The sequence below is a fragment of the Calidris pugnax genome, unplaced genomic scaffold (assembly GCF_001431845.1).
Source record: "Calidris pugnax isolate Ruff unplaced genomic scaffold, ASM143184v1 scaffold70, whole genome shotgun sequence".
In the NCBI taxonomy this organism is placed as follows: domain Eukaryota; kingdom Metazoa; phylum Chordata; class Aves; order Charadriiformes; family Scolopacidae; genus Calidris; species Calidris pugnax.
This window is the reverse complement of record NW_015090862.1, coordinates 8872987-8999378: the sequence shown is the minus strand read 5'-3', so window position 1 is coordinate 8999378 and position 126392 is coordinate 8872987. Positions and strand designations below refer to the sequence as shown.

The 126392-nt window shown below is 39.4% G+C and overlaps 4 protein-coding genes and 2 long non-coding RNA genes across 18 annotated transcripts; 3 read left to right on the top strand and 3 right to left on the bottom strand.

Moving 5' to 3' along the window:
* Positions 1–4988: 4988 nt before the first annotated feature.
* Positions 4989–60315, bottom strand: SLC12A1 (solute carrier family 12 (sodium/potassium/chloride transporter), member 1). The gene is made up of 28 exons (XM_014944707.1): positions 60093–60315; positions 53943–54537; positions 48372–48506; positions 48096–48171; positions 43071–43166; positions 42341–42436; positions 41527–41666; positions 40958–41068; positions 39902–40013; positions 39280–39407; positions 36254–36338; positions 34444–34595; positions 32738–32845; positions 31847–31970; positions 30834–30935; positions 28824–28979; positions 27068–27167; positions 26870–26981; positions 22353–22493; positions 20383–20489; positions 19419–19501; positions 16628–16771; positions 14566–14697; positions 14232–14343; positions 11840–11926; positions 9492–9627; positions 7114–7181; positions 4989–6083 (listed from the first exon to the last, which is right to left on the bottom strand). Exons 2-28 carry the CDS (start codon positions 54351–54353, stop codon positions 5948–5950), a joined length of 3390 nt encoding a protein of 1129 aa, XP_014800193.1. The 5' UTR covers positions 54354–54537; positions 60093–60315; the 3' UTR covers positions 4989–5947.
* On the top strand, positions 9496–13782 carry LOC106889563. 2 transcript variants are annotated; one of them, XR_001412366.1, is made up of 4 exons: positions 9496–9663; positions 10872–11041; positions 11700–11825; positions 13083–13782. It is a non-coding gene; the product is annotated as an uncharacterized LOC106889563 (long non-coding RNA). The 2 variants fall into 2 exon arrangements; XR_001412365.1 differs by having other exon boundaries at positions 10815–11041.
* LOC106889562 lies at positions 15735–41071 on the top strand. The gene is made up of 8 exons (XR_001412364.1): positions 15735–15907; positions 24929–24989; positions 35140–35201; positions 35422–35578; positions 38633–38914; positions 39243–39473; positions 39947–40081; positions 40952–41071. It is a non-coding gene; the product is annotated as an uncharacterized LOC106889562 (long non-coding RNA).
* A 137-nt stretch (positions 60316–60452) lies between the features above and the next one.
* CTXN2 (cortexin 2) lies at positions 60453–65829 on the bottom strand. Of its 4 annotated transcripts, XM_014944709.1 has the most exons (4): positions 65393–65829; positions 62152–62238; positions 61834–61918; positions 60453–60904 (listed from the first exon to the last, which is right to left on the bottom strand). In XM_014944709.1, the coding sequence occupies exon 4, from the start codon at positions 60848–60850 to the stop codon at positions 60602–60604; it is 249 nt and encodes an 82-aa protein (XP_014800195.1). In that variant the 5' UTR covers positions 60851–60904; positions 61834–61918; positions 62152–62238; positions 65393–65829; the 3' UTR covers positions 60453–60601. The 4 variants fall into 4 exon arrangements, with proteins under 4 accessions (XP_014800195.1, XP_014800196.1, XP_014800198.1 ...); XM_014944710.1 differs by lacking the exon at positions 61834–61918; XM_014944712.1 differs by lacking the exons at positions 61834–61918; positions 65393–65829 and adding an exon at positions 63526–65175.
* Positions 65830–73904: 8075 nt separating this feature from the next.
* Positions 73905–100212, top strand: MYEF2 (myelin expression factor 2). 9 transcript variants are annotated; one of them, XR_001412332.1, is made up of 18 exons: positions 73979–74187; positions 78646–78875; positions 80087–80139; positions 81412–81419; positions 81516–81609; positions 82487–82678; positions 83357–83510; positions 83924–83973; positions 84060–84123; positions 84296–84397; positions 84596–84646; positions 84722–84790; positions 85089–85187; positions 88184–88255; positions 89464–89672; positions 89783–89834; positions 92987–93204; positions 100196–100212. XR_001412332.1 is itself a non-coding variant. In XM_014944447.1 (17 exons), exons 1-17 carry the CDS (start codon positions 73979–73981, stop codon positions 93148–93150), a joined length of 1845 nt encoding a protein of 614 aa, XP_014799933.1. In that variant the 5' UTR covers positions 73905–73978; the 3' UTR covers positions 93151–100142. The 9 variants fall into 9 exon arrangements, 7 of the variants coding, with proteins under 7 accessions (XP_014799933.1, XP_014799932.1, XP_014799936.1 ...); XR_001412331.1 differs by lacking the exon at positions 100196–100212 and adding an exon at positions 93376–100142; XM_014944447.1 differs by lacking the exon at positions 100196–100212 and having other exon boundaries at positions 73905–74187; positions 84749–84790; positions 92987–100142.
* Positions 93537–102487, bottom strand: SLC24A5 (solute carrier family 24 (sodium/potassium/calcium exchanger), member 5). The gene is made up of 9 exons (XM_014944454.1): positions 102370–102487; positions 101913–102092; positions 100416–100499; positions 100224–100327; positions 99805–99905; positions 98704–98987; positions 97779–97985; positions 94742–94843; positions 93537–94200 (listed from the first exon to the last, which is right to left on the bottom strand). The coding sequence occupies exons 1-9, from the start codon at positions 102485–102487 to the stop codon at positions 93878–93880; spliced, it is 1503 nt and encodes a 500-aa protein (XP_014799940.1). The 3' UTR covers positions 93537–93877.
* Between the last annotated feature and the right edge of the window lie 23905 nt (positions 102488–126392).

Here is a 126392-nt window from a genome sequence, read left to right as displayed (position 1 = left end):
CCCTGCCGGCGGGGCGGGCGGGAGCGCGGAGGCCTGGCGGGGGCCCGGGGGCGTCGCAGCTCACGCAGCAGGGCGGCGGGGCCGGCCCCGGTACCCGGCCTGGCGTCCTCCTGCAAATAACCTGTGTCCTCTTGAAAGCGTCGGAAGGGTTTGCCTTGTGAAGGGGAAACAACTGCCTCCCCTCCCTGTTGGGGCTGTAGATAGGAAAACCTGTCAAAGCTCTGCCTGTCCTGTCTCGCTTAAAGCAAAATGCCTTTTTTTTTTTTTTAAATACTTTTAAAGGCTGTGCTGGCTGGGGCTTTGAGCAACCTGGTCTAGCAGGAGGTGTCCCTGCCCCTGGCAGGGGGTTGGAACTCGATCATCTTTAAGGTCTCTTCCAACTCTAACCATTCTATGGTTCTACGGTTTCACCGTCTTTGATGCTGGTATTCTCTGCCCTCATTTGCCATCCCACCTACGAAGGACTTCCCTGAATTCCCCCCTAGTTCTCTGGGCTGACGAGTGCCCGTTGGACCTGTGGTGGCAAAACCTGTGCTTGACCACTCTGATAGATGCATTTTTCTCCATGCAAAATAGCTGCAGACTGTTGGAGTTCTGTTTGCCAGTCTAAATTTCGTCAACCAACCATACATTGTGACTATTTTTCTTTAAAGCGTATGTGATTGTCTCCTTGCTACGTTACATTTTTTAAATGTAGCCAGATGGCAGTGAAACCATGACTGAATGTTGCAGTCCATTTGTGAAAAACATTTTGAAGAACATCCCAATTTGGGATTTCTTTTATTGCTGTTGAATACTTTTAGTCCTAATAGCATGCACTGTTTGAATAAGAATGCATATGCATCATAGACCTATGTGAAAAAGCTACTTAGAACATTTCATGACTTCTGATATAAGCCATCCACAAATCGAAGTTTATAAGAATTTAAGTTGAATCAAATGAATATGTAATTATTAACAGTAAATTATTTAAGCAGGACTATAGAGGTTACAGCTGCATCCTGCATTATAGTGTAGAAAAGGACTGATGTTATGAATGGCCTGAGTCGGTGAGGCAGGCCGGGTTCCACGCTATGTCTAAGGTAGCCTGAAAGTCCACAAATGGATAGGAGGGCTCATCCAAAGATATTATCAAGGAGAAAGGCCTCAACCGAGTGACTCTTTTTTCCCCCTAGATCTTTAAAGGAAAAATAAAAAAAACAAACAAACCGGTTGAAGTCTGGGCAAGTTTGCCATGGTCCTGGGAATGTGCTGTTTGTTCTGTAGAGAGTCACTTGGTCGACATTCCTGCACTCTTGGTTGCTGATTAGTGCTGTTCTCCATTGGGCATTTCCTCCCGACTTTGAAAAACAACAGTGAAATAAACTGAAATTATCTGCCTTTTACTTAAATTGAGAGTAGGAGTGGAGGCCGCTTTGTTGTACACAAATCCAAACAGAGCTTCTTTGAGGGATAATAGTCCATAAAATTCTTCCCACTGAAGTTTTGGTGTTAGAATGAGCATTTTTATTAGAAGAAAACTCTCTAAGTGAGAAAACTCGCACTTAGAACAGCTGTCTCTCTCACAGTGATTAAGATTTGCAATTTAAAAGGCTGCTGTCAGGGTGTTTATTTATAATTAAGCTCTATTTTTGATGGTCTGTTTTGCTGTACAGTGTGGGGGCTGTGGTAATTTGCCATTGCTTTTTACTTTGTTTCAGAACAACCTTAGTGCTTTGTTTTGTTTGAAACAATTTCTGATTAAATTCCAGCAACGGCATGACTGTGGGTTGTTGCTCTTGTCATTTGTGGAGAATGTGAGCTAAAATTTGGTGTAATTTTTTGTTGTTGCACAGGTGTGACTACGTTTTCCTTTTTCTTTTTTTTTTTTTTCCTAGCAGAGTCAAGGCCAGCGTGAGGTGTTCCCTCAGCAGCCACACAGCCTCAACAGGCTTCCTGCCAATGCGCTGTGCCAGCCAGGTACCAGAATGGATAGATGTTTAAGCAGTGATCTGATGTGTGCTGAACCCTGGTGTTACAAACCCTGGATTGTCCTCACCTGTAACTTCAGGACTGAGTCACTCATTTGGCAAACAGCTGCAGCACTTTAAGGGTTTATTGTCCTTCTGACAAAAGTTACAATCAGGTGGTAGGGGAGAGAGAGCAGGACCTAGCAGTGATCCCCAGTCACTTCAGTGAAGTCCAATGAGGGTCAAAAGACCCAAGGAAGAAATTTGAAGGAGACCACCAAACTTCAAGTTGAAAAGGCTGAAGGTTGCTCAGGTTCTGTTCTCCCAGCTGATAAGTCAGGGACATCTGCCAGAGAGGAGGTGACACAGGTATGGGGAGTTACACGAGTCAGTAATAGCCAGCTGTTTGCCCTGTATCTACAACTTCAGTGCTAATTCATGTTACCTGTTGCCATGTCTGTCACTTACAAACTACTAATCAGTTGCTGAAACTGCTTTGCCTTAAAGAAGATCTTGAAATATCACGTGTAATCATAGAGGAAAGGAAAGGAGGGAGGGGACGGGTGGGAAGATGAGGAATATCTAGGTTTTCTGAGAATGAAGGGCAGCCTGTCTTATTTTGCCTAGCCAGGAAGGCTCTTCTGGTAGGACTTTTCAAAGACGTAAAGCAAGTTGCAGAGGTTAAGACTGGCAAAATTTATTATGCAGGTGGCTGGAGCTTTGCACTTTGTGATTATGATGATTAAGCAGAGAACTCCTTTGGCTGTGAAGTATGATAGCAACATGCTTTTTGCATAATGTGACTTGAGTAGTTGCAACTGTTTATTTTCAGAATGTGGTGCTTTTTTGGTTAGGTATCTTTTCTACTTGCACTGTTGGGTTGCTGATTTAAAATTAAACAAACAAACAAAACCTCCCAGAACTAATCTCTGTGGACTGTAACTCTAGTGAAAGGCACGTTGGAAGTATGCTGTTCTGGAGCACTAGTGAGGACACCTATTACTGTTCCTAAGCGCTATTCCCTAGGGGTATGTGATCAAGACGGGCAATTTGCCAGCGGTTGTAAAAAGATTTAAGGAAAATATATTCTCAGAACTATGATGAGTTGCCTTCTGTGATGCCTGTTGGAGCTCCACTAACATTAGGAGGGAAAGGTAAGATTCACTGATGAGAGGAGCAGATCATTTTAACAGGCCCTTAGGCACAAGCTTAACTCTGCAGGATGCCTAGACTTTTGAAGAAAGTCAAAATATTCTTTGTTCTTGCTTCATAGCAACGGTATTTTCACACTTTAATGTCCCTGGTCACTTTATCTATGCTTGCTTTGGTTGTGGCTGCTCAAATCAACCCTAGATTATATAAATCTGCAGAGCTGGTGGTGTGATATAAGCTCAAAATGTGCTAGACAGCTTTAGAGCTATGTTTTTTCTAGGGATGTCAAACTTGTAATTAGAATTCAGTTACTAACATGGTGATTAAAATTCAGCAGTTGTTTTATGCATAATGTATGTAAAAGAGGAAGTGTCTGTTACAGAGTGGGAAAAGAGGTAGGTGGACTAACAAATTTTTGCAATCGAAGTTGCCATTTAAGAGAGTCCATAATTACTATGCTCTCCAAATTGGTCATACACACACTTCAGAAACATGGTGAGGAACAAGAAATAGAAGCTCCTGGGAAACTGCTGTGTTGAATTTACTTGTGAATTTGTGGAAATAACACTTTCAGGTAGTTAAGTACTGTTACATCTAGAGTTTGTACTTGCTCAATACAAATCCCATACCGTTGTTGTGTGGGTACATCTTTAATTAATCACTGTAGCCTCATCAAGGAGTTTTACAGTGATGGGCATGTTAGTACATAGTTTTTGATGGCTGTTCATTTAGAAACATAGCTCTTGGGATTAATTGTTGCAATGCCTATAATGATGTGTTGGTGAGAGAGAAGTGTGAATAGTATTGAAAGTGCCATTGCTGGTTCATATTGTGCTCCTTCTCTTTTTGGATATGCTGATGTCCCCCAAAGCAGTTTGGGTCTATGTTCCCTGTAGATTGAGAATTACATTATTTGGGAATATTTAGGAAACAATCCCTGCTCACATACATAATTGAAAGGCTTAATGCAGTTACGTCTTTCTCCCAGGTCCTTCCATAGAATGTGATAACAAACACACTTAGAGAAGGCCTAAGTGGAGCCTCCCTGAAAGCTCTTTATCTGTCCATTGACTGACTGGGTACCACACACAGATTATACCTGTTTGGTGTCTGAAGTGAAGTGGAAAATGTGGTGGGCGTTGCAGTTCTACAGAGGTGTAAGGACCTGGCAGCATCTGTCACTGCTAACATCACTGCAAAGGATGAGAATAATCTTCCTGTTTTGCAGGTGCAGAATGTGAGGTTTGGTTTGCTTAGAGCTGTGCAGGAAGGTGTATATCTAGGAAACCTGTATATCTGTGTCACGCACTTAAACTGCAAAATGATCCTTCAACCTGGTTTTAAGTGTATCAGAAGGAATGAAGGAAGAACATTATAAGAAAATACCAGAATTTCATATCCTGTTAATAGATGGAGAAAATAAAACATGGATTATTGGGCTACATTACCATGTTCTGCAAATTGCTGCTGTTGAACTTGGAAAAATATGATTATCAAATATTTGTCATTTTCGGAGGTGGAGTGCTAGATCCTCCACATGTTAAATTCTAATAATTCAAGCAAAGATGGAATGTGAGGCCTGCTTTAAAATAAACGAGGCCTGCTTTAAAATAAACAGTTAGTGAAATTCAGGGTCCCCTGGCTTTTCTGGGGCTTAGATTTCAGTTGATCTCTGCAAAGGAGTTGCAGAACTACAATAATTAAATTAGCTGCGCTCCTTAATGGTCTTTAATTTAAATAATGCTTACACATAGGATATAGCTTTCTCCATTAAAAAGAGAAGCTGCTTTTATTGACAGCTGAATTGATAAAGTACTATAGTGCTGCAGAATAGAAAATAGAAAAATTACACAACTTATGGATTTCTTTTATTTCAAGTTAGTGTTTAATGAATATTATTTAGAAAATCTAAAAATAAGAGGAATATTTTATATAAATCAAAAAATAAGGCATTCAACTCAGCTAATGGAGTTTATTTTGTTTTCTAATCATATAAATCACTGTACATATTACCCCAAATTGTATTAACCCATAACATTCATAGCAAAAATTGTCAGAATTATTTCACTAATTTCTTTGTGAAATTTACTTACATTTAATTATTGTAACCATAAATTTCATTCCATGTCAGAGCTTGAAAATTCATTATCAAGTCTTGTCATATAGAGACCATATTTTTATATATGTAGCGTTATATATGTAACTGACTGTCAGTTAATTAGAAGCATTTTAATGAATATAAATTAGCAGAACAATTTAGGTAAAAGCATCTGCTGAGGGTTTAGGTCCTAATTTGGCAATATTATAATTAAACAGCATCACAGGTATCCTACTTGCATTATATCAGTTTATGACTTTGACACGATGGATACTGCACAGGTTTTTTTCTCTCTCCCAAGTTGGTGCATTTGATTGTAATCCTCCCATGTGTCTATTAGCAGCTATGACAGTGCGATTTGAAAGAAGCATTTACTTATAGATTTAGTGCTTTTTGTATTGTAGCAGTTAATTTTGCCTTTCTAGGATAAATACCAAAAGCGTATTTGATACCTTATAAAATTAGTGGAATTTCTTATTTGTGTGTTCAAAATATTTGCTGTCTTATGTGATATATATATAGATAGGTAGATTTTCCTTCTTTTGCCTGTACTGGAGTGTAACACCAGCAGGGACCATTTACATTTTTTCTCTAATTCTTCACTGTGTTGCTTTGGATTTTTTAAAAATTTTCTGTCAATTACTAAGGTTTTGATCTGTATTAGATAAGTGCATCTTTAATAAATCACTGCGATTAAAAACATAGGTGTTGAAAGAAAGCAAGGGATATTCTAGGCACTAATGTCTTTCTACGAATAGAAAGTCAGTACATTTTTGTGGTTGCCCCTGACCATTAAGACTGGAGGAAGGTTCTTGGAGAGAATTTCTAGCCAGGCCATATACAGGTAATCAGACACTACTCCTTTTCTTGCCACTGGGAGGCTCCTGTTTAGACAGAGAGAAAAAATAAAATTAACATTATGAAGACAGGGGTAACCCTGATAACGTGCATCTCACTAAATATTAAGTGGAAAACATCAAGTGTTCATATACAACTCTGTTTGTAATTAGACAACATGATTGTTTTAATCTTATAATGCACAAAGCTTTATAATCTTTAAAAGATTATAAAGATTAAGGCTAATATTAGGCCTTAATCTTGCAAACTCTTGTTTACCTGGTAAGTGCCGTTAACATGGCTAGTTGTACTGGGCTTGCACTGCCCATGATTGTAACCTTAAACTGGTAAAGAAGCATTTTTGTTGCCATAAACCCCACACATAATATGATTTTTTTAAAAGGATAAAAGTACAGTACATGCACAGTTTTGCCATCCATCAACTTATGTTCTGATCTGTAATTACTGTGAAATGAGAGTTTTAAATTATGGGTAAATTTATGGTAAACACTACCTGATCACCCCTTTTTGGAGACTGAATTAATAGAGCTAAAGAGGTTTATCTGCTCTAACTAAAAGTTGATTTTGAAAATGGCTGCTGCTTGGTTGTTTGTTGGGTTTTTTTTGTAATTTTATTGGTGGCCTCCTTTTTTATGCAATTGCATTATCCTTTTTCAGTTTCACATAGTTCCAAGTAGATCTTGGCAAATAATTCTATTTATTGTGTGCAAACCAAAAGAATCCTTTCTCTAACTTTCAGTTGTTGGGGGAAAAGAAAGAACAATGTGTATTTTCTGCAGATGAGTAAGAAGATGTGACACTCACTGTGTAGAGTTGGATGTGAAGATTACATTTTTTACAGATTTTCATGAGTAGAGCTTTGTAAGCTACAAAGAATTACTAGGAAAGACTCATATTCAGTGTACTCCCAGAACCATCAGTTCAGATGCAAGTCCTTCAAAAGGTACTTTAAAAATTATTTTTGCCCTCAATGAATTAATACAAGCATTTCTGTTGCTCTAGTCCATTTACATATTAGATTATTCTCTGAGTTAGAACTAAAATCTTGTAACTCACAGGACAATGAGGTTAGCAGCCCTCGAATGCTCTTGTAACAGTTCATTCAGACGGACTTGGCGGTAGCTCTGATTAAAACAAAACAGGGGAAAAGAAAAAAAGTTAGGTCAGTGATCCTCAGTTCTGGTGCCTCAGGGACTTCTACACTACCCATTGCCTGCAAGATTTTCTGCAGTTGCTCTGGCAGCACTGAAAGCTGGCTCTGCTCTGTGGTCTGGAGTGGTAGAGATGGCAAAACACAAGGCTAACCCATGCTTCTCGATTAGTAGAGTTATGTAGGGGCCACAGTTGTTCACCACTGTATAAGATTTCCTGGAGATGGGGATTAGTTTTGTACTGACACATTACCAGAGCTAGCTCAGACATAGTTTTTAAGTATTTCTTTGTCTATGGAGTATAGGAACTGTGCAGAGACTCTTTTGTGCTATAGTTTGATAGTGGTTAATATATTAATTCATCTGTTTTCTAAGTGTCCAGCTGCCATGCTGGTAGGGGTAAATGTCAGTGCGTGAGAACCTGGACAGAAACTCACCTCTTAAACAAAAGACCAGGAGTCTGGAGTAAGACTTAGCCACTTTATGTATTGTTTATTTCTATGGACTTCTGCAAATTGTGTAAGTGGCTGTTACTTTGAAATTCAGCCAAGATTACTTCATGGTCAGGCTCAGGCCCCCAAAGTGTTTATAACTTAATGCAAGTCATAGGGAACAAGAGACCGGGGCAGTTTTGTGTAGGAGGGAGATTGCAGCATGGGAGATACATCTATCTTAACTGGTCCTACAAATTTTATTCTCGTTTCCCTGGAGAAAGTAAAAAGATGGTTTTTCTCCATTCAGACCTTAAATTTTCCTTCTCTACAGAAACATCACTGTTCTTTTACACGTTATATAGGTAAGAATCCTCATAATTTAGCCAGTTGTTATCTCATGAGAGTCATCCTATAACATCACCCTTTATCTGTGCTGCCAAGTTTTTCTCTCTTGAATTTTAAATGTGTTCTAATGTCCTCCATAAAATTCCCAGAACTGCCTTACTTCTGAAGATAAGGGGCATGTATTTCCGGGTGTGTAAGCTAAACTTTTTGTTGCTGTTCTTATTTTGTAGAGAGATTTGGCGTTTTCATATTGCTGGTTGTTTTCAGCCTATGTTTTTTTTCATGGTTCCTTAGTTAGTGACCTACACAAGACCAAGATTAATCGTGAATTTCTTTCCTGTTGTATCGTCACTGGTTCGGCACACAAGTGTGTATATCTGTGGGATTATGTTCCCATTGTTTTTTATACTGGGATGTTCTAAGGGCTCTGACTCCCAAGTTTTGATGATTTATGCTGAGAGTACTTCCAAAGTTTTCTGCCCACAGCTGGCTACCATAACTTTATGCTGGTTATCAAATCTATGAAAAGGGTAATACAGCGAGCAGTCAGTCTGCTTCCAAGCTGCTGCAGTCAGTAGTGTAGTGTGTTATCTTAAATCACCATTGATTTCAGCTTATGTTAATGTCAGGCTGTGACCTCTAGTGGCTTTGAGCTCAGACTCACAATCCTTGCTCCATTGAGGAAGTTACTAGCACCATAAAGTGGAGATAACTAAACTCTCAGTGCACTCAGGTTAATCCAACAGGAACCATAAATAAAATTGCTAGATTAATTCTCTGTCAGTTAGAGGAGAACTTGTCTCTCAGGGGTAGAAGAGGTTGCAGTATGCTTTCGGCACTGGCCTGATGAAGCCTGGCGGTTCATTGCTAAAAAGGTAAGTTCCAACAAAATTAAAGAGCAGCCTGGGCTCTAATTCACTCAGTGGATCAGGCAACATCAGCCTTAGAGTGCCTCTGAACTGTGGGAGAGCTCCTGTGTGGTAGGCAGGTTTAGTTTTTCCTCTGCCATTGAGGTCAGAATCTGTGTTAAATCTTGCCCTTGGAAAAATTCCTAAAGCCAGTTAGAGGGTCTGGATTCAATTCCAAATTTCCCAAAGTGGTGAATGTTTGGAACTACACTCTCTAAGAGGTTCAATCTCTAAAACAGTGGAGCCATTTAATAAACCTCTCAACAGATCTTATTAGCTTGGCCTCAGCATGGTACTGTGTGGCTTCTGGTTCAGAGGTGGTTTTCATCTGGCTGGCTCTGATGTGGGCAGAGCTTCTCGTCAGCCTGGAAAATACTGTGTAAACATGCCAAGGTCTTACAGAGCGCTGAATAATGCAATCATAACACACCTCTCCCATGTTTACAGTATAAATCCAATTGGTAAATATCAAATGCAGGTATGTACATGCCATGTTTCTAATTCCGTATCTGGTATTTCACATTTTCTTACTAATCGCTTCAAACTTCTGGAGTGTAAGAAAAGGTGAAGATGTAAAAAGGTAGGCAGGGCTTTACCTTCTCCTTGAATGCTTCCAGCTCTGCATCTGTAATTTTCCATGGAGTCTCTCGCTTTAATTTCTCAGCAGTTGTTATATCTTTGCAGCTTTCATGGAGGCGATATGGTTCAATCATCTCTTCAAAGAATTTCCAGCTGAAACGGGAGTTACAAAGGAGGCCTTGCTGTAGGGTATGAACTCACTAACATACACACACTGTGTATGGCCGGCACCACTGACTGTAACTGTAGCTAAAAAATAGCAAAATTGCTAACTATTCTTTGCTATGTTGGTCTCCAAGTTATGGCTTGGCTGCTTGGGGTTATTTGAGGATAATTAAAAGGTTATTTGAGGATAATTAAACACTGCATTTGACCTATTTATAGTTGCAGAGAATTTTCTATATTTTTCCTAGTTGTAGCAAGAATACTGAAATGAGTTCTACAGTAACTTCAAGCTGCACTATATCGGTTACTAATGTTAACAATTAATATGGGTTTCCTTAAAAATACTGAGCTTTAATTATTGCTTTAGCATTAGCTGGAGCAGTTGCCTGACTGGTACAGTTTTACAGTTTTAACGGAATGGAGAAATGGGTGATATAAATCTCGGCAAGGGGCTGAAGGAAATGCTGTATGGGGGCTCAGATTTGTGTTCGTTTCCCAACTTTTCCACAGATTTTCTCTCTAAATTTCAATTTCTTGAAGTTTTTGACTGTTGTAATTTGGAGAATTTTATCACCCTTCTGTACTTCCCTACTTGCCCCTTTGTTGAAAGTTTCTGTCATCCCACAGAGACCTCAGGGCATTTCTTTTATATTAACATAGGTGTATTTCTATGAGCACCTTATGCTGACAGGCCTCACTGTGAAGTGAAACGGGAGGCTGGGCACAGGTTGGACTTTGCTACAGAGCAGGAAGTCAAGAGCTGGGTTAAAGGCATATGACACTTAATGTTGCTGTTGCAAAGTTGCCAGAGAGTTTGTCAAAATCCTTAGTGTCTGTTTCAGTATGCAAAGTAATGATAATCCTCTTATTAGTGAAGTAAATGGGATGCTAGCTGGGAGAGAGATACAGTGGACTAGCAACAGTCTGGCAAGTGTTCTGTTCAGATACTGCTGATGTAGCCAATATCTCTGGTTTCTATGTTAACAGCAGATATGTATTCTTTTTAATAGCTTTTTTAAAACAACGTAAAATCACTGCATAGTACAAGAAAAAAGTATTTTGCACAGTTCTGTATATAATTAAAAAATATTAACTGAGCAATCAAGACAGCACTAATAAGTGACTTGAGGTATCTAGTAATAAAATCTTTATATTTTTAAATTGCATTTCCTAAGTCAAAATCTCCAATGCACTCTGGAAACACTGGTGAATCTAATACTGTTTCTGCAAAGTTATCGGTGTGTGTAGAAATGGGACACAGAAGGATTAAAAGACTAACCCGAGACTGCACTTGAACTCAGAGGAAAAGTTTTGAGTGGAGGAGAGGAGCCCTTTGCCTATGAAACAGCTATGGACCTCTTAAGAGGGAAGTAAAAGATGGGATGGAAGATACCATAGCAAGGTGAGAACATTTTCAGAGTATCTTTAAGACCAAGAGCAATGCTGTGAATTGAGTTGCAAATCAGTTATTTCCTGAGCAACCTGTAATATACTTTTGTCTACATAAAGTAGAAGAAATAGGTGATTTCTATAGAGATATTTTTTAGAAAGTAAGGACTTGAAGATTTATTTTTCTTTTTAGCTAATACAGTTGGAGGTGGAGCTTGCTGAGCACTGTTTTACCAACTTCCTAACCTCTGCCTAGGAACATAAATTCTTTAGATAAGTTAATTTTTAAAAACATTGAACCTTCATTATATTTGAGTGATAGGGGAGTATTATAATATTGTCCTCATGGGAAAGGAGAAGTATACTTATGTTTGGCCAGAAAAATGTTAAGTTTATGAATTCATGATAAAACCCAGAAGGCAGAGATGGTGATTTTACAAGAGAACTGTCACTGACTGAATAATATGATGAAGGAAAGTCTGTTGCAACCTAAATAGATATTAAAAGCCATCAGAAAATGCCTGTTAAATTTACTGGCTCATAAGTGTGGTGTCTAATTAGGCTTTATTAAAATTAAGTCTTATCATTACAACATAAAGAAAAAGGCTGCCTATAGTTCTTACCCCTTGAGTTGTGATTGTTAAAAGGTTCTTTTCTTTTTCCTGCTCTAGGTACTTAGAAAATGATTGCAATTGAGTGACAGTGTTATTCTTTGTGGTGTGTTTTGGGTTTTTTTAATGCTCAGCATAAAAGAAGCAAGCTCCTGATAAAGTCCGACTGCTGAAGAATGGATTTTGGTAATGTTTCTTACCTCTCTTTGCTGGGCTTTACATTGATATCACAAATGATATTAATATCAGCAAATTTTATTCTGAATTTGCTTAGAAGTGAAGCCATCCTGAAAACAAAGAAGAGAATATTTTATCACTGTATTTCTGAGTGCTTTGCATCAAAGAGCACTCATAAATGAGTTAAGATATAAAATGCAGTTGTCTCGTTATCTTTAACTATATGACAAATTACTTTAAATGCTTTAGTGTTTCAGTTTCCAATTACAGCACTTGATTGATGTTATTGCTGTAGTATAATTCATTTAACTGATGATCAATGAAAATCAAGAAAAATGGAAATGAATAGCAGACGGGAGGGTGTTTACATTTTGGGAACAAATGATACTTTAAGTAGTTGCAAAGGCTTGAATTATAAAAGAAAAATATTCAAAATACAGTAGGACAGAATTCTTCAATACTTAGAGAAGGCTTCTGTTATTCTGTTGTTACCAGAATTCTATGCATGGAGTACGGGTAACACTGCTAGTGTATATGTTGGTGAAAATTTAGTCTGGAAAGTTGATGTGCAATATTTAAAGAAACTTTTTCATTAATGAATTTATATTAATCTACTTGCATGTTGTCTTTACATATATTCATAAAACAAAATGTTTTGCCTTTCTGCCCCAATTGGGAGGAGGAATATTTTATAGCTTTGTGTGTTTGTACTGAGGTTAGAGGGATTTAGTTAGGTCAGTTTTGCCTTTGGTAGAAGAATGGTTGGGAATGTGTATCTTCTCCTCCCCTCTCTTCCCCCCCCCAACTCCCACCTTTGTAATTTGAAAAGGTCAGAAAGTTCCTAGGAGCAAACCATGATAGAAATACATATTTGCTTATGACCTGAGAATTTACTTGTTCTTTTTTTTATATAAGAACAACATATTGCTTATATAAATCTTGATGTGCCCTGGGGCAATCTGTGTTTTGAACACCAAAAAGGGCAAAGTCTCAACTTCTGTGGAAAGGTTTTAGTATATGGGAATTGCATACTAGCAAAAGTCCAGATAAATTTAATTTCTGAATTGGAAATACAATGGATGAAATGGTAAATAGCCACCCAGCCTCCAGATTTGTCTCTCTGAAGGCCTCTGTGTGTCATGGGTAGAATATGCTGTTGAGGAAAGCTAGTGTTTAGGTAGAAGTGTATACACTTACTCTTTTATTGGAGGCAAACTAGGTCATTGCCAACTGTACTGACCATGCTGTTCACTCTGGCTTTTGTAGGATGAGCAGTATATACAGGTGCCAGAACTGCCTCTGAAGGTCTGACGTGTTTTGACAAATCCCATTTGATGTCAAAGCCTCCTACTTCCTCTCAACAAAATTTGGTGACCTGAGTGCCTAGATCCAGGAGCCAGTTGCAGTCCTGAGCAGCCAAGCTTGGGCAGACTCTGGACAGGGAGCAGGTCCTTGAGCAGCTGTAAAGCTTTTTTTACCCAATGATAACAGCAGTTTGTACAAGCACGTGAATCTCTTCTACAGAAGTATGTTAACTTCAAGGTAATCCTTACAACTGACAAAACAACAGCAGAATAAAGCTTGCTTTATGTGAAAGCAAAAGCATAAAGGAGCATCCATGTGGCAGCTATCTTTCCAAGGCTGGCTAAATTCTAACTCCTATCTTTGCATCCATCTCACTTGTTTTCCAATGGAGTTTTGGTTGGACATGTTGATTTTAACTCGCTACAGGGGGCTGCTGCCCTTTGATAAGATACCCTGTACCTCTTTGTTACTGACTTCCATCGCAAGTTGGACTGCTTCCACCAGATGTGAAATGGCTCTGCCTCTGGTGTGTAAAGTGCTGGAAGGAAAGGTCCCATATACAGTGATGATGGAAGTAAGTGTGTATTAGTACCTTTCATTTGCTTGAAGGTGAATGATGATTATGAAATCTAGACTTTTTTAAAAAAGCTAAGTCAAATCAACTTGGTCTTAAAGTTGATTAACTTGCTTTTTAATGTCCTTACATTTTACCACGGTTAATCACATTTATGTGAGCTATCTGTCTATGGTATTTGCGTATGAGAAGCTTCATGTGCAATTTCACTTACTGTTAACTGGACAATCTCATGTAAATCCCATAAAACTAATTATATTCTCATTACGGAGTGCAGACTGCTCTTCTTAGAGAAGGGAATATGGGCTATTAATGGCAAAAATCGCTGGATGTGAATTTCCTTTGGTAATCACCATTTATATTGAGCCTTGAGGGCTATGCCATCAGCTCAACACTTTTCTATCAAGTATATAATTTTTTTCATGCTGCCCACAGTACAACACACCAGTTGTGCTGAGAAATTCCCAGCTTCCTGCTGTATATGCATTATATTTAACATCAGTTCAAAGTCTTTAAACAGAGACACAAATATTTACGCTAGTTTTTCTTCTTCAATCCTATTGACTTTTCCTCCAGTGAAGATCCTTAACTTGCAATTTTTCCACTTCTTCCTGATAGTTAGAATGTAAGGAATTAGGATTGTTAGACCTGGAAGAACATATAAAATTGCAGGAAGATCAAATTAGTGCATTGTGTGGTAAAAATTCCATCCTTCACTTCGGCAGTTTTGGATGGAAGTTAGTCTTAAAACGTTTAAGCCAGACAGAAAATTGACTATGTAATCTTAAAAGAAAACAGTTTTATGCAGGTTCCCAAGTCTGGTTTTACATTTGGTAACACAGAAATCTCTCTCTTACTCTAATTCCTTACCTCCATCATCGAACAGCCACCAAATGTCAATTGTACCTTTTCCTTGCTTCTTTTTAAATTGGGTGCTGGCTTCTAGCAGCTTCTGATTGAATTCACCCACATGCATCGACTGGATTGTGTTAATGGTACTCTCTGTAATGAGAAAGAAAAAAATGTGGAAGGATTTCTGGTGAGTGAGGCAATGAGTATCTTTAGGGAGCCAAGTGGAGAGAAAGCTTCAGGAAAATGAACTGTCTCTGACATAATTTCTATACTTTAAATCTGAAAAAACTTGTGGCGCAGATGCTATGGACTTCTAATATGCCAAAACATACAGAAACCAAAGCTTGTGCAATACTTTGTCACTAGATTATAACCTCTTGAAAAGGGTTACTGATTATTTGTTCTCTGGATCTTTTTAGTTAATTTAAAACTCAATAGGGCCTTAAAACACAATTGAGGAATATCTGATAGATTTTAGTAGTAAAGTGCATCATTTTGCATCATTTGCAAGCTGAGCTGTCTGTTGTAGAATACAAAGCTCCCTGAAATGCACAGTGTAATGGTGGACAAAGACAGCTAATGGGGTTCAGTGAGAGCACGGGTGAAGCTAAGACCGGAAGGCAGAAAACATAAGCATATATGGCAACTTTCCTATGCTTGAGAGGGTCCTCGTTAATTGAAAATAGACTTTTATTCTTGCTGTTTGCTTGGCTGGCTTTAAAAAGCACTGTCTTGCCTATGTACTAACAATATCTTCTCTTATTCCATCTTTTGAAGCCTGTGGCTTTATTACTGCTTCCCTTTCAATGATTTCAAAGAGACGGTGTCAGAGCAGTATTTTAAATGGAGCAGACAGGCTTCTTTAGAGCTTTTGCTCTGATCTGCTAGGTTCTGAAAATGCTTTGTTTGGTTTTCCTGTATTTCTAGAGTGTAGAGAAGATAGTTCTAAAGCAGTTATTTGCTTTCCTTTACAGCTCTAGCATCTATGCTGGATGATGCAACAACTCTGGGGAGGACGAATGTATAAGCAAAATGGAGAGGCAAGGATATTTATTAACATCATCTATCTCATATATAGAGCCAAAGTGTGTAATATATATTTCCTTTATGCCTTTCTGAACTAAATCGAAAAGGGTAGTTGAAACAGGAGTTCACATTCTTGTGGTATTTGTTATAAAAATATATTCTACTGAAGCCTGCAAAATGAACTGAAGTCTGCCAAGTAAAGAATAATGACATTTTATGTTTTCAGTCTGTAGATCTTCTTGATACCTGTGGGAGTTGCATGCACAGCCAGATGTAATAGTCTCTGCAGGTGAAAATTCTGAAAATACTTGTCTGCATACAAGCATGGCTTCAGGTGGGTCATTATCATTAGAGCCTAGCAATTGTGAAATGAGACCTTTAATTGTCTCTCTGTATCATTTTGCTGTATCTGAAATGTAATTTTAATTTCATCACCTATACATTTATGCGTTAATTAGTTATTTGACAGCTTGCTGTATATGTACTTTCAGTACTTTCACTACCTTCATTTGTACATTTTAATGAAATTATGCTTAGAATATAGAGCAGTAGTGCTATTTTTACCTATTTTTCAGCTGGGTACTGGGGGTGCATGTGCATATGTTGAGTAAAGTGAGATTGTTCCCTGAATATTGTGCATATGTTCCTGTTTTCATTAAAGAGAGGGGAAAAAAGGCCTTTGTTTAAAAACTGAAAACACCTTATTAAAAAAAACAACAAAACAAAAATCAAGTTGTTCTGTATTCCTCAAATTTTAATAACTACATACTATTTTTGACAAATAGAATTCAACGTAAACTGAGCTGAGAAGCTCATCTAGCAAATGAAAATAGTTGTGTTGTATGAGGTAGCGTGTCCGACCAGTAGAGGACAGTCACTCTATTCTGCATTATGTGGTTGTGGCCACCAAGACAGGTTTGCTCCGGGTAGGTCCTGTTCCAGGGGCTTCTATGTGGCTCAGGAGTTTTGGGTTTGGAGTCAAAGTCCAGTTTGCATATTGGTGAAAATGTGATGTATTGAAGGGTCAGGGAGAACTTGTCATTCTGGAACTTACCCTTTTTTGTTTCGTGTTTTGAGATATTGAGCATGTTGGCTTTTCTGAAGAATCCACAGATGCCACTTTTTCCTTCTTCAAAATCATTTTCTTTAATGGTAGCTTCCAGCGCCAATCTCTCCTGCTCCAGCTTCTCTAATTCCTCTGTATATTGGGAAAAGTAAGGGAACTGGTAACACAATTTTTTAAACTAAATCACTGGCTGAAATAATGGCGGTGATGTAATTGCTGTTGTGGTAATTTGTACACAATGTAAAGCTGCTGGGAGGAAAAACTCATTTTAAAATGCTTTTTCCTTGCAAGGCAGTAGGGAGGAGGAAGCTGAATTCATCTCTGGAAGCCCTAACTTAGGGTGCCCACGCCTACAGCAGTTGTGTGTACTAAAGTGCTCTTTATTGCACTGCTCTCAGACTTCCAGATCAAATTAGAATTACTGTATTTTATAGTTACACAAGATACTGTTTATTGAGTTATGATTGTGGATTTGTTTGGTTGCTTTTTTTCCCTAAGAATTTGAAAACACATTAGGAAAGCTGTTTTCCTTAGGTGAGAAAGCTGATGTATTGAGTTCTAGCCCTTGGGTCCCTGTTCTAAGAACAAGGTCACATGTCACATGGCTTCGGACTTTGAGATTCTCAGAAATATGTAAAAAATCCTGAATATGTGATCAGTTTCTATGCTGCAATATTTTTAATGTTAGTTTTCTTTTTTCAGCATTTGCTGTGAAAATCTAAGATTTAGCTAACATTCTGTAAATTCAGTAATATAAAAGAACAGCTTCATCTCAGTAATACTAGACTTGCTTAGAAAAAGGTACCATGTGTTATTGTGGAATATATATTATGGTCAGGCAGTAATTAATAGAAGCATTTGCCTGCAGAAAGCTTTTTTCATAAGAAAAACTTCTATTTGAGTAATACATGGACTAAGAGTGAGGTAAATTCATTTAAGACATTGCGTTTTTAAAAAAGCCAAAACAAACAAAAAAAATCCAAAACCAAACAATCCCAAACCTTCACTAGTCAGTGCTCTGTTGGCACTCTCAATTTCCAGCAGAAAAAAAAATAATTTCTTTTACTTTAGAATCCATGACAGCCATGTGCTTCTGATTATTAGACATTATGAAAATCACTAACTTGGTCACTAACTAAATGGTTACTCAAAACTAAAATTTCAGTTCTTCTATTAAGCAGAATGCTGTAGCAAGAATAACAATACGATCTTTTTTACAGAGAGTTCATATCTGCTTCAAAACATCTCTGCACATTTGAGGGTTTTCCTTTGTGGTTTTTTTTTCCCCATGTTCCTAATTCTTTCTCATTCCTTGAATCTTAACACTTAGAGAATATTTGCTAGTTTGTAAGAATGCAAAGGTGGTATTTGTTGTAATTTCACTAGTGTTCTAATGACTATATCCTCTGAGCAGTCAGTTTCTGACTTAGAGCAAGCAAAGAGAAAGGCAGATTCTTTTACTTACCAGCAAGAGGGAGGAAAAAAAGCATGATTAGTTTGGAATTTTTTTCTTAACTCCCCATAATTTTGCCCTGTAGCTCTCCACGCACGTCAAGCTGCCAGAGTCTGCTGGGTGAATATTCATCTACCCTCGTTTCTTAAAGGAGTCTCTGGTGCCTTTTAATTCTGAGAGGTGATTTGCTTTTGAGGGCTGCCTCATCCTAGAATTCATCGTCTTTAATGGGGAGTTAATTTTGGTTTTAATTAGCTAAGGTACTTATGTCCTTCCTGGGTGTTCTCCCCAGCAGTCCTGAGCCTGGTCTGTGTGTCTCCGGGATCCTGGGGAGACGCTGGAGGCAGACTGACAGCAGGCGGCAGCAGAGAGTCGCCGTTCTTTTTATGCCTGCCTATTTCCTTGTCCATAGATTTTATCTAATTCATTTATAACACAAAAGATTTCTCTAGTGGGGAGGACAAGGGACACTAGGAGTAATGTTCCGGTTTAGGCTGTAGCTCTCTGCTCAAGTGGACAATTTACAAGAAGTGGGAAAATTATTGCACTGAAAACCTAGAGAATTGTCCTGATGGGGTTTTTATATGGAGTCATTCCTTCCTCAGGGTACCTGAGGAACCAGGAAGACCTCTGTGTCCTAAAAATGAAAAGGAGGAATGAAGGCCACCATTGTATGTGGCCCTTGGAAGCCCTTCATTAAATGCAGCTGCCTGCTGCTCTGTCCCCCTCTGCCTTTTCCACCCAGGTGGTGTGTCTCCCTGAAGGTGTGGTGGAAAGATTTTTTTCTTTCCCCCTGAGATACGCACAGCTAACCTAAGGAAGAATGAACAAAAAGGTGAAAAAGAGAACTGGTGTTTCTTATGGGTTCCAGATTTTTTGCATGGGGTGGGAACCTCCAGGACCCCACGGAGGTGGTGACAAAAGTGCAGCTTCCTGATTCCCGCAAGTCCCAGAGATCTCAGGTAGGCAGAGGGAAGAAGGTGTGCCAACAGCAGGAAAGAAACATGGCACAGAGTGACTGGTTGGTGTGGCACAACATGATTTTACTGCTTTAGCCTGTGCCTGTGCTGGCAGTGCTCCGGGAGTAGAGTTCTCTGGTGTGCAGAGCCCCTTAACGTGTGAGGCTTGGCCTCCTTCTGTCACTGCCAGTGCTTCAGCAAGGATTTTGGGCAGGATTGAAACTGCAGAAGCAAGAAGGAACTGTACAAGTTACGGGTGTGGGAACTATTCTAGAAAACACAAGGTGACCCTAACGCTATCGGTCAGATTCCTTCTTGTGCTGAGTATGTAACCAGCATAGATAGTAGCTGTTGGGTCACCACATACCTTGAACCTGGAGAACCTGAGATATATCAAATCCTTGGCTAATTCTGACGATAATCATGCCGAGCTCAAAATCAAAAGCATCACTGAAAAGAGAGAAAAAAACCCCAACCCTTTCACATCATGCATGTCAATGAGAAAAACTACTTTGAGCAGATCAGTAGAAGTGTTAGTGCTCAGAGGGAGGTATTACTGCCATGTAGAGGCTGCTTTAGGTGGAATTTCGGAAGGAATTGCCCAAGATTAAGTAAAGTTCTATAAACATTCTTCCTTCATTTGAAAAAAAGGGTATTATTGGGCATGGGAACAGATAGGCTATTCCTGAAATGGGTCTTTCTGACAACACTTTTTAGGAACTAGGTTGCCGTTGTAAACTTTTTTTCTCCCTTCTCTGAGGAAAAAACAAAGCTGGGGTGGGTTTTGTTGTTCTTTAACTCGCTTCAGTTTTAGAAGTGAATTTTCAGCAAGAATCTGAGAAGCCAGTTTCTAAATGACTGTTTCCTAGCTAAATCCCAATCCACAGAGCTTCTGAGCCTTAGGCACACATGAGATTTGAAGCAAGGCTCTTCCTCTGTCCCCTAGGCTTAAAAGAAGAATTCCATGATGTACTCTTATTCCCTAAGTATGTACATTAGGGTTGTTTTTCTCTGAGCTCCTGCCCACTAAAAATGGGAAAATACAGTCCTGCAAAAGCACTGCTGACAGCAGTGCAGCTTCTTTGTGCTGCATTGTCAAGCCGTATCAGCTCTGGCAGCACCAGATGTTTGCTAAGCAGATCTTGCTAGGTGTGTGAAGCCAAGGAGCCTTTTTTAGTGGGCAGAAACTTCTGTTAACAGAGTTAACATGTGCGAAGTCAAATTTGTAAGTGTTTTCTTACATTGTTTCTATGCATCAAATCCTGTATGGAAATGCTATATTAATCTAGTCTAAGAGGAGTGAAAAAAGGAGTTGCTGAACTGTGACTTACTGTATAACGCCCACGTAGTTTTCAACTTGCGTGGCAGTGGCATTTCTCCAGTCCTTCTTAAATCCAATCACCAAGGTATTTGGTTTCATTCTACCCAAGCCTGAGGCCTAACAATATTAAAAGACTGCTTGAGAAGGTACACACGCATACTTTTACTGTAAATGAAAAGTAATGGCAAAAGATAACTGAAGTAATGTTCTGAAGACATTTACAACTAGATTGCATTTCATGAATGTCCTTCATGCTCATACCCATGCAGAAAGCAGAAAGATTAGCTCTAAATCATTCCAACTATAAATGATTTTAGATGACAGAAATGTAGTTTTGCTAAATTAGCATTCATTTGCATTTCTTCTGACATGCTCTCATTAAAATGGTTCAATAACTTGGAATCAAGAGAGAGTTCAAGCACTGTTTATATGCTCATTCTAACATAATAGCATAAAGCTTTTATCAGATTTGGAATACTCAATAGATTAACTGGGTCTGAAGTCTCTTAAAACACCTCACATATGCAGAGAAGGCATATCCTCTTAAGAATAAATTTTTTGCCTTGAACTTAGAAACTGTTGCTGTTCTGTTTGCTGTATTCTTTCCAAAAGATTATCCAAAATTATCTGAGCATGCTTTATAGATAAATTACAGTTCATAAACAGGAAGAACAAATGGTTTGTTGAGATATTAGATTGCCCGTGTAACTGAGCCTCGATGATAAAACCCAGACAAGTAAGGCTTGTCGGATCTAGATTCAGCTTACCTAATTTTTATAGAATTCTAAATACTCAATGTCTTTGAAACCTTCAGGAGAAGAGACCCACAAAATGCACCAGCTTGTCAAGCTGTTACACTTGCCAATTTTTACTACTAACAAAAAGACAATAGATAAAACTGTTGAAACCTTCATGAGGTTTTTTGAGTAGTATTGATACATCTGCATTATTTACATTGAAGTGAATAACTGGTTGGCCAAGCAACGTAGATGTCCTTAGGTTACAATAATGATGATATGGTTATCCTTCTGTTTGCTGGAAGGGAATTATTTGTGATCCAGTAGTTAACTTTGGCAGTAGTGTTTAAGCAGTAATGGAAAGGATCATCAGACTGCAACAGTTCTCAAAAACATCAAAGCGATCTCCTACTGCAACAATATATAAACCCAAGATGAAGTATCCTTGTGAGGCTTTGACGATCTTTATTAGTAATATTTCATCTTGCTCAATGGTACTGTCCATTCACCGAGTGTACAAAGAGCACTGGTAGCCCACCAGTGGGTGACTGTTACCCAGAGTATTTTAGTCAATTCCCTACTGTCTCAGTTTGCACTGATGGCTTTTCAGCCGTGTATTTTGTGCAAAGGATGGGAATTTCCTCTACATTTTGCCTCAGTACCTGTATGTTTAAATATTCATATATGTGAGAGAGGCAGATGGGAAATATGAAAACAGTGCCTCTGTACCTTTATTAAGGCCATTTTAAATGGACTGTTGAAAATGGTCTGCTATATTCTTAGAGGAATAGAAAAATATCGCAGACTTTTATTTAGATGGCCTTCTCTCTGTTGCAGAAAACGTATATTACACATTTTCAGTTTTCAATTAATGCAAAAATATTCTCAGATATTTAATATGCTGCAGAATACCAAGCAATAGAATTGAAGTACATTAAGTGTTGGCTGCATAGACGTTTGTATGTTGCCCAGTAGATGCCTCTCTTTTTTTTTATAATAGCGTCTTGTTCATTTATGAGACAATCAGTCTGCCTTGTCTCATAATTCCATAGCCCAGAACTAGATCTCTTTATGAAATAACCTGTAATAAAAACACATGTACATCCAGAATGCCCTTTCTGCTTACAACATTATCCATATATATACATATATATATGACTTCTTAACAAGTAAACAGTAATGCTTAACATAAAGGGATGCTTTGATGTAACAGTATTCTGTGTTCTGTAAACGAAAAGCTTACCTGAAGCAGACTTTTGACTCCGTCTCTGAAGCTGTCAGCTGCCACTGCTGCGTAAAAGGCTTTTCTTTTGTTCTTTGTGAGCCAGGCCTGCTTATTTGCCATGCCACTGTTCATCTCCTTAACACACAGCTTGCGTGGTCCCTGCATGATACAATAAAATATTATTAAGAAGGCTTTGTATTGTACATCACACAGTGATTTTGAAGGAGTTACCTAGGCTGCTGTGGGAGTGAATGGAGAGAGTCAGAAAAATACATTTCCAAAAAGGGTCCACAGAGATTCAGCCCTTTGAAAAGAACTGTGCTGCTAACATAATTCACATTCTGTTCAAGAGGGCTGAGGCTGTTAATGCTACTTAAATATAGTGATTCTGACAGAAAGAAAGACTAATATGGATTGTAACATCTTAGAAAAATATCTAAGGTATGATGAAGCATCTCAGAGTGAATAAAGTTCCTCCCTGACTTGACTACGGAAACAAGTCTCAGCAGATCTAAATATACATGGTTAAGCTCCTATCTACGAATAGTAAGAGAAAAGCGTTGTTGCCATGCAATTGAAGATGTAAATGCTTTTGTTACCAGGTTCTTCCAGTGGTCATCTGGTAATTTAATGAGACAAAATCCGTGTGCATATCCAAGTCATAAGACATGATACACTGACTTGGCAGCAGAGAATGGGCTGGCAGTGGGTCCCCAAAACATTAGGCCCAGGGCCTGAGCATGCAAGCTTGCAAGTGTGGCCTTTAGAAAGATTGAGATAAGTTGGGAAGCATGTGTCTGGAATTTAATTGTGTTTTAAAAAAATCTGTGCTCTTAAATTTGAGTTTAAGTTTTGCTAGGCTTTGTTTATTCCCTTTCATGTTGTGTTTAGGAAACTGAATCGGATCTTCTGCAGTGACAATGAAACTCTGAGACAGACGCTCAAGAGTCTCAGATACCGGTTTAGCGTTATTGGGCTGGACAGGTGGTCTTTGCTGTCCAAGGCAGAATAGTAGAGCAGAATTGCAAACGGTGGGAGAGTGTCCAGCAACATCGGAGACAGAAGCAGGTATTAGATGTGTCAGAAGGATGGAGCACTTGGAATCCAGTGGGTGTTTCTGTTTGCTTGACTCAGGCAGTGGGACCAGTTTGGTTTGTTATAAACAGATAGTTTTGAACTTTAGTTTGTTGCAGAGTTTCATTTTGTGCAGAACTCACTCCTTTGCGCTTTTTAAGATTTCTAATGTTTTTGAGGATGTTGCAAGTTGCAATTTTGGTTCCAAAGGAACAGATAACTAGAAAAATAGTAGAAGTTTCTGGTATTATAAAACTAGGAAAGCTTGGTAAACTCATGCTCAGGGGACTGAATTTCAAAATTCATAGTTAAATCTTTTGTATCTAAAGTTAGTTAGTATATGGTGGCTTCTTTTGCTAAGCTGGGAAGCTGGTTAAAATAGAGCTGAGGGAGATTTAGATTTTAGATTTTTCTGTCCTCAGCAAATACCGTAAGCTGAAAATTTATTTCCAATTCAAGAACAGCGCAAAGCCTGAACTGCAAGAAATTCTTTCCAAAATGAAATGTATGGGAAGGATCACTTATTTCAGAATCAATTTCTAAAAGGTGATTTTGAATGTAAGCCCAAAGTGTCCTTCTTTGAAAACTTTTCAGCCTTTCTGAAACTATTTTTTGCCTTCCTGGAAGAAAATAGGATGTACTACACATTTATATCCATGTAGAAATAGCTGCAATACATTTACTTTCAGTGAATTGGCATTGGCTGCTAGAAAAAGAGGCTTTCAAAATAAGCTTTCTAGCTAGTTCCATCTAAAAACCAGAAAACAGCATTGAGAACGAAGCTATGAAATGATGTGGCATATTTCACATCATGTGAAAGATCAAGTCATATGAGGAGAGGTTGAAGGAATGGGGCGTGTTTAGTTTGGAGAAGAGGAGGCTGAGGGAGGACCTCATTGCCCTCTACAACTACCTGAAAGGAGGTTATAGAGAGGTGGGTGTTGGCCTCTTCTCCCAAGTGAATAATCACAGGACCAGAGGAAATGGTCTAAAATTGCGGCAGGGGAGGATTAGATATTAGGAAGATTTACTTTACTGAGAGAGTGGTCAGGCACTGGAACAGCCTGCCCAGGGAGGTGGTGGAGTTGCCATCCCTAGAGGTATTTAAGAAACATGTAGACATGGCACTTCAGGGCATGCTCTAGTGCCCAAGATTGTTGGTTTGTGTCTGTTTGTGGGATTTTTTTGGTGTGGGTGGTTTTTTGTTTGGAGGTTTTTGTTTTTCTTTTGTGGTTGGACTCGATCTCAAAGGTCCCTTCCAACCATGAAATTTCTGTGATTCTATGTTTTTATCTGTGCCTTTTTCATTGAATTACATACCTAAAAATTGAGTTTTCACCTGACCAAAAGTAGGCTGGGTTGATGCTCACTCAACCCCTCATGTACGTTTCTGAACTTCTTATGGCTACTTGGGAAGTACAAGGGAAAGGATGGGAGGGTCCATGTGATCTTTCTTTAATGATATTATGCAACATTCTTTGATGATAATAAATTTACTGGAGTTTGTTTGGTTTTAATAGGTGTAGCTTAAGAAGAGCTTGATCCTGGCTGTTGGAAGAGTAGTGTGAAGAGCTAAGAATGGTAAGTTGAACAATAAGGTTGAGGTTCCCGTATGGGTAAGGAGAGGAGGAAAAAAAAGTCTTACCCTTCTTCCCAGTTTCCGTAAGGAGTGTACCTGAGGATAGTTTCACAACTGGCTTGCACAATATGTTTCTGCTGGCCAAGGGGACAGTTGCACCCTCTGTCAGATGACAGCCTGTGTCCTTCCCTACTCCTCCTTTGTATCAGTGTTAACATTCGTGCAATTGTACAAGTAGTCCAGTGAATTTGTGGACTGAATGAAGGCTAACCTTGCTAAAGTATTTTATGTGAAGGCAGGGAGTAAAAACAGAATAGTCTTTTTTACTAGAAACAGACTGTTCAAGCCAACATGCAGGCACAACCTCAGAGACAAATAACTTTTAAATCGCCTTCATGTTTAGTTGCCATATGTATGTATACTTCTGAACTATCTATCACCACGTTCCTGGAAAGTTTCTTGCTGCCCTTTGGGAAAAAGGAATGGAAGATATTCTGTCTGGCGTGGTGTCTCTCAACTATGCATAGCCTGCAACATGTCAGCTTTTGAGGCAAAATTAACTGGGCATTAAGTTTATGACAAAGTAATCTTGTTGTATTTGGTATGATATGTATTGTAGGCTGCTCTTCAATATGGTCCCTAGGAATTTTATCATCTACTTTTTACCACAATTTTGCAAATCACAAAGGTTCATTGTGTCACACTTTTTACACTTCTATTATCAACAAAATTAAATTTAGCTTAAATTGCTGAAGAAATAATAATTTACAAAAAAAAAAAACAATTAAAATGCTTTCACTAGCAAAATAGACTTAGTTGTCTGTATAGACAGGAATGATGTCTCAGTCCTCCATAAAAAGTACTAATATTAGAGAAACATGCCTAAGAATTCAGAAAACTTGCTGAAACTCAATTTTAGAAAACTGCATAGTCCCTGGATCTTGTTGGGATTGATTCTACACTTACTGGATGCAGTGGGAAAGCTAACAATAATTAGAGTAGAGAAGAATTAGGACCATTCACTCTTTATAGATTCATTTGAAGTGGGAGGAATCACACGTAGATCTTCTGTACTCCCTTTCTGCAACGTGGCAGCATCAAATGAATTATTCCTATACTCTTGTAGAGGAATACATTAACTTGCCTGGACTGACTCCATTAGTTAGATTATGCAGCCTCATTTGGTGCCATGAGCTGTTTTTTTTTCGCCTCTCAAAATTAGAATGTCATTCTAATATTTAAAATACATTTTCTCCTCTACACTACAAGTCCATCTATTTTTGTTCTGTCCTAATGAGAGACTAGATCGTCATCCTTTATGATACATAATTTCCTGTGTGTTTATAACTAGAAATATACTTTGCTCTATTTAGATCTCAGAAGACCGTGTTTATCCTTCAAATTAGCATTGTTATAGTTTTGGAGAAACCACTGCAAAGAGAGCTGAATTACTTGCCAAACCCTCACACTGCAAATCAGTGACAAAGCTGAGCATAGAGCCTAAGTAACTTGATTCTCGCACTATGATCCTTCAACTTTGGGTGTTGGTTTTGGTTTTGGTTTTTTTTTCCCAAGCATTGCTGTGTCCATTTTAAAAAAATAGTAAAATCTTTCCTTGTAATGCATTATTTTTTTCCAACCATTTTTTGGTCTGTCTACTATGAACTCTGAAATGCATCTCAATGAGGCATTTACCAGCAGGCTCTGTATCAGCCAATAGCTTTCTTGTCAAGACTTATGACAAAATTCATTCTCAGTGCGAATCTCTCTCATGGTCTGCCACCAATGGGAACATTGTGTGCCGAGTGAGAGTGGAATGTGTAATGGAGATCTGCAGCACCCACTGGTGCTGAATTTTCAGGTTTATATGAGTTGACCTTACCGTGTACACTTCACAACAGATGCACAGCCCGTTGTTCTTTGTGAAAGTATGTGTGATGTCTAGCAGAGCAGGCCTGATCATAGGAGCTCCTGTTAATGCTATGCACTGGGGTCTGTTAGAAGGAAAAAAGAAGTTGTATTTAATTAGCTAACATACTTACTCAGAATAAGCTATTTTACTGTTCACTGGAAATCTTACCTGAAATTTTTCACATGGTCTTCCACTGCAGTTAATGCCAGAGCACTGTCTAAGGCATTAATATAGCAAAGAGCCTGTGTAGAAGAGCCCCAGTTTACGTCTGCATATAACAAAGACAAATAATGCATGTTAAACCATAGGCTTTTCCCTGTTTTCTGTTGCAAAGGTCAGCAATCATGTTATCTGTGGGTATATTCCCTCATGCTTCAAAGATACAGACAGATAGGAAACAGCTTTCCACACTGAGATCTACATGAATGCTGCTCAAGTCCTGATATGCCACGATACAAAGCTACTACCTGGTGCAAGTAAGTGTAGAGCTCTTCTTTTCTAAGGAATATTAGTCTTTTCTGAATCCTTCCGTTGCTGGTAAATAAGTGCTAAACAAAAGTAATTCTTTTAGAGAGCATTCTTTTAGTACAGCGTTTTCAGTGAATTTAACCAAGCTTTAAGCTGCTACTTTGCAGCAAGGACACTGGCAATGGGTAGGAATGGATAGAAATCATAGAATCATAGAATGGTTTGGGTTGGACCCAAAAGACGTCGTCTAGTTCCACCCCCCTGCCACGGGCAGGGACACTCACCACTAGACCAGGTTACTCAAAACCCCATCCAACGTGGCCTAGAACACCTCCAGGGATGGGGCATCCACAACTTCTGTGGACAACCTGTTCCTGTGTCTCACCACCCTCACAATAAAGAATTTCTTCCTGATATCTAATCTAAATCTCCCCTCTTTCAGTTTAAAACTGTTACCTCTCATCCTATGATTCTAATGCTACACTCCCTGATAAAGAATCCTTCCCCATCTTTCCTGTAGGCCCCCTTTAAGTACTGGAAGGCTGCTATAATCATCAAATGTTCTTGACAGCTGTCTTGTAGCAAGTGCAATCTCCTACAGCTGATGATATTTACTGGAAAAGAAGCACAGACCACCCCAGCAGGTATGAGAACACAGATAGGGAGGACACACAACAGCACAGCAATATACACAGAACAGAATAATACATGCTCAGACCAGGTGTTGCTATTCCAAGCTAGCTCCAATGAAAGCACATCTTTTGCTGGGAAACTTGCCTCTCTTATCTGTATTATTTTTTTTCTACTGAAATCTGGACCTGGGTTAGTTTTGTCCTGGATGTGAATAACCAGCCTGTGCAGTCTCATACTGGTGCTGTATTGTATTCCTGTACAGATATCTGAGGCCGGCTCCTATGATTTGTTGAGCTACTAAGGAGTTTTTTCCAGCAGTAAAGTGTGCACATCTTTCTAGATTTACTGAGGAATTGTAGGGAGGTGCTGAAGAATGATCAGTTCAAGAGTAACTCATCTTGCATTTTTGTTGTATAATGGGCAGCAGGTTTACTTTTTGAGTGAGGATCCCAGATGAGTCAGCTAAGAGCACAGCAAAATTCAGGTAAGGTTGTGTTTGTGGATGGAAAAAAAATATGAGTGATATTCAAGGAAAACCCCAAATATAGTAAAGACATGGTGGGAATAAACTGGTGTGCTGAAATGTTTACACAAAGCCTGCAACTGTACTTGAAGTGCTTGTTAAACAGGCAAAAAATCAGAAGACTATCATCTTAATCTATATTATGTAAAGTGGGATTTAATGGGATGCTCCAATCTTCCCTCTAAAGAAAGGTATTAGAGAAAAAGTAATATCTAATTCTGTAAAAGCAGAATTAATTCCTGTAAAATCCAGTCTGGCTGCATAACATATACACAAAATAATAGTGTTTTCTGGTCTTACCTGGTTTCTTATATGTTACATAAATATATAGAAAAAGCTCAATGGCATAAGTGATGAGAGCTGCCCACCAGTTGATGACAAACATGACACCACAGCACAACAGGGCTCCAAAAAGTGACACCCACATGTTATAATATCTGAATGCAGGTCTCCAACCTGTTTAAAGAGAATTGAGGAAATTGGAAGAGCATAAAATATATTGATCAAATGATGGTCCATTAATTTGTGCAATCAAACACATTGCAATTTGTTTCAGGTTCTGTTGGAAGGGGTGGAAGTGCTATGTGCAAATTGTTAGGCATCATGAGATCAGCAGATATTTTGAGGTGTTGGCTGATGCAGATTTCTATATGTATAGAGTACTAGGTCTTACAAGCCTTTTACTACAAACCTTTTCCTACTGCTTTGTCCAGCCTGGCTTTGAGTAACCATTATGTTTATATGTATTTTTGGCAAACTAAAGCTCACTGGTTCAGAAAAAGAAATTGATTTTCCTGTAATTCCAGGTAATGGGCTACTGTGTCCTTTTGATGTATGTACATAGAACTCATTAATGGGAGCTAAACACTTGCTGAGAGTAGAATTTATCCCAATGCTGTAAGTGCAGCTGTCTTAAACTTGGAAGTTGCCTGGCCTTACTGCAGAAAAATAAAATAATTTGCAAATTACTTTAAAAAGATATTATTCCTGCTGTTTTTCAGCTGCAGTACTAAATCCATCCCCTGCTAGCAATTAACATGATGAGGCAAGCAATGAACCTCCATGGTTTGTAGGTCTCTGCCAGGTGTTCCACGGAGCACACTCTTTGGAGAGGGGAAAAAACACGGAAGATACAAGGAGAGACTGAGCAGCCCTATCTTGGATCATCTGTGTAATGAGGGAATGGGAAGGTCTTGCTGTGAAGAAATTTGCTGTCCTGCAGCCTTGTAGTTATTATAATCTGTCACTGCGGTTTGGCAGAAATTAACTGGAGGAAATGAGAAAAGAAAAATGGCTGCAGTTTTCTCTGAAATGTTAAGTAGTGGCAGAATAGAGTCAGATGCACCCACGTGAAGTCTATGGAGGTAATTTTTACTCAGCTCCAAGGCCACGTAGAGCAGATCTGCATTTGTTCAGCTGTGCAGGTGATTAGCAGAAGTGCTTATCTTTTCTGCCCTCTGAACAAATGGCACCATGCAGATCTATAGGAAGGAAGTTGATGTAGGCATTTATGTCACTACTGCAGTTTCTTCACACTGGAAATCACAAATGTATTCCTCGCTCCTTGAATTGAATAATCGATTCACAGTGGCAGGAAATTGTCTTTCCTGTGTGCCAAAAACAGTGTTGCTCAGCTGATTAACTTTAGTCCTTAAGGTGTCACCCCTTCATTCATGAAGATGATGAGAATTATTCTGCTGTGGCGATGCACAAGTCTGAAAGCCAGTGTGTTCCTTTGCTGCACAAATATAGAGAGGGGCTGAAGTTACCCTTGAACGGGACCTCATTGTGCTTCACCCTACAATTCTGCTACTAGGCACTGCTGATGCTATTTGGTGGACCTGTTGTTGTTCTACATGTTCCCTTCCAGGCAGTATCATTTCTAGACAAATTACTGTTCTTATGAACTTTCCTGTAAATGACACTGTAGATTTGGAGGAGAAGGGTATAACAGCTTCCCACTGTACCTTGCTTACTTTATGTGGCTGGAGTTGGCATAGGTTTTTATCCACCCATGTTGTATGATAGTGAGGGGAAAAAAAAAAGCCACCCTGAGGAGAAGCTTTTCTGTTCCAGTAGGCTCTACCAAAGTCTTTTTCATCCTGTACGGTAGGGAATGTAAGGACTAGAGCCATTATTTTTATCTTTTAGAGATAAATATGTCATCACATTCAATTAGAGTGGTAAAACCTCAGATCACATAGCTTAGATGTTTTACAGGTATTGCAGCTTTCTCTGACATACAGTCAAAAACTTATGGAGATCAGACTATGAAGCCCACATTTAAATCACATGTGAATGCAGACTCACCTGGAGATTTTGCATATGAGGCATGAAAGCAGGAGAAATTAATCAAAGCGTATGAAGCCAGGAAGAAATTGGAGATGATGGGAGCAATGGTGTTCAGTTCAGCTGCAAGACACACATGCACAAGTCAGACATAGGCACCAGTTTCCTAGATTGTTGGATAGCTTTTTTCTGGCAATGCATTAAGTCTGGATGCCGTCTGAATTTGTCATCCATAGAGAGCTTGGATATTTTCCTGTGGTACTAATTTAAGGCCACCTTGTATACCTTCATTCATATTAAGTAGTGTTTGCTGATGCTGATTTTAATAACATGTCCTGTACAAGCTTATACTTGATGCTGTGATTCTGCAGACTGGCTCTTAATCATGTAGATCTGGTGTAAATTTCAGAATTTTAAAAACATAATTGAGATGATAGATGCATTTCACAAAAGATTTATGGTTAAACTTTAATATGTTGCTTTTTAAATGGCAATCTGAATTCTCTCTACTAAACTTCCCATTTACTCAATGTCACACAGTTTGAATTTCAAATATTGGAAAAACTAATTTAAAAATCCCCACACCCCTAAATATGGTAGCTGGGAGTTTCTATCACCAATGCTGGGAAACTGGGATTTGCTTTGGAGCTGACTGTGGGGAAGGCTTAGCAGATTAGGCCTCCTAATTACCTCAGAGGTAGGTGCAATATAAACTGGAAAACTATTTTCAAAGTTGGTGGCTTTGCCTTACTTGATATAGTTCTAAGCACTGCCCTTTTCCGGCCGAGTGAACAGGAACTCTGCATCTTAGAAAATGAGGCTGTGGTGGCATTGAGATGTTACTATAGTCCCTGATAGTTTATTTTTGCCTTCTTTAAGAATAATGGAATTTCTACCAGGGCTTTGAGTGTGCTGGGGCTTGAGTTGGATCTTACCTGACTGGAAATTTTTCTCACCATAATCAGAGTATTAAAATATTGGTTTATATAATTTCAAAACATGAGATTATAGCAGTTGAGTAACGATATACAAACCAATCAAAATGAATGCCATAGCAATCACAAAAGTGAGAACGTATCCTCTGATGGGCTCGTTGTTTTTTCCGTATCCTTTGGCAAAGAATTGAAGCCCTTTGTAGACGTTGTCCTTGCAAAGAGCCTGGTAGACAAATCAGAACTTAATTTGGTTAAGCAGTGCTTTCTTGCATCAGAAGTTCACTGTCTGTGAGTGACAGCTTGCTAGGCTTTTGCTAAACAAAAAATAAATCTAAGGTAGTAATTCAAGTAGGTCTACTGCTAGGCATGTAAATATTTAAATAAGGTGATAAGCCAATATCCTACTATGTTATGTAGCGGGGGAACAGAATCACAGGCATATAATACAATGCTTTAAAAAAGATTAACTGAGCAGCTAAATAGAGTCTAAATTGGAGGAAACTGAAGCACAGATCAGTGGCTTGGTGTAAATTGTACAGGTTATCTTTCAGTTCCCATTCTGTCCACGTTGCTGCTACCCAGGCAGCTTCTGGACAGCGTGTTTGAGCACACCTGCCAGCACCTGAATCTTACAGTACTGAGAGCTCCTGCATATTCCTGACACTCCTGTGCTTACAGGGTGGCTTTCTGTAAGGAGATAGAAGTGGTCCCAAAATTAGCCTTGAAGCAGTCTATAACAGGCACATGTGTATCCCCTGCTTCTGCAGCAAAGCTGAGCTCTGACCAAAGGAACACTATTACCCTTGTATGAGGGTGGTAGGACCTGCCTATTTCTGTTGGAAAACATTCTACATACTGTTTTCCCCGCCTCTTCCTCCCACATGTATCAGTGTTGTTTAAATATGTATCACATTTGGCACATAGGCTTCAACTAAATTTCATGTCTTTAAACTAAAACAGAGTATAAGGAAACGGATGGTTTAATTTTACCTGGAAAACTTTAGGTGCGCTGACAAGAGATGCTAGAGCTGATGACAGAGTAGCAGAAAAGATGCCAGCTGTGATGAGAGGACCAAAGCCAGACACCATGCTCATCACCTTTAGGGAAAAAAAAAAAAAAAGGAAAAAAGAATAGTCAGGCTTGCATTTGGATGTACTTTTTGATCACGGACCCATTTAAGTACTCTGTTTCTAGGTGTCTCTGCTTTTCACAGTTCTAAATTCAGTGTACTACAAACGAACTGTGAAGTAGGGAGATACTATTATTCCTGTTTTAGTAAAAAGCAATGGAGGTGTAGCCAAATTTTTATACAAGTATGCACCTGTCTGCTGAGGCAGATGAGTACTCAGTGAAATTTTCTCACCTCCTTTGCTAACTGCTTGCTAAAAGTAACAGCCTCTACTTGATGGGTAAATAGCTTGCAGCAAGAAAGTAAAATGGAAACAGCAGAAAAAAGTATCAAAGTACAAAACATGGTTGAAGGCACTTTTTTTGGTTTGGGATGGTTTGTTTGTTGGTTTTTTTCCCCTAATTATCTAATACAGCTAAAAAAGAGAGAAAATGCCCGATTGTGCTGGCATAGCACCAGTGCTGCAGGCAGTAATGATGGTTACTGCCAGGCCTCCCTCAGCATCCCCCAGAGGGGCTGTGCTGGCCTCGGCCACCAGACAAGGAAGGATTGCCAGGTGCTTCTTGGTGTATAGGAAGTACTCCAGGAAGAAAGCAGTTAATTCTGGAAATTTGTCAAAGTCTGACTTTACTCTGGCAAATATAAATGCAAGAAATGAAAGCATTTATGGCTGCAGTGAGGTCACTGATTTTAAGGGTTTCCCTGAGTCTGGGCAGCTGAACTGAGGTGGGAATGAAGATGGGAAATGATTGAGAAAGGAAGGAAAAGTAGTCTGTGACAGGGACAGCATATCTCTTTTAAGGTGGTTATCCAGCCCTGTCATTTAGCAGAGCTAGCTGGGAAAAAAGCAAGTGACTTTAAAAGCTACAAATGGCTAGTTGAAAAAGCAAGTGCAGGTGGGTGGTGAGCTCCTCTCGCAGGCCATGAAGCACTGGGGCTGAACAGACACCTGGGAGCCGTGGTTGTCAGGCTGCAGAAGAGCTGCTTTACTTTGATGCTTTGCCTAAGCTTTATTTTGAAGAATAAAAATGGCAGGCGGTCGCTCTCTGGCCTAGGAGAAAGACCCCATTACTTCTCACTTGATTTTTCACTTGACTGTTTTTTGGATACTCTTTTTTTTTTTTTTAAGAAGTGAGAACTCCGTTTTTTATACTGTGGCACAAACCTTTAACAGTGACCACAGCACCCCTGAGGTAAAATCACATCCGTCTGTAAAGACCAATGAGATGAGTCGCTCATCTGACAGGAGCTCCTGAGGTCTCTGTTACAAAGTCTAGATTGTGAGTTTGGAGATGTTACAGCACATACTGTTACATGGTACTTGTTGAAAGAGGAGGTACAGACCTTACTGGAGTGCTGGGAAGGCAGTATGAAGGTAATGTGGAATGCAGGGGACTTTTCTCTTTTAAATCCTATAGCTTTTAACTTTTAATCCTATAGCTTTTAACTTTTTTAGATAAATGCGGATGTTCTGTTGCAGTTAGTTGACAGCAAATAATGGTTTTGCATGTTTGTACTTATGTATTCATATATTGCTTATGATTATACATATTATCTCATTAAAACCTGAAAATTATTCATCAGCCCATAATCACATGGCTGACTTGCACATCTGGAAAAATCGTAGCCTAGACTGCAGGCAGATGATCCATTGCAGCTCATCCCAGGTACAACTGTATCATTGACGTTCCCAGTAGCATCTCGTACAACACAGGAGGCTGTGGAAACATTGATATATTACTATTTTCCTTCCTTGTGACATCGGAAGAATGTTCTTGCCACACTTCAACTCTTAGTTTGCACACGTTTTGTACAGAAGCTGCCTTAGTCTCATCCCAAAGAGCAACATTCCATGTTGGGCAGAGATTACCCCTGTATTGTGGCTTAGTTTCTCATGTTGTCTTTAAGCAAATACTTACTTCTGTTATTTTTAAAATAATCAGCCAGTTGATTAATGAGAACTGAGAAGAGAGTAGAGAAACAGACAGAGATCAACAATAAATTAACAGCCTCAGAAGTATATTGACTGCCTGGGAATGCTTTTACAAGTGCCAGTATTCAAAGAAAGCAGGTCAGGCAGGCATACGCTTTTTTTGTTTAACAAGGACACACAATTGCTTTAGAGAACTAGATCCTCAGCTGTTCAAATTGTCATAGCTCTACTGATACTAATACGGTGAGAAAAACTTTGAGCGGGAGAAATCACATATATTCTTTTTATTTTTATTAATATTTATGCTGTCTTTTCTTGTTTGCCACCAGAAATGGGAAGAAACATGGAGTTAACTTAGAGTGCTGATCTCAACGTCTTTAGTGGCCAAAATGTAAGTTTATATTCAAGTATGTCAAAAAACATTGTTATTAAGAGTCTCGAAGTAACCATTATCTATTTAGCAAGCTAATATGCAAACAGAAAAAAAAAAGGTATTACACTGAAAAGTAGACAGCTCTGAAGTTGAAATACAGCTATTGCTTGTGAGAACAACGCCTTAACACAGATTTATAACAGAAAGTGAAGAATGACTACTTCAACTTTAATTGCAGGGGAAGTTTAGATCCAAATAATGCAATAACCTGAGCTGCAGCTTCAATCAATTATTCTGCCTTTTGCATAAACTACAAGGACTACAAAAGTCAAGAAGACTTGAGATTCATCTCCCAGAAAAGGAAGTACCCCACAGGGCTTTCATGCAGTACTGAGGTATTTGCTTACAAGGAAAAGTGTCATTTACAACGCTATTTCTTACAGTACTATTAAAATAGAAAAAAAAAAAATATTTTTCTTGAACAGACTTTTATTGTACATATTCTTCCAACACAGTCCATAGCTTTAGTACAGGTCTTGTTTTTACTCTCATGTCTGTTTTGTTACCTCACATTCTAATATTCTAGAGCACCTACATAGGGCATCTTCTTTAAGACAGGCTTTCTGTCTTTGACATATAACATACAAAAATGCGTGTTACCCTGTTACTCATGAGTGCTCAGTAAGGCTAGTGACAGCAAGTAGAAGCCATGTGAAATTTCAATGCAAATGAGGAACAAAAGATCAGCAGATTAATGAGCGGTTCCTTTAATCTTTACTATGCTCATGTATAGTATAAACTAGTGGTCTTTGTCACTGAATAATCAAATGCAAAAGTAACCATGCAAGTTGTATGAAAATCCAGCTGCCAAACAGGGACTTTTGTTTCTGCTGATTGCTGCTTTTTTTCCCCCACTGTTTTTACATACAGTAAAATCAAACCAACTATCTCTGTGTGTAATAAATCCACAGGATGAAAAAGCAGTGATGTTAATCATTCATTTGCATACCAGGCTTTCAAACTTTTTAAACTGTATAAATGAAGACATGAAGCAGAGTTTCTGTACTTACCTACACATACTGCAACACCAATGTAAGCAACTGTTGTAATCAGAATGGCCAGCATTGTTCCTTTGGGTATCGCACCTTGTGGATCCTTAAAACAAAGCAGTGACCCAAAAACACTGTGAGCTCATGTGCTGCACTCTGTTTGTATTTGCATGCTAGAGAGTCCTGCCACATCATGATATGAAGATACCTTTAGAGGGTACATTTTTATCACTTAGACCTGCACCAGCATGTCCTGTCCCAGCACACAGATAGTGAAGCAGTCCTGTGGTGCAGTGCTCCTATCCTGGACATAGAGAAGGATATTCTGTGCGAGCAGAGGTCACCTTTATAGCAGCAGGAGAGTCCTAAGCTCTGCACTTCTGGGAGCTCCAAACTCTCTTTACATTGCATTGGGCGTTATTTTAAAATTTGATGATATAGTGGGTAAGCAGTTACTGAACTAACCATCAAACTCCTGTGGATGATGAGACTGGACCATTTTTAGTTAATCGGTAAGATAGATGCAGATAGTCACACTGTACAGAATGCTGTACTTTTGTGATTAGCAACTAGTAATTGTTAGTTGTGTCTTCACAATGGGCTACTTCCTTTCACTGTTTTTACTTTTAATTTAGATAATTTAGTAAGGCTGGGTTATAATGCTTACAGATCAGTTCACAACAATATCAACTTTGATCATGCAACTACAAGTAGGAGTCCAAAGATCTGCATTATACATTGTAATTTTGAAGGCGGTTTTAACAATAGTCAACCTTACAATCTAGTGTGTGTTTGTACTAGGAAGCACTCTATGAACTGTCTTCTTAAGTTGGTATAGCAATGTTTTTTTAAGTCAAAGATGCGTGGAATGCATTTTAATTCACAGCCTTTTGTACTTTTATAACTATACTTGTTGCTTGGGAAAAAACCTAAAATATAGATTTGGAGTGGGGTGTGGAACATGGATGAATGACTTAACTTTGTTAATAATTAATCTAATTTTTAAATTATATAAGGATTTATTGAGCTGAAAAATAATTGCCAAGTCACTTTAGCTGCATAAGACCCTTTGCCCTCAGATCATGTTAACTAATTTATACAGCCCTGATATGCATGTCTTAGGTCACTGTTTTTGTGGAGTCTCATGCTGCAATCTTAAACACTGTAATCTTAAATTTTAGGATTAAAGCTTCTTACAGCTTTACCACTTTTAAATTTTATCAATAATTAAACACATATTTAATATGATGCTAGTACTTTAGGGCCTACTCCAAGAGCCACTGAAGTCACCAGGACAAGTACCTGTCCAGTAGGTTTTGGACTGGGCCACTACTTGAGTGTGTAACGGCTACAGAAGCACATATGTGTTTGCAGCAAATTCTAAAAGTTTGATAGGTCAACTTAACACTTTTTAAATACTTCATAGTTTGTCTTTTAGATTTCTGGAGAGGCTGGTTAATTTAATTAGACCTGTCTAATGCATCTAAACATGCTCAGTGGGGAATCTGCCTGGAGGACTTGGTTATAGAAATCCACTTATTGCCAGACTGAAATAACTGCAGAGAGCCAACGGGAGAACCGCTTCCCTTGGTCTGCTTAGACTGTTTCAAATAGCTTATGAAAGAAGTGCTGCTGCTTTGGGAGCCTGCAATGTATAGAGAGCACCATATATGGTAAAAGCATTATTTTTGTTTGATAAAAGGATAGAGATTGTGTGAGGCTGATTCAGTCTCAGTGGGCAGAAGTACAACAATTTTTGGTTTTTTAATTAAAAATGGAATCTCATAGATGCTATTAGTGGCTCAGTTTCTACATATTTCTCTTTGTGCTTGGCTTCAAAAGCAGCCCTCTGAAAACGAAGGAGATGAAGCATGCAATTCAGTGTGAGGAAGGGAAACAGAACTGGCTGTCAGGGCTGCTAGGATCTGGTGAACTTGTGACTACAGGTGCCAGTACAGAAATAACAGATCTTTGGTTGAATTCTTAAGGTATACAAGACAATGGGTCTATATAATAAAGGCAAATAACTTCATTTGACATGCTGGGGTTATCAAGGTGTGAGCCACATCTTTTTGATTACTTTTTTTTTTTCTTTTTTGTTTTGGGGGGGAATGGGTGGGTGAGGGAGTGTTTGGTCTTTTGTTGTTGTTTTCCAGTATTAGATTGCAATATTTGAGTTATGGATACCCATGATGCATTTCTGAATTTCTTTTAATATTATAAAGTATTGCATTGCTCCACATTTACTAGAGATGTTTTACCAAATGCTTTGCTCAGTTTTGAATTACTACTTCTTTATGTTTAGCTTTAAACACTCTTTGCATTAAATACACTGTGGAAAATCATGAAAACTAGAGGGCACTCAAAGTTAAAACTGAATCCCTGTCTCTAATTTACCAGTATGTTTAGATACTGGAAATATCATCTCGTACAACCACAAGAGAAGAGTGGGGACCTGACAGAATGGCCACAGCAAGACAACTGGGCACCCCTGGACCTCCTTTTCCTTTCTCTTCAGACTCCTTGCCTCTGTCACAGCTCCAAACCTGCAGTTTTTCCTTTGAGCAGCAATAGTGACACAGGATTGGGACATACTTGCTTTCATTAAATTCTCTGTTTGCTCTGCCCTTGCTATGACCCTGAATAGAAAAAGCTGGTCTCCACTGATTCTTGTGTTTACAGGTATGGTTTTTAGGATGATGTTATGAGATTTTGCAAAAGACAAGTGCCAAGAGATACACATGTAGTTTTTCTTATGTTGCATGCTGCTAATGGACCATTAATGATATATTATTACAGGTTATTGAAACATGCTTTTAAATGATATAGCAACTCGAATCTGAATGCAGTAATTTGTGTAAATGGCCATAATGCATTATGAGAGAAAACGTGAACTGATGTTTTCAAATAATAAAGCAGGTACTTAAAAGGGAGAGCTCTGCTTTTCAAAATTAGACATTATTTAAAACAATGCAGTGTTGATTCATAGTTTTTCTTGTTCTTTTTTCAGCCTACAGCTGGGATTATGAAGTTAATGAAATACGTACCTCCAGATCTCCTGAGATATTGGCTCCTGCAAGAATGCCAGTGGCAGCTGGGAAAAAAATGGCAAACACCGAGAAAAATCCTTCTCCACTTCTGAAATCTGGTCCAAAGTTTTCTGCAAATATTGATGCTGCAAAAATAGGTGAAAATGAAACATACCACCAGGATTTGATTTCAAAGTTACATAATGAAGGAGGTGAATAAGCTAGTCTTTCACGTCTGGACAACTGGGTTTGGCTCTGTCTCATATCATAAGCAAAGTGAATTTGATTTCCTTAGTCTGGTCCCCAGTAGGATGTGCTTGTCTGCATCTCAGAGCTACAGATCCATATTGAAGTGACAGCAGTGTCACTACAGCACTTGCACTTAGCTCTGTGTATAAGTTTGTCTGTGCTCTGCTGATATATGAATGACTCAAGCTGCAGGTAACTGTGCTGTCAGCTTCAGCAGCAGAGAGACAGACTCAAAATTAAAGATAAAATAAATTCCCTTGGTTTGCAATCTTACTTAAACTCGGGCAGAAGATCCTGATCTTGTGGCCTTTTCCAGTGGAATCCTTAACTCAGTATGAAACCAAAAAGAATGCAAACTTACTATTTTATGATAGATAGCAAGGTTACTTGCCTTCGTAATTAAAAAACCCTCTTGCCTTCTTTTCGTTGTTGGTAGGAATGACTGTCCCAATGAAGAAGTTTGCAATAGCAACAAGGAGAACAATTAGAAGAATAACTTGAGCCTATTAATAGAAACAAAAAGATTTGCCCGATGAGTTTAATTTGTGTTGACTGTGGAGATGGCTATATAGTAAGTTGTCTGTATGTGTTCCCTATGACAGATTACTAATTTCTGTAGGTTTTGAAAATGACAGGAATCAAAATAACTGAATCAGCTATTGACAACAGTAAGTAGTTTTTACTAAGAGGATTATTAAATATATAGTTATAATTTAATTTTTGTTAGTTTCTTTATAAGAAAAGGCAAACCAAAACAGCTAATGCATTAATATCAAGTATAAGACATTTTTATATTGTTATAAAATTTGTTTCATTGCAGTGGGTTGTCACTTCAAGGGTTATAATATGTAATTGTTTTTCTGTCTTTTACAGGTAGTTCTAGTCTCTATCACAGCAGAATGTAAAAATAAGGTTGCTATTCCGGACCTGATTTTGATAGCTGTATTCCACCCTCTAAAGTATTTTCATTGAATTTCCATTTTGAACTTCTTTTTACAGGTGAAGAAATAGCAGAAATCATTAGAGATTAAGAAATGGATGGCAAATAGAGCTCTTCTGCTGAGTAGGGCTTGAGAGAGTACAGTGATAAAACCATACATTGTTTTTACTACTGTTTATTCTGTTGAGCTGCATCAAAAATAAGGGCAAAAGGAGCACTTACCCTAGGCTCTATATGATGCCATGAATTATAAAAATCAATATAATCAAGCTGCCAGCAGAACAAAAACTTACTCTTCTCTCCTAAATGTATATTCGAGGAAGAGCATGGAGTAATTGTGCTTTCATTGAATGTAATGATTAAACTGCTATTTCTTTTAGAAACATTAAGCGTAAACTGGAACTGAGTGCTTTTGAAAATTCCACCTGTTTTATAGCATTCCTCACAGACAAATACTGTATGCTAGTCTAATATACTGCTTGCTTTTACGTTCTTTTAAAGGTTTACCTTGGCTTCCCATTCCATGCCAGCAACAGAGATGCCGAGAAGACATACAACAGTTATGGTACCTATTATTCTGATGTCATTGGACTCATCTACCATCAGTGTATCACTCTCCTGAAAGCAGGAAGAAATGTTATTAGAACAGTTTTTCCCTGCCCGACTGGTGGGATCAGGTAACAAGGTGAAATAGAAAGCAGTGAGCTGTCAAAGTTCCAGAGATTTGTGAGACCAAGGATTTGTATTCATGTTCCAGATGGCTCTTTGTAGTTGGGGTTATTTGGCTGTCTAATTAGACATCTGTTTCTTTTCTGATTTTAAGATTCTTCTTGAGAAATCTATGAAATGTATTCGTAAGGTAGAAATAATGGAGAAGCTCTCTATGGTACGTTTAGACAGACCAGCTTCTTCCCGCCTAAAGATGTCCCTTAGGCTTCAGCTAAGGACTGTCACCACTATAAGCAAATGTATTATACTAAAAAAATCAAACAAAAAAAAAGGCAAAAAAACCCCCACACAACCCCCAAAACAAAACCAAATGAATTTAATCATATATATGAAAAATCTACATTTACCTTAAGAAGTTCTACAACTGTTTCAGCAAATCCAACTACGTACATGGCAACTGCCACTGCATTTGCAAAGGCAAAGATAAGTCCTATGGATCCACCAAACTCTGGGCCTAGACTTCTTGAGATAAGATAGTATGCTCCACCTACATATAGAAATGATTGTTATTTCAGGACAACTAAATGCTCAGGTTTTGCTCATTTTTCTCATATAAATAACACCGCAGGAATCTCTACTTTTAGCCTAACAAACATAATCCATATTTGCCCTGTATTAAGAGAGAAAACTGATAAAAAAAAAGGAATGTGCTTTGTACTGGTTCTGCCTTTGGACTTCTCTGTATGCCTTTCTGTTGCAGAAATCTTTTTAGGGCATATTAGCATGCAAAACTGGACCTTCAAATAATTTTTCACGATACATAATGCAGTAACACAGAGCAGAGAGAACCTCCCTTCCAGACAGGTTCTAACTTACTTGGATCTATTTCAATGTTAGCGTGAAAGATCATATTCTGTGGTACATTGTTAAAGCTCCTGCATAAAGATGCAGTGAATCTTTTAATCTTTTTTGCATATCACCATAAATGGAGCATATTGTTTTGTCAGTTAATTATTTAATCTCACTGGCACTTAGTATTTATTGTCAGGAATTGTTTAAGATTATACCCATTTTAATTTACTGTTAATCTATTGAGAGAGATCACTCTAAATATACTTATTTATTATTGCTCTGCTTATAACACAGTTATCTCAATTCCATTTTTTTTTCTAATGCAAATCTGCAGATTTTTGTATTTTTCATGAGATCATATTTACTCACCTCCTCTTACTACTCCATTAGTACAGATGGCAGACATGGAGATACCTGTTAATGTTGTTACTACTACACTCAGACCAATAACTATGATTCCAAGACCTGAAAGATCCGAAAAAGAAAGTATATGCAAGTGTATTCAAATACCTGTTCTGCTTAAATGATGTAGTAGCTTGCCATTTTCCACAGAGGTTAGACCAGACCAGTTATAACTTTAAGGCTCTGAAATGCACTAAAATTTTGTTTCATAAAATACCTGACATGCACTTCTCCAGCAAAATTATTTACTCATCTTCAAAGGAGTGGCTGAAATGGAAGTTTTATAAAGAAGGTATTAAGTTGAAGATATCCACTGATCTGCATCTGTCTGTAAAATGAGAGGATGAGCTGCCTCGTGCCCAGTTTGTCCAAGGATGTCCAACCTGGAATGCTCTGAATAAGAAAGACATGTTGAAACGTAACAGAAGAACACCATGAAAAGGCAGAAGCCATCCCTCGCTCAGCAGTCGTCAGGAACATCTGAAATGTACTTCACAGACTGAACTGAAATCTGGGATTTATTAAAAATAACAATTCAAACATGCCATAAATTATGATTAGAGGTGGCTAGAATTGTTACCTTCCATTTCTTTTAGATGTACCATTTGGTTTATCGTCCCTCTGGTTTGCCTCGTGTGAAAATAATACAAAAAGACCTTTCTGGGCTTGAAAGCATTAGTAACCCTAAGATTTTTACCTCCACGGACAAACCCATTAGTTGCTATTGCAGAAGTTGACAACCCAGTAATTGAGGTTACCATCGTGGCGAGAAGAATTATGATTACTCCAAGACCTGTCAGTAATAAGAAGATAAAATATTTTACTCATGTTCCATGATTCCTACAAATCATTCTCTCTTTAAATTGAATTTTCAGGCCAGAATCAGAGCAATAAACTGAAAAGATGGTTTGTTGACCACTTGCAGTTTGCAGAACATTTCCAAGGAGTGCATGTCATGGTAGTAAATTATTCCCATCAGTCTTCAAGCAGTGATTCTTTCTGATAGGAGTACCCCAGCCAGAAGCTCTCATGATTTTCAAAGGCTGGAGGAAATGAGCAAACAAGTGTCCCTTGGCATGGATGCTTATATCTGCCTTTAATATACATCCTGGCTGTTTATGTGAAGAGATTGATGCATTAACCAGAGCTCTTGTAAGAATGCTGCTGTCTCTCATCAGTTAATTAAATATTGAATCAGAGAAATACTGACTGTGTAATTTCATAGTGCACCAGGACAGAGTCTGTCAGGTAAAGAGACAATTTTTGAGTGCAAGCCTTCTATAGCCTTACTGGCCAAACTGTCAAGTGCTGTACTTCCACACTCTATCCTCATCTCTCTCTTTCCCTGCAAAAAGTAGTTTTACTCTCATGCAAGAAAAATATTTGAAAATGGAAATACTGCTTTTAAATGCCATCTACTTTTACAGGTGACCTGTAAAAAATCTAGAGAACTTAGAATATTTTTTTTTTCCAGCTGATATCACAAAATTATATAATTAAGCAGAAATAAACAAACATGTGAAGATCAGTGATAGGTGATTAGTTATAGGTGAACTTAGTGTGCTTAAGACTCTGAAATCTGAGTATGTTTCCAGTCTTTGGTTGTGTGGTCGGGTTCCTGTTAACTTTGTGAAACTGCTAGAAACTAGAAACTATATGAGTAGGAGGTGCCTAGCACGATCAGAATCATAGAAACATTGGTTGGAAGTGACTTCTGAAGGTCTGTAGCTCAGTCTCCCAGTCATAGCAGAACTGTTGCCAACACACAGTGATGGCTTTGGCTAGTTGGGTCTTGAAAACCTCCATGGACAAAGATTACATGTTCCAGGGCTAGGCTACCACCCCAGTGAAAAATTTTTCTTTGTGTACAAACTGGACCTCCCAAGCTACAATTGTGACCATTGCTTCTAGTCTATTTTCTGGAACTACCAAGAAGAGTTTGGCTGTGTGGTTCCAGAATACTTTCTTGTTTCAAGTCAGGTGAAGAAGCGAAATCCCATTTTTCTCTCATCTTTATTGCTTCTATTCCCATTTCTGTCTATGAGAGCAGGGAAAAACAACTCGGGGGAAAAAAAAAAAGAAGAAATAATTATAGTTTGGTGCCAAACATGGAATCAGTTCCTAGTTTTAGCTGAACTTGCTAAGGCTTATGCATTGGGGGAGGGATAAGAAACTGGCTGGCTGGCTGCATCAAAAGAAATGTGGCCAGCAGGTCATGGGAGGTGATTCTACCCCTCTGCCCTGCTCTTGTGAGACCCCACGAGTACTGTGGAGTACTGCGTCCAGCTCTGGAGGCCTCAACACAAGGAGGACATGGACTTGTTGGAATGGGTCCAGTGGAGGGCCACAAAAATGATCAGATGGCTGGAGCCCCTCTCATATAAAGACAGGCTGAGAGAGTTGGGGTTGTTCAGCCTGGAGAAGAGAAGGCTCCAGGGAGACCCTGTAACGGCCTTCCAATCAGGAAGTGTAGCAGTAGGATAAGGGATAATGGTTTTAAACTGAAAGAGGGGAGACTTAGATTAGATATCAGGAAGAAATTCTTTACTGTAAGGATGGTGAGGCACTGGAACAAGTGGTCCAGAGAAGTTGCAGATGCCCCATCCCTGGCAATGTTCAAGGCCAGGCTGGATGGAGCAACCTGGTCTGGTGGGAGATGTCCCTGCCCATGGCAGGGGGTTTGGAACTGGATGATCTTTAAGGTCACTTCCAACTCTAACCATTCTATGATAATGGTTAGAGTTATTATTATCATTCTGTGATAATAGGAGGAACTAAAGATTATACACTGCTTGTAGCAATATTTATTGATGAGGGCTTGTCTAAGTTGAAACTTGGATCCTACAACTGACATCCAGCTAGAAGTACTACAGACATATTGATTTATCTGCTGTATTTACACCTCCTGGCTTCCAGATCAGATTCCTGACTTCAGTTTATACTGGGTGGTTATAGACATCCAATCCCTGAATGAATGTTCTTTGTTGCTTAAATTATAGCCATGTCATCACAATCCTTTAAGATACAGTAATGTAATGTGTAAGGTAAAAATGATATATAGCATAGTGTAGAATATTTAAAGTGATTTGAGCATCTAAATCCTATTGATTTCTGAACTCTTACTATAACTAGTCATGCATCTATTTTGTATGCAGGTCATGTAAAAAAAATCCAAATGGTCATTCCTTTTGGTCAGCTACTGTTACATTGAAGGATATTGTTAAACCATGCAAATCTTGTGCCTGAGAAGTGGCTGAATATGACTTTTAATAATCTGTTAACTCTTAAATTGAATGTTAGACACAGTCTTAAACATTCTTAACATTCTTAAAGTAGTTTTAAAATTATTTGGTAAGTGCATATGCATCCTAAGGAGTATTTTTCCAGGATTTTCTATTGCATTTCACAATTCGGGTTGTTAAAATGTGTATGATAAATAGGGTCAGATATTTTGATAATTTAAAGAATAATACCTGCTTGTTAATTGAAAAAAAAATAACATTTGAGAAGTAAAGTGCATAAAAAAGTTACTCAACCGAAGCATTGTAATACATCATAATGTAACATAATTGTAATATTCAGGGGCAGATTTTCAGTTAACATAAACTTGGTGATTTTCCATGCGTTTGGCTAACCATTCCATGTATAGGTACAAGTACAGACTTTGGAGAGTCCTTAGATGTTAGCTGGAAATAACAGACTAGTTTTGGTCCTGGAACCTTGTCAGGATGATACTGCCCTGTTTTTCATAGCTGATGATAAACAGAGAACCTGGTTGGAACGTTATTTTTTTCCCCTGTAAGGGCTTTTGCCCAAGATAACCTATCAGGATATGGAAGTAATTGGGTTTTCTCTCTTGCCCTCTAATGATGGGGATATAAATGGTGCCCAGATGGTGGTTTAACTGACTCATTTAATTTCCATGTTAGTAGCCATACCCAGTGAAATCCCCGAGCCTCGGTGATGATGAGCTTCCATCACTGTTCTCCTTAAGCATCTTGGCTAGGGACTTAAAGCTCATTGCTTAGAAGACATTCAGAAAACGCATAGAGAAATTATTCAAATAGAATTTGATGTCTCATTTTCAGAAGTAAAACTAACCTCCTTACATCAGGCACACAATTTTAAAAAGCAACAGCAGAGCCATAAACCATAAGAAAGGAGGGTCTGCTTATCAGTGAATTAAAATTGTAAAATTAAATGTGAAAGCAGAAAGGCTGTAACTGTTGTTGGTGAAAATTAATGTTAAAATCTGATTAAAGTTTAGATTGAAAACCAGGCATATGGCTGCTAAGTAAGTTGTTCTAAAATGAATTACTCTTGCCTATGGCTATTCTCACACCTCAAAACAAAGTAATACTTCTTGATGATCTCAATAAGTTACTAAACTGCCCTTAAAAACTAATTTTGCATGAAACCCCAGAGCAAAGTCTTGGAGTATTAAGATGCAGAATTTTCATGGCAAGGCATATACTTATGAGTGCCCTGGGCTGTACGCTCTCATTTGGTATGCATCATAAAATCCACAAGCACCCCTTTGTCAGGCACAGTGCTAGAGCCACGCATGGAGCACTGCAGAAGTAGGGAAAGTTCTTCCGCTTAGTTCTGGAACTTTTATTGTTTGGGGTTTTTTCCTGCCTGTGTCTCTGTAAGTTTGTGGCTGGACTTCTTCCTTAATAAGCTTTTCATTTGTTTCTTTTTTTTTTTTTTTTGCTCAAGTGAAACTTCTGTGAAGTTACTGTATTTTGTTGGAAATGAGACTTCAACCATGCAAAATTTTGGAGGTGCTTTCATTTGGTGTTTCATTTCACTTCCATTAAGAAGGAAGTGAATTATATTTATATTCACTCTGAATTTGAGCCACTGAGTTTTATCCAAGATCAGGAGTTCACATTTCTGTGCTTCCCCAGAGCAGCAGCAGCTCTAAAAGGGAAGTTGCACCACACAAAAGCTACAGATACGTTGCACCTTGCTGAGCTGCTTCTAGTTGCTGGAGATTCTTGCAATGTTGTGGGCCCTTTCCTCTCTCACTGATTTTGTTGAACACTCAACAACATGCTGGACGGAGGCCTCGAGGCCCAGTCTCCCAGGGACCTGGGATTTGGATTTATTAAATTGGGCAATGAAGAAGCAAATATACAGCACACAGTGAAGTGTACTTAGTTAATTTATATGAAAGCTGTAGCAGAGTTTTTAAAACTTAGCATTTCATAGTACACTAGTATCTAGTTCTGTTCTATAGTTAAAAATAACAAAATCCTGATGAGATGAGACCTTCCAGTTCTGTTTTCATCTATGCAGAGAAGAGTGAAGAAGCGTTGTTTTTAATACGTAGATGACAAGGTTTGGGATTCACAGATAAGCAAAGTGTGAACTCTTAAAGGTTAACTCTCTACGCACATATTAGAAATTGGCCCAAGTCATGCAGTTTACATCTGTTACAGGATCTAAGTACAAATTTCACCAAAGCTTAGAAATATTCAAATGTGATGATCATATGTGTAGTTAACAGGTCTATGCCTCTAAGCAGTAATTTGGCTGCGAGTCTGGAAAATTCCAATAGTTTGGAGGATTAACATCTTTTACCCTGGCAAGCATTTGAAAACATTATTTAGTTCAACATGCAAATGCACATCTCAGATTATATATTAATCATGATCATGTATAGTTTATCCTTTTTATCCCTTTCACTGTTGAAAATGATATTAAATAAGATACATACCAATTCCTGCTTGACCTACAATCCAGGAAAGTCGAATAAAAAGCATCACACCCCAGATATTAAGCATACATCTTACCTAGGTTTTAAACAGAAAACACTGCATTAGTACAATGTTGAAAGTAGTGTTAACAACCAGCAGGGTGACAGTGTACATTGCAGGCTTTTGAAAAGCACCCAAAACATCCCCTCTCTTACTTCTAAAAGACCTTAGTGTTGCAGAACTTATCTTAAAGATTATTTTCTTTTAAATTGTAGAAATGCAGATAAATTTCTCACCAGCACACCCTTCACCCATCCGAACTTGACAATTCCTGCTTTGTTTTCTTCTTCCTTGCTGGCTGCGGTCTCATCTCCAGTGGTGCTTTCTCCATTAGCCACTCTCTCGACTGAGCCGGTGCTCACAGCTATGTTCTGAAGGATCACACAGAAAACAAACACATTTTTGTGCCAAGTGGAAGACACCTGGCTGCATGAGAGAGAGACGGAATAAAGGAATTCCAAAGAAGATCAGGTTTTACTGTCTCTGGAGTGGAGTGCAATATTCTGCTCACACCAGGCATCAGCAGGTGGGCTTGCTAACAGTGAGAAAAGATGAAAGAATTACTTAAGCAGAGTAAAAACATTATTATCTGATACTAAATTTTTTTATTGTAAACTGTATTCGACATACATGTTGTGTTGATATGCTAGTACAGCATCTGACATAATGAGGGTCTTGTGGTTGGCCTCTACGTGCTGCTTCAACAATTTATGAATAATGTTAAGTGTAGAAACAAGGATAATTGCTTGCTAGTGAAGAGACCTAGCTGAGTGCTGTATGGCAAAGTTATCTGATGAACTCTGGTGTTTTCTGTGGAATAAAGTACAAACATAATTGCAGCAGCAAATGGGTAACTTATTTTGAGAACAGTCAGAGAAATACCAGTGAAATGTGGTAAATAATGCAGTAAATGACTAATCCTTTCTGTGCTTTAGCCACCTCTGGTAAAACCATAGTAGATAGGATTAGGAATTGCCGTATTTGTGATGTAAACAGAATAAATAGCCCAGAATTTTAGATTGTTCACATCCAGTTAGACATAAACCTGTATTTTATCTCTTCAGCTCCTCTGTCCCAGAATGTTTGAGGCAATTTAGCATCCTATGTTTCTTTTGGCTTGAATAGGAATTAGTCACGGTACTGAGGTTTGTACTCATCACTGCTGCTTTGTTTTCTTTGATTTTTTTTTTTTTTAATACAAAGTTCTGACTGGTTTTGCCAGGAGTTGACATTAGGTTAACTATTGCTAAGTGTCGTCTGGGTCCTCTGCAAAGACCTTCAGGAAGGACCATGTATCTGCCATAGCCCTACAGAGGGTCAGGAGCGTTTGTTTCTTCTGAAGAGGAATCAAGATGCTTTCGGGGTGTGGAGAGGGGTGAAGGTATTTCCAGATTAACTAAACAGGTCAACGAGGGGGAACATCCATGATTCTGTGAAACACATGAAGTTTTTTCATCTTGCTTAAGCTTCAAGGCAATTTCGGTGTTTTATTCATGGACTCAAAAAAACCCCAACAAACCAACCCAAAACAGACATAAAGGCCAACTGTATTTGATGTTTATGCTAATGTTTGCCCTCCCCCTCATAGATGGGGGCTCTAGCCACTATAATGCAAGGTTATAGGATACCTTTGACACAGTAAATCCAGGTTTGTACTCACAAGTGAGAAATAAGTGGCTGGATAACACATTTCAACATGGATTGAACTTGGTGCCTGTGGCCCTTTTGGCCCTTAGCGAAACTGGAATACAAGATCTATTGAACATCTGTGACTTTGAGCTCCTGAGCTACTTAGATAATTTTGACAATTCTTACCCTAAAATAATAATGGATGTATTTGTTCAAAATACAGTAAATGATTAAAGTGAATTAAGGAAGATTAGAAGAATAATATAAGGTTTTTTGCTACAGTGGTTAGAATTTCAAAGGCAAAAAAAAATAAAAGGGTTCAGTCTTTGTACTTGAAACAAGTTGTTTCCTATGTTGTTTGAATTAATTTGTGCTCTCTATGCCATTATCATAAATTATGGCCTTAAACCTTCCATAAATGCATTTTAAATTGGTGTGCTTTAGTGAATGATTGGTTATTTACCAAACGGCTGTACCTGTGCTACTCATGCATTAAGGATGTGGAATAAAAGTGACAGAACATTTTTAAAAGCTACCAAATTAAAAAGATAACTGCCTTTAGAAAAAACCCAACTTTTTCCTTTCCTTGTTTCAGAACAGTTTAGCCTTCATCTCTCCTGAGGATAAAGATGATGAGCTCATCACGTCTCCATAACAAGTGTGGAAAATAGCCAAGATGAAGAAAGGTTAGACAATTTCTTATGTAGGGTAAATATTGAGCCTGAGTAATTATCACCAGCCATCAGCTGTGAAATAGCACTTAAACTATTTTTTAGGGATTTAATTGGCATTTTGTGGCTTAATGTGTGCGAAAACTGACACAACTTGCTAAAAGATGACACACATTTGACTCCAGCAGTGTGGGAACTAAATATTTGAAGTTCCTTTCAGCCTGCCTTACATTCTGACATTTGAAAAATTACATATTAAAAAAGTGTATTAAATATTAATATTTATCTTCTGATGTTAAGCCCAGCATCAAAGCACAATGGGAATGCCTATGTGATGTTTAGAAATCTGAAGTCAAAACATATGTCACATCTTATCAGAATCTGGCAATGGGCTTTGACAGGACAGTTGTCTTCAACAGTTTGAGTTTCACAAAACCTCGGGGTGAGAGGGGTGGGATTGCCTTGGGGTATGGTATGGTAAGCCCAGATTTTAGTGTTAAAGGAAAAAGGAATAAAGCATCTTCTCCAGAACTGCTTCTTAAACTATTAGTCTAACCCCCTTACACACTCTGTGGCATTTCATCCCCTCCTGAGTGGTGGCTGGAGAGCCTGCTGCACGCTGGGGCTGGTGGATAGGCACCCTGTCCAGCTGCACATACTGCTCTTGCCTCCTGATAGGAGCTCAGTGTTTTCATACCATCTTAATTCCCTTCCCTTTGGGGACCTCATGTTTGTTTATTCTTCAGAATAAGCTCTGTAAAACCGAAGCGATTTGTCCAAGGTCACAAATGGAGTCCATGGGACAGCCAGGAATAGACTCCAGCCATGCTAATGGTGGGTCGTTTGTTCCAGTGCTGTGGTTAGTGGCTCCCAGACCAGGGCACAGCAGGTTGCCAGTGTAACAAAAATCCCATTACCTCTGACATTTACCTTCCTATTTTGAGGGGCATAAGATTATCCTTCTGTAAGCTGGATACTGGAAAAAGTCTGGGAATGATCAAGCTAGACGGTGCTTTTTTCTCTTCCCTAACAGTCCCAATCTGTGAAGCAATTTTCGCTTCATTTTGTTCTGGGATGTAATCTGCCTTCATTTTAATCTTCTCTAAGTGAAAGCCTTAATGAACCCTAAACAAATTTGTCTTTTTTTTTTTTTAATACACTAACCACTGGGAGATGCAACAGCAAAAAATCTGAGTTTTCTGGTAATGGTCAAAACTGAAAATCCCTTAATATGCTAAAGTTCATTCAGCATTATGTTCAAAGCCAAAATATGCTATTTTTCTTCTCTCTGGACACTACCAAAGTAAATTATTTCTATAAGAGGAAGTATTTTCTGGGCATGGGAATGTGTTTAGTCCCTTGAGTAGCAGCTTACACATCTGCAAATGAGAAGGGTTACCAAATTCATATTCTGCCCCTTTCACATCCACTTTGCATTCATTTTTGGAAATAAATGATTGCCCAGGTAACCTGTTTCTCCTTTCTGTGTAAGCCATTTATGTGGGTCTGTGGAGACCTTAATTTAAATAAGTCAAGCCAAAACTAGGAAGTTGTCCAAATAAGATCCTAAAGAATCAACTCCTAATTTCCTAATGACTATTTTTTTGTTTGATTTTATTACTTTATATTAATCCTCCTTAGGACAGGTAAACTGGAGTTTGAACATGATCTAGTCCAGCATCCAAAAATCAGATGCTTTTCCAAATTATTCAGACCTCAGAAGTATGTAAAACTGAATGGAATGGCGATGAGAGCATGTTTTCTCTGGACATTTCTCATTTCAGTAGTGCCCAACACAGAAAATAATAGGAGGTTTTGCTGCATATTGACACTGAGTTTGACTGTTGAGGTGATCTTTCTCTTTCCAGACTTGTCCTGTTATGTCCACAACTAAGAACCTCAAAAAAGGTTTAATTTTAATTCTGTAAGTAGGTGTATCTTGTGTCTCTCCTCTGCTTTTTACAGAGAACTTGAGTATTATGGCTTGAGGGGTAAGAGTCTAACTTTACCAAAGTCAGATTATATAGTATCATATTATTCCACTCGTATTATATTATCATATTTTATATATTATTTATATATTATTATAATATTATTCCACTAATGTTTTGCGGTAGGGTTTTTAATAGTTTAGCTGTTTCAAAGTGCTTAATCTAGTTGTTCTTGTCCCTGAAGGTTCTCATTACAAGTTTCCATGCTGTTTATATTGGATGGAGGTGATCTTCCACATAGGGAAATCAAGCCTTACAAGATCTATATAGGTGAATAGACAGCAAAATCTCCTGGCCACCTGTCAGCCCCAGAAGTTAGTAAAAAACTGGTATTTAAGACTACCACCTTCTCAAATTCTTTCCTGTGGAAGTTTTGAATGTGCAAACCCCAATATATTATACTGGACCAATGTATATTCTTCTGAAAAGAAGCCAAAGAAGGTGACAAAAGTGAGGATTATCATGATAAAGGGCATGTTTTGTTATTTCATTATTCATTTACTGTAGTGTCTGTGTGGAAAAAAAATAATAGACCTAACAGGAAGAGTCTGCTAAGGGGAACTGTTTTCCATAAAATCCATTGGTTATGTGTATCAATAATTAACTCCCACATTGTGTTAACCAAAAGTAGGTCCACTCAGGGAAAGATGAAAAACAGCCCTAGAATATCTTTCAGAGACAGGTCAGCCAGTTGTAGCCTGTTCAGTAGTTCTCTCTGTAAGAGTATTTTACATGGATATAGTCCTATCTCTTACATGAGCAAAGTCTAAACAGCTTTTTTGTGTGATAGATTAGGAGGAATTTAGCCAAATTATTCCTCTATAAATGCTTTCGGAGTAGTCACTCAAGAGGCTCTTCAGATTCTTTCCAAATCATTAGTGTAGTGAGCATGAAGGGCCTAAATTCATTCACTGAATCGGTACCTGAAAACTGTTGTCTGCTATCCCTCTTCTGAGCAAACACTTTCAAGCTCAACACCCTTGTTCTAGACTCTTTCTTGCTGTTTGAGTGGTTTCTTACAGCAATAAACAGGTAGTGCTTTGGATTACTGATGAGTTGAAAATGCATTTATTGCACATAATGTTTTTTATAATACATATATTAATGAATACCACAGAGGAATCTGTTAAACAGTTATGCATTGATGTTAAATTCAAGTTTAGAGTAAGTGTGAATTGTGTAGCTTGTTTAAATTATGAAATGATATTCATCATCTGCTGTCATAACTCTTAAGTGAAACAAGACATTCAATAATTTTATACTTTTAGACAAGATTAAGCTATGTTTTTCTGATAATTAACTATATTACTATCACCTTTTAATAAAAATCTTTGCTTTGAACAGGGTTCAGGGCAGAAAACATGCTGCAGCTACCAAAGGAAATATGGTTAAGTGATCACTTGTACTTTATCTTTTGGGCAAGGTCCATGAATTTAAGGACTTTCTTGTATTAATAAACAGAATTAACAGCCTGGAAATGGAATAGAGAAAATTTGTATCTTTCCTTTCCACTTACCTTTGCCAGTTGTTCATGAATTTCTAATAAGCTTGGTCTGCTGAGCTTGTTCCCACTGACACTGCCAGTGTTTCTGTAATAATCAATTTTTGGAACTGGGTCCAGTGTGTTATGGCCAAAAGTTTGTAAATAATACATTTTAGTGTGGCTATCATAGGGATGTAAACTAGCTTCTGTTTTCTCCCCATTTTGAAGGAAATTGTCATATAATTCTCTTTTTCCTGGTCTGTAACTGATTCTCAGTCTGTTATGTGCTTCGTCAGTAAAAGATGTTTCTTCATAATGTGGTGGGTCAGAGCCCACATCCTCTTGGGATGTTTCGTTGTTGTCATGGCTTTCATTAATTATGTTAACTTGAAACCGATTTGCATTCGGATCCAAGAATACATTTGGCGCATTATTCATTGACATCTTCAGGGATGCTGTAGACTTAGGTCACTGATGTGTTTACTCTTCTCTGGCTGCGACTAGTTAGTTGCAGCTGCAGCAAAGCATTTAGTGCTCTTACATATGAAATCTTTGCTTTTAGAGTAATGAAGTTCTGAGAAATTTGTCTTAAAATCTCTAAGCAGTCTTCCTGATGTCCACTGTGTTTCTGCAATAAAAAAATACAAAGAAAAGATTTCTATCAACTTGCACAATTAGATAAATATTCCACCATAACCTGTCTCCTACCTCACCAAATATCAATGAGACTGTCATCCTATGACTTGTTGACTAAAAAAATAATTGAGTAAAAGACTGAGTGTGGGGATGTTTCCATCTGTGATGGATGTACTTGACCCCTTAACCAAACTAGTGGTAGTTTGGTACAGGCTGTAAAGGAGGTAAAAGCCTAAGCTCTAAATGGGTCAAGAACTCCTCTAGTTTCAATCTGTTCTCTGAAAGCCCACAAAGGAGCAGAGTGACACAGTCAGCATTGATGCATATGAGCTTGGAACACTGATCATATGATTAACACATGAATAGTGAGGGGATTTTCCGAAACTCATTTTTGAAGGAACAAAGTAAGTTGTGGGTACAAGAAGTCTCATGCATACCTTTTCCATTGCATGTAATTTGACTACAACCACTTTATTCCATAAATATGACAGCTTCAGTGAGTCTTCTTTGGCTGTCTTAGACTCTTGGCTAAGCAGCCTGGCTGTGGGATGGTGATCTCCCCTCAAGTTGAGACACATCTCAAGGTTGCTCCTTGGGGCAGAGAGGCCTTTCACCAACGGCAGATCTTTGGTGAGCGACTGATACCGCGCATAACCTTGTAGCATGATAACTCTGATTTCATCTTGATAACTTTGATTTGTGCCTTGGTAGTTTTGAATCATTGTTCAAATGACTGTGCCATACAGTAATAGAGTGAACCTCACCACTGAACTTTGTTAAGTCGCACTTTTACAACATCGTATTTAAAACACTTTTGCTAATGCCTTTAACGGTGATTCTTTAAACTATTTAAATCGCCCATTCGCGACAAATTGGTGTAGTTGGCAGAATCCTAAATCAAGATTCTATATATTCTATATAAAATGGGCTGTAAGTACCTAAAATTGATTTTCAAATATAGTGTTTCTTTTAATAATGCAATGTTTAATTGAAGCCAGTGAAAGTGTAGGCAGTATAAGGGATGCAACACAAGATCTCATGAAGTCCATTGGCTGTTTATGTTCCACTTAAATATTATGATACTATGTGTATTTCTTTCATAGTCCAGAATTAAATTTGCATTAAAAGCTTGAATCAAATACATTTTTAAAAATTAACCACAAAAGCTAGGCCTTAAATTTTATGTAGTTCCACAATGGCAACAATTTATAAACAAGCAATTAAGTTATAACAAATTGTCCATTTTTTATGTAGAGAAAATCAATGTAATGTGAAGGAATAGATAGACAACTGAAACGGATCCAAAAATAGTATTGGCTTTCCTAAATTTTAATGGAGGAAATAAATGACTATGGTAAAGTAGTAATTATTAAGAAATATTAAAAATAGTCCTAGGCATTGGAAGCTTCATAGAATTTTATACTCAATTTTACATTTGTACACTCAAAATACCCCTTCAGATGATTTGAAAGAAATTCTAGCAAGTCATAGAATCATGCTGGTTTGAAGGGGCCTTCATAGCTTAACTAGTCCAACCTCCCACTCAAAGCTGAGGGAACACTGAATGTAAATTAGGTTGCTTAGGGCTTTCACCAGTCAGGTCTTGACATCCTCCAAGGACAGATTTCACAACCCGCCTTGTCAGCCTATTCTAATACTTAATTGTCTTGACAGTGTTTTTTTTTTCCTTTATATCCAGTTGGAACCTTCCATGTGTCACTCTATGACTATCATCTCTCACTCTCCTGCTGTGCATCTCAGTAAATAGCAGGGCTCTGCCTTGTCAGTAACCTCTTCGTAAGTACATGGGGGGCTGCTTAGGTTCCCCTAATGCATTTTCTTCTTCTGGTTAAGCAAGCCATATTTTCTTATAGGGCAAATGTTCCTACCCCTGACCATCTTGGTGGCACTCCATTACACACATACAAGTTTATCAGTATCTTTCCTACATGGGCACAGGGGAGGGACAGGTAGACAAACTTAGAAACTGGGCTCTGGGTGTAGTCTGATGAGTGCTGTATAGAGAGGAATGACCCCTTTGATTCATTTACTGGCTATGATCCTGTTTATACAGCCTAGGACACTGTTCACCTTCATTGCTCCCACAGCATGATGCTGAAAGGGGTACTTATATTTAAAGCCTTTAGTGGCCTAAGTGCCTTTGCAGCAACTTACAGGATGGCCTAGAAGGCCCTGGAATGAGCTATTGAAACAATGGCGGTCCATATGTCTTGAAACATGCTTCTAAGAAGATAAGGGAGTGTGATTGTATAGACCTGTATAACTCAGTAGGAGTCCTGGTCTGTTCAAACTAACTAAACCAGACCACGCTTACACATTGAAACTCTGCAAGTGTGTATAAAAGCAGAAAGTTTTTGAAACAAAATATATCTATATAAAGGAATACATGAACTGAAAATCTGGGAAAATAAGCCCGTTAGATGCTTTTTAAAATTTTTGTGCTTTCACAAGAGGTTGGACTAGATAATCTCCAGAGGTTTTTTCCAGTTTGAATTTCTCAATGATTTTGGCCCTTTGGCACTGAAAGATAAAATGCTGCATCAATATTTATACCTTGGAAATATAATTTTTTTCTAAAATCACATATCAAAATTGTAATTTGAAGAGCTGATAATCAAATGTCCTTCATCTTCAGTATGAGATATAGCTAAAGCATATTTTCTCACTTCTTCCATCAGCTATAGATAATATTCTCCTGTCACCTCTCTGCTATGATACCACTTTATAACCTCCTCATATTTATGTTGGCTTTCCTGCATAATGTTTTGTAAGCCTCACAGAAACATGTTACATTCATTTAGTTTATTTTACTTCTACAGGGTTTGGATGATCAATATTACTATTGTTATTATTACTAATACTACACATTTCTGATCATAGATAGTATTCTGCTTCCTTCAGTCTTTGAAAGTTGTAAGGAAGTGTTTCATCTTCAGGCATGAAGGAGCAAAAGCAAATCTGTCATTAAAGTCAGTGAAAGTAGGTTTGTTTCCATCTCCATGACTGAATGAAATCCTGATTCTTTGATGACAAGAGACTTCTGCTACCAAGTAAAATGATTCTGTAATTTCACTGTCTTATTTCGATAATGTTACTATTTTTCTAGGAAAAGAAAAGTCTCTTACCTTTCTGCTGTTCTTGACAACAATACTTTGATTTTCACAGTGTATTCCCAGAGGTCTCTGAACTGTTATTTGCCATTAATTTTGTGTTTAGTATTCTAGCATTAGGCACAAATAATCAAGTTTACCTTATTCAGGATAATTTAACTTACCATTCAGTCCTGTGTTTTTAGGGAAGGACAATCTGTCTCTTTTATTCATGTATATAGCATGTCCCTCTCTTTGAGGCATTACAGACTCTGCCTTATTGGCCAGATTTTTCTCCCTGCTTAATATACTGAATAGACTATCCAATCCCTCTCTTTCAAAACATTTCTAGATGGTGATTTAGAGAAGCATTCTAGCTTGTTAACTATTAACCAGCAAATGTACCTATCCATTACAATTACTGGGTTTATGGTATTGCAAAATTTCTAAGGGGGCCTGAAAATACTTTTGTTATCTCCATTTCCCTCCCAGCTATGCCTGATTCAGTGCACAGATCACGATCTCTCTATTTTTCAGTTCTGCATATATAGTAACAGAGATAACAAGAGTTCAGGCTTCTGCTCAGCGCATTTTTTGCAGAAGAGATTCCAGTGAAGCCAGCAGGATCAGTCACTGGTGGGTCCCCTTGTCTTACATGTGGTTTTGAACCATTTGCTCCTAGCCCTGTTCACAGTTTTACTCTGCATATTTAAGGAAAACCTTTGAAAAATTATGTTATGTGTATTCTTTCTGGGAAGGTCGACTCCCTTGTCTTTTGAGGCTGCATAGAAGGGTGGGTAGGAAATGATGAAGCTTTGTAATCATAAGGGAATTTGATAGTTGCTTCAAGCAATAGATAGGGTCAAGAACAAACGTAGTAAGACAGTATTGGGGTTCTTTGGGTGTGTTTGCTGTGTAGTTTAGAGATAACTTGAACTATATTTAACCCAGATAACTTCAGCACTCTAACCTGACAGCACAGAGCTCAGCTGTGCTGATTAGGTGTACGTAAAAAGAACGGCAATGTCAGGTCTCTGCAGCAGATTATCCAGCAATAACAGATCACATAAATCAGTATACTGGTATCTATCTTTGATTTTGTGGTTAAATTAACTAGGATAAGTGCAATATACTGAATCTCTGGGGTTATGGCATTTTCTCTTATGCAGAATCTGAAGCAGTTTAAAAGCTCTTACATTCACAAATTTGTTTACTTTTTATAATTTGAATGGACCAGTGTAGATTAGTGGTGGCTGTTCCTTTTATATTCTTCAGACAGGAGAGTCATGTCCTTCCCTGTACAACCAAGTATTTCATGTTCCAAATGGCACCTGAAGTCTGCTGTTCCACTGTCTGCCTCTGCCTAGTATATAGAGCAAAAGGGACAATATGTATTTTTCAGAATACATGCAAAAGAAACCAAATGCTGTAACTGATCTCCTTGTCTTTGCTCCTCGTTGCAAACAGAGCTTTTTAGCAAAAGTGACAGTGCTTAAAATTCTGATGCCAACCTTCTTAAAAACGGAATTGAATTTCTGTCAAGTACTGTCACACTTGCTAAACAGCTGTGTATATGAGGGTGACCTTGAATACCCAGATTTGAGTCTCTGCTTTCACTGTTAGTTCTTCTGCCTTGGTAGGGTCTCCTATGACCAATTCTTCAGTTTGACAGTCCAGATCATACACTGAGCACAGTTGTAGGAGCATAAACAGAAGAACCAGCTGTGGAGAGAGGCTGGAGAGTACAGAGATCTCCAGCCAGCTCTGGACCCCTGTCCCTTTCGGGAGCTGGTTACAAGTGAGTATGCAGCATGGCTGTCTCTGCTTTGGCCTTGCCAAGCTGGTGTAATTACTGCTGGGGGCTGTTAACCAGACAGTTTAAGTTTCAGTTTAACCAAGTGGAGTAAAAAATTGGCATGCCTTGACCAATTCAACTAGACTGTAAGATTCGTTTTAATACTTAATTTTTCTCTTTTATCTAAATTTTTTTTATGATATGGGAGACATTAGTGGACTGGGACTGTGGTGGTGGTGTGGCTCAGACTGGAGTTCTGAGCAGGTAATATACTTTGTACATTTTATAATATTTGTAGAATCAAAAATTTTCTTGCTGACATTTGTTTCCCTTCCACTAATTCTGTTTGAATTCATATGATATATATGTAGAGTACAAGGGAGACCTATTAATAGAATATGTTTATAGGAGCAGGAAGGAATAGAACTATGCACTGTTTGCAGAGGACTACATCAAGTTTCACATAGAAGAAGCAACATACATTTTCCTTATAAGCAGTCAGTAGCGCAGCACCTGCTCTTCTTGGAAGGTGAGAAGTGAGTTAGCAATTGCTGTGATCTTTAGCTTTCCCATTAGTTCTCTACCATTGGTGGTGTGTGGACCAACCCTTGTTCCTCTCATCTCAGCAACATGGACACATACCTCTTGCAGGCATGCAGGCACATCCTCTGAGCCACAACCATTTGCTGTCTTCCACTTTTGTATTCTCAGTATACAAGCACAGTCTCTGAGCTTCAGAAAATTGTGTCAGATGAGGAGAGGGAGTTACCAGTTAAGCATTCACCATTCATGAGCCTGTCCTTTGTCCTTCACCTTTCTCTACAGCCTATCGTGAGACACAGTAGAAATGAGATCCTCCTCTAGAGAGACAGATATCATTGATTCTTAAAATACTTTTTGGCCATGATAACTTTCTAGTGAATTGTTTATTGTAGTATTTCTTCACTGTTAACAATGTCTTATCTATCAATCCACTGTTCCTCAAATGAAAGCAAAATGAAGTGCCTTTTGACTTTGCAACAAGTATTTATTTAACAAAATGGATGCCACCAACATATCTCCAAAATGCAGGTATGTATAACAAATGTAACAACAGTTGGTTTCCAAAATGAAATCAACATCAACTTTAAGGCAGGATATTCTTTGAGTTTTCATGCAAGAGCATATTCAAATGTTCCTTTATCCAACCCCTCAACTTCATCTTCCCATGTAGAAGAAGGCATACTACTGTAGGGGTCCAGCAAGATTTTGAAGCATCTGATGATTAGAAGTCCCAAGAAAACACACAAAATCCCCACAAAGGCAAAGCCAGTTTTTTGCTCTAAAGTCAGAGGGAAGGCAGACATTTCGTTGACACTCATGCTGGCTGAAGTGTTGCTGCAGTAACTACTGCTCATCATTGGGCATCACATCCTGGTGGCTCTGTGGGATTTTCACCTCTTTTGTTTCTTTGCCTGCATAGAAAAGTAGAATCAGTTTGGTTAGGTCTAAATGGAGTATGTATATCTGAGTTGTAGCATATGAACATTTGAAAATGAAAACCAGCTCAGATTTTAGTAGTGTCCTGTTGTTTTTTCACATTTAATGTGATAAAACTGCAACTTTGAACCTCTACACACCATCCACTTATTGGTGTCTATTATGAGACAGCAAACTCACAATTTTCTGCCTTTCTGTCTCCTCAAAACAGAGCAATTTCAGCACATGGCTGTTGCAAACACCATTTTGTCAGTTTGGGCACAGGCCTATGTATTCTGATGAAGCAACACTCACCAAGGTCTCCACCTAGAGAAACCAGTATGTTTTCTGAAATGACTTTACAGCTCAGTCCTTTAACTAGTTAAACTTGCATTGACCTCTAAAGGGAATTTCAGCCAAATTACGTGGATTTTACTTACGTAATTAAGCTTATACATCTAAATAAATAGATCCAACTTGTAAACTAAAACAGTGTGTATGCAGTTTTAGTGAGTTCTTGGGCTGCTTTTTCAGAAAAATGCCATGTGCATTTTGAGCTTGTAAGAAAGTCTGCATATTGGTAAAAGTGCCCCTTCACTTTCCTCTATACATGTCCACTGTGGTGTATAAGGAAAGATTGGTGGGAGAAATGCTAACAGAAGTAAATTCCCTTCCCCTAAATACTGCTGTCATTTGTTTCTTCTCCTTGGTCTTCCTCATGTAATACATACATGTCCTGCCATTTTTACAGGCATAGTAAACACCAGATCTGAACATGCTCCTCAGGGATCTCAGCGGACTGACCTTGATGTATGTTCTATGGAGTCAGGATGCTTGAGCATCTCCACCCCACCATTGCCACCAGGAGAGCTCTATCTGTTTCCAGCTAGAAGAGACTTTTATTTTTGTCTTTTTCAGAACTTACCTATGGATTTTAGTTGGGGGTGGGAATCATTTTGCTTTATGTTAGGTTTTCCATCAGATGATGAAATCCCATCTTTCTTTTGTCTCTATAGACAGGGGGAGAATTGGAAGGACTGGGACATCAGGACAAAAGCATTTTTATACTAAGGTCGGAGCTTAAGGTAACACCTATTTAACTAACACGCCTCGGGGGAAAACTCTTTTTGTTAACAATTTAACCGTCTTTCCCCCAGGGAATTCCCAGTATCCATTTATTTCTTGGCAGAGTAATTAGGCCACTCAGAGGTCTGTGCTGCCATGGCTACACTGCTTCAGATACCTGCGCTGCCAGCCAGTTTAAAGGGAGCTCCAGTATCTCTGCTCTGTACTGCAGTCATGCCTGAAAGTAGCCATGTCCTGAGTCAGCCTACAATTAGTAAAAACAAGAAAAAAGTAAAACTAAGATTTGGTATTCCTGAGAATACAAAAATGGACAGAACTTTTATCTTGTTTGGTGTCTCCTTTCTCACTTCAGAATTTGTGGGATTTTTGAATATTATCCTAAAGAATGAAAATTTTAAAACAAGGATAAAAAGGCAAGGCACAAGTCTTTCTTTTTGCAGTAGCTCTCAATATAGCAGGTATTAAATAATATGGTTTCCTACCACACTCTTTACACATTTGCTGGCACATAACAACGAATATTTTGTTTATTTCATAGAGATATGTATGAGATCCTTCTTTGTTTTGTGTGATATTCTGCTCTTCGGATCATGCTGTTTCAATTCCTGTTGAATTGGAGAAAAGATCCAGACATAGCCTATGGGAATTAGAAGTAATGTCAACAACAATCAATATTTATTTTCTGAAAATATATCATAGCTAAAGCCCACCTGCTATACAGATTTTCATTGGGCATACTTCCAATTTTTCTATTAAGTTTGACCTTATGTAGGGGAAAAAAAAATCACAGAAAGTTCAATATCACAAATTTGTCACAAATTGGAGCCAGACAAGTAAAAAAAGTACTTTCCAAAAGTCCTAGGATACTGGGTTATAAAGATTAAATTAAAGGCTTATATGTAGATACTACATGGGAAAGCCAGACCCAAAAAACCACAATTGCTATCTTGAAAGATATTAAGAATGCTGCATTTGAGCTGAATCCAGAGAAACATGTATGTGTTTGAGGTGACATTTCTTCACCATAGAGTCATAGTCCAAGAATATGACTTCCAGTCTTACTAATTTTGCAGATTACACACTGGAATTAATGGAATTTGTTTGTACATTATGTCCTTGTCAGGAGATGCTATGGGACAGATCTCTGTGCAAAGCTTGACTGATGCTGAAACATGGAGTGCTAAGAAATGGATATCTTAGTCTTATTTGGCAAGAGTTTGGCTGAAACAGCAGTATAAGAAAACAGTGGGCATTTTTGCTTGGAGGGGGGAGTTGGTTCTGGGAAACCCTGATCTGCAGCTTTATGTTCTTCTTTTCCTTGCCCTGAATTTCAGAAATTGTAATTGAAGCCTTAAAGTTGACAGAACATTTTGCTCTAATTATGTATCCCCAGAACTGTGGTACCAAGACTGACCTTGAGTGCCTTTTTATTGTTTTCACATTTTAGTGCTGCATGCAGGTTAGTCAGACATCCTTTCATTTGCTGCAGTGTATGTGTCAAGTCACAAGTCAGAAAACTGTGAATACTAACTAACATGGCCTGGATCCAAAAATCCTTGAAGATAACCTTTAGGGCAGTATGATGGGGAGAGGCATTATATCAGTTAGAATCCACAGAGTCACTTTGCAGGGGTTGGCCTCAGATTGATTTCTTTTGAATTACAGGTCAAGACTTGTTCTTTGATTCATTGGCTGTATAAAAACACTGGCATAAAGAAAGGCTCTTTAACATCCTGCTGCAAAATGAGAGGCCACTGGAGGCTCTTGTGAGGCCAGAAGAAACATCTGGAGTCCTAGAGAAAATAGGAATGAGGAAAATAGCTTAGCACATAGATGACTGAGGTAAGGAGAACGGAGGTTTGAGCTGAGGGTGCTGGCTGCACCTGCGGAGGAGGGTGAAGGGGAATCACCAGCCCAAGTCTGCTAATGTTTGTTTTGGATGGAAGGCCAGCACCAGCTCTTTGGTGGTTTGGGTGTCATTCTTTTCAGACCAAGCCTTCACCCTTATGTTTTCAGAGATACAGAGAAGATTTAGAAAGTCGCCAATGTTAATTTTTGAGATTATTGAGTGTCCTCAATAATCTTCCTTGTAATTTGGGTTTCAGTCCTTCCTTCACAGAACCCCCTATAGGTTTTTCTTTTTAATGGCTCAGTACTGGAAATTAGTACCTTTAACGTCTGCTTAAGCTGGAAGCATTCATCCTCTTGGCATGATTAAGCCTCAGGTGCCTGAAAACTCACTTCATAAACAATAGTGTGTAGCAAAATGGACTAAATGAGTTGCCATCTGCTTTCCCCTTGGATATCTGCAGCCCAGCTGCTGGTTCATGGATCTGGTCATTCTGAAGGTACTTCAGATAGCTTCAGTCCTGTGCTTGTGTTTGAGTGACAGCAAACCTGACTTGAAAAGGTGTTGGTGTGGTTAGGGACATAAACAGGCATCTGCTGGGAGTTTCAGAAACACCTCATTTGCACTACACTATCTGGTCAAGGAAACTGACCTGTATTCCAGGAATGCTATTACAGGAATTGGGCACAGGAGGTGGTAGGGTGAAAGGATTAGCAATAGAGAAGATCTAAGGAAATAGAAATCAGCATGAATTTGGAAATTTCCAAAGGGTCTGAGCTATCTGAGTTAGCAACACATGGCCAGAAATGCTGCAAAAACGGCTCTGTGACTACAGGGCCAGCCTGTTGTGCTCAGGTGCACATTGCACGCCATTGCTGGGGAGAAGACTGTCTTTTCAGGGTGAGTTTTCTAAGACATCATACAGGGAGGTGTATGGTAGGAAGGCCAGGACTTGCATTCCCAGCAAATGAAGGCATGGATAACTTCTGCAAGGATAGCAAAGCCCCCCCAAACCAGGCAGTGTTTTTGCAGCACGGTAACTCGGGGTGCAGGCAGCACTTTTTCACAGAAATGGCATTCCCCTGCAAAGAAGCAGCAGCCGGGCAGTGACATTTCCAGCCTTCAGAGAAGCAATGAATTGCAGAAATGAGATTTTTATCCCTAGTAAATACACAAGCCCGGAATCCCTGCTGAGCGAGAGCCCCTGTGCTGTGAATTCATGTATTGGGTCTAGATCTGGATAATACAGAGAGGCAGGAGAAGAAGACGTTCACTAGCATCATCCTTAACTTGCAAACGTGGAAAAGTGTTGCCGGTTTCCCCGGGGATGGAGCCTGCGAGAGACCGAGCGCCTGCAAAGCAATTGTTGCTGCAGGGCGGCACGCACAGCCTCCGCTTTCATCACCCCCCTGCCCTTCCTTCGCTGGGAGCGCAGATTCACGCCTCTAACCCTCCCTCTGCCCCTCGCCCCCCCTGCCCGGGGTGACCCCCCCGCCCCGGGCGGTTCCGCAAGGTCAGCCCAGCCCCGCCGCGCCCCCGCGCTACCAACCCTTCTCCTCCGCGCCCGCGCTGCCCATGGTGGCGGAGTGCGGAGCTTTCCGCGGCTCTCGGGCCCGGTTCGCCAGCTGTCGAAAGCCCAGGCTGGAGCCCCGACGGCTCAATGCCCCGGGGAACGGGGTCCCGGGCGGCGGGGGCGGGCTCCCCTCGCCGCCCGGCGCTGCGGCCCCGCCGGGAGATGCTCAAACCGCCCTAATTAAAAAATTAAACACGGCCGCTGCTGCTACCGCCTTCTCCTCCTCCCCGCCCGCCCCCTTTTCCATCGCTATTCAGCCGCGCTCCTCTCCAGCCCCCCTTTGCGCGGATTAAACTGAGGAGCGTGGAAACTTCCTGCAAAACACTACGTGCGGCGCATCGGTAAGGGCCGGCCGCCGAGCGGGGCGGGAGCGGCCCTCCTCCCGTCCGCTCCCTCCTCCCGTCCGCTCCCCCGCCGCCCGGGCCGGGTAACGGGGGTCCCTGCAGCGGGGGAGGAGCGGGCTGCCGCCCCGCCGGAGCCGGGAGCCGCGGTAGCGAGCGGCGCGGCCCCGCCGCCGTTGCGGAGCGGGACCTGTAGAGCCGCGCCGGGTGCGGGGGAGCCGTTCTGTGGCCCTGGAACAGCCAGCCTGCCGTCAGCCAGCAGGGGTTAACGCACCAGTGCTGAGCTGCTTTGAGGGGGGAGCTAAAAACCTCTTAGGCTGCACCTGCAGCCTGGCCTCCCGGTAGCTTTAACAGTAATAACGGTCACAGCACGGAACGTGTAGCCACGTAGGGCCGGGAGCCGGTGCGGAAGCCTAGAGCTCACTTTCTAGCCTGTCATTAACTACGTTTAGCTGGGGCTGTATTAAAGAGGCTTCCATTTGCCACAACAGCAGGTGTTTCAGGTGGATAAGGAAAGAGGATTTCTTTACCCAACTGTATATTGCACTAATAAACAGCAAATCTGTTTTAAATGTTAGTGATTCCATATTTGTGTGCCCCCCTGGTGAACACACCCCTGCAGGATGCGTGTGGGTCAGAGCTGTAGCACAGTGCCGTGCATCATGAGATTTTTGAAGGCTACTGTAGAGCTACTAGCAGAATTCGCTCTGTAGAAAATAATTATAAAACTCCACATGTTTCTTGCTACATGCAATAACACTAGGATAGGTTAAAACTTTTTCTTCCTAGTATAGGCTGGGAAAAGAGGATTGCATTGCCTGCCATATTAATGCCTGAATCTTCTGCAGTGGGCTTCTGAGTGCTGGCTAGTCTCTGAAAAATGCTTTCTCCTGCTAGTAGAACTAATGGTTAAGCTGATAGTTAACCATGCACATGCTAACGGTTGTTAGTTTGATCTTCTAATGTTGCAGCATCAATCTATGTGGTGAACAATGTCTCTTGCTGAAATTATAAGTCAAGCTTATTTTTAAAGCGCCTCTCATATTTAAAGATCTGTGATGACTTTATAAATAGATTGTTTTAAATAGTATAAGATTGTGCTTTCAGAATATGTATATAAGGAGCCTCTTCTATTCCCAAGTAGCTCTAGTTTTCTTTTTTAGCCCTGTCCCTGATTTACTTGGGGCCCTGTGAAGGTCTCTTGCTAGAGAGAAACAGCTATGGCTTGGGATTTTGGGATTAGCAAGTACACAAGGGCTTGGAATTTCATGGTGCATCCTCCCCCTGCCCTTCCCCCCTCTTCCCTCTCCCAGTTTAGTACAACTGTTTTGGGCAAGTGGCATAAATCCACGCTTTTCCAACAATTGTTGACCATTGCTATTCTTGGAGAACCTTATTGCAAGTAGTAGCCAGGACCACCATGTCTGCTCTGGCTGGGAATGAGGGGCAATATTGACAGTAGAAATACATAACCCCTGAGTGGGTCACCTTGCTAATTCTGTCAGATTTTGGGCACAGACACTGGGTCTTTCACTACCATTTTTCCTGGAAAAGATTTACTTGTGAGATCTTTCTCACTATAGATATGATACTATCCTTTCCTTCTTGTTATTCTTGTGGGAGTTAAGAGATTATTTTTTTTTATCCATTAAATAATTGGCCTTCTTGTACCATGTTGTGACAGAAGTTACTGAAATCATGTGGTTATTTCTAGGAATCTGGCACATGTTCAATTTTGAAGACTTTACTTTTGTTTTTATGTGTTCGAGATCCGCTTTTCATGGAAATGAAACCGGAGAAGAAACTGGTAGCCAGCAACAAGGAATAACTCTCCTTCTTCAGCTACCAGGTGTCAGCAGACAAGTAACACTGTTTCTGTTCAAGATGATGTATCTTAAAATGGAAAAGTGATGGAATGACTTAATCTTTTCCTGTATTTCATTGTTTTTTCACTTGAAAGTCACTAGTTTTGCTCTTGCACAGGAACAGTGATTTTTTTCTAAGGCAAATGAAGTAGCAGTGTATGTGTGACCATTCTGGATACATGGATAAATGGAGCATTCACTACTCTTCACTTTCCATTTCTTTATCAGGCTCCATCTTCTTTGTATTCAGCAGAACAATAACTATTATTTCCACCTGACTTCAGTCATATTTGCCATTGAGTCGATCCTTATTTTAGGGAGTTTTATGTGTCCTCAAAGGAGAGGACAGAAATATTTTTAACAGAAATAGAGATTTTATAATCATCTAGTAATTTGGTACATTGACCTTGCAATTTCAACTGGCCTAATTTAAGGTTGGGTAAGACACTTAAAACCAAGTGGGTGCCAATAAGCAAGAGGCAATAAGGAACTCTTAGAGCTATTAGCTGGTTAATACTTTTTGATGTTTAACGATTACTTAAGTGGTGTAAGTATCAAGAAAATGTAACTATTTTGAGGAATAACTAACTCCTTTGTAACTTGCTTCTCAGTTTAGCTTTAAGCACCTCTGTGAGCATTACTTCACAAGCAAAAAAACTCCCTTCAGTTGCTAGAAATTTAGAATGGACTGATGAAGGTAGAGTCAGTGAAGAATATTGTGCACAGGCAAAACAGATCAAGTTGAAACTCTCCTCTTAAGCAAATTTAAGCAAGTCTAAGCAAGTTTATGAGAACATGCATCATCATAAGGCAATAGGAAGATAAAAGCAGTAGTAGAGGGGCACATTAAATGATGTATTGATCATTAATTCAGAGTATTTAACATTTTAAAAAGGATAAACACCTTTGTTCTACCATGGGTTTTTGTGTATTCTTAAAAGATTTGAATCTATCTTTGTGGTTGTCCAAAATCCATGCTTTTACTAGGTTCTGACTTCAACAGCAATTTAAACATGTAGTCTACACTCCTGGGGGTCCATAGGGTACTCCTCTGGTGACTGCCAGGAATGAGGCAGAAAAACAAGTTCTACAAAGCAATCTCCCCATGTTAAATATCTGAACAGACCCGCTCTTCAAATTGGAAGAGCTTAGGGATTCAGAACTGAAGAAGGTCAAAAATCTCGGCTTTTAAGTCCAACACACATCAGTGTAGTGTTGGGGAAGGTGGAAGAGTGCATGCACACAGTGAAAACCAACAGTGCCACCTGGTGTGAGTGGGACAGGAGAGTTGGTCCATGAAGACTGCATCCCCAGCTCCTCTACCTTGGGTTTGGGGCAAGCCCCTGGCCAACAGGGAGAGGGCAAAGGGCTTCTAAGGCCTTAGGTGGGATGGGTTCTCTTTAGACCTGCAGGAGGTTGGTGTTTACTGCCTCAGTGTGAAAGAGGAGGTGGTGGGTATGTTAGTGGCTCACAACCTGTCATTAAGAACCACATGTGTTGTGGAAGGAAGGACCAAAATAGAAGCAGGTTACTCGGTTTTTGGGGTTTTTTTGTGAGGTCAGCAGCTAGGGGAATGATTTGGGGGAAGACAGGATAACGTGATTTATCTCAATATAGGACCAGTAAAAGTGCTACCAAAAGTCTGGTATTATGCAGCTGTGTAGGGGTAAAAAATATGTGATTAATTTTGGGGCTCTTAAGCTGTGGTCAAGGGTTGTATAACACTGAGGGGAAGAAAAATGAAAAAAAGAGAAAGATTTTAATGAGAATTAGGGAGATTTAAGCCTTCAGTGGGGGGAGAAGAGTTTAGATCCCTGCAGATCAAGTAGAGCACATCTCCTGTGTGACTGATCCCACGTTGTGGGCATAGGATGCTGCACATTTTCCCAGTTACAAATCCACAACGTGCAGAACAAGACCCTCAACACACCATTTCATTGCTGTAGCAGGCAGCTCCAGAGTCTTTTATCGGTGGGGGGGAGTGTGTCTGAGCCATCTAGTGCTGGTGAAGAATTATTCGAGATGGGGGAGAAGGAACAAGACAGAGAGAGAAGGCAAACTGGGAAGGTGTGGGAAGGCGTGGGAGCGGTGGGGGCCGCAATGGGGAGCGCAGGGCCGGTGCGGGGGCTGTGCGGTAGCCGAGCCCCGGCTGCGGAAGGGCCAGCCCGGGAGGGACCTGCCGGCAGACAGCCCGGGGCGTTCGAGAGTTTGCCCTTTGAAGTGTAAAATGGTTTGTTTTCCAAAGATAAAAACCACAACAACACTCTGCTCAGACTGGGAAGATAATGTTTAATTGAAAAGAGAGCGTTTAGGGAAGATAGTATTTGCTTTACTTCAGGTCCATTATAGGTATGCAAAAGCCAGTGTCAGCTGCAGAGTAAGGTTAATGGTTTTTAGCACAAAGTAAAGCGGTGTAGGTTGGGTGCAGCCTTAGGCAAAGCAGACTGGTTTGGAATTACCTGTGGCTGTGCAGAAAGGAATCTTTAATTGAGCTGCAAAAGTCAAATGATTTACAAAGCAAATCTGTTGTTAAAGCAGACCTTCTCCAGCTGTACTCGGGGCTTTCTGGAGAAGGGACAGGGCCTAGAAAATGTCAAGCCCATTTGGGTGCCATAGCAAACAAAACAAGAAAACATATGTGCAACACATTCACCATGTAGGCATCATATAGATGCAAAAAAAAGTCTGACTGAAACCAGTTATTTACAAAAAAAATAATCAATACATTTAAAATGTGTGCGGCTCAGAATTCCCATTCTCTCGAGTTCTTTACAAATGGACTTTCGGAAAGAAAGTTTTTTTTTTTCACAAAAGCCACCTGATGGAAGTGTGGATGGACTGCTTTTGAATGTGACAACGGGAAACAAAATTGAAAACAATGTTGAGATAAATTGGAGACCAATTAAAATCATCCTTTCTAAAAGGATGGTGATACGTATTTGGTCATTAGCAAGTTGAGAGCAATGACTTGTTTGTCAGTGAGGACTTGGGACTTTAATCTACCTGAGAGTTACTGCATTGAAAAGCATGCTGATGAACACATGTAATTATTTTAACTCTGTAACTACTACTTGTACAAGAGACTTCCAAGAGCAGTTCCTTTACAGTTGCTTATATTTACATACAAATGCAAGAACACTAATAATATTCTATTATCCTCAACTCCCTGTGTAAATTAGTGCTGTCAACTCTCTGCTTGCCAAGAATATACAGCCATAATGCCATACCACCTTCCCATAACCGAGAAATACTATTTACATTAGGGGATGACGCAAGGAATTTGTTAGAACATCAGATCAAGAACACTTTTCACAGTTTTATACTAAATAAAGGGTCCCTTTGTAACAGGAACATTTGTCAGAGACCACGTCTGTCTCCTGTAAAGACAGGAACAGAGGCGGAAGAGAATTACAAGCGCATGTATCAAAGATAATTTTATAATATTCTCAGAAGGGCTTGGTGCTGTGTGACAAAGGAGACTTTCTCAGCACAAATGCAACCATAGAAAGATACTTTTTTCCTTTTTTCACTTACTGTGCCAAGTAGGTTTTGTTATTTTTATTTCTATCAGTTTATACGCAGAAATATTCCTAGGGAAGAATTTAAACTTTTTTCAACACAGTTTTGTAGACCAAAGAAATCCCACTTTTTAATCCCAATTCACCTCTGTCAGCTCCCTAACAGCTCTTTGTGGCACTATTCTCCCATTTTTATTGTTGTTCTTCGAAGACAGAAATACTGAGTGATTATGTGTGAGACTTCTAGAAAAGGATCCAAAACTCCAATAAAAATCCTGAAGGAGGCAACTGAGGTTAACAGAATGTTATAAATAGGAGTTGTGGTGTGAGGGGGACAGGGCAAAGCTCGTAGCACTCCTCTGGGCTTTAAGCTCAGCTGTGCCCCTGTGCAACTCTAGTACAAACCACCTCTACATTAGAGATGTGTCTCACCGTGTGGATTGTACATACAGTTGTCAGTATTTGTTACAAAACACATTGAATGACAACTAATTTCACTGGTACAAAACCATGTGTGTGTTGGCCCCAAAAGGCTTACAAACTTGAGAAGGTAGCAGTTGAAATAGCCAGTAGATTATTCTGAACAAGTAGGCAAACTGTGTGTAAGAAAGTCAATAATTTTTCTTGTTACTAGCCTCCACGGGCCCATGGGCACAGGAATTCAGCATCAGCTGCTTGGTGCCATAATTCTGGGTTAGGGAGCACAGGATTCCAACACCTGAGATGCTCTGTGCAAAGCACAAACCACCCGCGGTCTGTTGGCAGGGTTTAGTCACCTGGACATGCAAATTGCTTCCTTTCATCCTTTAGAAGTGAGAGCTGTAAAATGTAATGACAGCAATTTCAAGTAAACATTAACTATTTCAGTGATGATTATTATCGCAAATACCAAGTTATTTATCAAATTGTGGTTAATGCGTGAACAGAATTGCACCTCTTATCAGACCTCTATACATGCCTTTCTACCTTCATCTGGCATGTAGGTTATTAGGGTGTTTCATAGTATCTTTGAGCTTTCTCCAAAATCTCAGGTGTTACCAACATCTGGTGTGACAGTCATGAGGACAGGCAGAAATAAGAGAGTCAGTCGCAGCAGCTCGTAAGGAGTTTACTTCCAAACCCCACGTCAGTGATTCTTAACTGTCTCTTAACACTCCAATAGAGATGTGGAGCCTCTGTACTGCTCAGCTTTTCTTAATCTTCACTTATGGTTTTCTTAAAAGAAGTGCATGGATTTCTGTGAGTCAGCAACCAGAAGCCACTGATCTAAATTAACTGCATTTGGTGATGCCTTTAGAAATAGTTGGTGCTTGTGGTTAGTGAAATGATTAAACTTTGTCCAAATGATACATATTCTTTTTTTTTCTTTTAAGAATATTGCTTAAAACCTATTTTTCCCTCAAGTGATAGAGAAAAATGGGATTGAAGAAGTCAAGGGAAGCTGAGAGGAGAATGTCACAAATTCTACCTTGTAAGTAAATTAATGTCTTCCAGGATGAGCGATAGAGAGTAGTAGTGTGGCATGGGCCTGTGTAATTTTGAAACTTTATAGCAGAATTACAACTATTCATATTTAATTGTTATATTTCAGAATAAAACAAATGTCCATCTAGAAACTTCCAATGCTCTAACTATATTTGAATTTACAGCTTAGCCCACCCCCTTTATATATTTGTAAGTAAATCAGAGATCTGCAGCTGGAGAATTTAGGTGCAAGCTGATAGCTTTTTAGCTATCACTAGAAGTCTCCCAGCACTCCTAAGGGTGCTAAGTATAAGGGTGGTCCCTGTATTTGGTCTGTGAGCTGTCTCAACACAGGTTAAGGGGTGATTTGGGTCCACAGAATTCAGGCTCCTTCATTTCCTTGTGAATGGGAAGATCTTAATGCTGGAGGTACTGAAACGTTTGGAAAAAGATGATACAACATCTAACACGCAGGAGGATTTTACCTGTGACTACGCTGATTTTTGACAGAACAAGGAAACTATATGTGTAGGAAAAATGCAAGGCAATTCTTTAAGAGATCATGACTTCAATTCATTGAGTATTCCTAGCATAAAATTTGAATAGTAAGTTACAGTCTATTTTCTGAAGTAGGGATAAAGCTGTGATGGCGGTGACTTGCTTCAGAATGGTGATGGTTCCCAAACAAGGGTCGTGATGCTCCTCAATTAAAAAGGGTCAAGCAGCCATTTACTGGGGTGGGGTATTAAAAATGCGAAGAGCCGAAAATGTGCAATAGCTATTTACTGTTAGCACCCTCCAGCTGACAGGTATTCATAAGATTGCAAAAATGGCGTTACACCTTCCTTCAGTGCTAGGCCCGCTGGCTTTTGTGAGGCGCCATTGCTGCTGCCCACCACTTGTCTTGGGGCTCGGTTACCCTGCGGCCAGTCAGGGCGGGGGTCACTGGCCACCGCAAGAGGTGGTTGGTTTAAAATCAGGGGAATTTGGCCCTGGCGGGTAGCGCTGCATTAGGGAGATGGCCAGTGAGGGGTGAGAATTACTAAACCCTCGGGAGCAGGCCCCCGCTCCAGGCAGAGCTGCCCAGCGGTGGCAGGGGCGCCTGAGGCTTTGTCACCACCCAGGGAGGGGGCTGCTGGTTCACACACCCGAACGGCGGGTCCCAGGGGACGCGCCGTGCTGCGGGGCGGCCATGGCGGCCCTGGCCCCGGCAGCCCACCGGCGTCGCCATGGCAACGCGTAAAGCCTCCTGGCGCGTCCCCTCCCCGCCGCAAGCCCCGTTCTCGCGAGACTTGGCCGGCCCGGCGCGGCGCGGCCGAGGCGCTCCGGGCCCTTTTCAAACCCAGCGGTAGGGGGGCCGCGGCCCGGCACGAAATGGCGGAGAACGATAAGCCGGAGGCTGCGGCCGCCGCTCCGCAGCGCGGAGCCGAGGATGCCGCCGCCGCCAGCCAGCCGCCGCCACAACAGCAACAACAACAGCAGCCACAGCCGCCGCCGCAACAACAGCCGCCGCAGGATGAGGAGGCGGCAGCGAGAGCGGCAGCAACCGAGAGCGGCGGGGGCAGCGCTAATGGCGTCAAAATGTGTGTGAGGGGCGAGGGCCGGGGCCCGGGCAGGGAGGGCAGAGGAGAGGGGCAGCGCGGGGGTGCGGCGGGCCCGCCTAGGCCTCGGCGTGGGGGGAGGCGGCCGTCCGCCTCCGCCCCCCCGGGCGCGGTGAGGGGTGGCCGGGTAGCGAGGGAGGCGTTTTGCCGGCGCGGTGAGCTCCTGCGGGGTGCACGGAGGAGGCCGTGGGCTGGGAGCGGGGGAAGGTGAAGTTTGTTGGGGGGCGGCGGTCGCCGAGGGCAGGCGCAGGTGGCGGCGGTGTGAAAGGCCAGCGGCACCGCCCCCCCCTGCGAGCCGCCGGGCTGCCATGAGGGGCTCGGGTCGGGCCGCTCCTCACGGGGTCCCGCTCCCGGAGTGCTCTGCATCTTCTCTGCGTGTGTTTACGTTTCCGCTTGTTATCGTAGTGGTGTGTGCCGTGAGGCCTTTGAACTGATCTTTGTTTACCTGAGAACGGTAAGGTAGACCTATAGCGATTTACTTATTAAAAATAAACAAAAAACCCCACGTGGACGCACAAGCTTTTCTTGTAAATAGTAACAGCATCATATATGGAATATGTAAACTGTGCCTTATCTAGTAGGTGTAAAAGGAACATAGCGTAAGGGAGCCATAAGTACCATTTCCCTAGAACAATACCATGAGTAACCTTTCATGGGCTTTGTGGTTCTTGATGTCTGGCTTCGAGGGTCGTCATTCTTTACATGAACTAGATTTTGGCCTCATATCATTGGAATTTCAATATCCCTTCTAATCTCATTCACATCTTGGAGGGAAAATACATTTATAGTAGGCCTACTGTTGCAGTACATCAAAGCTCTTGAGATCTGTGAAGTTTTGACATGTTCTAAGCAGCCCAGTCTGATACCATTGTGTTTAAAAATGCACATGGGATTGAGTTCAGTATAAAGCTGGAGGAATAAAGGCATACTTCATGCCTTTACTTGACTCCCTGTGAAATTCAAATCATTTACAAGTTATTTAACATTACCCTAAACAACGATTTTTCTTTTTTTTATTTTTTCTGAGCCTGGCCCTCAGCTTCCAAAATACGAAATTATGGTTACATTTTTATAGGAAGATTGTGACCCTTTTGCACCCTTGAGGCATGTAACATTTTATTGCCTTTTGGAGTTGCTGCTGTTAAAATAATGACTTAATTTCTCTGTATCACTCCTTCTGTCAGCAATTTTCTTCTTTTCCCTCCAAGACTAATCACAAGCAAATGAAAAATCCCAGTCATTCTGTGTGGTAGAAATCCCAACTTCATGTCTGAAAATAATGCAAAGATCTTGGTAACAGAGTTTCATATCTTACTTCTTCACATATAGTTAACAGTCTTCCCCAAAACACTTGTACAACGATTAAGCTGTCAGTGTGCAGGTGAAATGTACTAAAAAAAAGTATTTTAGTAACCAGGTTTGCTTAGCACTCAGATTAAATTGGAGAAGAATCCTGGTCTCAACTTGCACACTTCCTTAAGTTTATTGTTTTGAGGAATGGAACTTTTTATTGCAACAAACCTTAACTGATTTATATGCTTTGGAATCACATGTAGTGGACTTCTTGAATTTCTGTCTCTGCTGGTCTTATTGTTTGTATGGACCCTTGTGAGCAGAGAAGTAGAAGTTTATTAGGAAAAAACACCAAGCAGCTTTTAAGGCTTTTGTGTTGATTTATCTTGTGCTTATTATTTTTTAGGCTTCTAGTTTTGTATATGTATATGGAAAACTTTTGTTTCCAAAACTTTATGGAAGTTCAAAGACATTATTTTTCAAAAGGTAAAAATTGCTCTTTTTAATCAATGAGGATGTGCTTTTTTAAAAAAAATAATGTTGACATCTCTTTTTCAACCCTAGAAATTGATGATCAAATGCTAGTGATTTCACAGGCAAACCATAATTAAATGTATAAAATTATTAGTTCATACAAAAGGTAAAGAGTAGAAATTACTATTGTTTTTCCCCCCAAGAAAATGTCAATTCATAGTTTGAGACTTTTTTTCTTGGTCTATGAGTGACTAACGTGTCATTGCTTTGAATGTATCATTTGATAGAAATTATTTTTAATATTCAAGGAGCAGAAGTAAGAGTTCTATCCATAGAAGGATCTCAGCCTCCAGATTGTTCACTGGCCAGTTGGTTTTGGCAGATGAGTCTTGCAAGAAGGATTGCTTTTTAATTAATCCTCTATTTTCAGGAGTCTGGCTGTGATCCCCAGACTAAGTGAAGTGTCATTTTGTTTCCCAGATTTAAGAATTTATGCCAGACTCATATCCTCTGTGCTCTTCACTCATTTGGACAGCCAGGTCTTGTAGAGCCTGTGGCTTCCATATTTGGAGACTTGGCTCTTCCTGAGCACCCAGGGGCTGTTTCATAATCCTTTAAGCAGGAAAGAGCTTAAAAGGCTAAAGAGAATCCATTGCTGTAATCCTAAAATTTAAGGAAGAACTCATACTGGGGATCTTGTTGGGCAGGAGTTTTGCATTCACAAATGGGACTGGATTGGAAGGAACTGATCTGACTGGAAAATCTGACTGGATTCTCTACTGTTTCCCTCCCCTCGCCCTGCAGCTCCCTCCAGTTCCCTGCTTTGTTTCCCCCGTTTCACTCATGGCAATATAATTCTTGTATGGCTGTGTAATAACAGACAGGATGGTGTGGAGGAGGGATGATGCAGAAGGAAGCTAGAGGAAGCTGGAACCAGATAACGTGGTGTTGACTTTGAATGTTTTATATTTGACAAATACTTAGCCCACAGGAGTGTCTACACATTTGTCAGTTGTTAATCCTAATTTAATCCACTTGTAAACACAAGGACTGTGAAGCTCATATCATATGAGTACTTCAAAATTTGGGGAAAAAGTCATGGGAGAAATATGGATGTATTTGAATGTATTCTTCCCTGAAAAGTGCCCAAGCTTGGTTTAGCTTCATGAAAGCTTACTTGCATGTGCTCTTGAGTGCAAGACTGCCACTTACTCACTGTTTTGCTAATAACTATGCAGAGAGCTGAAAATACTCATTTCAATTCATCAGAATCAGTGATTTTACCACATGTTGTGGTTGTAAAACTGAAATGCTTGTTTTGGCTAAATTTACGCCAGAAACTTTCTAAAGTGTCAAAATGATATAAAAACTGAGCCTTCTGAAATGTGGGAAAAATTTTAAAGATAGTGATGTAATTTAAGAAGGGTGGTTCACAGTCAATCACTTTTGACAGTCCTGTAGGATGTTTATGTGTAATTGTTTTAACTAAAAAGTGGCTAATGCTGGCTTTTTAAAATAAACATTTGTGTAAAAGTACTTTTAAAGTTTCTCATTAACTGCAGTGAGATTTGAGCTAGACATTGATGTGTATCTCTTAAGTAGCATCTGCTTAGTGAGTCACATTTGTGTGGCTTTATCACTGGATTCTTTCAGTTCAGCAGTTCACCTCTTTTAAAGTGATGGTTTAGGCACCTTGATCCTCTGTTAGCCTGCTAAATCACCTCCTGATAATAACGCTGTCAAGAGTGCTAAAGAGTTTCGGATATTTCACCTAATTCTGTTCAAAGTGTATAGTTTTATCAAAGTTGAGATTTGGGCTGCTTTAAAAGAGAAGAAGCAATTTTTCCTGCATTTTCATGTAAAAATGAAAACATTTTAATAAGAGAATAGCTGCTGTTGCTAAATTTTTGAAAGACAGAGGGCCAGAAGTCAATTACATTGTTGTTTCTAGTGGATAATACCTGGTTACTTAACTAGTCTTGGTACCCCAATTTCATATGCATTTACCAAATTTTCCAATTCTAGTAGTATTAAGCAATGAAAGAGCATTTTTTTGTTCTTAACTGAATTTTAATCTCTCTCTAAAAGCAGTCCCGCACAAATTATGGATAAAAATTATTTATGTAGCAAATAAAATGTAATTTGATTTACAACCTATTAGAGTTGCTTTCTTTATATTATTATTACATTGAATGAAGTATATCAAGCTGTTCCATAAATTGCACCCTTTCAGCACTCTCTTCTGTGCTGAATATCGTGTAACTTAGCCAAGACTCTGAAAAATATTGAAGTACATGGATGCTGTAGCTGATTTTTCAGCTGAGTCGTTGTATTTTGATATTAGTAGCAGTTTCATAGTACCATCTTGCTGAATCTTGACAGACATAATGGAAATCGAATGTAACTGAAGTAGCAAGATGTGCTTTCTTTGCTACAGTAGTGAATAAGTCCATTATAACATTAGTTTTTGTCCTAGATAAAGCAACGTATTTTGGAATTAAACTGGTAACGTGAAATTATTTTTCCTAATTTGAAAAGCAGCATTTAACATCCTGGGAGTTCTAATAGCATAACAGATACACAGCTATATACATAGGAGGTATATAATAGTCTAATGATCCAACACAAGACTAATATTTTTTGTTTGGGTGTTTGGTTTTTTTTTTAATGCAGAGATAATGATGAGACGACAAAAGAAGAGAAAGCACCTGTGAAAGAGAAGTATGTTGCAAAACCGAAGGCAATCCCTTCTCTTGGAAACAAGAATAGATTCCACCCCTATTCAAAGGACAAGAACGCAGGCACTGGAGAGAAGAAGACTATTAATCGTAATAGAGTTTTTATTAGCAACATCCCATATGACATGAAATGGCAAGCTATTAAAGATCTTATGAGAGAAAAAGGTAACTTATTCCTTATAATACACTTCACATAGGAAGGGGTGGAAATGAAATGCAATGTATATGTCCTTTGAGCCACACAGATTTGATTTGACTACTTTTTTTTTTGGCCTTTACTTGGTACATCTATCTCCCTTCCCCCTCTTTCATCTGAGACAATTGCATTGCAGGATAGGATGGGTAAATGAAGAGCTTACGATCTTCTGCCATTCTAGTGTGACAGTAGAGAGTACATGCATGACCTCATGACTTCTTAAAGAGATTGTGTTTCGTCTAGTTGTAGTCTTCGTAGATTTTACTTTTTTAAGGGTTATTGTATTTAAGCAACACATCTAGTGTGTTAACAAGAATAATAAAGGACGTCTTTCAAAAGTTGTTTTGTATTTCTTTGGTGGAATCTGGCTGTGGAATTAACTTTGTCTGCCTTGTCACTACTGCCATGACTGTTTGTCTGGAGGTTTGTATTAAAAGCTTGTTACCTTTGTTGCAGTTCTGATAGAGTAATCTTACTACCCCAAACATTTTATTTTAAGTTTGGGGTAAAATAATGCTAATATTTGAATTCTGTAAAAAGTTAGTTCTGTGTTTTCCGTGAAAAAATTGATAATTCAAAAGTAATGCAAAGCATACTTGGCTTTTAGGCTGTGAAAAATGCCAAAACTCCCCTTCCGTAACTGCTGGTTTATCTGTTGTAAGGTGACGTGACTATTTGATTGGTTTATTTACTGAAACTTCCTACTTTAGAAAGTGAGTGGCTTGCTGTGAAATATTTGATGTGTAAATTTGGTTATTATTGAAGGCAAACTTATGATTGAAGACATTCAGGTAGAAAGTCACCTTAAAACAGGTGTTGTGAGTAGGATGATAAATGTAACACTTTCCAGTGAACTTTGACGTTTCATTTGTTAGGTTAAGGGACTGTGTATATCTGAATTTGTTCACCAACTATATCATACTGGCCAAAATATGATCTGTAGTATGAATTAGGTTAAATATAGTTGTTTGTTTTTAGCTTTTGAGAATGTGGCTGCTGCATATTTCTGAAAACTAGCTAAATTATATAGCCATTGACAGGAGGTACGTTGGTCTGGTTTTGATTGTTGGTGAATAAGAGGTGCTTCTCTGTAGAGTTGTGCACAGGGGCACAGTAAAGAAAGATACTGGTGTTTAAATGCATTGTCTCTTGGTATTTTCCCTTTGTATGTCTTATGTAGTTGGTGAGGTTACATACGTGGAGCTGTTTAAGGATGCTGAAGGAAAATCAAGGGTAAGTGCCGTGGGCAACAATCTGCTAGAGGTTTAAAAGTTCCTCAGCAGTTTTATTTTTGTATAATACCTGTACCAGTTATTGGAAAGTAAGTTTCATTTTTACACTGATTTTCATTAAGGTAGCCTTGAGGATTTTGTATTAGAAGTAGTCTCACACTTTCATGCAACTCAAACTAGCTGGCTGTAAAGGACAAAATACTTCTGTAAATGTTAATGGATGGCATTTACTTTAATTCTTCTTTTTAGCCAACATCTTTGTTTCGGTACAAATCTGTTTCATATAAAGGATGTTCAATAAACCACTGATTTTATTTAAATTTTGTTAGTGTAGTATTCTCTTCTTGGGGCCAATGAGTACAAAATGTTAGCTAAGAATATACTGTTTGAAGTGCCTGATTTGACAGCTTTGCAGGGTTGGTACTCTAAATGCTGGATTAATGTATTTGCTTTCTTAAAACTAAATGGATGGAGGTGGTTGGTAGCCAACAGAGTGCCAGCAATGAGGCACTAAGAATGAAGATTGTTAAAGCTCCTTTGTCTTCTTAAAAATAGTCAGAAGTTTGGCCAATAGTAGCTCTGAACCTGCAGCGAGAACATGAGAAATGCAGGTTTGAGTCTTAACTGAGGTTGTATCAATTGTTGTAAATGACTTTCTTTAATGCTTGTTAAAACTAAAACATCCTGTAAGCTTTGCTTTACTTAAAGCAATTCTCAACTCTTTGCTTTTTTAGAAGGATTCTGGTGCAGTCAATAAGGTTATTTTCTTACAAAGTAATTTCTCAATTATGCTAGTAATACTGAAGAGGTATGCAGACTCCTTGTTCATTGTACTGGTATACTTGATGGAGGTAGATTCGAATTTTGTAGTCAGTGGGCAGTTTTTAATGATACAATGAGTGTGTTGATTAGTTTTTGGTTATATTTTGGGGTTTTTTTTCTTTCCACCCTTTCCTTCCCACCTCTTTTCCCCAGTTGTCCTTACATGGATCTGTGTGGCATTTTTCCAATTCTGGTTTGGCTCAAAGAGCGTAAAAGATAATGTATTCTCTTGCATTTGAAAGGTATGTATGTTGAGAAAGTAGGAGAAATTCAGCTTGGCTACCAGTAAAGAGCATGTATTACGGATTTTGAAACTGAAGATAACTTGAGTAGTTATTTAACAGTGAGCTGGGATCTTTAACTGGAATCTTAACTGCTCTATCATATGTGCTGATTGACTTTTTTTTTTTTTCTCTCTCTCTTTGCATATGACAATTCATCATGGATGTAGGGTTGTGGGTAAGTTTCTTTTTCTATGTGTGTGGAAACACGCTACTATCCAAACATTCTGTTAATTTTAACATTTTAAACTGTATTTGTTTTGTTCCCCCCAAGAGTGGTTGAATTCAAAGATGAAGAATTTGTTAAGAAAGCATTAGAAACTATGAACAAATATGATCTTAGTGGAAGACCCCTGAATATTAAAGAGGTATGGTTATTGCTGCTGTTTTTAATTTGAAATAGCGAAGACACTATAACACTATAACTACATAAAGATGACAATGCTGTGTTTTGTGCATCTTAGCTGTGTAATTTCCCATTTAATTTTTTATGACATCTTCTTAATGGGCTAAAGTGCCCGTTGGCTTGCAGAGGGTCTTGGTACTATGCCAAATGAACTGACGAAAAGTGTGTCCTAAAGTCAAAATAATTTAATACTACTTTTCTTAGAAGCAACTTTACCTTCATATTCTTACTTTAGTGTCATCAGATCTTTTCCAATCTACATGATTCTATGTTTACATTGCTTCCCTCCTTCAGAATATGATGCAGAACAAGCTGAATATCATACTACTTATGTCCCAAAATGGAGGTGGAAGTAGAAGACTTGTGCTGACTGAAAAGTGAAATAGTGTCAACATTTTTCTTGTAGTGTTGTAGCATATGATGGTGTCTGATGCAGTTCTTTTTGTCCTGTTGCAACTTTAATAGTGGTATTAATAAATGATAAATAAAAAACTAATTAAATTAATTCAGTTGGTGGAAGAACGTTCTAGACTGATGGTCCTTTAGATTGAAATCTCTTCTACTTGTCCATAGGCTAGGTACAGCATGTGAAGTGGCAGTGCACGCTTCCTCAACAAGTGCTTTGCCCATATGCCTCAACCCTCATCTGAAAGGACCCACCTCTAGAGGTGAGGGAATTAGGTCTCCATGCTAATTCAGTTCTTGATCCCTCTGACATGGACAAGGATACTAGTTGATAAAATTGATGGATTTATGTAGAATTTCAAATAGTACCTTTTTGTTTATTGCCAGTCCTGTTGTCGGTGATTAAGTTGGCTTTTTTTTTGCCCATGTTTCAGGATCCTGAAGGTGAACATGCTCGTAGGGCATTACAGCGTGGAGGAGGGCAGTTTCCAGGAGGACATGGACCTGATGTGGCACCTGGAATAATGAATTTACCACCTTCTATTCTCAATAATCCAAACATTCCTCCTGAGGTTATCAGTAACTTGCAGGCAGGCAGGCTCGGGTCCACTATTTTTGTTGCTAATGTAAGTTTAAAACTCTTTTTTACAACTGTAATATTTGATCTATGTAAAACATCTTATATTCCCGCATAATTCAATTTTAATATAAAGAGGAAATTTTAAATGTTAGTTTACAATTAGTACAGTCAATTAAAAATGCTGGATATGTATTTGGATTGTAGACACGAAAGATAGATGTTAAACTCTTGAGGCTGACATGCACTTTTAATTATTGCACAATCTTCTGTTGATTTCAAAAAAATATACATCTTTTTGGTCTATTTATAATAGCCTTTCTTTTTAATTAAATATACACTTCAGTTATTCTTGCTAATTACTTCAGGCAAACATAAACTGTTATATTTGTTGGAGGTGTTTACTTCTTAAGTTCTTTAGTTGCACAAAAGTCTAATATGTTTGCAAGGGCTCTTGTGAGAGTACAGCTGCTCTTGACAAGAACCCATCCATTTCTTGGTGTTAGTATGTTAATTAACGTGAAATACATAAATGTAGTATAAATTGTTGCCTTTAGTTGACATTTTTGTACTTGGTTGCAGTATGTGTGTATTACAAGATCCTGGCTCTTAACACATATCAAGCATTTTGGGAAGCTGAAATGTTACAACAGTGCAGAAAATCTTTCAAATGTGATGGCAGAACAGAAATGTGTACTGAAATCACTAATGTAATTCTCTGTGTAAGCTTGACTTTAAAGTTGGCTGGAAGAAACTGAAGGAGGTATTCAGCATCGCTGGAACTGTAAAGCGTGCAGACATCAAAGAAGATAAAGATGGCAAGAGTCGAGGAATGGGAACAGTTACCTTTGAGCAAGCAATTGAAGCTGTTCAAGCAATATGTATCCTTGTTTTTGAAAAATAATTGATCAAATATGTATTAGTCTTTAATGGCTTCTGATAGCGTAGTTTTGCTAAATGGTGCTTATTTGCCTTGTAGCTAGTATCTAGGGACTGGAGTGTCATACTGTGAGGATTACATTTTTAGAGCTTACTGCTGGAGTCTAAAAATCTGTTCCTGATAATGTTGAACAAGCCTAAAATATGTAGGAATGTGACATATGTGAAACTAACTTTTATATACCTAACAGCTTCTATAGTCTCTTCTGGCCTTTGAATTGGCATTCTGAAGATTAGGTAAGGAAAGATAAGACTCCTAAAAATGGTGCAGAAATAAAATAAATTTTTATAGTGGTTCCTCTGAAATAGTTGAATTGTCTTCTGTAGATGGATTCCTTGACTTGCATTTCTCCAGCTATGTTCAATGGACAATTCCTGTTCGATAGACCCATGCATGTAAAAATGGTAAGCTGCTTACATTTCTTTTTTCCTTGCATGTCTCTGCCAAACCAGTGAAAGGATGATGTTGTAACATCCTTGTTTTTTATCAGGATGACAAATCAGTTCCCCATGAAGATTTCCGGGGTGCAGACAGCAAAACTTCACAATTACCTCGTGAGTTCAGACTCTGTTTTTTGCTCCTTGCACTTAATACATGTTGATATAGCATCTTGAATATGTTTGATGTAGAGTCTTGGAACAGCTCAGTAGTGCTTTTGCTTACTGCGATCTCTTTATGATACAGTAGAAAGTCTATCTTCTGTTGATACTTGTCTTTGTTTACAAGGTGGTCTTGGTGGCATTGGTATGGGACTTGGACCAGGTGGACAGCCCATCAGTGCAACACAGTTGAGCATGGGTGGTGGAATGGGGAGCATGGGTCCAGGAGGTAAATCTGCGTTCTTCTTTTTTGAGTTTTACAGAGCTTTATGTTGAAAATTATAGTTTCTGTGTTTGGAATAATAACATGCTTTTGACAAAGCAAGGCCTGTGTGGTGTGCTTTTGAGATGTTAACTGTCTCTGCATTTTTAAATCCATTAGGATCTTACCTGTCTTCTGAATGCTGTTTGTCTTTTTGGTTTAAAGGTATGGGCATAGACGGTCCAGGATTTGGCGGCATGAATAGAATGGGAGGCGGTACGTGAAGTGAAGTTCTTTTCATTGAGTATTTTTTTTAATATTGTATAGAAAGCACTCTTCTTTATTTTACAGGACTTGCTGGATTTCGTGGAATGGAAGGAATGCCCAACATGGGAGGATTTGGAGTCAACCGCATGGGAGGTAGGTGAACACTGTTCCCATACACTTGTTAGTTTGCTAATATTTATTTAGTAAAAGCTCTTCCTTTAGGGATGGGTAACGTAGATGAGTTCAAATGAAATAGTGGCCTGAGTGGAAGCATAGGAACTGGCATGGGTGTTAAATATTGAATAGGTGCCTCTGACTTGTGCATTAAACCCACTTCTGTTTAAATAAGCAGCTGTGAAACAAGTCTTGCATGCACATCAGCTTAGACGTATATAATGGAATATTTCTGGGTTTTTTGTTTTTGTTTTTTTTTTTGCTTTGTTCTCTACAGAAATGTTCCGTGGTGGAATGGGAGGGAACATGGACAGAGATTTTGGTCGTAGTGAAATGGCATTGAACCGTGGTTTTGGAGATTCTTTTGGAAGGATGGGTATGGTAACTGTTAAATTTCCTGTGACAAATTGCAAGTTTGGAAGAGTTTTACTAGAAGAAAAATCAAGAAGAGACCTGTTTTCGTGTGGTCATCTTCCTCTGTCCCCAGTCCCTCAGTCATTACTATAAGGATGTAATCTGAGTGTGTATTATGTCTGTTGCTTAGGATGGAGGTTAAAGTGTAGGGTTGTTTGGTTTTTTTGTCTGTAAAATATAAAAGAAATAGCAATTTGAGGAAAGCATTTAGCTTCATACTGTTAACTTTGTGAGGTATTAAGTCTTTTGGATATTAAAGTATATGCTTCTCGTAATCCTGAATGAGCTGCCCATGTACCACCTTTGTAAATTCTAGGATCCTGCTTTTGCAAACCTGTGCTGGAAATTTTTTTTTACTGTGAATCAGGTAGCATTGGATAGAAGCAGTGAATTTTGGTGCCCTGTTGCCTTCTGAGTTCAGGCAGCTTGGAATGGGATCTATTGGCCTCTTCTGTAACCAACCTCTTGTGAGCCAGCTTTATTTTGTTTGTAGGTGGTGTCTTGTTGGCAGAGTTCATTTTGTTACTTTTGAGTTCCCTCAAATGAGGTACTTTCCTATTTTAGGAGGCCTGCAAGTGCTTAACAGTAGAGCCCTCTTGCACTTTGTTACTATACTGTTACCTGGATGAATGCATTATAGGAGACAGGTTTTCTTTCTCTTTCTCCTCATTTTTCTTCCTTTTCCCCTCCCTTAAATTCCCCACTGTGAAAGAAGAGCTGCTAAGAGTATAAGGTTCATCTGGTCTAAAAGCTGATTTTTTTTTTTTCTTTCATTTTCTCAATTTCGGCAAGTCATAAGAAAGGGTAACCCTTGTGTGCTTCTGTGTGAGCACTGGTAATTGTGTAGAAGGGATAAGAATGTAATAAGCTTGTCAGCAGAGTTAGTCTTAATGTCTTGGAATTAATGTCTTAGAAATCCAGTATATGCCTTCACTCTGTCTATTTGCAACATCAGATAAACATCTGTTTGCCGAGCAAAAATCCAAAGCCACTTGCATAAAATGTTCATGCAAGCAATAGACTTCTGAGTCTTCTGCTAACACACATTGGTTTTGAAATGTGTGAACATGGTGACTGTGAGAAACTAATGTAGGAGTCATTCAGTAGCTCCAGCAAGCTTCAACTTACCACCTCTTGGCAACTTTAACCATTTAAATACTGTTCTGAGAACTAAGATAAGAGTTTCCCAACTTATCCTTAAGTTGGAAGGAAATAGTAGGGATTTACAAATATAATAATTAATAGATGTAGTATTTAGATAGGGAAGAGCCTAGTCTACTTCTGTTACAATATTTAGGTTAATGGTATCTTAAAAGGAAATACTGTGAGTGCATTTGGCTTTAGTATCCTGCCAGCTTCAAGGAGGGCAACTTAAGACAGTCTTTGATTGGGCTTTGGCATCAATTAGTAAAAATGAGGATGTTTGATTTGTAGCAGAATCGTTGGAGTAACCATTTAAATTGCCAAATTTTGAAGTATCCAAAAAAATCAAAGGTTGTGTCATAAATCATCTCTGACCATACAATTTTTGTTGATGAAAAGCAGGTAGCTGAAAAAGTACAGGTAAAGGATGTCTTTTAAGGTCAGAGACAGATGAAATACTACTTAGTAGGATTATTTGAGCTTTCTTTTTGGTTTTTTGGTGGTTTTTTGTTTGGTTGGTTTTGATGTTTGTTGTTTTGGGTTGTTTAAGTATATCTTAGGGTGTTGGGGGGCCTTTTTTTTTTTTTAACCTTTTAAAATAGTGAGTGTAACTAGGATGCACTTAAAAACAACCACGTTTTTATAGCTCTGGAAAAGTGGGTGGGTTTTTTTTTTCCTTGACAATTCTTTTTAAGGGCAAAACCAGTCATGTTGACAGCAATCTCAAAATTTGACTTGGTGTTTCATTGCAAGACTCTCTCTGGCCCAATGAATAAGTATTAAGATTTCCCTCATGCAGACTGTTGGCTGAAGTGCTGGGAGTAATCCTGCTGGTGTTGAACATCGGTAGGTTTTTTAAAACAGGCTAGTCCATATGTTTTGAGGTCTTTGTGTGGCTATGACAGCATGTTGTCCAAGAGGAGACAAATATTTCCAACAAGAGATGGACAGGGAACAGTTTTTGCTATTTTGAACTGTGCGGATAAAACAAATCTAACTGAAGACTCATCAGTGACCTTTTTTAGATACTTAAATAATGGTGTCTAGCCTAAAGACGGGAGTTATTGATCTATTTTGCCATAAGTGAAAACTGAGGTGTTTCATTTAGGTATGAAAACCAAGCAAGAAAAATGCAGCTGACAGTTCCACTCTGTTCTGCAGTGGCAGGAATGTAATTGAGTTTCTACGATTCTAGAAGCTCCCTTGGGATTACTTTCTTGAATATTAGCACTTTGATTAAAAGAATTATTTTTACCTCACTGTAGAATCAGTCTCTGATATCATTCTGGAGATTCCATGGTTCTACCAAATAGCTTTTATTCAGTATTGATCCTCTTCCTTTCTCCCTTTTTCCCTTTAAATTCCATCCGTTTACTCTTCATATGCAATAAAGACAGACACTGGAAGAGCTGCTCCTAGCTTTTGCGTCGGTTTCTTAAAAACGGGAGAAAGCAGGGCACTTCTGTATTACAATGTTCCAATAACATGAACCCTTCAGTTATGGGGCTGTTCTTCCCAGTGTGGGAAATGGCTCATTTAGTTTTAAGGTGTTTGTGCTGCTGGCAGACTGTCAGATGGGAGTAAAGCTAAAAAGACATCAGAGTAGCTTAAATCCCATAATGGCGGAGGAGGAACTAATGTTACTTACTAGATGTTTCCTATTTAGTTTGTGTAGTAAGGGCACAGGTTAAAGTGTTCCGTAGAAAAGAATTGCCAGATAATATTGAGATCAGTGCACTTCATCAGCGTGTGCTTTGTTCTTGTCACTAACTGGTGGTTTCAGTGTATGTCACTTTATTATTCTTTTCTGTTTAGGTGGTGCAATGATTGGTGTTTTTGCAGGAGGAATGGGAGCGCCTAGCATGGGCCCAGTAAGATCTGGAATGAGTAGGTTAACTTGTTTTAATAGAATGTAAATGCATAGGCAATGTAATGACATGGTGTGTACGTATAACTGTATCACAGGGTTCTGTTGTAGTGTAGTGTCTTGCCAGTGTTGGAAGAAGTAGAATTCTGTTGCATGTGACTGCAAGTCTAATAGTTTTAAAAGCTGTTTTGTTGAGGTAAAAGTTCAGAGGAACACCTGCTAATGCAGTCTTTTAATCTTAGTTTTGAAATGTTTTTAACTTCTGGTTTGGAGGGAGAAGTGATTCATTCAAGTAAGCTTGTGTTCCAGAAAGAAGACAAGTAGGCAGAGTTCTTTGCATCAACTTCATGAAGCTGAACTTCAGTAAGCTCTCATAATTGAAATAAAAAATCAGCCTTGAATTTCAGATTATCACTCCGTTTAATTTTGTGTAAAGCTCCAATACTGAATTTGTATTGCAGCAACTGTCTGAGTTCCTCAGGCTAGGGCAGATGAGAAACTGAAGTCTTGCTTGTGGCAATCTTGAGAGTTATAAGGCTCAAAGAGAAGATCCCTCATGACTGATCTTGATAGTTTTGCTTGATATTAATTTTTAATTATGAATTCAGAAAGATTATATTAGGATATTTGAATGCCATCGGTCTTGGTTCTTTATATAATATACATTAATATATTTCATTGCATGTATCATAGGAAAGTCCATGCTCTTCACGGTACTTGCAGGAACACATTTTCTGTGCAAAATGTACTTTTTTTAGAAGGTTGTGTCATTAAATATGGCTGCATTAAGTAAAGCTGAATGTGAATGCAGGAAGCAAAATAAACAATAGTATATATGGTCTAATTATCTGTATCGTAACATTGTCACAGTTATTTACTTGATCTCTTTTTGATATAGGGTATCAGATTTTTATTAATTATACTGGACAGCCTTTAAATCTTAATTCTTGTGTTCAACATTGTACTACATTAGATAGTGTGACTAATAGCTTGATGTAGTTTGTTTTTTTACTTTTATTTTAGAACTGACACTTTGACTTAAGATACTAGCCATGCTACTAGATAAATCACTTGTGCGTATATGAAGTTATGTTTCGTATTACAGCAGTTTTATTAAAGCTATTTTTCTCTTAACACAAAAGATTTTTGTAATTTTTTTTCAAAATACTTGTGCATTTATTACTAAAAAGAGATTTTTATTTTATCCTCCTTTTCTTTCTCTGTGTAGGTGGTGGAATGGGTGGTATGAACAGTATGGCTGGAGGAATGGGAATGGGGATGGATCGGATGAGTTCTGGTTTTGATCGAATGGGGCCAGCTATGGGTGGAGGCCTGGACAGGAACATCGATATCGATCGAGGATTTGTGCCTGGCCCAATGGGAGGTGGCATGAGAGAGAGATTAGGCTCTAAAGGCAACCAGATATTTGTGAGAAATGTAAGCATTTGAATACATAAAACCCATGAGCTTATTTTGTGGGCATGTTTGATTACATGCTCTTTTTTTTTTTGTAATATTTTATTATTAATAATGCTTTTTTATTCTAGCTTCCTTTTGACTTGACCTGGCAGAAGCTAAAGGAGAAATTCAGTCAATGTGGTATGTACATGAATCTTACCCCTGCTCAGCTCCATTGACTTCATATTTTACATGGTTTCGTTAGATAAGGACAGGAAGACAAGGTTGTTGCCTTATCCTGAAGAAGAGTCTGGCTAGCCTAATCTTTTTTACTTCCACCACCTTTCCCAAGTTATATGTATAAGTAATTTTTAGGCATGACATAACACCTGAGACCAAGGTACAGTGTGGGCTATGTGTACAGACAGCTCTGAGTGCTGATCTGCTATAGAGTTTAACCCACTCCATTAATAAAATTACTCACAGAATCACAGAATGGTAGGGGTTGGAAGGGACCTCTGGAGATCTTCTAGTCCAACCCCCCTGCCAGAGCAGGTCTACCTAGAGCAGGTTGCACAGGAACTTGTCCAGGCGGCTGTTGAATGTCTTCAGAGAAGGAGACTCCACCACCTCCCTGGGCAGCCTGTTCCAGCGCTCTGCCACCCTCAAAGTAAATTAGTGCCTCATGTTTAGGTGGAACTTCTTATGTTCAAGTTTGTGCCCATTAATCTCTTGTCACTGGGCACCACTGATAAACGTGGGCACCCTTCCTTTTGACACCCATTCTTTAAGTATTTATAAGCATTGATAAAATCTCCCCTCAGTCTTCTCCAGTCTAAAAAGACCCATGTCCCTCAGCCTTTCCTCATGAGAGACGTTCTAGTCCCCTAATCTTTGTAGACCTCTGCTGTACCCTCTCCAGCAGTTCCCTGTCCTTCTTGAACTGAGGGGCCCAGAACTGGACACAGTACTCCAGATGGGGCCTCACCAGGGCAGAGTAAAGGGGCAGGATAACCTCCCTCGACCTGCTGGCCACGTTCTTCTGGATGCACCCCAGGATGCCATTGGCCTTCTTGGCCACAAGGGCACATTGCTGGCTCATGGTCATCCTGTTGTCCACCAGGACTCCCAGGTCTTTTTCCACAGAGCTGGTTTCCAACAGGTCAGCTCCCAGCCTATACTGGTGCATGGAGTTATTCCTCCCCAGGTGCAGTACCCTACAGTTGCCCTTGTTGAATTTCATTAGGATTCTCTCTGACCTGTCCAGGTCTCACTGTATGGTGGCACAGCCTTCTGGTGTGTCAGCCACCCCTCCGGGGTTCGTGTCATCAGCAAACTTGCTGAGGATACACTCTGTGCCTTTATCCAAGTCATTGATGAATATATTGAAGAGGGCTGGACCCAGTACTGAACCCCGGGTAACACCACTTGTTACAGACCTCCAACTAGACTCTGGGCCACTAAATTAGAGCCTAAATGATCTTTAACCTAATCCTCCTCAATTAAGGGGAGAGTCTTTCTTACTCCAGGCTCTCTCTCTTGCCTCTAGGGTCTGGGGTTCCTGAGGGCTGGCCTTAGCAGTAAAGACTGAAGCAAAGAAGGCATTCAGTAACTCTGCCTTCTCTGCATCCTCTGTCACCAGGGCACCTATGTCATTTAGCAGCAGGCCCACGTTTTCCTTAGTCTTCCTTTTACTACTGATGCACTTGAAGAAGCCCTTCTTGTTGTCCTTGACATCCCTTGCCAGGTTTAATTCCAAGTGGGCCCAGCCTTCCATGTTGCATCCCTGCAATACTGTTGGAGCTTTTTCTTTTTTTGAAGCCAGTGTTGTGTATCCTCTGGCCAACACAGTATATAATGTAGCATTTGTTTTGAGACAAATGCATGCAGGGGCCTGAGCCTGTCCAGGTTATGCATTACTTCCAGAAATTGTGCTGCATCAAATCAGACTTAGTAATTTTGCCAAAATGGCAGATTGGTTTTTATGCAAATAGGTGATCCTGATTAGCATATTTGCAGGCTGTAATGCTTCCCCTTTATGTTAAGAAATAAAGGCCATTTTTATGTAAGCTGAAGGATTGCTACAAATATCCAGTAATACTTCCTATCTAATTCAGAAAAGTTGTCTTTTCACAGAAGTGAATGAAAAATGAAGCTTGGGTGTCGAAATATGATTGTTTTGTTTTGAAAACTCACATTCAGAACAGAAAGCCTCAGCTGAATTACAGAATGGTTTTTCTTATTTTTGAGACAGAAAAGACAAACAATTTAAAACACACTACTGATACTCTTCATACAGCTGTTTGCAGATTTGATAAAAATTAGAACTTGCAGTTCAACTATGAAAAATTTTCAGGTGTTCACATTATTATTTTTTTTTGTAGCTGGAGGATATAGCAAAACAGGTTTTCTCTTTTTTAAAAATCTTAACTGCCTGGGTGACTTCCAGATATTTCAGATTTTTTTGTTATTATTATCTCCTGGATATCTAACAGATGTAGCATTTATGTTAAATTGGGTTTAAGAATTATAAGCACAAATATAAGCAACAGATTGTATTCATGCCAGTATCATAAGGAAACATAAAGACCATGTCTCCATATTTTCAATTTCTTTCAATGAAAGGCCAGTCTTATATTACATGATATTTAAAAATAAAAAGCTATGTATTTTAAGGAAAAGTTCCTAGTGGCATTTGTGGCTCGTGAGTGGTGTGCTACAACCTACCGTAACCAAAAACTTACTAGCTCCAGGCACGTTCTCTCAGGTGCCACAACATCTACATAAAAATGTCGCCTCATGAGTTGAGCATCCAACCTCAAGAAAACACTGCAGGAATTGAATAGTGCATGTTACTTTTCCACCACTCGTAACCTGGTAACTTCACTGTTTTAAAGGCTCTAATTTTGCTCTGCAGTTGCTTTGCAAAATTGCTTGATTGTTGTCATTGCTTGATCTGTTGCTGTGATGAACGGAGTAGACTGGATTGAACTTTAACTCTGTTAATGCCTGTCAGTAGTCACACTTCTGGCAGGGTTGGTAAATGACAGAACTTTCCCTTAGCCTTATAGGGCACTTTGATTCAAACTTGAGGTCAAATACAGGCATACTTTCATCTTTGCTCATGTGAAGGAAAGATTTGAAACACTGGATTTTAATTTGGATTCTTTGCAGCTGTTCTGACCTGTGTCACTTTCCCTGAATGAGTGAATATACCATCAGTCTGGAAGTGCTAATTTCATATGTCCCCATAGACTATATTTAAAAATGCTTTTTTATCACTTCTGATGAGTTCTTTAAGTTGTTAGTGCACTGAAGACTTGAAATAACTCCTGTTTAACTTATTTATTCAGGTCATGTAATGTTTGCAGAAATAAAAATGGAGAATGGAAAATCAAAGGGCTGTGGAACAGTCAGATTTGACTCACCAGAATCTGCTGAAAAGGCCTGTAGGATAATGAACGGCATAAAAATCAGTGGCAGAGAAATTGATGTACGCTTGGATCGCAATGCATAATTTAAAACTGTGTGTTCAGGAACATTCCTATGTCTGTTTAGCTTCTCTATCCTAGTAAGTCATTTTTAGTAACATTGTATGCTTACAAAAGCTGTAAAAAGGAACTTTTAAATCCCACCAGCCTTTAACAGTATAGTGTTTAATATACTGTGATACTTGTTAACTGAATCTTACTATGTTTGGTTTTTAAAGACAATTTGCCTGATTTTTTGTTGTTTTTTTTAGAGGCACTGAGCACCTGCAGGTCCCTGTAGACCGTGGAAGCTTTGGATGCTCAGCGCCTTTGGAAAATTAGGCCAAGTGTCTCTAGTCATTCAGTTTAAATGAATGGTTATACTGTTTTTAATAAAATAAGCCATTTTCTCTGTTAATCTCCAGATTGCATAGTGGGATTTGTTTAGTGTTTTCTGATTTTTATTTCCCCCCCCAAGTGTGTATCAACATTGTAATGTAAAAACTAGATGTCTTTTTTTCAGAATTTTGTTTTTATATGTGCGCCGTAGTCATACTGTAATTCTTGACTCTTAAAAGAAAGGGCTCCAATTAGGCTGTGATGTTTTCGTTCTACTTAATATTAGTTAAATAACATGACTTAGTTCTGTAAATAAGATTTAGAGCCCAATGGAGTTTTGAATTATTTTTTTTTTTATTATTTTGACTAAATGAAGAAACTGATCTTTCTCTCCTGCTTTTATTTTTTTTTCATCAGTCTAATCACTGATTAAAACTAGTTACCACAGACCCTTGTAGGATTGTTCCCTATGATCCCGAGTTCGTATAAAATTGATAATACAGTAAATACTACGTACAGTACAAGACAAATTGCTCCCAATTTTTTATCTATTTTCCAGCCATTCAGGTGAACTGCTAGAAAAATAAAAACAACAGAACAGATAAGAGAAATGGCTGTGTACGTCAAACCATTGCTGTTCACTTCTATGGGTCCTGATGTATTTATGAAGGCAGTTTTTATAAACCAGGGTATTCCCAAACAGAGCATATCAAATACGTTGGATCCTAAAATATTAGACATAGCCATATCTCCACTTCCTGTAAAAGAAGAAATACAGATAAGTCTGCTTAATTGTATTGTATGAAATTGCCAAACTGTTTTGGAAGAACAGACTGTCAGCCCTCAATTTCTCACAGAGCACCCTTTTCAGACTTTTCATTGAAAGAACTGTAGTTATGATTCTACAGAACGTGGGTTTGGGTACTACAAGCATTTTAAAAAAAAAAGTCTCCCTAAATCACCAGCATAATCACCAGCTTAAAATTAGCTAGACAGGCTATTATAAAGTCCAGTCATGTTTAAAATACCAAGACCTACACTAAAACTGTAACACTTGATCAATGACAATTCAAACCGATCTAGAATACTTCTCTGAGATTCTCTGAGAGGTTTTTAAATGTCTGAGCCACGTCTTCTTCAGGTAAGCTATTTATTTATTAGTAGTAAACTTAAGCTCTACAATCGAGCAAAAATTTTGAAGTCACTCCTTGAATTTCTGGACACATTGACTAGAATTCTTTTTTCATGGTACCTTTTAAACACATCCATTGGAACGAGCCTGAGTACTAAGATCTTTACCTTTTCGAGCCACCAGCACACTTGCAATTGTATCTGGTACGCTTGTTCCTGCTGCTAGTAATGTGAGACCCATTACTGACTCTGGAATTCCCAAGGTTTCACCTGCAGTTGATAAATAATGGTAGAAAATGCAAGTATATCTTTGGTTTAAGTTTCATCCAAAGAAATTGCTTTGGACTTACTTTGATGGAAAAAAGATCATACAGTAATATAGTAATAGTAATCATACAGTAATTTCAAAAGGAATCTGTCAGCTAACTTGACTAAATATGAAGTGACTGAACCATGAATGAGTTAAAAACAACAACAACAACAACAAAAAAAATACCATCCTGTCATTATTCTTCAAATAAAAAAGGATTTGTAGTGGAGTGACCAAGTTTCTCAAAGACCTGAGTGGAATGTCTGCAGTGGTCAAAACAATACCAATTATGAATTTTTTCTTTCAGATACAGTAGAAATTTAAATATCTAAGAATTTTTCTTCTCTCTCCCCCTTCCCTCCCCCCCCCAATTTCTGGGAAATATATCTATGGTTTTGGGCATCTCATAGTTAGTGCTCGAAAGTCTCATGAAGCAATAACTCTTATAATCATCCACTCTTTAGAGGACGATAAAAGCAAATGAATTGTCTTGGGGAGGAGGGTCATTAAGATCATTACTACAGTATTGTCTCAACTATGTGGCTTCAACATTTCACTCAGTTAGAAAGTTCTTTTGTTGGATTCCAAAGAATCAAAATGCAGAATTTCTATATGACTTGTAAGTGCAAGCAATCCTTTAGAGGTGTGTTTCTTTAGATAAATACTAGTTTAAATGAAGAAAAGTTTTAAATTGTTATTAGAACAGCAGTTTGTTTCCCTGCTTTTTTTTTTAGGCCCACGTGTCCTGTAAGATTATTAATTTCTCGCTTTCAGATCTTCAAAACTGTTCTAGCAGTTGTAGCATTCACAAGCATCAATTTGCTAAAGTATTTGATACCTCTATTCAAACTTTGAATTAATTAGTTTCTCTTAAACTTTTTTGTTTGCTAAAATGTATTTTTTTTTTTTTTTAAATCTGAATTCTTACTGGCAATATTTGGACACTAATAAGAACAGTTTTCTTAAAATAAGAGGCAGCACTCCGTAAGCTAGGTCAGCAATGCTTGCCCATTACATACCAGTCTAGATCAGCACAGTAAATTTATGTTTGAAACTATTTGTTGGTTCAGAGGGACGAACACAATCCTGTTGCAGAACTTGTACTGGTATTTATTATTCCATCACTCCTAATGTAAGAGATTTGTAGGATGAGGGACCAACAAGATCAGTTTTTATAAATCATCCAGGCTAGAAAATAATGGTTCATGCCAAGCAAACCAAGGTGAAATATGAATGAACCAGCCTTATGTATCTAATGGTAGTTTCTAGCCCTCTGAAGGTTGTGAGGTAGAATCTAAAACTCAGGTGAATCTAATTTTTCTTTTTATTAGATAAATTTATTTTCTATTTAATGTGTAAGGTTCTTTTTCTGGCAACTGACCATAAGGATAGAATGGTTTTATTTTTCTAGCCTTTAGTTAATTTTGTGTATCAGTAGCAATATCCCGCTATAAGTAGTCAAATTTTCTTTGCTGGCAAGAAGGTGGTGTACTAAGTTCTGTTCGTTCTTGACTATCATAATTGAGTCCCCAGCTCTGATATCTTTGTGACATTCTGATAGCTGTTTATGCAACAATAGAATCTTTGAGTCACCCTTCACGAAAGAACCTGGACTTGGTTATAATGTGTGTGTAATTTTTAGCATTTTACTGTGTAAATAGGACATATTTGACCTAGATGTAGCGGGCTGAAGACCCAATATTGCTTGTGATGACTCTGCAAAGTGGGCTAACACTAATACACTGTTTGAATCTCCAGTGTTTTCATATGAATTAGTGCTCTGTCTAGTAGAACAGCAATAACTTTTATTTGAATCCTGTTTCAAAGGCTTTTAGCATTCAGATGGTAAACTTTTGCTCTTTAGATATAAGTGGAAAATTATTTGACCAAGGAGTGAACCTGGTGGGTATTATATCCAGCAATCTACTAGTATTTTCTCAAAGGTTTACCAAACGTGTAGGTCTCTTTCTGCACTGAACAAGGAGTTATTCATTGAACTTAAAGTTGAAAACAAGTTTAGGATGCTGAACTAGCAGAATACAGAATACTTGAGTAGGATTAGTGAGCTTTAACGTGGAAATGGCAAGCTTTGTAACATTTCTTTCTTGTTTATAGATTTGTTTTCTGCTTATTCTTAAAATCAAAAACTGGATTTTTCTCAAGCTGACTAGGGAAACAGTGAAATGAAGAAACTTTTAATACCTTAAGATATTTTTAAGATAATGTTTTTACACACAAGTTCATACCCCTTCTCTCACTTAAATGCATTTTTTTTACTGCTTCACTTTATGATATAGATTTGTAAGAGGTATACACACGCACACCCCCCAAGAATGATTAATAAACACATTATTTCAACACTATAGTTGAAATAAAGTAGTACCAAAATTTGGGAGGATTTTTTTGGCAGTTAATGTAATGACAAATCTTTTACTATAGCGTTCAAAAAAAATTTAGATACAAAAATAATGGATCTTTTACAGAACCCTGAACCTTTAATTCCAGTCTTAGTGGATTCCATGTTTGTCAGACTTAAGCTTGACAAGTTTATTGCTGTGTATCTAATTCTTTCACTTCATGAACTTCATGAAAGTCTCTAATGAGACTTTTAAAATATAGGCTGGTTTTTGTAGCTATATAAATGAATTCTCATTCATGGGATGGTAAGGAGTCTGAAGCAGCTAAGCTCTAAAGTGGTTTTCATTAGGTGGAAGGTGGCAAACTAAGCAGTCAAACGTAAGTTTTTGTTGGTTTTGTTTGTTGGGCTTTTTTACAGCAAAGTGTATTGCTAAACTGACTGTTAATTGTGGAAAGAAACTTCACAGGGAAAAAGCTGTTTTTTCAGTGATTCTCGATTGGTTGATTCTGTATAGCAGCAGCACTGAAGGTACCTACCTGCGATTGTTACCATCCATACAAGAACGTAAGTTATTGCAGAAATCCATGCTGCTGAAATGAAAAATGTCACCATGAACCAGTTCCTCCAAAACTGTCTTCTGCAATCTGGTATAGTCAAATAGAGTAGTGTAATAATAGGAAGGGATAACACCCACAAAATTCTCTTCATATCTTCTTCAGGCATGGTGAAGACACTTGGATGATCTGTTGAAGAAAAAGTAACTTTTAAATTGTAGCATTAAGTTTGAATCTATAGCATACAGTCATATTGCTGCCTCTACTACTGAGAATACTGAAAAAAGGTAAAAGTACTTCCTAAAGTTCTGGCTGTAGTCTTACACAGTACCTACATCACACTGGACAAAACTCTGAAATGAAATGTTTTTTATTCCCATGTCACTAGGAGAGAACTAAGGTGGAAGAAAAATGAGCTTTTTCTATTAAGTTTTAGACAGAATGTTTAACAAGAGTAAGTACCAACTGCTAGTTTTTTTGCTTAAGTGAAGAGGAACCCGGTTATCGGTGGTCACATCATAGCTATTCCTTTACTTCTGATATAATGCATGTTTTGGGTTATGAACCTGCCATTGTCATAAGAAAACGGTATATTAATACAGCAACTATTAATACAGCTTCAGCTGATACTACATTTTACAAGCAGCGTTGCTGGGAAGTTTCAAATGTGCACAGCAAAGACTGATGAAAGTCTGCTGTTCTGATATGATACAAATGAGCATCTATCCTAGCACTCCTCTAGCAATTAACTCTGATTTTGCTTATTGTTATATTCCAGGGAAGAATAATGATTTACTGGAGTTCTTTTGTGAACAAAATCTTAATAATACCTCAGAACCTACTCTTTATTAGAACTGATGCAGACAGGCAGACAGAGTGCTAGTGACAACTGTAATAATATGTATACCTTCAGAGATTTCATCAAGCCCATGCAAGCTTGTTGAAAGTTGAGAGTAGTCCGGCTTGTCTTGAAAAATTCCACTATCTGTTCTTGACTGTTTGCGTATTAGAGGTCCACTCTCTTCCTGCCATCCAGCCAGTGGCTGCTGCTCAGCATTTCCTTCCATAGCTCTTGTAAAACACGTACAGCAGGGACTGAACTTTTTCATGAGGTATTGGTTGATTTTAATGTCAAAACTTAGTACTAGAATATAACACCCATATATCAATAATAAGGATGCACTTTCATACCTAGAATGAAAAATAGATTTTACATAACATTGAATATAAACACTCCCAACTCTTAAGTTTTTAAAATGGCATGGTGTTAAAATGGAGAGAGAGAAAATTTGCATGAGTAGAAAAAGGAAAACACACAAAAGCAACTATTTGCAGTTGTATGGGCAGTGTTATGGAAGTTCATGAGTGTCTCTGTCTTTTCAGCAGTTTGATTAATTCCCCTTCCCTGCAGAATCTTGTTTCTGTATTGTATAGCTGCATGTTTTCCAGGGGATCTTACTGATTGAACATCTTACCGATGTTTGTGAAATTAAGTCTTCATGTGATGGTTAAAGAGAGCGACAGTGTGTGCTGTTTTGAGTTAGAAACTTCAGACACTTAGTGCTGGACCTGACTGACTTGTTGAAGGAGTTTCAGTGTTGATGGAAGAGAGTTAAAACATCAGAGGCTCATGATCTGCTTTTGGCAGAAAAATGTTTTTCTTAACAGTGATACCATCAAAGAAAAGGCTCAAAAGGAGTACACTATGAAGACTAATTGCTATGCCAAAACAGTTATGATAGAAATTGTCAAGTCTGTACAGAGAAACCTATGCAGATCAAGCTTTATAAGTATGCAGGGTTTGAATGTTTAGGTAATAATCTTTACAAGGATTGTGACTTTCTACGTTTTTCAAGCAAACAGGATGTTTATTTCTGTTAGCGAATGGCAGTTCAAGCTACTTGAAGTTTGGGGGTTTGGGTTTTCTGTTTGTTTGTTTGTTTGTTTTTCAAAACACTGTCGTACTAATCTCCAGTCAACATGAATTCAACACTACTTGCGCTCTTACCAGTAAACTCTGTTGTCAGATATCATCGCAAGGACCGCCGCTACACTAATTGTATATGCCAGACAGTCTCTAAACAGCGGCCAACAGGATAGCCTCGAAACCTGCAGATCACAGATTCATTTACTTTTCTTAAACTTGTCTATTACTTTCACTAAGTGCTGTAAATGCTGCATCAATATGTTGTTTCTATATTATGTAAAAATTTAAGATTCTTAGGAATGACTTAAGTATGATATTTAACAAGTTAGTGTTTTTAAAAACTTTCATAGCAAGTTATCTTAAAACTGATTACATCTGGTTTTGCTACTAAATAATAAACTTGACAGTTGTCATAGTAAGTCTCTCTTGGCTTTTGTTGGCAAATCAGAAAGGATAACCATTTGGCTCTTAGGAGCAGAACTATCAAAGTTGATACATACCACGCTGGATAACAGCCCACAAGCTGCAGAAATACCAAGAAGATTATAGATTGCTGATCCAAGGATGGTGCTGATGCCGATATCTCCCTTTGTCACGAAGACTCCTGTAAGGAAAATGACTCTCTGGTATGTTTCAGTTTGGCATGCAAGGAAAATTCTAGATTCTGAGGAGGCAAAACATAGGCCTCTTACCTAGAAAAGCGGTGACAAGCTCTGGAGCAGAGCTTCCAGCAGCCATAAAAGTTGCTCCAGCAACATCCTGAGAGAGGCCAAGGCCTGAGGATATAGCAAAAAGAATTGCTTAAATAAATACTTCAGTAGTCCATACCCATTACTTGCTTTACTATATAATTCTAGAAGATACTACAGTTTAATAGAATGAACTTTGCTTATTTTCATACAGTCAATGCATTTATTTGAAATTGGTAAAATAATATATTGAAAACATAGCCTCATTTATTGGGCTAATTTATTTCTAACTAATAAATAAATTAGTTTAAATAGCAGAAAAGAAGTCCTGATAATACAAGAGATTCGGGCATGATTTTAAAATGTAAAATAGGCATACATATGTGGGCTTTAACTATTTCATATGGGTAATAATTGTGGGGAAATTCCTTGGACTCTAGTGTGATATTGCTACATGATCCATGTCAAGTCTATCTATTTTCCAGGGAAATCCGTGCTACTGTGTCTTCACATACCAGAAATACTAGTTAAATTTTAACTAGTGCTGCGATCTTAAAATCAAATTTTCACTTCATATGGACAGTGTAAGAGCCTGTGTCTGTCTTGAATGAAATGAGATTTTTGTTCTGGTAAGTTGACTGTTCCTGAAATGTAACTCACTCTGTGAATCAAGTTCTTCACACTAAGAACAGGGACTATGGCTAACTGTGGAAAAAGTCTGACAAACGCTTACTTACCATCAATAAAAAAATAACAGTTCTACAGCAACGTTTAAGCTTACATTTTCTGTAAGTGTTCTGGTCTGGAGAATGTTTTCCAGTGTTCAGGGATGAGTTTCCCTAGGGGAATCTTTAATACTTGGCAATGAAAAGCTGAACTCTCAGCCAAGACTCTCTCTTTTATTCAGCGGTCTGCTAAAGCCAGGGGAATTACTACAGATTGATTAGATTTCACAGAACTGTTGGAACTGTACTTCCTTTCCCTCCTCTGTCATACTTTTAGTATGTAAACAGTAGCTCATCTTGATACTTGTTCACTACTTTCAGAGAAGTACAGAAACTTCTCCAAGGTACTCAATTGTCATGTTTGAATACAGAGAGTTTTGGTTCTTGGTTTGGTGCCTCCTCCTCCCCCCCACCCTTCCCCTTTTTATTTGTTTTTGCTTTTACTCATAACCTGGACATACTACTGCTCACACCAAAGTTATATCGTCAGTTTAGTTAATACTGAGGAAGTTTTAAGACTTTCCTCCAGACACATGGAAAGCAAATTTTAAATGCATACCTGTGCGGAGTGTAATCAGAGTACGATCTGTTTCAATATAACATTATACATTGTGTCAAAGTAAATAATGTATGGATAAGTCTAACTATGCACGGAGACTCTGAACTTTCTTTAGTTTTGTCTCCAGAACACTCTAACTTTGAAGCTCTTTTAAAGAGAATGTTCTATACCGAGCTGCTTAGTTTTTACAGGAAAAAGATGAGGATGTTCACTTACATTCACTGATGATCTCTAGAGAAGGTAGGAAGTACTCATCGCACACAATGGACACGGCCAGAAACATGTAAAGTATAATTATGAAATAGATAATGATTCCTCCATCCTTTCTCTCCTGCGGTGTAAAAAATCCGTCAGGAAACTCCGATGAAGAAGAAAGGACACAACCTGTCCTGTTTTCTGAAAACGGAGCACAAAGTTGTTAGATATCCTAATACCTTTCCTTTTTCCAGGCTGACTGGATTCTGTGGGTTGGCACTAGAAACAGCGGCTGGCTGCAGTGAATTTCTGTCTTTCAAATAGATCTGTTTGTCATCTGGGGACACGGGCACCCGCAGCGATGCCCTCAAAACGCCGCGCACCCGGGGAGGGCAGGGGGCGAGACCTCACCCGACGGCGGGACGGGCCGTGCAGCCTGCGAGTCCCCCGGCCCCGGCGGGACGGCCCCGCTCCCTACCTGCATCCGGGGCGAGGCGCTGGGCCCGCGCTCCCCGCGGCGGCGGCTGCCAGGCCGCCAGCAGCGCCAGCACCAGCAACCGCCGCGCCGCCGCCCGCCGCCCCGCTCCCGCCCGCATCTCGCCGGCTCTGAGGGCGGACAGCGGGCGGGCGGCGATAGGGCCGGCAGGGTCACGTGGGGCCGCCCCGTGCCTCCCCCGCCCTCCCGCGGCCGCTCCCGCTCAGGGGATGCGCGAGATTCAGCTCCCGCTCGGGGGTCTCTCTGCCTCAGGGGATCCGCGGGGTTCAGCTCTCCCTCAGGGGTCTCTCTGCCTCAGGGGATCCAAAAGGTTCAGTTCAGTATCTCTCATCCAGGTTCCAGCCGGTGTGAGAGGAGGCAGGCAGGGTGCTGCCACCATCTCTCACCTTGGGTTTGTGGGGAGAACACAAGGTTTTGGCCAAGTGTCCTTCCAGCACAGGCCGCTGAGCACGTTACCCAGGTGCCGTGCAAGTGTTTGGAGAGGTAGAAGGTAGAAGCTGGCAATGTACGCTGGCAGCCCAGAAAGCCAACCGCATCCTGGGCTGGATCACTAGCAGCGTGGCCAGCAGGGTGAGGGAAGGGATTCCACCCTTCTGCTCTGGTAAGACCCCCTCCCTGCAGTGGTGCATCCAACTTTGGAGCCCCCAACATAAGAAGGACACAGACCTGTTGGAACAGGCCCAGAGGAAGGGTATGAAGATACTCTGAGGGCTGGAGCACCTCTGCTACGAGGACAGGCTGAGAGAGTTGGGGTTGTTCAGCCTGGAGAAGGCTCTGGGGAGACCTTATAGCACCTTCCAGTACTTAAAGGGGGCCTACAGGTAAGATTGGGGGGGAATCTATTGGGGAGTGCATCAATAGGATGGGGTGTGATGGCTTTAATCTGGTAGATTTAGATTAGATGTAAAGAGGAAGTTATTTACTGTGAGGGTGGTGAGGTACTGGAACAGGTTGTCCGGAGAAGTTGCAGGTGCCCCATCCTTGGAAGTGTTCAAGGCCAGGCTGGATGGGGCTTTGAGCAACCTGGTCTAGTGGGAGGTGTCCCTGCCCATGGCCGGGGGGTTGGAACTGGATGATCTTTAAGGTCCCTTCCAACTCTAACCATCTGGTGATTGTCTAAAGTGAATTTAAATTTATTCCCCCGTATCTATCTTCTGCTGTGACAGTTTCTGTTTATTCCTACCAAAATTCCTGTGTGCGGCTGTGCAGGCATGGAGCTCATGCTTCACTGGGGCAGGAAATGTTCATGCTCTTCAGGTGAATGATTCAGCGAGAGAGAAGCTGAGAACTACCACACAATCCCTCCCCTCAGACCCAGATCACTGAACTTCTTTGTCTGGTGACCTTTTCACAATGAAGTCATGTGTATAATTGAGGATTAAATAGTAAAATACAGTCTTTTAGCAAGACAGCTTGGTAAAGTAGTTTCCCCTGCTCCTCCCCAGTCACTGGTTTCTCAGAAAGAAAGAGAGTTGTGTTTCCATCAAATCGCTTATGGACATGTCTCCATAAACATTTTAAATGCCGTTATGCCAAATAATGTTTTGAGGTGCCTGTGTTATTACTAATCCTTTTGTTAGGTGCACGGCTGATGCTTACATTTGTGAGAAAGAAGTGCATACTGGAAAATACTGATTTGCTTCATTGCATCTAATCCCTCTAAACTCTTTTTGTTCCCTGCATCCATGGTGTTTGGCTAATATGTGATCAACCTCTCTCTAGGATACAGGAGATGAGAGAAGGTGGAAAAGTAGGTATTTTTCTTCTGGATTGAATCAAACAGAATTGTACAGCTGCCATTAGAATATGAACACTGGTTCTCAGAGAAATAACAAATTCTGTAGCAATTGCTATTGCCTGTTTCTGACCCCTCTGTGGCCCAGAATGCTTCTCACCAGAGCAAGAATGATTTTAATGGTCAAGACTTTAAGGGGTGACAACTAACTTTCAGAAATTAGTTCTCCATGCTCTCTGAAAAGCAGACTGCAGCAGAGTTATGGCAGCTGCTGCTTCTCCTGCTTTACAGGAGAAAATAAATCATTCTGGTCTTGAAAGATTTAAAGATTTTCTTCTGAATCCCACTTTACCAGAGTAAGACAGTATGAATTTTCCTGTCTGTATTACTGGTGGCTCTTTCCTTACATAGGTCAACAGAAAGGGTTTTGTTATCAAGGTAAGCAGCTTCATTGCCACTTCGTCTCTTCCTTACAGCTTATCATTTGCTACTCTTAAAACCTCAGCACAGATTTCTAATATTGGCTGCTTCATTTCAATTTAGGTATTTTTTGATGGTGTGCTCTTTTTCTATTGCTTTAAATTACTTATGAGCCAGCCGTTCTGAGGGGAATGAATTCTCTGGCAATGTGCTTGCTGTGTAGTTAGGAAAGCTCAGTCATGTGATTTCAGGATTTGGAGGTTTCACTATGCTCTGGTTTTGCTCTGTGTTTAAGCTCTTAATTCCTTTCCATAGGCACCCTCTTTCCATACATAGCTGAAGCAAAGGCAAAGCTTTGATTTTACTGAAGATTGAAGCCCACTTACTTTGCTGTGAAGTTGTGAGTGAGGTTGCTGCACTCATGCCCTCCTTGCCAAGCACACCCCCGGGAAAGAACAATAAACAGAAAAAAACCCATAGTCTCCCAGCGTGAGGAACCACGCGCTATGTATCTGCATGCTTGACCCAGCACAAAAATCCTGACAGCTAGAGTGTGTTTGTGCCTCAGCGTGGCTGCCTGCCGGCTCTGGCCTATTTCAGAGTAAGAACACTCTGAAAAGCTGAGGTGGGTCAACTAATAGTGCAGATTTAAAGGATGCGGCTGCTTTTCTTTTTTTTTTTTCTGCTGTCATGATAAAGCCCTACTCTCCTTAGTAGTAAAAATAATAGATAAATAACATTTTCAGAGTTTCTGAAGGAGAGAGAAGGACGGCTGTTTGCTAAGTCAGGTTGCTAACACTGTGCTCTACCACCCATGGGGATGTGCTGGAAGGCTCCTATGGCTGCCCAAGCACAAACTTCTTAAGAGGGTGAGGTAGCATCAAACTACAGCAACTGTAGCTCCTTTCCCAGTGACCATATTCCATTGTGAACTGGCTACTATACACCTGAATGCCTCATTCAGTTGAGGATGGAATTGTTCTGCTGTCCCTTAAAGCAAGAGGAGGTCGGGCTGCCTAGAGGTCTGACTCCAGCTGTAGGCTATTTAGGGGGCAGGTGGGACAAAGTGCATTGGAATCAGCTGTGTCTCCACACAGCAGGTACTCATTTTCCTGTGAGTGGGGCAGGACTTCAGTACTTCTCTACAAGTCCAAGAAGGAGTTATTCTATAAACAGTGAATTTGCTTAGTATTATTTGAGTTTTTTCTCTTGCGCTTTCTTCACAACGTCAGCAGGCAGGACACAGATAGTAAGGAAAAAAGCAGGTGAGTTTATCAGAACTTATGGGGAGCTGAGTCCTTGTTAGTAGGATCCAGCCCTCAGATGGAAAAGATATGGGGGTGGCATGATGAATCTATGACTAGCTTAAAATAACCAAAAAAAAATTTCTGTGTGGGCTGGAGGACAAAAAAGGAGGTAGAGATCCTAGTAAGGGTTCTGCATCTAGCTTAGGTATAGGTAATCGTTTGTACCTGTACAGGAATGCTGGTTTCTCTGGTTTCCTTAATTGCACTTGCAATTTTTCTTCAAACTCAAGCTGTGACCTACTGCTTTAATCACAGTTCAGTGTCTGTGTCGTCCTTGTGGCTTTGGTTTTTGAGGGTTTTTTGGTTGGTTTGGGGTTTTTTTTGGTAGTGGTCTGTTGAAAATTAGCCCAGTCTGTGTTTGGGCGTGTGCGCTCAGGCAGCCCCAGGGCTGACAGGAGTGCAGCTTGCTATTGCTGTACCCTAGCATTATGGCTCCTGTCCCAGTATGTAGACCCTGTGCACAGCCATGCTTTTCTCATGTGATAGTCTGTGTGCGTATACACCATTTATGCTCCCAGTCACAAGGTCTAACGTGCTGGGAAACACAATAACTGTGGATGTTTTCATTATTATAAAAAAAACAAACCTAAAACAACCCCCAACGTTCTTGTGATAATCTGGTGTTATCCCTATTTGGCAGAAAAGAAGCTGAAGATGAAAAGGGAACTGAGTACCTGGCCTACTGCTGTGATGGGAGGCTGCACTCGCACTGTTCAGAAGGTCAGTTTCCACAGTCCCTTTCTTCTGTTTGTGCTGTTTGTGTGACTTATTTGGAGGCCAGAGTAGCTATCGTGTGTAAAGTGGTGATCTCTAAATGAGCTAGTAGAATAAATTCTCTTACCCCGAGGTACCCTTACCCAGATACCACCCTAAGGTGATGAGATATTAACTTTGCAACAGTAAAGTACCTATGAGTCTCTTTAGTGTAACTCCATTATTCTTCATTTAAAAGATAAATATACCGTCATTGTCAGACCAGATATTCCCCTTTGTCAGCATTTCATGGCTCACTTCCTGGATCTAGATAGATTGATGATAGCTGTTTAATATTCTTTTCTCCATAACCAGTGATTTGAAAGTTGCCAACTCTCATGATGGCTGCTGTTTTTCTTAAAGCATCAGCTTGATGTACATTAGCCACACAAGAATCCTAGCTTGCTTTCTCTTTCTTTCAAATAAATGGTTGTAGAGAAAGCTTGAAAATGTGAATCTGAACATCTAATGCTGTGGGCAAATAAACACATGACAATATTATTTTCAAGCTTATCTCATGACTTGAGGAAGGGGTGATAGGTTAATTCATAGCTTTAGAACAATGTCGAAGGGATGGATTTGATTTTAGACCGTTAGCTCCCTGAAGTACATGAGAGCCAAATACCCTTGCTCTGAATATCTCTGAAGATCACTGGAAGGTACAACTCAACTACAATCCCTGGTGACAACCAGGAAAGCTGCTAAGCAATGAAGGAACGGGGTGTGGTAGCCAGCACAAGCCTGTGTGAGTCAAACGTGTTCCGGGACTCTTGGCCTTCGTGTCCTGATCTTCTATGTGTGGTGAATGGCTTTTATTGACTCCAAGCTGAGAAGCTGTGAACAGCATGTGGTTTTTAGGTGGTCTGTAATTAGACTTCAGTGTTAAGTGAAGTGAGCCTAATGCAGGAAGCTTCCAGCTTTCAAAGTTTGCTGTCTGGCTGTCTCCAGCTGTATATCAGTCACTGAGAGCAAGCAAGGAGGTTATTTTTGGCAGGCAGATCATGGAAGTATTCAGGTTACACAGTCAAGGGGAGATAGGTGAGGGCAGGGAGTTGTTTGAGGCTGCTCTCTTCTGTGGAGATTGCAGATGCGGAGTATTTTTCATGTAAGCTGTGGAGTAAAGTCACTCCCTGCAATAGTGTGGATTGTAGCCTGACAAAGGCATCGCTTGACTTAGGGAAACCCACAATATCAAAAAATCTAGAAACTCCTTGGCAGGTTTTTTTGCTTTCTTGTTCTCAAGTGAATACTTGCTGAAAGGAGACTCTACTACTGTTAGTTGGAGAAGATTGAATCTGTTAATTTTGGTGCCTGGGGATTTCTATTTTCCCAGTAATTCAAGTGTACAAAATCGAGCCCAAAGACGGGAGGCGCAAAGACCTCTCTTGCTTCATCTGCTGTCCCTTTGGTGAAACTCGACAGTAGCTCTCATGGCCTTAGCTTGCTCACTGGGTGGTTTGATCATCTGCTCAGGACATGGAAGGAATCTTTCAAAGTGAAAGTGAACCATGTCCCAGATTAAATGTTTCTAAAATATAAGTCAGTAAAGAATTTCTCCAGTAGTATTTGAATGCTCCTCCATGTTAACTGCTTTCCTTTGGTTAAAAGTCCTCATTAAGACAATTGGAATGTATTGTAAAAGTCAGTGCTTGTGGTATCACGAAACTGAATATCTGGTGGTGGTTGACTACCTAGACTGATCATATCAGAAAATCTTGCCACAAAGGCTAGATACACCTCAGATGGCTGCACACAGTCTAAAAAGGATAGAAAGTTGTCAATGTTCTGCAAATGGATGCTTCAAGTGTGTAAGTCAGGTGTTTGCATGCAGGGTGGCCAAAGAATGGAGAAAAGTGTTGAGGTTTGTGAGGGTAGTCCTATTGATAATAGTAACACTGCACCATGATCACTTGAGGTTGTTCTGTTCCATCCCTCCAGCAGTCTGTGTATAAACCAAATACACATCCACCTCTTCTATTTCTAATATACTGTTACATCAGTGGGGCAGGTAAATATGCTACAAAACATATGGGAGAGAGTAAATACTGGTCATGAGTGAGTCACATGTTTCTTTCATAACAGCTTGTATTGTTTTACAAAGGAGAACCGAAGAGCAGAAAACTGCTTCCTTGCCTGCAGTTTCTAAGGTTGTCTTTTCCTGCCAGTTTTGCGCACCAAGGAGTTCTGGTCTCTCTCAGTGACTTTTGCTTCCACTTGTTTTCTTTCCTCTTCCTGTTGACACAGATACTTCAACAAACACTTGTGTTTGTACTTACACTGGAGTATACACTTGTTTTTCTCACTCTTTCAAGTCTGTTTTCTATGACTTTTTACTTTAGCTCTCACTCTGGCTGTCTTGAGGCTTGGCTTCATCTGCTGCCTGCCGTTCTTTCGGTGTACTTCTCTTGAACTGTTTTGGAGATCAAGATGTGTGTTGAAGGCTGTGTGTCATAGACCCTGCAGTTTCAGTGAGTCTGCTGGGTTTGTTAAAGTTTTGCTATTGTTTTTCCTTGTGTTGTTAATGAAACAGTCTAGCTGCTCTGGCAACATTCAGCTGACCTTGAGTTTGCAAGTACTTAGGAATTTACATTCTACATAAATAAAATGGAAATTATTATTCTTATGATTATAATATTATTCTTATGGTTATTGCCTGCAAGTTCCGTAACCTCAGTGATATCTCAGGAGATAAAACAAACTCTCAGTACATAAGTGTCTGTATATAAACAACATCAAATTGTATTTTCTCCAATGCAATTGCTTCTTCTCATGTATTCTTATGACTGAACAAGCATTAGAAAAATAATTATTATTGACATACTAGAGGAGAGATACATTTATTTCTATCTTATAGGCTACCAAGTTGTTTCACCAGATAACATCATGTACTAACGTTATTTACAATGTCATAGGTGATGTTGATTTGAGGATGTTTCTCTGTTTCGGCAGCTGATTGCTAAAAGACAGTGTGTTGCAAATTACTGCTTGTGTATGTTGGGTTATGTTACTATGCGTCAGTCTGGAGGAGACTCCTGGCATTTTAAAGTACCTTCAGGTTTTGGTGCAGTATCTATGATACTAACCTTTTGTTACTTTGTGCATGTTGTGACATGCTCCTGGAAATTCTCTCTTCCTCCCCTCACCTCTGTGCAGCCTTAGGGATGAGGCCAGCAGGGAAAAACAGATTGGTTGCTTTTTGGCTGTGCTTTTGCTGAGGAGGTGAAAAACAGGGAGTGGAGAACAATTTTCTCAAGAGATGGAGCAGGGGCCTTTGTGGCAGCCTGGCTAGACAGTGAGGCATAACCCTGTTGTGTCTTCTGCAATTGGATGGGGGGAGCAACAAAGTGAAGAGCAGAAACTTCTGATAAAACATAGCTGGACGGCTGCATGCCAAAAAGACTGCCTATAGAGATAGCTCTGTGAACCTGGAGTTTATGAAAACTGGCTGAAATTCAGCTGGAACTTCTTGACAAATTGGTTCTCTCACTTTATACTTTGGGTAGAGCTCATGTAAATTATATCCAGACTAATATACAAGTTATATGTGTGTGCAGACTCCTGCCTTTTGTCTGGAAACCCTATAAGCTTTACATGAAGATGAAGGAACAAAATCAATTCTGTGGTTCTGTTGAGAAAATGACAGAACTATTACTGCTCAAACTGAGCAGTGCAGACAACTGAAGCATAACATTCCTGCAAACTCTGAGAATGTGTCTCTTTAGAGAGCTTTGGTGCAGTCCCCCACTGCTTCCTCATGAGATATCTCATCACTAGAAAAGCAGTTTGTGTTTTGTCAGAGGACTCAGCTTCTCCCAAGCTCGCGTAAACTGCTGGTGAGTTACTACTGATTATTCCTTCACAGTGCTAACTTTAAAAAGCTCCCCTGTGAAATGGAGAATATTTAAAACCTCACACATTTAATACTAATTCTGTCATTGCTATGTATGCTGGAACATAATGGTTTTCATATTCGAAGGCAACTTTTAAGTTTTTATCAGACCTTAAAAATGAACATATTGATATCTTAATTGCTAGCACAGAATATATAGATACCACTGTATCTTTTGCAAGAAGCATGTTGTGCTGACAGAGGAACTGATGTGATAGAGCTGAAACTTTTTTCCCTCAGGACAGAACAATTATTATATCCTTATGTCACTAAAACTGGTTTCTCATATTCTCACATATCACGAACCCTCTATGATTTAGGGTTTTCTCACCCATTTTAAAAGCTTCTAGCTTATGCATCTGTTCCGTGGCGACTAGAAGTATCATTTTATTGTGGTCATTTGTCACCAATAAACATTATCAGCAACCATGGAGGTGATGTGCATAGTATATGCAATTTACATTACTTCTTCCATGGACCATTCTCTTTGTAAGCAGGGGATGGAAATAACATGGAGGTCTTCAGCTGCTGTGCTGTTCCTTCCAGCTTTCCAGCTGTTTCAGTACTGCCTTCAGTTTACTGATAAATGTTTTTTAAAGACAATTCCCAGCTTACCTTTTCCTGGATCATTTTTAGACACTCTCATCTGCTGCCAAAGATTCCTCAGATATAGCTTGACTGACTGAATAGCTGATTCAGCATGGCAGGCTGGAAGCCACCAGCAGGGACTAAAAAATGGTGGGGAAATAAGGTAGCAGGTCAGCTAGAAATGGAATAGACACTCTCTTGATGACAACTGGTGAATCCAGTGGATCTGTTTTCGAATGCTTTGGCTCTAATCTGTTATGTCCACCCCTGACTCTCTTCACTCTCATCTTGAATGAGAATAGTTGGTTCAGAGGTCATTATAAATGTAAAGCTAGTATTTTCCTTTCCCTAATCTGTTGCTGCTGAATCTCATCTGCCAAATGGAGAAATCTGTAGTTAAATTGTCAGGGTTTTTCCACCGAATTTTCCTATCTGTTTGAGGAGAAGCAGTGGTGACAGCTCCAGCTTTGTGAACTATCTCCACAGGTTCCCCAACTATACAATTTCCATTAGGTGGAAATACATTTTTATTTGTTAGTGTTTGCAAAGCTTGGACTGGGCTGGGCTGAAACTGTGTGGAGCCTCTCATTGTGCTTTTCCGGTGTTTACACCCACTGAAGCCAAGGCAGTTTGAGTGTGGTGTTGGTGCATTTATGTACATTTCATGTAAATAAAGTATCTGGTCTTCCTCCCCCTTCTTTACTCTTGAAGTGACCATTGAGCATGCCCACTCTGATTCTTCTATTCAGTTTAACAGCTCCTAGTTTTGAAGACTCCTCTAATTCAAGGTAAGGAACACTGTCCTTACAGCATGAGCTATGTATTCTTTGGTTCCTCTCTGGGATCTGTTTAAAGCTGTCTCCTCCTAAAGGACTTCCTTGAACTGTTTTTCTTGTTCAATCTCCTGCCTGTCCAATGAGTTGATGCTCTTGGTAAGATACCTTGCACAATCTCTAACCTTCCGGACAGGACAAACAATTGGCAATATAAGATTAAAGGCTTTTAAAAGCTCTCCATGGAAATGCTTTTTTCATATGCTTTCAGGTTTAAATATTTATTTCAATTTTACAGAAACAATGAAGAAAATTATGCGAATTTAAACAGGCTTTAAAAATGCTCAATTTAATTGTACTTGAGATATTGAATACTGCATCTGCTTAATGAGATATCTGCTGTCCAAGAATTTGAATGTGTTGTAGACTACAGTCCAGCTCCATAACTGTTGGTGTTTGACCTTTGGGTACTCAAGGGTTTCCTGCCTGCATTCCATCTGCTGCCCTGAAATAGGTCCTGCTATGTCTGCTCCCCTCCCGTGAGTGTCTTGGGTACTCTAAGGATTCACTGCTAATCAAGATAACTGATGTTTAGGAATCTGACTTGAGCACTTAAGTTATTGTCATTATTTGAGGTGGGGGGATGAGGTGGGTTGTTTTTTTAAAGATAATATGTTTTTTATCTCCTCTCTGCTCTGATGAGCAAAATAGCACTACGGATAGGACCTTGTTTGCAACAAAAAATTATTCTTGTGAACTGCTGTCATCTGTTGGAGCCATAAGCCCATTTCTGTGCAAATCAGCTTATTGCTGTGAAGTTGTGCCAGCTCTGTCCAAACCACAAAGGGATTATTAAATATTGTAAAAAGTTTCAGTGAATTCTTGCATCCCTCTTTACTGTGTTACCAGCTTCCCAGGTTCTAAAACTTAAAAGCCAGCCATAGGTCAGATTCAGTAGCTCTAAACGGCTTTGGCAGTTCTCTTGGACTGGATGTGGAGCAGTGAGGCTTAGGGAAGAGAAATAGTACTGTTACAGACTTGCACAAACAAAAATGTTCTTGCTTTTGACTTCTAGCACAGTTTAAAACACTTCCCCCCTCCCTTGGTTAGAGTTCTGCATTCGGGAATGTTACACATTTTTCTGACTGAGCTAGAAAATAGAAATATGCTTGTGCCTGCACCCAAATCTGGGGCCAAGCAGACTGTGACTCTTGGCTGATTGAAATATAAATCCTGGTGTCTGGAAAATCCAGATCTAAATACAGCCCTAAAGACCTATCAGTGCAGGATTCATATAACCAGAGTGCTGTGGGGGGAGGGAGAAAACTATCGTTGTTGTTTCCATAGTTGCTAAAAACTAATGGAAAATGCTATTGAAAGAATTTTAAAAAACCTCAGACTATGCTCTTACTAAGGTATTTCCTGAACCTATAGTGAAACAAAATAGTTTAAAGCTTAATCTGTCAGCCTTCTTGTGCTGGCAGGACAGTGAAGACAGCAAAGTAAATCAATATGCTTAGTATTTGTAATGAAAAAGCAGGGGTACAAAAAAACCCGTGGTGACCGCTCATTGACTTGCTATTGTGCATGCATTTAACTTTTAATAAGAGCTTGGTTGCCTCTTACTGTCTTTGTTATGTATCAAGAAGATACATTAGTGTGTTTCTATTTGCATAGCGTATTGTGGCAAGACCGCACACTCTATTCACATGCTTACCTCTTGATAGTGCTAGTGTTATATACTGTAACATCTCATGCATTTCAGTTATGTGGTTATGTAGTGCCTTGCTTGGGCAGTATATTTAGCAAATTGTGTAGTCAAATGATTATGTTAGACTGAATGGTTGACGTCTAGTACACAAATAATTATGACACTAAACTTACTATGTATGAGCTGGAGCCATAGCTGATTTCAGTGACAGATGGAAAACTCCACTGAACCTTTTATTGGCCATATGCCATTTCTGAGTGTTGGCCAACAACAAGATTTGTTGCTAATATATAATGATTTAAACAGTAAAAAGAGCAGCTGCACTTTGATTTCTGGTGCCTTTACTACAGGTTTTCCTGGAGATTTTGAATATCTACTGCCGCTTTCTAATGCAAAGCTGTCACTTCTAGTCTGTGAGAAGAGACTTTATCTTCCACACACTATATGTGGTAGAATTTTATATTTTGGTACTTACAAGTAAAGCTCTCCTCTGCCTTTTATTGCATTATTAAGTTGACAGCATAAAAATCTTCCTGCAACATGGGGCTGGCAATGGCTTGTAAGAAGCTGGCTCTGTGGTGTAGTACCACAACGGAGCTTTTTTTAGGCTGTCAGTAAGTCTTATGTTTTATGGCCTGCCTGAGGACTGAGAGACCAGCATTCCTCCAGCTGTTCAGAGAAGACAACTTTCAAAGCATAGTTCATTGAGAGGAACTGCATGTGTTGTTCATCATATTACCAGGACAGTGTTGGCAAAGGTGAGTGTGTGAATATAAACTGCAATCATTATCTATGTGGAACATGTCATAGTGTTTCCACTACTGCTGGTGGAGCAGAAAACTTGCAGCCATGCAGCGCTTTGACCTTCAATCTAAAGAGAGTTTCACTGTGTTGTCCTTTGTCAATCTGCTCACTCTGATATCCGTCCAGAGAAAAACAAGATTGAGATCTGGAAAGCAGAACTGTTCTGGCCCTGAGCCCAGCAGCAAAGAGCATGGTAAGGGAAGTACGTGACAAGGAAGGACATTCCAATGGAGCTTCATATATAAAAATATATATTTTGGGAAAAAAGAACACTCCATTTTATAAAATTTGTATTATGCAAGCTTGCATATACATAAAACTGGCTTAACATTTGACTGTCCTGGGCAGCATCAATCTGTACTGCATTGAGAAGTACTCTAGAGGTTTCTAGGATGTGTTTGACTGATCTTGTTGGTCAGATAACAGTCATCGCATTACTTCTGTGCAAAGGGACGCATGAAGTGGTCATTGCATAAAGTGTTTTTCATTCTAGAAGGTAACCAGGTAGGGAAGAGAGTAGTTAATACCTGTGTGCTTCTTGTATCCCCTTGGAAATGGCTAAGAACAGAGATTAATGTTGCCCGCCCCTTTCTGTGACAGCTCTTATGGAGAGAGCTACAAAGACTCATCTGGCTGTCTAAAACAATGTTTTGGTTCCTGACCGGCTCATGGGACATGCCATGGTCTGGACTGGCTTGCACAGGCCTTGGTGCGCATGAGGGTAGTATTTCCCATTAGCTGGCTGGGGCTGAGCTCTTGCATGGCTGGACTGCCCTGGGTCTCAAGCCTGGTTGTTGTCTCTGGTGCTAATATGCTCCTGTATAGAATCAAAGACTATCTTTGTCATCTGCCTACATGTGTTGCCATCTGTTGCTAGAGCAGTTGTTCCCAGTAGGGTAAGCAAAGTGATTTGTCCATGCAAAGCCTAAAACATTAATTTAATTTGTCACCCAATAATAAAAAGTAAAAGGAAGGGGGCCTCTGCATTTACTGCATCTTTGACCTTTCTCTGCGGTGTTTGCATGCCTGCTGACTCTATCTCTTGCAGGTTGGATTGGTTGCTGACTGCTGCATGCTCTGAAAGTGTCAGTGTGTTGGCCCTGTTCATCCCTTCCTTTAACAGACCGATATTTTGTTAAGTTTGTTTGTTTATTTATCTTGTATCTCTTCCTTTAGCTTTGGAAAAGCAACCATGTAACTGCTGGCTGCAGGCAGGTTGTGTCTTTGCAGCTAATAGCCTGCCTGTTGTAGTTTGAATGTTGGGATGCTCCTTATCTGGGTTATAGTTTTTCTTTCTTGTCAGGTTCCTCCTCCACCTCTCTTTGATCTTACCTGCAGCAAGCTATCTGTCTCAAACAGTCAAGCAGAGCTATGCAAAATATTTGTAAAGTGATACATGATATTCCCACTTTGTCAAGTCTAGTAGAGCATTGGACCCATGTGAAACCTGTCTCAGTCATAGGGATAGAAAACACTGTAATTTTTATTTGTATCGGAATTGAGAAGTAAAAGATAGATCTAATTCTGAGACACATTTATAACTGGCTGTGTTATTAATCTGAAGTGGTACCTACTGGGGAATAATTTTCCCAGTGATGTGGATGCCCTTAGTGTATGATCTGTGAGCTGCACGGTCTTACGGAGTGTCCAGTCAATGTTTTTATCTTGCACAACTGCTGCATCTGTGCAACGCAGGTCAACCACCCTCTTCCATTTCTTTCTGACTATATTTCTACACACTTTTGATCGCACCTTTGATGGTGTCTTGTGTTAAATCAAGCTGAGTCTAGTACTTTCTGCATTTGGGGTTTTTTTTTGGTGATCCTTTGATGTGACCCGTTAATGTTTATAGGCAGTTGTGTGTGCAGTCAAACAGGAAAGAATGAGATAATGGAAAATGATTGTGGAAGCGATAAAACTCTACAGTTTCCTTTTTTTCCTCAATAGATTTTTTTTACTACTATAAGTAGGGTTTAGCCATGGTTTGCATTGTCTCCTTGTGATGTTATTGCATAGCAAGACCAGTGATTTACAAGTTCAAGATAAGGGTCCTTGGCACAATCATTGCAGTGTATGAAGCAATTAAAAATGTGATGATTCCTGCGATGACATGTACAAAAATGAAAGCACTTTCCTAGAAAGCAGGACTTGCTGGTGTCAGCTGGTGATTAGTATTTGTTGTCTTAAAGGCCCAAGGTTATTTCAGTCCTGTCTTTTTCAACGCAACAAGCTCTCAATGTGATGGGCACAACTTGTGCTTGGCGGAGTGCTGTGGCTGCAATTTCTGTTCAGCTGGTACTTACGCAGAATGAGTGTGTTAAGATCTTCAGCCAGATCTTGTTGAGCAGGCATGCCAAGCATGTCTTTAAAATCCAGTGGTGGGAGAAGAGACTTGCAACAGAGTGTGGTGAATGTTTCTGTAACTGTAATTAGTATATTTTGACTTTTATAAGATGGAAAGAGTTTTCAGTATTGAAGATTTGCGATGACTTGAAGGGGGAGGAATAATCATACTATTTCTTGGAACTTTTCTACATCTGCTGTAATTTCTAGGATTTGTACTATTAGCAGCCTTCACTTGGCAAGTGACTAGGGGGAAGAGGATCTCTGAAGTGGTGCTGTGTAGTAGCCCTTTAGTGTTTGGTCCAGGCACATGTATATTACCTTATTTGTTCCTGAGCAGATCTGTGTTCTCCTTGCCTTTCAGCAGCTCACCCCACTGTTTCCTTTTGTGTTTTGTTATACAACTGCTACACAGATATGTGCTGTGTGAGTCTCTATGTGTGTGCTGGTGGATACTTAACAGCTACCTGGAGACAGTGACCATGCAAAGCACAGAGAGCAGTGTGATGAACAAATACCCCATTGTTGGATGGGACCCAGGAGCATAGTTAGTTGACTCTACTAGTCCCCAGCTGGATGGGTTGAGCAATTCCCTCCCATATCCATGGCCTTTAAAACAAGGCCAGTGTCAATGTTCTGTAGTGTTAAAAAATTGCAATGTCTAAGGATAAGTGTTACTTGAGAAGTAATTTCCTTGATTATGCTATATGTGGCAAACAAACCAGGAGCAAATGATCAAGTGTTTTCTAATAGCTTTGACAGGAGATGGCATCTGTTGAAGTCCAGGTGGATTTATTAGTGGAGTAACCCTGTCTCCCTAGAGCTTGCTGCTGTCACACGCTGTCTCATTCTGCGTTCCCTACTGGAGTGTATACAATTGCAGTTTGCAAATTATATTTAATTATTGTTAACAGTTTTAAAGAAAAAGTTAAGTTCTTAGTTCCATACCAATGTTGATGATAAATACACCTATATAGATACAGACACTTTCAGATGTACATTTCTATAGAGATAGAATATGAATTGTGAATAAAAAAGATGATCAGATTTGGCCATTCAAGTATTTTATTTTTATTTTCTTCTCCTGCACTGCATTTGATACGTGACATAATTAAATCATTTCATGAGAGAAAATTTTACAAGCCAAATCCTGGCGACCTTTAGTTCCGAATCTCAAAGCTGCCAATAGAGATCCAGATGCTTGGGAGTCGTTTCCAACTGCAGACAAATCTCAGGTGCAAGCAGAGTGGTTATTAATCAGCAGGTGTGCTTATGAACATTTATAGTTATTCAATTTTTTTGCCTAAGTAGTAAAAAACCCAGACTTTTTAACCACATTGGAATAATAGAGATGGAAAAGCCCTTTTTTTTTTTTTTTTTTTTTTTTTTTTGAGTTTGGATGATAATATGATTTATAAGCTGACCAGTGTGGGAATATTGCTATCCTCTATTGCGTGGAATCTTATACTACATGTGTATATCCGACTGACATTATGAAAACATCCACCTTTAACTGAAGTGATATGTCCTGTGTATTTGCAGCAGAAAGAACCATGCTCTGATGTTGTATCAAGTTCTAGAGGGACATAATCTATTTTGTTAATAAAATACTTAAGTTTCTAGGTCATTGTGGATCTAGCAATTTACCTATGTGTAAATGATACTTGCTACTGTAATACTATTTGAAAGAGAAAGAATCACAGCCAGATACTCTTTAAGTATTTTGTTCTTGGGCAACCAGCTTGTTTGAATAGACAGTAAGGTTGTGCACGTAAAAGAGGTCATGTTTTTCTGAGGTTTCTGTTTGCTCCGGGTATATCTCTACCGTTGCATACCCAGATACACAGTGAGGACATTTGGGGAATTTAAGAGCTCTCAGAATGTAAATGTTCCATCACAGCTGATGGAACTGCTGCTGGCAATACCTCAGGATATCAAAATGAATGGCAGAAATGAAAACAAAGAGCATTTATTTGACCAACAAAGCTGAGCATCAATATGAAATAAATTAGAACTAGTGTCTGCTTAAGACTCCGTATATTTTTGATCTGTACAATTTTTTGATCCCTTTCCTCTGATGACCTTGAAACCACTGGTTATTTATTAGTATGGTATGATTACATACCTATCTGCAGGGCTTAAGATGAAAATTGAAACCTTGCAATAATTTGGCTAAAAACCACTAGAGCATTCAGCCAGCTGTCAAAATTTTAAGAGAAACTATATTAAGCGAAAACAAGCTGTAGCTGTTTAACTGATACCTAAACACAGTCAGCATATCTACCTGGGTAGCTATGGCTGGCTTAATTTGCTGGCTACAGATATGAATTATTAGCAAAATGCAATTTGGTGACAGCTTACACACTGTGGGCCATGGACTCTTCTCAGTCCGCATGTGCAGCTTGTATTATAGCCAAATTAGATGCATTTATAATTCATTCTCTCCCTCCCTTTCTCTGTCTCACACACACTCTCACTCTCTATTCTCTAGAATCTGTATTTTTAACTTAAATGGACCAGGGCTTTGTTAATTACATGTTCCAGGACAGCATTGCGTACTATCAACTTATGGATTCCTTATAGAGGTAAGTGGCTAAGAACTGAGTTAAAAACTCATGGCACAAATAGCAGCAGCAGTACTGTTACCGAAAATGCAACTGTAGTTCTTTTAAATGGTGGGCTTTACCTTTAGAAAAAAATCCCATTCTGCTTTTGATGTGGATGACTAAGTGTTGCTAATTCCCAGTTGGCCAGCACAGTGGATAAATTCCAGAACTTGCCTAACACCTTTTCGGGGTCCTAAAGGTAATTCATTTTTAAGGCAGAAGTAGTCAGTAGTATCGGTAGGTAAGTCTTTTGTTTTATTTGCATTTCTTTTCCCTTGTAATATAAATTGTAATAGTTGAATGGCTGTTAGTATCTCTAAATCTATCAAAACCGTTGTATTCTCAGAATCTTGCTTGAAAGTGTGTGCAGCCTTGGTAAATTGCATATTACAGAATTATCTTAGTTGATTTCTATTGCCTGCAGAATGTGTGTCTTGTGTAAATATTTACAGCAGACATATGGACAAGTTTCCTTCTTCTGTCAAGTTGAACAAAAGGCCAAAGTGGTACCAGTTCACTTAGTTACCGACATAGTAGTTGTATATGTTTGAGGAAATAGTCTCAGTCTCTTACAAGGCCTTACCTGAGCTTGAAAAACCCTGAACTGCTTTGTTGTGAGGGATACTTGAGTATCCAACCAGGGAAAAGCGGCTCCAAAGCTTTTGTGTTGTGTGTGATGGTTTCAGTTTTGTGGTGGGGTTTTTCATTTAACTAATTAATTAATTTTTTGTTTCTTTTAAGTGGAAAACCTCCTATGTGCTTTGTATTGAGTTTAGTAACTAGCAATGCAAATGTTGGTCTGTTCTTTTCTTACATGTTTCAAATTGTCCCTCTGAAATGCTACATAATGAGTGCTATAAACACATGGTAATGTACTTAGAAGCACTTACTGTATTTTGTTTCAAAACACCAGCTGAATCTGCAATGTTTCATAAACATCTTTGTCTTTTTCTCAAATAATCTCTAATGCTCTATCAAATACTTTAATATCTGGAAATTAATTCTGATTTGGACAGAAAGTCTTCTATCAATAGAGCATAAGCATCCTTTTTCTGTTGCACAACATTCCTTTTTAATGATACACCACTGTTTTAATGTGATGTGGAGAAAACAGCACTGAAGCCTGTTAAATGATTATTTTCCATCCTCTGAAGCCTAGATTTGAGAGGATGAGGCGGCAAAAAGGCAGGTCCCTGCCCATGGCAGGGGGGGTGGGACTCAATGATCTTTAAGGTCCCTTCCAACTCTAGAATTCTCTAATTCTATGACTGGCTACCAGTGGCAAAGCAGTCGAGGGAACTAGTTGTTCTCACTGTTGGTGCCTATTTCTGAAATCAGCTCTGATGGCTTTAACCCTTCCAGACAGTGTGGAATTAGAGGTGGTTTCAAACAACAAATGTGGATTCAGGTGTTAACTGTGAGATCATAATCCTAGGGCTCAGGAGTGATATATATCATGTTTTCACTTCAACCCACCATTAGCCTGTAGTGATACATCTCAGTCTGAATGAGTAACTAAGCCTCGCCTCTCTTTCTGCCTTAAAATGTACTTGTACTATTCAAACCTACATTTTATTTCATCGTAGTTCTGGTTGAGTTTATATTACAGGCTGTTTAGTTTGGAGATTTTTAAAATGGGCCTTAATCCTGCAATATGATACAGAGGAGTTGGTGGTTGAGCTCAATCAGAGCTTTGTGAGGAGCTGAAGTATGTTGCGCAGCCAGGTCCTTATTTTGTGTGTTTCTTAGTCATGTTAAGGTGCGTTTTCTGTTAAAATTTCTTGCAGATATGTCTGCTTTTCTTATTTCTAAATTATCCCAAATCAGAGAGAGAGATTTGCCTATATATATCTAAATATAAATATAGATATTTAGATATTTATTTAAAGAAAATGGCTATTTGATGGCAGCTTCAGAATATAAAGATTGATTATGTTCTTAAAAGGATGTTTAACAACAACAAATTATGTATTCCCATATCGTTATTTTAGAACTGTTGCACTTGGTTGTGCTCTTACTGGGTTTCTTCATCTTGTCTGAGGCTGGGAGTTCAAGAATCTCCTATTTTCATTGCTTTTGTATCTTCCATTCAAGATCAGTCAAAGTGTGTTCCTTGAGCGTTGGGTTGATGCCAAAGCTTCAGTTATTGTTCAAGGTGTGTAGTGTTGATAGTGGTCATGTCTGACTGTTGTCAGGGTTGAAGTTGAGCCTCATATTGCTTAGCTTGGCCTCTCTATTGTGGTTTTTGGCTTGGTGATTTTTGGCTTGATTTGTTTTGTTTTCTTTTCTTCTCTTCCCTCCTACTCCAGAGAGGATCTGTTTTTGTTGAGCCTATTGCTCAGCTTTTGTCAACTTTGACTCAAGTTTTGAGATGGAAGGGGGATATTTTAATTCAAGTCCTGACAACTGAGAGTTGCTGTGATGACTGTTTTCTGGTGACTCTCCTTGATGACTTAAGATTTTTGTTGCCCTGTCAGGAACACAGTAGGGGCTTTCACTGCATTTGCAGTTTTATTAAGCAAGACTTTCTTGGAGGATGTTTTTGGCATGGGGAAAAAGTTGTGTCATTAGAAAACAAAACTTCCTTTTCCTAGGAAGTTTGCATTTGTTTCACTGAACCACTTGCTACTCTCTCGTGGTAGGCAGCCAAAAGACCAGTACTACCTTTCTTGTGTATTATGTTCTTTCTTTCACCCACCTTCAAGCCTCTTTTCTGGCAGAAGGTTTTTCTCAGCTTTTAACAAGATAGTCTTAATTAAGTTGCCTGCGATTTTACCAACTGTGAGAAAAGTCTTGCAAACATTGATTTAAAGTTTCACTAATTAGTTTGCTGCAAACAATTTCTTACTGAGATAACTTCATTCTGGATTTATTTGACTAGTGTACAATCAGTTGCTGAGGTGCTATGTAATTAGCAAGAACTAAACTAAGTATACCAGGTTTATGCTAGACTTTCAAGTACTCTCTGAAAATGAATTCAGATAGGCAAGGGGAAAACATTCCTGAAAGGTGTGGAAAATAGATGGGAAGCGGTCCGTTTGTCCCCAGCAGCAATCTTCTTCCATGAGTAAGAAGACAATCTTGGAAGATGTTAAAGACCTTTAACTAATGACAGACTTGCAGGTTATAGCCTTGGACTAAATTTCATCCTCTCATCCAAGCTCCTTGGACCCTAAATTTCCCTGATTTTGTTTAATACTTCTCTTTCGCGGGATGGCTGGATTCAGTCTTCCTCTCTGGCCTGAAGTGCCCACTACTGAGTCATCAAACACGTTGCTGTTTGCTGACATAAGGCTGACTGCTGTGGGTTCTGTGTGCCCAAACAAACAGCCACAGCAATTTAGATGTCATTGCCCTGCAGTGATTTGCTACTGTCCCTCTGCCAGAGGTTATCTTCCTGCAGCAGAGCTGGTGTAAGGGAACATAGCCACTCCGTTTCACAGTCCAGCACCTTAGAACAATTCACTTTTAGACCAAACTAATCCATGTCCATGTATTTCATGCCGGGGTCTGTGTGGTGTTCGGTGAACGAAAGCATAAGGACAAAGGGTTGAAACAGTGAGGTCCACCTTAAAGCAGCTCCAATTCATACCAAATTATATGGTGCCTGTGTGGCTGTAGAGAAACAGGATCACTACCATAGTAAGGCATTTGGGAGGCACTGGTAGTACAGCTGGGCTGCTTTGGATACTTGCAAGGTCATTTAGCACTTTGGGTACCCAAGGAAAGCACATCTTTGCATTGTGGTCAAATTACAATCCTTTTTGCATTATATTCAAAGGATGCTTCCAGAAGCAAACACTGAAGTGTGTGACTGACAAAATCCTGGCTGCCCAGGAGCTTGTTAACAGTAATCTCAGACCCCATCTAGCGTGCATTGTGTGGTCCCTTGGCTTTTCTTACCTGGTAGGATTTGAGATTCACAAGAATTGCCCCATTTCTGGACCTTGTGAAAGCAGGATTCTGGCTGTTTTCAATACCTTACTCTTTCATAAAAAGTGGACCTGGCAGGGAGATTCGAAGCATGGTGGGAAATGCATACATGTGTCTGTCATTAAAACAGACTCCAAATTCTGGAAGTCATCCAGCCAGCAGGCTAGGATCTGGTGAGTTTTGTAATTCCCCTGCTCTGTACTCCCCCTCCAACAGCAGTCTGCTCGCATGGTTAGGCTGCATCCTAAACTAGTACAACTCAAAACATAGCAGCTGAATGAAGGTAGGATTGTGCAGCATTATATTTCAAGCCTGGCACCTTTGACAATGCTTTCGAGAGAGAGAGTTTCATAATACAAGTCAGTTTTTCAAGGCAAAGGCTGCTTACCCCACAGGCTGTGTGTGGTCTACCGGGGTAATTAATCTGGCCAGCTTCCCAGGATAATTTGGAAGAGGTCTGCTGGCAAAAAAACCTGGTTTTTAGCTGGGGTAGCCTGCTCCTAGCTATCTCCTTTCCTTCCCCCTTACCATGTTATTGTGTGTGAACAGTATATTTGTTTGTGATGGGGGAAGGAAGGCTAAAGCATGTGGCCCTGCATTTAATTAGTGTCATGTAATGGCTGGGCAAAAATTGACTGGGTTAGTCAGGATAGTTCTGATGTTCTTTTGACTACTTGCAAGCAATGGGGCTTACACAGGATGTGCACTAAATCTTTACTCTCTTCCAAAACTGCAGGAAAACAGTGAAGATATAACTGGGGTAAATGCATTTTGTCTGTCAATGAGTAGCAGGAAACTTATTCAGACGAGTGCTATTTACCCACATAGGATGTATGTTTTCTCTAACAGCAACACATCTGCTCCTTAGACATGCAGAAACCCTACACTTGCCTTTATTGAATTTCATCCAGGTCCTCTCTGCCCAGCTCTCCAGGCTGTCCAGGTCTTGCTGTATGGCAGCACAGCCCTCCATTGTGTCAATGACCCCTCCCAGTTTTGTATTGTCACCAAACTTGCTGAGGGTACACTCAATGTCAGGTCATTGATGAATATATTAAAGAGAACTGGACCCAGTACCTGAACCATTCTAAGATTCTATGAGTCTTTGATACTGCTGAGACTTCATGCTTCCCCATGTATGGGTCTTCTGAAAATTCTGCAAACAATAAGCCCTTGAGTTGGACAAAACAATACAAACCCAAGCAAAGGAATTGTCTACTGTATAAGAGAAAGGGAAAATCCCCCCATGCCTGGATTAAATGATGCCTACTCCCTGATTCAGTGCAAGGCGCTGGCTGCTAGTGTCTTAGAGGACAGTTTGCAGGCTGCATCATCTCTCTAGAGGCATGGGGCTGTGATCCGAAAGCTGCCAGGTACCTCTGGGCAGGTTCTGAGTGGTACAGACCCCTTGCATGTGGATCCATACCCTGTCCTAAATGAAGTCTCCCTCCTTGTGTGCAGCGAAGCCTCCCCCACTTCCTCTAGATGCCCGCTCACCAGCTTGCCTGCTGCTAGTTACGGGCTGTTCAGCTCATGCAAAGCTAGTTAATTACTTATACAGAATTTAAGTGGTTATAATTTGATCAAGTTCCATTTGCAAGTATGTTAATACCTTACTTTTGATTGAGAGTGTTTGCAGAGGGGCTCTGTTTAATGATTCAATTTTGAAAGCTAATTCAGGTTAATATTCCTCAGCAAGTGTTGTTCCTCCCTTCCTGGCCTGTGTACTTGCTCAGGGTTTTAATTCTTGCAATATAGGAAAAGCCTGAAATCATGAACCTTAGTATGGGATAGCAAAAGCAAAAAAGGCTTAAGAGAGTAGTGAGAAAATGGTTTGCTAACCCCATATTCACCTCCTGATATTGGATAAATTGCATGTCTGTGGACCCATCTGGCACTGCAGGGGAGTAATATCCTTTATGACAAAGACATTTTACTTAAGGTTTTCTTATAGCTCTGGTCCAGAAGGCAGAAATTGATTTAACCTGTGATGTTAGAAACCAAAATCAAGGAGTGTTGAGACAGGGGCCAAACTGCACTGTGACACCTTCTGTGCATTCAGACTAGAAACAGGATCCTTTCCCTATTGCAGTGATCTCCTCTCCACATCTGTTGCTCCCTTCTGACTCAGACTCATGCAAAGTCACATGTGCTGTGCTGACAGCGCTGCAACTGTTCTCCTGGAATCAAAGGACTCCCCATATGAGCTCCTCTGCTCTTGCTGCAAATGCCAGCCCACAGGAGACAAAGCTCTGGTCTTAGTCCACCCCAAGAGGAAGCCTTTAGAAGAAAAAGATTTTTCAGGGAGTGTTTGGGAACAGTATCCTAAGGGGAAACATTTTTTCTTCTGTTGATGCCAGTCTGACTTGCTTTTGTAGCTGGCAGCAGTTTCTATAAAGCTGATATTTCTGAGTAAAAGGACAAGGACCTTTGTGAAGTTTGGTTTAGACCCTTTGCCTCACATGGGGAAGCGGGAGACAGTAACTAGATTGTGCTTGTTGTATATCTGATGTGTAAAATGATAACAGCTTGTTCATAAAAGTGCCAGAGACTGTAGTCCATTCCTAAGGAGAAGATTAGGGCTCAAAGATTTTGAGGTTTTGAGGTTGCACTCGGTGATTATTCCTTTGAGAGACACCCGTGTGTTACAGCACTTGTGAATACTGCATAGCCCCCTGGCCAACAACTTCTATTTTCCTCTGAATTGGTGGTTGGAAGTTCCCTGTGGAGCGGGAGAGCTGTGCAGCAAATGATTATGTCCCAACTGAACTTCCAGATGACAGGTTTTGCTTTAATTTCTTTTTGCGCATTTGAGTTTATGTAGTTCATGTGATTTCATGTCTCCAGTAACCAACCGCCACGGTGTTCATTACAGTTTTGTATCAGCCCTTCTTTCTGAGGAGTTGTAGGCCTGCCAAAGCTAGTCCAAGATTGTGACAGAAACATGTTTTTCTGGAGTAAGCGCTTCATATGAACAAAAAACCAAATTAGGTTGATAAGCCAAATTGCCAAATTAGGTTGATAAGGGAAATTGTTTTGGAAGAAAATTAGAAAAAATTCTGGTGATGTCATTCCCATTTCACCTTTTGTGAACTGAAAGTTATTTTCTTCGGGGTTTCTTTCTCTCTCTTTTTGCCCTCCTC

Coding starts and splice junctions, on each gene's coding strand:
- MYEF2 (XM_014944446.1), top strand. CDS start 73,979: ATGGCGGAGAACGATAAGCCGGAGGCTGCGGCCGCCGCTCCGCAGCGC. Junction 88,256..89,463: donor CCCAGTAAGATCTGGAATGA/GTAGGTTAACTT, acceptor TTCTCTGTGTAG/GTGGTGGAATGGGTGGTATG. Junction 89,673..89,782: donor ACCAGATATTTGTGAGAAAT/GTAAGCATTTGA, acceptor TTTTTATTCTAG/CTTCCTTTTGACTTGACCTG.
- SLC12A1 (XM_014944707.1), bottom strand. CDS start 54,353: ATGTCAATGAATAATGCGCCAAATGTATTCTTGGATCCGAATGCAAAT. Junction 32,846..34,443: donor GGCTGATGAATAATTTTCAG/GTTTTAATGAGA, acceptor TTTTCCCTAAAG/GTGATGAGCATGGTGTCTGG. Junction 20,490..22,352: donor GAGTCAAAAGTCTGCTTCAG/GTAAGCTTTTCG, acceptor TAATATTGTTAG/GCCTCAGGCTTGGGTAGAAT.
- SLC24A5 (XM_014944454.1), bottom strand. CDS start 102,487: ATGCGGGCGGGAGCGGGGCGGCGGGCGGCGGCGCGGCGGTTGCTGGTG. Junction 100,500..101,912: donor TCTAGAGATCATCAGTGAAT/GTAAGTGAACAT, acceptor CTATATCCTCAG/GCCTTGGCCTCTCTCAGGAT. Junction 100,328..100,415: donor GCTTGTCACCGCTTTTCTAG/GTAAGAGGCCTA, acceptor TTTTCCTTACAG/GAGTCTTCGTGACAAAGGGA.
- CTXN2 (XM_014944709.1), bottom strand. CDS start 60,850: ATGATGAGCAGTAGTTACTGCAGCAACACTTCAGCCAGCATGAGTGTC.